Source organism: Drosophila kikkawai, chromosome 2R (genome assembly GCF_030179895.1).
Source record: "Drosophila kikkawai strain 14028-0561.14 chromosome 2R, DkikHiC1v2, whole genome shotgun sequence".
In the NCBI taxonomy this organism is placed as follows: Eukaryota; Metazoa; Arthropoda; class Insecta; order Diptera; family Drosophilidae; genus Drosophila; species Drosophila kikkawai.
The window spans coordinates 9702657-9826336 of record NC_091729.1 but is presented as its reverse complement, the minus strand read 5'-3'; the positions used below and the strand labels follow the sequence as shown (position 1 = coordinate 9826336).

General features: G+C 42.9%; 21 protein-coding genes across 43 annotated transcripts; 13 read left to right on the top strand and 8 right to left on the bottom strand.

The window, feature by feature from the left end:
* The first annotated feature begins 3397 nt into the window (after positions 1-3397).
* LOC108078114 (Myosin-7a binding protein) lies at positions 3398-33854 on the top strand. 13 transcript variants are annotated; one of them, XM_070284443.1, is made up of 17 exons: positions 3398-3506; positions 7459-8143; positions 15767-15862; positions 16223-16467; positions 16528-16674; positions 16992-17081; positions 19846-20177; positions 21080-21247; positions 21309-21429; positions 21492-21968; positions 29331-29702; positions 30285-30498; positions 30567-30699; positions 32398-32895; positions 32958-33095; positions 33155-33294; positions 33347-33854. In XM_070284443.1, exons 2-17 carry the CDS (start codon positions 7896-7898, stop codon positions 33465-33467), a joined length of 3540 nt encoding a protein of 1179 aa, XP_070140544.1. In that variant the 5' UTR covers positions 3398-3506; positions 7459-7895; the 3' UTR covers positions 33468-33854. The 13 variants fall into 13 exon arrangements, with proteins under 13 accessions (XP_070140544.1, XP_017027206.1, XP_017027208.1 ...); XM_017171717.3 differs by lacking the exon at positions 3398-3506 and adding an exon at positions 3752-3788; XM_017171720.3 differs by lacking the exons at positions 3398-3506; positions 7459-8143 and adding exons at positions 10068-10616; positions 11632-11783.
* LOC108078120 (uncharacterized) lies at positions 14305-15126 on the top strand. Its single transcript, XM_017171737.3, has one exon. It carries the CDS (start codon positions 14573-14575, stop codon positions 14891-14893), a length of 321 nt encoding a protein of 106 aa, XP_017027226.1. The 5' UTR covers positions 14305-14572; the 3' UTR covers positions 14894-15126.
* LOC138927979 (calphotin-like) lies at positions 21977-26864 on the top strand. Its single transcript, XM_070283838.1, has 2 exons — positions 21977-26677; positions 26733-26864. The coding sequence occupies exons 1-2, from the start codon at positions 22259-22261 to the stop codon at positions 26862-26864; spliced, it is 4551 nt and encodes a 1516-aa protein (XP_070139939.1). The 5' UTR covers positions 21977-22258.
* A 171-nt stretch (positions 33855-34025) lies between the features above and the next one.
* LOC108078119 (lysM and putative peptidoglycan-binding domain-containing protein 4) lies at positions 34026-37177 on the bottom strand. Its single transcript, XM_017171736.3, has 3 exons — positions 36889-37177; positions 36238-36794; positions 34026-34473 (listed from the first exon to the last, which is right to left on the bottom strand). Exons 1-3 carry the CDS (start codon positions 36900-36902, stop codon positions 34238-34240), a joined length of 807 nt encoding a protein of 268 aa, XP_017027225.1. The 5' UTR covers positions 36903-37177; the 3' UTR covers positions 34026-34237.
* Positions 34524-36064, bottom strand: Rpt1 (26S proteasome regulatory subunit Rpt1). Its single transcript, XM_017171731.3, has one exon. The coding sequence runs from the start codon at positions 35939-35941 to the stop codon at positions 34640-34642; it is 1302 nt and encodes a 433-aa protein (XP_017027220.1). The 5' UTR covers positions 35942-36064; the 3' UTR covers positions 34524-34639.
* A 77-nt stretch (positions 37178-37254) lies between the features above and the next one.
* LOC108078118 (retinol dehydrogenase 13) lies at positions 37255-38727 on the top strand. Its single transcript, XM_017171734.3, has 6 exons — positions 37255-37449; positions 37508-37673; positions 37743-37840; positions 37908-38064; positions 38123-38382; positions 38443-38727. Exons 1-6 carry the CDS (start codon positions 37364-37366, stop codon positions 38678-38680), a joined length of 1005 nt encoding a protein of 334 aa, XP_017027223.1. The 5' UTR covers positions 37255-37363; the 3' UTR covers positions 38681-38727.
* A 139-nt stretch (positions 38728-38866) lies between these two features.
* Positions 38867-40559, top strand: LOC108078117 (retinol dehydrogenase 12). Of its 2 annotated transcripts, none has more exons than XM_017171733.3 (4): positions 38867-39302; positions 39424-39687; positions 39747-40163; positions 40238-40559. In XM_017171733.3, exons 1-4 carry the CDS (start codon positions 39217-39219, stop codon positions 40452-40454), a joined length of 984 nt encoding a protein of 327 aa, XP_017027222.1. In that variant the 5' UTR covers positions 38867-39216; the 3' UTR covers positions 40455-40559. The 2 variants fall into 2 exon arrangements, with proteins under 2 accessions (XP_017027222.1, XP_017027221.1); XM_017171732.3 differs by having other exon boundaries at positions 39747-40170.
* Positions 40560-41018: 459 nt separating this feature from the next.
* LOC108078024 (retinol dehydrogenase 13) lies at positions 41019-42396 on the top strand. Its single transcript, XM_017171585.2, has 4 exons — positions 41019-41148; positions 41200-41463; positions 41527-41943; positions 41997-42396. Exons 1-4 carry the CDS (start codon positions 41069-41071, stop codon positions 42211-42213), a joined length of 978 nt encoding a protein of 325 aa, XP_017027074.1. The 5' UTR covers positions 41019-41068; the 3' UTR covers positions 42214-42396.
* A 385-nt stretch (positions 42397-42781) lies between these two features.
* LOC108078043 (retinol dehydrogenase 13-like) lies at positions 42782-44255 on the top strand. The gene is made up of 5 exons (XM_017171605.3): positions 42782-42923; positions 42992-43255; positions 43427-43583; positions 43639-43898; positions 43955-44255. The coding sequence occupies exons 1-5, from the start codon at positions 42844-42846 to the stop codon at positions 44181-44183; spliced, it is 990 nt and encodes a 329-aa protein (XP_017027094.1). The 5' UTR covers positions 42782-42843; the 3' UTR covers positions 44184-44255.
* Positions 44256-44854: 599 nt separating this feature from the next.
* On the top strand, positions 44855-46415 carry LOC108077949 (retinol dehydrogenase 12-like). Of its 2 annotated transcripts, XM_070284310.1 has the most exons (6): positions 44855-44873; positions 44975-45101; positions 45214-45477; positions 45541-45697; positions 45754-46013; positions 46069-46415. In XM_070284310.1, the coding sequence occupies exons 2-6, from the start codon at positions 45022-45024 to the stop codon at positions 46295-46297; spliced, it is 990 nt and encodes a 329-aa protein (XP_070140411.1). In that variant the 5' UTR covers positions 44855-44873; positions 44975-45021; the 3' UTR covers positions 46298-46415. The 2 variants fall into 2 exon arrangements, with proteins under 2 accessions (XP_070140411.1, XP_017026977.1); XM_017171488.3 differs by lacking the exon at positions 44855-44873 and having other exon boundaries at positions 44957-45101.
* Positions 46416-47729: 1314 nt separating this feature from the next.
* Positions 47730-48971, top strand: LOC108077981 (retinol dehydrogenase 13-like). The gene is made up of 4 exons (XM_017171524.2): positions 47730-48051; positions 48110-48266; positions 48326-48585; positions 48642-48971. The coding sequence occupies exons 1-4, from the start codon at positions 47795-47797 to the stop codon at positions 48859-48861; spliced, it is 894 nt and encodes a 297-aa protein (XP_017027013.1). The 5' UTR covers positions 47730-47794; the 3' UTR covers positions 48862-48971.
* Positions 48972-49534: 563 nt separating this feature from the next.
* Positions 49535-50747, top strand: LOC108078014 (retinol dehydrogenase 12-like). Its single transcript, XM_017171571.2, has 4 exons — positions 49535-49846; positions 49905-50061; positions 50121-50368; positions 50425-50747. The coding sequence occupies exons 1-4, from the start codon at positions 49590-49592 to the stop codon at positions 50642-50644; spliced, it is 882 nt and encodes a 293-aa protein (XP_017027060.1). The 5' UTR covers positions 49535-49589; the 3' UTR covers positions 50645-50747.
* Positions 50748-51004: 257 nt separating this feature from the next.
* On the top strand, positions 51005-52536 carry LOC108078385 (retinol dehydrogenase 13-like). Its single transcript, XM_017172224.2, has 5 exons — positions 51005-51193; positions 51321-51584; positions 51646-51802; positions 51861-52120; positions 52174-52536. Exons 1-5 carry the CDS (start codon positions 51114-51116, stop codon positions 52412-52414), a joined length of 1002 nt encoding a protein of 333 aa, XP_017027713.1. The 5' UTR covers positions 51005-51113; the 3' UTR covers positions 52415-52536.
* DCTN4-p62 (dynactin subunit 4) lies at positions 52412-54219 on the bottom strand. Its single transcript, XM_017172223.2, has one exon. The coding sequence runs from the start codon at positions 54137-54139 to the stop codon at positions 52577-52579; it is 1563 nt and encodes a 520-aa protein (XP_017027712.1). The 5' UTR covers positions 54140-54219; the 3' UTR covers positions 52412-52576.
* Positions 54220-54948: 729 nt separating this feature from the next.
* On the bottom strand, positions 54949-56128 carry LOC108078045 (uncharacterized). Its single transcript, XM_017171607.3, has 2 exons — positions 55556-56128; positions 54949-55493 (listed from the first exon to the last, which is right to left on the bottom strand). Exons 1-2 carry the CDS (start codon positions 56000-56002, stop codon positions 55110-55112), a joined length of 831 nt encoding a protein of 276 aa, XP_017027096.1. The 5' UTR covers positions 56003-56128; the 3' UTR covers positions 54949-55109.
* Positions 56129-58550: 2422 nt separating this feature from the next.
* Positions 58551-59268, bottom strand: mRpL52 (mitochondrial ribosomal protein L52). The gene is made up of 3 exons (XM_017172264.3): positions 59138-59268; positions 58927-59075; positions 58551-58870 (listed from the first exon to the last, which is right to left on the bottom strand). The coding sequence occupies exons 1-3, from the start codon at positions 59184-59186 to the stop codon at positions 58685-58687; spliced, it is 384 nt and encodes a 127-aa protein (XP_017027753.1). The 5' UTR covers positions 59187-59268; the 3' UTR covers positions 58551-58684.
* Positions 59269-59419: 151 nt separating this feature from the next.
* Positions 59420-60752, top strand: LOC108078406 (tiny tim 50). Its single transcript, XM_017172263.2, has one exon. It carries the CDS (start codon positions 59422-59424, stop codon positions 60664-60666), a length of 1245 nt encoding a protein of 414 aa, XP_017027752.1. The 5' UTR covers positions 59420-59421; the 3' UTR covers positions 60667-60752.
* Positions 60753-60853: 101 nt separating this feature from the next.
* LOC108078452 (GEL complex subunit OPTI) lies at positions 60854-61776 on the top strand. The gene is made up of 3 exons (XM_017172341.3): positions 60854-61050; positions 61132-61235; positions 61303-61776. Exons 1-3 carry the CDS (start codon positions 60940-60942, stop codon positions 61496-61498), a joined length of 411 nt encoding a protein of 136 aa, XP_017027830.1. The 5' UTR covers positions 60854-60939; the 3' UTR covers positions 61499-61776.
* A 42-nt stretch (positions 61777-61818) lies between these two features.
* U2A (small nuclear ribonucleoprotein polypeptide A'-like U2A) lies at positions 61819-62811 on the bottom strand. The gene has a single exon (XM_017172340.2). The coding sequence runs from the start codon at positions 62685-62687 to the stop codon at positions 61890-61892; it is 798 nt and encodes a 265-aa protein (XP_017027829.1). The 5' UTR covers positions 62688-62811; the 3' UTR covers positions 61819-61889.
* A 1199-nt stretch (positions 62812-64010) lies between these two features.
* Positions 64011-89959, bottom strand: LRR (Leucine-rich repeat). 9 transcript variants are annotated; one of them, XM_070283604.1, is made up of 22 exons: positions 89678-89959; positions 89264-89604; positions 75729-75826; positions 74629-74679; positions 74440-74568; positions 74297-74380; positions 73182-73408; positions 72961-73122; positions 72798-72895; positions 71435-71622; positions 71291-71368; positions 70646-70979; positions 69601-70588; positions 68409-68571; positions 67736-67810; positions 67180-67200; positions 66241-66835; positions 65760-66173; positions 65578-65694; positions 65465-65521; positions 64923-65299; positions 64011-64655 (listed from the first exon to the last, which is right to left on the bottom strand). In XM_070283604.1, exons 2-22 carry the CDS (start codon positions 89298-89300, stop codon positions 64563-64565), a joined length of 4386 nt encoding a protein of 1461 aa, XP_070139705.1. In that variant the 5' UTR covers positions 89301-89604; positions 89678-89959; the 3' UTR covers positions 64011-64562. The 9 variants fall into 9 exon arrangements, 6 of the variants coding, with proteins under 6 accessions (XP_070139705.1, XP_017027353.1, XP_017027350.1 ...); XR_011444412.1 differs by lacking the exons at positions 89264-89604; positions 89678-89959 and adding an exon at positions 85613-85734 and having other exon boundaries at positions 64814-65299; XM_017171864.3 differs by having other exon boundaries at positions 89264-89959.
* LOC108078194 (protein regulator of cytokinesis 1-like) lies at positions 75989-78005 on the bottom strand. The gene has a single exon (XM_017171869.3). The coding sequence runs from the start codon at positions 77874-77876 to the stop codon at positions 76137-76139; it is 1740 nt and encodes a 579-aa protein (XP_017027358.1). The 5' UTR covers positions 77877-78005; the 3' UTR covers positions 75989-76136.
* Positions 89960-123680: the final 33721 nt, after the last annotated feature.

Here is a 123680-nt window from a genome sequence, read left to right as displayed (position 1 = left end):
AACGCGTTGGAGCCTGAACCGACTGTAGCATAATTAATATTTAGTGGTAAGTGGGAAAGTTGCTAAATTAAATATACAAAATAAACTTACGCTCGAGGGGAGAATATTAAAGCGAGTGGCCTGAAAGTAGGCAATAGTTTTTGCGGCGCCTAGCCACACCTACAGGGTGATTCGGGTGTATTGGTGGAAAGATAATATCGCAGCCACTTGTTGCTTTGGATTCTCTTTTTTTGTGGAGTTTCTTTGTTGATTGAAAGCTAATTTAGAAATAATTTGTACATAAATATTTAAATATTTGTTTCTTTAAATCTTTCTCGTGTTTGATTGCTAAAAGAATCAAATGCTTAAAAATAATACATTTTGTATTTAAATATTATTCTACAACTTAATTGATGGGCTTTCGAATCCGGTGAGTTACAGAATGTTTTCGGTACCCCGGTAGCCCCTAATACTTAATTAAAAAAAATTATAATTGTGTTTATTAAGGAAGGAAATTAATTACTATTTTAACGCTGAAAATAATAGAATTTATTATTCTAATTAATTTTAGACAATGCGAAATTTGTTCATATATGTTTTTAATATTTGCCATAATTATATTTAACTTATTTGACTTTGAATGGAATAAAACAAATTCGCTAATTCAAACCCAAAATTTAATTAAAAATATTCCGAAATTGATTCTCTCTAAACCCCATTCTCAGGCCCCGAGAGTTTAGCAATTTGCATAAAATCATAAAAAATGAACCGCCAGTATTTGATTGATGCAAACGAATTACTAGCATCGAAAGTGGCGGTTGATGAAATGCTTTCACCGATCGCGGCGCCAGCAAATTTAATTGGCCACTGAATAAACTTCTTTGATATGGAAGATCGGTCCCACGTTTTGACCATAAACAACCGAATATATGGGATATAAACAATGGCTTGGCAGCCAGCACACCTCTTCCTCATTCGCTCACCCCAACAACCATTCGCCCCGTTCACCCGTTCGCGCATTCATTGATGATTATCTTAACGGTTAACATAGGTTCTGCGCCGCATTCCATCTCTCGGGACGATGAGTTGGGGAATTCCGAACGAAGAGTCATTTGGGGGCTCAGTTTTCGCATTTTTCCTGCCCGGCCCAGAGGCGTATCATCAGCAGAACTAAAAGAGTGCGAAAAAGTGTGTAAAACGTAAGTTATGAACAAAAGACCGAAACTAAAACTGGAAATAAGCTGGCTCCATTGAGTTGTTATTGCACACTGAAGAAAAAATTGACAAATATTAAAAATATGAGTAAAATTTGTGTCTCGTAGCTACAATTTTCAGAAAGTTCTAACGGGAAACAAGGAATAGTTCATCCAAAAGCCTGTTATCGATTTCCTACTGAATTAACGCTCTGCAACCTTTCTTTACAGTGTACATCTTGTTGTCCATCTAAGGTGAGTGTGTCAGGTGCAATGTGCTGCTGGCCAAAGAAAGAGCAACAACACCGGGAGAGGGAGTGTCGGCAAAAAGTACATAAAGTGTACAAAAATAAACTCCGGCAAAGCTCCTATCGTCTCGTCTCGGGCCAAGTATCGAATGTCTCTCAAAGGTAGTTAAACGCTTCCTACTCTACGCAACGCCAAGAGAGCGAAGGGGGGCACTAGACGTCCATAGATCTTGCCCAGCCCGCTTTACGAGTGTCGCTGTCGCCGTCTCCCTTCTTTGAGGTAGGGTATTCCTCGAAACGCCTGGCCGGGCCATTAACTATTTATAGCTGTCTGTCTCCGCTTTCGCGGGACTTCCTTCTAACTGAACTTGTGTAACCGAATCTGCCGTGGTCAGTCTCCGTCTCCATTTGTTTCTCCCTCTGTCCCCATCTCAGTACCTCTTCTCCTGACCCTTGCCTGGTTGTCACTCCCCACTACCCGGCCATCCCCCGCCTTCAATTGCTTCCTTATGCATACAAATTAACATTTTAGCACACGTCGCGCTAAGTGGAAAAGTTACCAGCGGGCGAAAGACAGGACAGGAAGAAAGAATGCAAAACAGAGAGACAGATAGGGATGGGAGTAGAGTAGAAGAAAAACAGATAGGAAGAAAGCTTTAACAGAGAATTTGCGACAAGAATTAGAGGTAAGTAAATGCTTAACCCATTGAATACGGCTGGGCTTAAATAAATCCTAATAACTTATGCGATCTACTTACAATTGATATTTATTAAAAATATGGCCAGTTCCTAAGGTTCGCCATAGAAAAAATATTCTGGGTAAAATATAAGTATCTTTTATGTAGATGAAAGTTTAAAATATTTGTCCTCTGTTTTGGTCTTAAAATTCCCAATTTGTTAACGTTTCCTTACGGAGAAGTATGCAATGCTTTCTTCGAACTAAGGATATTTCGGGGTATCCTATAGTTTCTTTACTTCTTATTATTAAAATTGTTTAAACTTTAATTACTGCTTGCTGCCACCAAAACCCAGAAAGAAAACAGGATTCCTTCAAACCTTCCTCCTTCTGTCAATATACAACTCGGCAGCCACCTGGGTCCCTTTGGCATTAGCAGCTCAGAAGGTTAACGGTGCAATCCCTGGTTAGAATCGCACTTTCCATGCCCTAGACCCGCGCCGAACTTGAAATCGGAACCCGTTCCGCTGCAACCCCCCCTACCTCCGGGAAACGAGTTCTATCCCCGAAAGCTGCAGTAAATAGCAAATAGCGAAAGAGGAACGCCGTCTACGAGTGCAGAACAAAAGTTTGCCGCTAAATTTTTGTGACAGCTGTTGAGCAGAGACAATAAAGAGAGCAGAGAGTAAGCGTGAGAGAGAGAGCGGAAATTCGGCCAATAGTACACTGATCAAAATATTTACCAATCAAAAGCCCTTATTTTACACATAGAAATTAAATATAAATTAAGGGGGGACATCTCAGTACCTGGCAAAAAAAAAAGCTGATTTTCAAGAATTTTTTTTGGCCAAATGGAAAAAGCAAATCGAAAAATTTTAAAGTAGGTTTTATAATGTTATATGTGAAGTACAAAATACATTTTTTTAATAAATCGAAAACAAAATGGCGGCTGTGCAGCATTTCTTCGTAGGCCCTATTTTTTTGAAAGGGGTCCATGGCCGGAAACCTAACGTCCTTAATTTTTGATCTAGAACAAAAAATCTAATTTTGTTAGTTTCTGTATCTCAACCGCTATCGACACACGTAGGATTTTTTCGATATTTTGATTTTAGGCAGAATGGTGATTAAATAAAATGTTCAATTTTCATGAAAAAAAACGTCACAAAATTGTTAATAAAAAAAAAATAAGCAAAAAAAAACCCTACGTGTGTCGATAGCCATAGGTATTTTGAATATACTGTCAAAATTTCAGATCGATCGGTTAAGATTTGTTCGAGTTAGGTTTCCGGCCAACTCAAAAAAAGTGGTTTTGAGAAAAACGTTTTAAAATCGTATATATTTACATGAGAGGCATCGCCGCAGAATGGAAAATTTCGACACTTAGACACATTTGCCGGACTCTATCTTTTGGTATGTTATTTTTAAGACCCTAAAGAATTTTTTAAGCAAAAAAAAAATTTTTCGATTTTTAAAAAAAGTTACTCAGATGCCCCCCCTTTAATAAATATCTGATAAATTGAAAATTGATCTTCAGTTTTCTAAAGATTTTTTCTAAATGTCAAGAAATATTTTGCTGAGTGTAAAGCAACTTCGGTAAGCCCGACTCGCAGCTCAAAGTTGGCGGCTCTCCGCTGGCTGGCTCATTCGCGTTTCAACCTTCTTCCACATCGGAGTGGCGCTTGAGCACGGAGAGTATGTGTAATTGCTTTTGTCGAACGATCTTTTACGAGCTTCGGGCGATAAGTGGAACCTCGAACCCCAATCCCCTAGCCCCGAACCCTTAGCCCCGAACCTCGAGCCGTTGAAGCGCAACCTCGAAGGGCAGCGTAGCCCTCTCCTCGGTGTCGGAGCCGGAGCCGGAGCCTTGTCCCAAAGCCGAAACATTATAGTGCTTTACCTAGCGTGTGCCTCTGTGATTGTGTTTGTGTCCGTGAGAGAGCCCTGCACCTCCTGCCGTTGTGTGCATGTGTGTGTGTTTGTGTATATAATAGGTCACTGGAGCGTGCGATATGCCCAAAGTGACAGCAACAACAACGGCAACGGGAGCCCAACTAAACATGCGACTCATGCGCAAAGCAAATGACAATAAAGAGCAGGAGGCAACAAACGAAAAACGGAAAGAATAAATGGCAGCCCAGAGAGAGAGGGATCGAAGGGGTTACCAGGTGACCGGGCAGCGACAGGTGAACAGGTGTCAATGTCAACCAAAAAAGCAACAACACAGTATGCGGTCGAAAGAGTGCACTAATTAAAAATTAAATTAAATTTGTTTTTGGGTGACAGCCTTCAAACTTCCAATAGTATAATTAAATTAACCAGTAAACAATACATGCTGAAAAACAACGGGTTTATTGTCGTAGTACAAGATCGCCAAAGGGAACTAATTAAAGAGAATAATGTGGGATCTGCCAAGTAAATCATGTTTATAGATTAGAGTCACGCAATTAACGTTTTAATAACATATTATCTACAAGACTTTATCAGCCAATGAACAAGAGACTTTTAATTGCTTTACAAGATTAACTTCTGGAATTTCTTTAGATATATGTCTGATCTGCCATAAGATTAAACATTGAACAAATGTTAAAGAACCTCTATCTATAAAAATTCTTAAGAACTATCATGTCACCTATATTAAGGCTTTTCTTAAACTGAGAAATCTTTTATAAAAATACAACTTTTTACCTTAAAGATATTAAGTTTCAAGCTTCCAAAACAATCATTAACTGATAAAGCTCCTTTGCAAGGTCCAAACCAACTCCGTTCTCCCTTTCGATCGATCACTGTAGTTGGCATTTAGTTTGCCCTTTGGAATCGAACCTGGGAACAACCCCTGCGAGTGTGGGAAATGGCAACAAGTTGCACTTCCGCCGGCATCCAATCATTGCCATTGGCTTCTGCGCGTGTGTGCCTTATTTTTTGTTCATTATTTTCTTGTTAGCCGAGGCAGCGAAAACAACTTTTACAAACGAAAAAAAATAAGTAACAACCATTTCACCCGTAAATTGAAAACGAACAAAAGTGAGCAAGTAGTAACAGCGAGAAAAAATGAGAAAAATAAGAAAACTGAGGTAACCAAAACCAATCGGACAGCATCGGTTAACAGTATTAACCAGCGACTGGCGTCTACTCTGTCGACTTCCGTTCGTTTAAGCAGATTGTTGTTGCTGCTCTGAGGGTGGCCAGGGGGGCAAAGGTGCGAGGGAAGGTGAACTGAGCTGTTCACCACAAAAAGAAACTCGGCGGAGCAACGCATCATTGGCGTGGAATTGCTTTGACTAATTTCCCAATGAATCGGCAGTTGCGGCTGCGCCCTGCGGGCTCCATGACTGATGCATCTGTGTTGGTCTTACTATCGTAGCATCTGTATGTGTGTTTGTGGCAATTAAAGCTGGCCGGTAAGAGAGTGTGAAACCGTTAGTAAAAGCCACCTTGAAGCGGGCTCACCTCTATCACCTCAGTCGACATCTCTTCAACGCAAACTCTCCATCTCGGACTCCACCCGCTGCTTGATAAATAGCCTTACCTTCAAATATTTGCAAGGGTCCACAGAGAAAAATGGACGTATAGAAACTAGGAGCTACGAAAGAGCATAGTAAAATTAGGTTTTTATTGAAAAATTATAAAAACAAAACAAGAGAAAATATACTACTTTGGTTTATTTAAGAATTTTAACCGATTGTTGTTAAATTTATACCTCTTGAGCACATTTCCTCATCCTAAGTACGTTAATGGATATTATCATATCTTATAAGAACTAATATTGAATGAAATTTAAATTCAATTCCATTTGTTATGACTGAAATTTCTATATTTTTATGCACGTGCTCAAAGAAAGTATTGCCCTGACAATCTATATCTTTATCTTATCAAGTGATTTCTTATAAAGACCTCTGTATGAATCATATCTTAGAAAATTGTCTAGAATTTCACGTCAAAAGCCAACGCCATTTATTCAGTCATGTCCAAATAAAACCACCTTCATTATATCTCTCTGTGTAGTAAAACGCTGTCATAATTAATTGAGCCATCAGCTAGCCCCGGCATGCGGCATGAGCTGAGGTCTTTAGCCAGTTCTCCGGATGGAGTTGACCCATTTACGGGCGACCCAATTGCATTTGAAATTGTTGTCTAATTAATCATCAGATTAGTTACTGTAACAACTTAATTCGACATGCCATGCGAATGCCGCGAACAATTGTGTGAAAATTGCACAAATCCAAGCTGGTGGATATGAAAACATACTTACAAAGCGAGGGATATATACGATATGCGGGCAACACAGATGCATATTGAGTAATGCACTTGGATTTGAAATCAATTTCAGTTGACCAACCCCGAACGAAATGATATGCAAAACGCTGCTAACGGATTTGGGCCCGGGTATATATGTATGCATATGGCAAATGCATTTTTAATTGCTGCATTGTTCGGGAACTGCATATCATCATGCTGTGTGTGTGTGTTGCACGGCCTAAATTATCTTCCAAATCCCCAGCAAATCCCATTCACAGAATTTCAACATTTCCACATTTTGAAGTCTGGCTTTCTGGTTTTCACTCAATAGAAATTTCTTTGGTGGCCCGCAGGCGAGCTCTTTTTTTATTTCTTTGGTTTTTGGTATTCGGTTTTTGGCTTGTCTCCGGACAAGCTCTGAACACTGAACAGCAAACACTAAACTCTGAACAACAAGTGCGTCAAATGCGGCACAAAGTCGTAATCATCTTGTTTGGTCCAACCAACCAACCATCCATCCATCCATCCGTCGGTATATCTATCCATCCATCCATAGATACTCTGGCAGACACACTGTCAGCATTTCAAGTCAACCATTTAACTGGCCAAAAATAATGGAGAAAAGAGCCGTGTGGCTCAAGAATTTCTCTTTTCCAATTTGCTGGGATTTCTGTTTTTGGCCTTTTTCGCCAAATATTTTCACACACGCGCACGCACGCCTGGGATGCTGGCCCGCACGCCCGAGGGTTTTCGGTAGATGAAGATGAACCGTTGAGCCACTTAACCCATTGCGGCGCAGGCCGTACCCGAATGGGTTAACTGGCCCCAATCGATGCACTCTGCGTAATTACGTGCCCGAAATCTACATATTTGGGCGTGCGGTATGCATATTTCAGTCTGGGTGCAGCCCTTTAGATGCTACATATCTCACGGATCTCGTCTCGAAGGTGACAACAGACCAACGCAGGGCTGACGTCAAGAGATGGGAACGGGGCGGGGGCAAGATTCTGGCTATCTGGGAGCTGAGCTGGGGGCGAGAAGTTCGTTATCTGTTGCCGCATTTGTTTATGGGTCCCAGCCAGAGTCAGCAGCAGTAAAAATAAACCGAAAATTCCCTTGATTGCAGTACGAAAGCGAACGCTCCCAGGCACAAACCAAGCACGGCACTCCATACATACGCACACTCTCGATGGGAAGTCTGTGCGAAGAATTTGTATATCGCGCCGGCTGATAAGCTGCTCCGTAAGCGACTTTTTTTTGGGTGCCCAAGTCGAAGGCAGTGCTGGCTGGCCCGCTTCCAGTGGCAAAACAATGGTCGTAACCGGCGCGTAATTAACACACAAAAAGCAGAGTGAACAACACAACGGCGACACATAAAAAATAAAAGCAAAGCGAAGCGAATTTGTTTGGAAAAGCGTTTCATGTGCGTGAGAGGAGAAGTGACAGCTTGCATTCGCATCCATGAGATACACGAGTGCGGAAATGGCTTAGGGCTAATCTGAATTCGCAAACAAACTGCATACACGCACATCACACGAACTCACAGCCCCACAAGCCGGCAACATGGCAGGCGAAGCCTCCCCAGCAGGACCAACATCGCCTGCGGGCTGCATTTCTAGCAACCATAGCAACGCCAGCAAGGAGAGCAGTCCTGCCCAGCAGCTGAACAGCAGCGTGGACAGCGGAATTGCGGTACTGGAGACGGAAACGCCGACCTTGCGGAGGCGCCAGCGATTGCAGCAGTGCCACCGCATCCTTCAGCTGTTGCAGCGGGACCATCTCAACCACCAGCAGCTGCGCGATAGATTAAGGTGAGTGCACAGAGAAAAATTTAGAATTTATAAAAGTAAAACAACATTTTAGACATATTATTCGATATTAAATTGATTTATTTTTGTTATTAAACAGCCTAAGGTTTGTTTTTAATATGGGGAAGGCGTTTTTGTACTTATCCGATTTTTAAGGAGGAAATCTGTAGAGCTAAGGCCTAATCTGGTGTTTACTTTGCATTGTTTGGTCTCTTTTAATAGCAATTCTTTGCTTAATCTAATGAATAAGTTATCACAATCAAATACCCTTACAAAAGGTAATACGATATGGGTCAAATATTGCATAAATGTTTGGAAAACCGTTTTAATTTGAACTCGATTGTTAAAAAGAATATACGATAGAGATATTAGAAATAATTGCCATTTTAACGTTTTATAGATATTTATAGTTTTTAACTTAGTTTTAAAACTTTATAAGAATCTTTAGAATCTCTGCCTCAATTCTCTGAAATTTTCTCTCCCTGTGACCAGAACGGAAGCAACTGGCAACTGGCAGCTGGGATTGGCCAGGCTTTCTTGGGTGCGCTTTAGTGCCCACAAGCTTATGCCAACGCATTTGGTTGCATGCATCTCCAGCTCTCTGACTGCGGGCGGATATCAATTTATGCAAATTTTTCGACCTCAAAATGGAAATGACAAAATCTCGGGCGCAGTCAGTCACTCAGCCAGCCAGTCAGCCATGTCATTCATACAGCCAGAAGTCATTCCGTGAGCAGTTTTGCGAATCCATTTCTGGGAATCCGTTTCGACAATTGTCAAAGAGAAACCCAGCAGAGCTCTCAAATGAGTTTGCAATTTGTTTGAGGAAAATGTAAAGTGGCGGGGAAGTTCCATTAGAATGATAATGGGTGACCAACCCAGTTTTGACGATCATAAGTAAAGAGACCTCTTTAAACTTTATGGCTTGTCTGTCGATTGTATATGTATATGTGAACTTTATTTGGGCGGTATGTGTACTTTACAGGCGGAATTTCCAAGAAGTTCATAGTCATATTTATACAAATATAAATATTCTTTAATGGATTTATATATGAAATGATTTATATATGAAATAAATATATGTTGCGAGCATCCCTTTGTTATAAACAAACCCCCCAGGTTAACCTGTTAGATTAAAACGATTTGATTGAATTTTGACTATAAATACTTTTGGATCATTAAATATCGATTTCCATAGGGCATTCCAGAATCGGCTAGACGGATATTAAGCTCCGAAACCCGTTACCCACTCCATGGCAATTCCGCTTCTCCGCACGAGTATCGCCGCCTGGGGAGGAGTGGAGCCGCAATCTTATCGTATATTTCATAATTAAGTTGATTAATACCAATTAATTGCCGTGAGCTTTGCATGGCCAATGGCAGGGCCAATCGATTCGGCGCTGTTTTTCTTTCGGGCCACCAACTCTTGCCACAAGCCAAGCTGGGGACAAGCGGACATGTGACTGGCAGCTGCCAAGTGGCATTTTGCATTTGCATAAGGTCCGTTGGACAATGCGGAATGCCAATACATATGTATGAAGAAGGAGGTGGGGTGGAGGCATAACTGCCACATCTTTTTTGCCCCACGTACTTTGGGCGGCAGCTCAATAGGGATTTGGTTTCCACCCTCTTGTTGCATGGGCTGCAAAGCTCTGGCCCAATAATGGCCAGTTCCATTTTGGTTACTCGCCCGCAACGCACACAAAAAAAAAACCTACAAAAAATAAACATAATTCGACAAAAAACCCCAAAAAATTATAAATATTCGAAACAATATTATGCTAGAGAATTAACCCACTTGGAAAGAGTATATATGAGTACAGATACCTCGTTGTGACTTAACCTGAGACCCAGTCTTGACACTTATCTGTGAATTTTTGGTCGCGATACCCTTATATATAGATACAGATATATATATATATATATTTATCACTGGACGTGAGCGGAACTCTTATCAAATCAACAGTCAGCCTTATATACGCGATCCGCAATAACGAAATGGGCAAACAAAATCCATTATAATGCCCATATAGCCCAGTTATATATATTATATATTGCAAGGCACCGAGTAAACAAAGCCGAATATAACTTGGCTAAAACAAACCTGTCGCCGCTCTCCAGTCGCTATCGCCGCAGTCGGAGTCAGCTGCTCCAATCGCCAACTTGAAGATCGTCGTGGAGAAGGCCCTTTTAGCCCCAGACCCGTGATCTTAATCAGTTTTTGTGGCGGGTAAATAGCCGCGATTTATTTCAATTTCTGCCTCGGTTTGTCGTCGGTATTTTTTTGAAGATCGCGGCCGCGACGAGGGTGATCGGAGCGGCGGGGGCGATGGCAATTAGCGGGCCAACTTCGTGTGGCAAACACCTCCGAAAAACACATGTACAGGAAAAGATATTCCCCCCGACAAGTGATTGATAATCGTCGTACATAACTGCAAACAGGAATAACAAACCAAACGAAAAATCAAAATTTGTGGTAATTATTTATTCAGATATTCGCCAGTGAAGTTCACTTCGGTTCACTTGGAAGATTCCACCATACAATAAAAAACACCATAAAAACAATACCCAAAGTTTAATGCCAAGTGAAGTGAATAACGCGATAATTAAGCTATCTTTTTCCTAGAAGCACACGCAGACTCAAGAAGCTATTATTTTGTTAAATTATTTATGCAAAGCCCAGCAATGTTATGCAACTCTCGTCAAAGATCTCGCTAGTCAGAAGCAATAAGTCGATAAGAAGTTTGCAAAAAGAACACTCGTACATTTATCAACTTTAATTAGTGCTAATCGTGGTGTGCAAAAAATAAAGACAAAGAAAAACACTTAAGTAAATAACTGCCAGACTACGTGAGTCAAATAATTGCGACTGCAGTTAGAGTTATTTTCAGATCCCAGCTATGGGATAAGATTTATAGATTTCTCTCTAAGTGATTAAGAAATTTAAGATTATTTCCCTTTTTAAGTAAAGAAATATGCTTCAAATACCTCACGACTTTAAAAAGTATTACTCAGCTTATTGAACTGTACGTTAAAGTATTTATAGACGTGATGTTTTTCAAAACAACTTTTGCCACCTGATTTTATATACTTTCAATCTATTCGATTCTAAATCCCAGCTGCAAACCAAAAACTTGTCGGAATTCAAATGCCCTGCAAAGGGTATTCACAAATACAGCTGCACGTCGGAATCTTGGTAAATTAAACCGAACAAACAAAAACTTTTTGATAAGGCTGAGGCCAAAGTATGAATTGGCCAAGAAACACGTAAAATACTCACACAGAAAAACGAGGAGAGAATGATACGGAAATAACTTTTGGGTCTGATAATACGAAATAGTTTTATAGGGCAGCCAATTCTTTGATTTAGTCGGATTGCAGATTTCAAAAGGATTGGAATTAAATCGAAAAGTCTTCGCGAGTGTGCGTGTGCTTCTGGTGGAAATGCATTATAATCGAAAATAAAATTTAATTAAATGCGAACTCCGCAGTGCTTAAAGCGCTGGATGCGCCCCTATATCTCTCTCATGGAGCTGCCAATCAATCGACCGGGAAGCGGGAACCTGCTGCTGGGTCTCACATCCGTGGTGGGCCTCATCGGAGGAGCCTACCTGCTGCAGTGTGGCGCCCAGTGCCTCGTGGGGTGAGTTAATCGAACCGAGATAGGCGAATTAATGCATCCCATGGATGTCCAATGGTTCAAGTTCGGATACGTGAGCTGAGCCCGGGACTCGCACGTGCGGATGGCAAACGCAGATGCATTTGAAGCTACAGATGCAGATACTTGTATATTCAGCTCGAGATAAACACAAATAGAAACCGAAACTGAACTCTCCGGGTTACGTGTCCATCGTTTCGCATGACTTGATTGCGTTTGCGTGTGGGAAATGGCAAGAGAAAGAGCATTTCGCTCAAAAAAAAAGAGATTTGACATAATTGTTGCCATTTTTCCAGCTGCCACTTGCCACCGTTGCAGTTGATTTCTTTGGGCATTGAGTACGTAGCTTTGCCTTAATTAAGGATTGCGCAATCCAATCCATGGCACCTGTTTCGAATTTATGCTGCACCTGTTGTAATAATGCCAGATCGATGGGGTCTGGCCTGGTCCGTTAGACGTTTCATAACATTACTGGTCCGTTGACTTGCCGCAAATTTGGCGCTAAGAACCATAACCAAAAGAATCTTGAGAACGGCAAGCGGAAGTCGTTGGCCAACAAAGGGCACGGTCACTACTTTCCTCTATTATTCGCATTTTTTTTGCCCCGCTAAAAAGCGTCACGAATTGCCAATAACAATTAGCCGGAGCTAACAACGCCCCCGCATTGTTTGCCTTTCGTCACCATTCAATGGGAAGTTAATTAGCCGTTTTGTTGACAATTTTATTAGCATTACCATTGTGGCGACGGCCTTACTTCATTTTGAAGGGAATTTACGTTTCGCAACTGTAAGATACTTATAGTAAAGTCAAATTTAAATAACAAAGTTCGATCTTCAGATCTAATCTTCTTTAAACAAAAGCTTAAATAGTTGCCTATCTCGACTTTAAATTGAAATGCGTCTTGGCACTTGAAGTGGCTAAGAAACGCGGCTAAAGCTGGCGGCAAAACAAGTTGTGAAGTTGTGGAAAGTCAGGCAAATGCAATTAACGCTGAACGATGCCGCACTGGAGATATGCACAGATATTCTCAGTTTTTATTTGCTATTAAAGTAAGAACAAAACGGGTTGTGTTATATATGTGGCAAGTGAAAAGCCAGAAAAAGTTATAGTTATCTACCAAGCATTTGCTGAAGTGGAAAGTGGGTTTAAAGCCAAGTTGTGAGAGTAAGAACATTACCAAATTGGCTGCAGGCCTAAAAAAGTGTGCGAAATATTTAAACAAAGTTTTCTATATCCTTATATATGATTTAGGTGTAATTTTATGCCAATTTTGTGGTTAAAGGTGTGCCAAAGGTGGTTTAGATTGCATGCTTTTAGGCTTTAATTTAATATAATCAGTTTTAATAGTTTTTAAGATTGCAATATTGGCAAAGACATAAAGATAACACCATTGAAGACCAAGTTGATGAGTCGTAGATGATATCACTGCAATTATAAGTTAGTAGAAGTGACACCGACTCTTCAGTTATCTCAATTTTTTAAGCTTAATAAAACGATTTGCTGAATCCACTTAATAAACCCCTCTCTCGGTCTTGTGACAAAAATTTATGAATCTTCTGGGAAGACAAAGTTATCAATGAAGCGGCTGTGAAAGCTGATTTATATTAGCAAGAGAACAGAGAACCTGAAGACCTGAGGCTTTCTCGTGCGGGAATATGCTAATGGGCCACATGAGACTTACATATATTAACCCAGATTCTTAGCACAGATTTCAAGGGAATCTCAAACGAGAGAGAGAGAGATCTGTATCGCAAGTTCTGTGTTCTCCGGAAACTTCTTCCCTGTACTTTAGGCTCTGAGTTGGACTGATGAAAGTGTTGCCGGGTTGTGGCGCCGTTTATGGCCGAAATAATAATTAAAATAAACTCGAATCCAGTCACCGCTCGATTGATTAGTTAATAAACCGCTCGGAGCATGCATACATTAAAATCGCCAGACAAGAATCGCGCCAACTCGTTTGCGGAATGTTTCTCACAATTAGCATTTGGAAATTAATGAAGTTCAGGCCGAGAGACGCCGAGCGGGAAAAATATTGCCAAAAATAAATTAGTAGACAAATGAATGCATATGCGGATAGTGATGATGATGCTGTCGTCTGATTTCGGAGTATCTGTGTATTCCCCTGCCGTCACACACGGTTCCTGTTTGACCAGATCCCCGCTCTCTTGCAGCCGAGCGGTGTCCCAGCCGAAGAAAGGCTATAAATCTGCATGAAAATATGCCCAGTCATGGCTGAGATTCCGCTATATAGTATATAGAGAGACCCGTTCGGATCGGGGGGGAATACTCGTATCTTACGTCATTGACGAGTTCGCTGCGAGCGAGCTCCACGCTCTGGACGTTTCTCCCGCTCTCCGCCAGCGAAAAAAAAACCGGCATGGAGCCCAGTGATATAGTCATAGATATGGAGAGACTATAGCCTAGCCGCGGAGACCCGATACCTGATCTCAGCTGACCGCCGACTCTCAAAGCCAACTGCGCATAGCAAAGGCGAACCTTGTGCGAGAAAGTTGTCAGTGTCGCGGGACGCGGATCGCGAATTGGATTTAGATTTGGATTCGAATTCGAAGCCGATAGCGCTTGCGAATTGACATTTATGAGCTTCCATTGGCGAAAAGGCGAACGATTCAACGCGAGTGCCATGCCAAGTCCCAGCAAACAGAGCGGAGATACTCACCCGACAAACACTTCGACTACCTGAGAGCACTGACACATCGTACCTGGAGCAGGAACATAAGCCAAGGCCCAATCGGAGATCGACGGAGATCCACAGAATGCTGTTCGCCGCGTCGCTCATCTGCCAGGTGGAGCGGCTGATGTGCCTGCCCATCAGCTTCGCGGTGCTGGGATTCCTCTTCATGGCCTGCACCATGGAGGTGGTGCTGCTCAAGATGACCACCAGTGATCCGGTCTTTGGACGATCTGGCCCACCCGACGACTGGGAGGAGGGTGGCGGGCCGGAGGGCGACGAAGAACAGATCTACTACGAGAATCTGGAGAACAACTTCGAGCACTGGGCGCGTCGGAGGATGCGCTTCCACCAGCGCCAGCAGCAGCGCCTCCAGCAGCAGCAGCAGCAACAGCTGGTGACTTAGTATACTGAAATCTAGGCTTAAATTAGGCTTAAGACTAGTAGTAGGGCCTCTAAGTACATAGGTACACATACTGACTGAGTCTTTCCCTACACCTATACCTATTATTTTCCATGGCGTTTAATGGCGCATACCAATTATTGAAATGTTTCAAGTGTGTAATGTTTTTGCTCTCTGTTTATGGTTGACGTTTTTTTTTTCTCATTAAATTTATTTGTGTTTGTTTGTAAGCGAAATTGCGAAATTTGCCATTTGAATAAGTTAGGCAGCAGCAATTGCTCAGTTCGAGCACGTACAAGACACCTAGGAATTCCCTTCTTGGCTCGTCTTGTGTAAGAACTGTAAGTGACTGACATAATCCGAGTGCATATCTCTCTAGCCAGTAAGCCGCGTGATACAGCTACGTACTATATAGATACTTGTGTTTTAAGTTGCCCGATACTGATACTGGATACTGATACCGAATACTGGATACCACTGCCTCAGTGAGTTGAATAAACTTGGCTATTAAAGCAACCAAACCGTTGATTTTTGTTTGCCTGGTCCAACGGGTTTAGCATGTTATGCAATTGGGAGGCGGGAGAGCGATGGGGAAAGTCAATTGCCGCCGACTGCAATTGCAGTTGGGCTTTGGCCCGAAAATATAAGCTAATGGAACGGGAAGTGTTTGCACGCTGACGGGGTTCAAAAGTTAGGCAACCCCGATCGTTAATTAGCTGCTACTTTTTTCAGCTGATTATTTATCTCGACCTTCTGGCCGTTGAATAACCCCAGCTGTTGGCTAGAACTGACCTGACTAATCGCTTAGTTTTCGGCTAAGCAACCTAAACGTTCTCGGAATAACATCTGCGGTATTCTTCCGCCTTTTTCTTACAGTAAACTAGCCAATAAGAAGTGGAGGAAGGAGGAGACCAGCGAGGATCACAGCTGCAACGTCTGCTGTGCAGACTTGGATCTGAGCAGTGCCAAAAAGTGAGTAAAATCCAGTGAGAACATATTCCCGTTAAAAATACAAACAAACACTTATAATCAGAGAAAGATATTCCCATAAGATAAACTTTTCGTCAAACAAAAACCAAGATCGAAGACCCACTTTCTCCGGTTCTGATTAAAACAAGTTATTTATATAACAACAAACTTTGGCCTGATATTGAGAAATCTAAAACTGAGATCAGATAGAAGTAAATATTTGTTGAAGGGTTGTATTTTTAAACAGTATTTCAAATGTTACTAAAGTTTCTAAAGGCGCTTTTTCAAGATTGCAGTAAGAGGTCGGCAAGAGCATCCTATTGATTACCAACTTTGTTTATATTTTCCTCCTCCTTCTCCCAGCTACGTGACATGTCGCACCTGCGGAAAGTCCGTCTGTCGGGGACTCAAGTGCGCCGACTGGCGGCCCAAGGACGCCTCGTGGGAGTGCCAGCTGTGCCAGAGCTCCAAGGAGTCTCTGGCGCACACCTCCTCATGGGTGGCCGAGCAAATGTCCTTCAATCAACACAAGTTCGTCTATCCGATGAGGGCCAGGAGCGAGGTCTACATACCCATTGTGGGAAACGACGGCAACGACAGCAGCATGCGTAAGGATAATGCATCCTGTACATGGAGATATAGGAAATGCATCTTTGATATCGTTGCAGAATTCGAGAGCGTTAGCCAGATCGGATTGCCTGCCAACTCGGATGAGAGGGCCAAGATACGCGAGTATGTGGAGGAGATTGTGGCCGAGATGCTGGGGGGCAATCTGGACCACATCAAAGTGGGCCAGCTGTCCAAGAGCGAGAACTGTAAGTACACAGCGGGCTTATTGCCCCAGATTCAATGAGTGCGAAAATGCAAGGAAATTTTCGCAAATTTAATCCAATTGGCTTGGCAACATTTATGACTCTGGCAACATGTGTCTAGGGCAACTTACTCATGTTGCCGGGCAGCCAAAATCCAAACAAAAAGCATACTTTCCGGCGAGCTTTCGAGCGAGAGAGCTTGCTGGAAAGTCTTTCCCCTGCCTACTTTATGTCGTTCGCTTTTTAACCAAACAAACTTTGCACACCCCAAACACACACACACACACTCGACACACTTGATTCATTCAAATGCAAATCAGACTTGCAACTCTTCGATAAATTCCATGCCAAGCTGAGTAACCTGCTTATCAACGTGGAGAACGGTTTGTGCGCGCGTGCGCTCAAGGGAGGTAAGTAATCGGTAATCGATAGTCACTAATCGATCGAGCACGCACGCTGTAATCGTAATCGTAAAAGTAATCGCCTGTTAATGTATGCTAATTATCCTCTGATTTGGTATGTAGTTTTTGTCTAAAGTGATTGAACCCGGTTTTATATTAGAAATTCTTACTCTTCTTTATTAAATTCAAATCCATTAAACGATATCGAAAATATCGGCTGTAAATTTATCGATTATTATTTTTGATTAATTAAACCTTAAACCTTTTCAAGCACTGTCTTTCACTGTCAGTACGTATCTTAGCCTTGGCATGCATACAAAACTTGATAGGTTGTCATGTAGACCATAAAACTAATCAATGATTACAGGTTGTAGTAAATGCTAATTCTTATCAGTGGACCATAAACTGAGAGTTGAAATAGAATTACACTCTCTTTCTCTCTCTATTTTTGAACCTGCTGACAACCAATCTGAGAAATCGCGGTCAGTGTTCATTGATAAGGCGCAATGATAAGGCCTAAAACACAGTGATAAGGTGGCTGGGCCATTGAAGTGCCGCTAGCATTGAGAACATTATGATACAACACTTTGTGGGCAACACTCGAGCGCCGGATTTTAGCCTTAACTCAGATGACGGGCTGCGATAGGCATTAATCATACGCACCGTTGGCGCATTGCTCACCAACAGGTTCGCGGGCAGTAAATTGGCGTAAATGTCTTACTTACACGATCACTCAGGCCTCACAGGGGTTGTGTCTTAACAGCCGATTGATTTGGTCACGCTTACAACTTGGCCAAGCAATTTAAGCAAGCGCTCTGGCTTGTGAATTACAAAGCCAAACTCCGAGCTCCGGGCACCGCTTCTCTCGGCCAATAATCATCGCAATCGGGCCCACTGTAGGGTCTCCGCCACACACAGATACGGCGGCATATTAGCTCCGCCGTGTGAGCGAGCGTTTAGACGCTCACCGCTCGGCAATCGCACGGCACCGCTTCAGTTGCCAGAAGCGTCGCGCCGCGATCGTAACGCAGGTTGAATGCTACGGGCCGTGCCCACGGAATTTGTCGCGATTTTGGCCGCCACAAGACGCGTGTGATAACAGGCAATAAGACAACATAACTAGAACACAAGAACAAGACATTTGGCCAGCAGATATAGAAGTAAAATTCCATCTAGTGAGATAAGGCCCTTAAGTCAACAGCGAGTGAGAGAGTGCTACCGCATTGGGTTGTGAGTTATCACCAAACCTTGACCCGGCACCAAGTTTGCGAATATGAAATAGGCAAAAATAGAAATAAAATCAATAATCGTGAGTTAAGACAAAGCGACAGGCGAGGAAGAGGCCTTAATCAACGCTAATAAATATTAATGATTCCCGAGATCCCCGCTTTGAGCTCTGAATGAATGTGTTTGTAACCGATCCCGAGATTAACAACAAATTATGATCGTGAAGTATCATCGTGGACTTTCAGCTTGGCTAATGAAACTACCTGGCTGAGCTTTATCTCTGACCTTAACAAAATATAAACCTTTTGCCAAGTTAAACCTTGTGCTCCCAACTTATCGTGGGCCAAATTTAATTGATCGAAGTCGTCGGCGCAATCTGGAGGGGGCATTATCAGAGGCAGAGGCACTCACAGAGCAGGAGTATTAAGTTTTAGTTATTAAAAGTGGAAAAACGCCAGCTCGATTCTGTCTAGCGATAATTGTTTGGGTGATTTCCGCTGAACCCTGAACTTTGGCGTCCGACGAACAACAGTTGCCGCTGCGAAGTGATCCGGCTGGTTCTGTTACCTAGGGTTCTATCCGTCCAGTTTCTGGGGCTATTTCCATTGATGACTCGCACGCAAATGTATGCTCCGATCTGGACACAAAAGTCTCGGGCTGTGACATTTTTTCGCACACCTGAATGACTAACGGGGGACTAACAATTCAGACAGGTAACCAGGTAAATGCCAGCGGGCCTGCAGATAAAGAAATATGGGCGGGCATTGTAACGCAAAATAGATAACTCGGGGTTATTCAGTATGCGATGTGGTATTTACCGCAATTCGTTAATAGACTTAGCATGTCAAAAGAAAATGATAAATATGCGAACCGTATATTCGTATCGCGATTTTCAGCCTGACTGGAGCTCAGTTTAAAGATCTCCCTCCGGTCGCTGGAGCGTGTTTAGGGAGGCGGTGACATATTTATGTTCGGAGCTCAATTAGGGGAGACAAAGCGAAAACCCAACTCAAATATTAACTCAATATAATTAACAGCTCAGCCGGTCGGCCGTTATATCAATGAAAGCTCCGGACAAAGCCCAAATGCCAAATACAAATACGAGCTCTGCATTCGGACAGCAACGGCAGCAGACGTAAATAAACAAATAGGCGAGATATCAGCGATTCAGCAATATCGGCCCCGGTCGTTTACGATATTCGCGAATATACTTTTACTATATAGATAAATACGTATATGTGCATGCAGCATGGACTTTACTTTGGGCCTAGTCACGGGCATGTATGCCGTTGTGGCCGTAATTGTCTTTTACGTGGTTTACGTCATTGAGGTGAAATTAGGTATGGCTAAAACAACACTTACACTCTAGCTCACACACTCACACACTTAATTTCTTCGCCTTTCACATACTCGCTCACCTCACCTAGAAGTAACCGAGTTTTCACTTTTTATTGTATCGATCTTTGCTAACCAAGCACATTGTTGCCCTAGCATTCTCGCTCTCGTTTTGCACTAATCAAGCTCCGTACTTTACACCTGCTTTCAGATCTGCCGGCCATCGTGAATGGCCATCACAATGGTACCGGGAATGGTAACCATAATAATAACAATAACAACAATAACAATGGCGACTCCGAGCTGGCGGACATCTCGCAGACCCGACTACGCAGTCTCATAGAGACCATCATAGCGGAGACCCTGCGGAGCTCGTCCCTGAGTGCCAGCGGTGCCGTCTCAGAGATCAGCCTTGATACGCGCTCCCAACTGGGAGCCTCGGAGCTGGCCAATGGGAATGGCCTAAAGCGACGCCATCGCACGGAGCACTACTTCGAGCCGAAGATCTACCAGGATCTGCTGGCCACTGCGGTGCTTAATAAGGTAAGGGAGATGCCTTTCTGCAGAGAATAAGATGGATACTTTCCTTACCCTAAGCTCCATAAATATGCCTCACTGACCTATGTCCCGGCCACCACCTGTGGTACCAGCCCCTTACCCATTAAGGCCGAGCATTTTGTAAGCCGTGTTCTGGCCACTTCCGCCATTTGCTCACTTCGTTCAGTTTTCGCTTTCATTCGACCTGCACTTGAGCGGCTTCGATTGAGCAGTCACCGCATAGTAGAAGCGGACCAGGTTAATTAGTTGCAGCCCATTGTCTCAACCGTGCAGACGTTTTGTCCAAGCAACACTAGCAGTAGCCGCAACAGAGGAATACCGAAATCAATTCCAGAGCTAATTGGATAAATCAATTTGGAGGAAAATCGAAGAAAGCTGTCGGAGACGAATTCAATAAAGAGGACCATGTCAGATCCAGGGGATAATGTAAATATGTCCAAGGACTTGATAAGCAGCTATCGCTTTCGGGGTTGAATGTTGATATGACTCAATCCCATCGGCAGCGCCGAGGAATTCAGATCTTATCACGGCGTCATTGATCCAGTCAGCATTTAACAGCCCAATTTCCTAATCATATCGGTTTCTGCAACGTGGCCAGTAATTGCCTCTGTCACGACACTCAATCAATACGACGAGTTCTCCCTGGCAATCGGTGACGTCGCCCTGCAGAATGAATCGCCGAGAAACGGTCGTCAAGAACTACAGACATAGATATGTACCTGTCGTAGTGCCGGGTCTAATCCGCTTAAGGGCTTTCCGCTTTCGGTGTCACAAACAATCAGTTGACCCACAACAAATCGCAAACTCTGGGGTTCAACAACACTTTTATTGCACAATGCCAAGGTCGATAGGCTGACACAAGTTTCTGATGTTTGTCTCTTTTGCAGATTGCGGATAAGGAAGGGAATACAAGGCTTTTGGCAGAGAGCACGCCGGACTTGAGTGGTCGCCACATTGACGAGAATTTCAATGCCGAGGCGCTGAGCACTACGTCCGGAAGTTCAATAGAACCACGCAGCGATTGCAGCCTTACTGATCATGAAATCGGACTGGATGTAAGGAATAAACGGAGAATATTATGCAATTCATCATTAATCTTGTACAATTTCTTTACAGAATGGCAAATCCCAATCCCTGCAGGCCGATTTGGAGAGGGAATCTGTCCTCAGTGATTATATAGCCGCGCACATGGTGCCACTACCTGACTTTTCAGCTTCCGTTACCGAGTCCGAGGAAGGTGAGTTTAACTAAAAACTTTGCAGTCCATTTTTTATAGACTTTTCTGCTACTCTATCCTAGATATTGGATCCATCTCCTCGAGCATGATCGGAGACGGAAACTGGGAGGACAACTGGCTCTTTAAAAAGAAGCGCAGCTCGGTCACTCCAAGCAGCACTGGCATGCTTGTGCCGGCACCCAAAGAGAATATCCGGGCCCAGATTGGTGACAAGACCGCTGACGAGGTTAGCGATCTGTCCGAGATGGGCTCAGATGCTGAGGACAGTTCTCTTGACCTGTTGCGCAGCAACGACCTTAATGATCGTCTGCTGAGCAAACACCTGATTGGTGGTCAAAACACAAAGCTTGTCCTAGACGAGCTGGTGGATCGCACCAGCCTCACATCCCACACATTGCCAGAGGAGCACGAGCCGGCGTTTACGGAGACAACTAACGCATTTGTGGTGTCTCCACCAGCCGTGCCATCCGTCGCGCCACCTCCCATGATATTCCAGGATGATTCTTTAAATGAGGAGTTAACTCACACTCCCATTGCAGGTAACTGTCATCAGCCAATATTTATGTACCCTTAACCTTATCATTCTTACTGCTAAGATTTGGATTAACCCATAGTATTTAGACCATTAACCCCTTATATAATTAAAACCGTCCAAATGTAGACCCTCTGGAGCCCCCATGTAGTAGCTCAGTCAGCAACCTTGTGCGTGATCTTAAAGCATCGCCACTTAGCAGTCGTTTGTGTTACAGCTCAAGCCGATAGCGAGGAGCTTTCCAGCCTCGATGGCTGCACTGGTTTCAGCACAGTCGAGTATATCGACGAGGATCAAATGCACGAGAATGTGCCGTCGGTTATAGAGATCTTAGCTGCCATGGCCCTGGGACCGATGCTAGCAGTTCCGGCTTCGGAACAGCCAGGCGCAATGACACCCAGTGAGATGCATACCCTCAAGGAGCTCAGTGACCTGGCCCTGGCCGAGATAAATGCTCGCACATTGGACCTGGTGCATCACCACTCGCTGGATATAATTGAGGAGGAGAATACCGATCTCGCAGAGACAGCACAATTTTCGTCAGTAGAATCCTCGGCGCTCGAAGTCGTTTTAGAGTCCAATTCTCTTACCGTGGAGCCAGACACCGAATCTGTTCTTTCTGTGGATCCACTAAATGCTCCGCACACTTATGAAAGTCCATCAACTCATATTTTATCAGAAGCAATTCCTGAAACCGAAATAGTCAAATTGGATTCTACAAATCTTTCACCTGCAGCGACGGAAGACATTATTCCTGCAGCTGAAATAGTCGCAGTGGAACCTTATGCACCTGTTGAAACACAATTTATGGATGTAGAACCTCCAGCCCCTTTGGAAGTCCTTCAAGGAACCATACTCACTGAATTAGAACCTACCGCCCCTGCTGAAATACTTCGTGAATCACAAATTACCGATGTGCAGTCTGCAGCGACAGAAGGAGGCATTTCTCAGGAGGCATTAGACGAAGTGGATCCTGTTCCTCCAGTAGAGGAAACGCAAACAGTCAAACCAGCGGCGCCCGTAGAAATTCCATCTGATATGGAACCTCCCGCAACAATAGAAGGAGACATTTCTCAGTCTGAATTAGAAGCCGTGGATTCTGTTCCTCCAGCAGAAGTAATTTCTGAGACACAAACAGTCGAACCTGCGGCGCCTTTAGAACTCCTTCCTGATATGGAACCTCTCGCACCTGTCGAAATCATTCCTGAACCACTATCTACCGTTATGGAGCCTGCAGCAACAGAAGGAGGTATTTCTCAGGCTGCAGTAGACGCAGTGGATGCTGTTCCTCCAGTAGAAGAAATTCCTGAAACACAAACACTCGAACCAGCGGCGCCCCTAGAAATTGCATCTGATGTGGAACCTCCCGCACCTGTCGAAATCCTTCCTGAATCACAATCTACCGTTTTGGAGCCTGCAGCAACAAAAGGAGGTATTTCTCAGGCTGCAGTAGACGCAGTGGATTCTGTTCCTCCAGTAGAAGTGATTTCTGATACACAAACAGTCGAACCTGCGGCGCCCCTAGAAATTGCATCTGATGTGGAACCTCCCGCTCCTGTCGAAATCCTTCCTGAATTACAATCTACCGTTTTGGAGCCTGCAGCAACAAAAGGAGGTATTTCTCAGGCTGCAGTAGACGCAGTGGATTCTGTTCCTCCAGTAGAAGAAATTCCTGAAACTCAAACAGTCGAACCAGCGGCGCCCCTAGAAATTGCATCTGATGTGGAACCTCCCGCACCTGTCGAAATCCTTCCTGAATCACAATCTACCGTTTTGGAGCCCGCAGCAACAGAAGGAGGTATTTCTCAGGCTGCAGTAGACGCAGTGGATTCTGTTCCTCCAGTAGAAGTAATTTCTGAGACACAAACAGTCGAACCTGCGGCGCCTTTAGAACTCCTTCCTGATATGGAACCTCTCGCACCTGTCGAAATCTTTCCTGAACCACTATCTACCGTTATGGAGCCTGCAGCAACAGAAGGAGGTATTTCTCAGGCTGCAGTAGACGCAGTGGATTCTGTTCCTCCAGTAGAAGTAATTTCTGAGACACAAACAGTCGAACCTGCGGCGCCCCTAGAAATTGCATCTGATGTGGAACCTCCCGCACCTGTCGAAATCCTTCCTGAATCACAATCTACCGTTTTGGAGCCTGCAGCAACAGAAGGAGGTATTTCTCAGGCTGCAGTAGACGCAGTGGATGCTGTTCCTCCAGTAGAAGAAATTCCTGAAACTCAAACAGTCGAACCAGCGGCGCCCCTAGAAATTGCATCTGATGTGGAACCTCCCGCACCTGTCGAAATCCTTCCTGAATCACAATCTACCGTTTTGGAGCCCGCAGCAACAGAAGGAGGTATTTCTCAGGCTGCAGTAGACGCAGTGGATTCTGTTCCTCCAGTAGAAGTAATTTCTGAGACACAAACAGTCGAACCTGCGGCGCCCCTAGAAATTGCATCTGATGTGGAACCTCCCGCACCTGTCGAAATCCTTCCTGAATCACAATCTACCGTTTTGGAGCCCGCAGCAACAGAAGGAGGTATTTCTCAGGCTGCAGTAGACGCAGTGGATTCTGTTCCTCCAGTAGAAGTAATTCCTGAGACACAAACAGTCGAACCTGCGGCGCCCCTAGAAATTGCATCTGATGTGGAACCTCCCGCTCCTGTCGAAATCCTTCCTGAATTACAATCTACCGTTTTGGAGCCTGCAGCAACAAAAGGAGGTATTTCTCAGGCTGCAGTAGACGCAGTGGATTCTGTTCCTCCAGTAGAAGAAATTCCTGAAACTCAAACAGTCGAACCAGCGGCGCCCCTAGAAATTGCATCTGATGTGGAACCTCCCGCACCTGTCGAAATCCTTCCTGAATCACAATCTACCGTTTTGGAGCCCGCAGCAACAGAAGGAGGTATTTCTCAGGCTGCAGTAGACGCAGTGGATTCTGTTCCTCCAGTAGAAGAAATTCCTGAAACACAAACAGTCGAACCTGCGGCGCCCTTAGAAATTGCATCTGATGTGGAACCTCCCGCACCTGTCGAAATCCTTCCTGAATCACTATCTACCGTTATGGAGGCTGCAGCAATAGAAGGAGGTATTTCTCAGGCTGCAGTAGACGCAGTGGATTCTGTTCCTCCAGTAGAACAAATTCCTGAAACACAAACAGTCGAACCAGCGACGCCCCAAGAAACTGCATCTGATGTCGAACCAGCGGCGCCCCAAGAAATTGCATCTGATGTGGAACCTCCCGCACTTGTCGAAATCCTTCCTGAATTACAATCTACCGTTTTGGAGCCTGCAGCAACAGAAGGAGGTATTTCTCAGGCTGCAGTAGACGCAGTGGATTCTGTTCCTCCAGTAGAAGTAATTTCTGAGACACAAACAGTCGAACCTTCGGCGCCCCTAGAAATTGCATCTGATGTGGAACCTCCCGCACCTGTCGAAATCCTTCCTGAATCACAATCTACCGTTTTGGAGCCCGCAGCAACAGAAGGAGGTATTTCTCAGGCTGCAGTAGACGCCGTGGATCCTGTTCCTCGAGTGGAGGAAACGCAAACAGTCGAACCAACGGCGCCTGTAGAAATTGCATCTGATGTGGAACCTCCCGCAACAATAGAAGGAGACATTTCTCAGTCTGAATTAGAATCCGTGGATTCTGTTCCTCCGGTGGAAGTAATTCTTGAAACACAAACAGTCGAACCAGCGGCGCCCTTAGAAGTCCTTCCTGATGTCGAACATCCCACCCCAGCCGACATCATTCCAGAATCACTATCTTTGGAGCCCGCAGCAACAGAAGGAGACATTTCTCAGTCTGAATTAGAAGCCGTGGATTCTGTTCCTCCGGTGGAAGTAATTTCTGAGACACAAACAGTCGAACCTGCGGCGCCCCTAGAAATTGCATCTGATGTGGAACCTCTCGCCCCAGGCGAAATCATTCCGGAATCACAATCTACCGTTTTGGAGCCCGCAGCAACAGAAGGAGGTATTTCTCAGGCTGCAGTGGACGCAGTGGATGCTGTTCCTCCAGTAGAAGAAATTTCTGAAACACAAACAGTCGAACCAGCGGCGCCCCAAGAAACTGCATCTGATGTGGAACCTCTCGCCCTAGCCGAATTCATTCCAGAATCACTATCTACCGTTATGGAGCCTGCAGCAACAGAAGGAGGTATTTCTCAGGCTGCAGTAGACGCAGTGGATGCTGTTCCTCCAGTAGAAGAAATTCCTGAAACACAAACAGTCGAACCAGCGGCGCCCCAAGAAACTGCATCTGATGTGGAACCTCTCGCCCCAGCCGAAATCATTCCAGAATCATTATCCACCGTTATGGAGGCCGCAGCAACAGAAGGAGGTATTTCTCAGGCTGCAGTAGACGCAGTGGATGCTGTTCCTCCAGTAGAAGAAATTCCTGAAACACAAACAGTCGAACCTGCGGCGCCCTTAGAAATTGCATCTGATGTGGAACCTCCCGCACCTGTCGAAATCCTTCCTGAATCACAATCTACCGTTTTGGAGCCCGCAGCAACAGAAGGAGGTATTTCTCAGGCTGCAGTGGACGCAGTGGATGCTGTTCCTCCAGTAGAAGAAATTTCTGAAACACAAACAGTCGAACCAGCGGCGCCCCAAGAAACTGCATCTGATGTGGAACCTCTCGCCCCAGCCGAAATCATTCCAGAATTACTATCTACCGTTATGGAGTCTGCAGCAACAGAAGGAGGTATTTCTCAGGCTGCAGTAGACGCAGTGGATTCTGTTCCTCCAGTAGAAGTAATTTCTGAAACTCAAACAGTCGAACCAGCGACGCCCCAAGAAATTGCATCTGATGTGGAACCTCTCGCCCCAGCCGAAATCATTCCAGAATCATTATCCACCGTTATGGAGGCCGCAGCAACAGAAGGAGGTATTTCTCAGGCTGCAGTAGACGCAGTGGATTCTGTTCCTCCAGTAGAACTAATTTCTGAGGCACAAACAGTCGAACCTGCGGCGCCCTTAGAAATTGCATCTGAGGTGGAACCTCCCGCACTTGTCGAAATCCTTCCTGAATCACAAACTGCCGTTATGCAGCCCGCAGCAACAGGTATTTCTCAGTCTGAATTAGAAGCCGTGGATTCTGTTCCTCCAGTAGAAGAAATTCCTGAAATACAAACAGTCAAACCAGCGGCGCCCCAAGAAATTGCATCTGATGTGGAACCTCCCGCACCTGTCGAAATCATTCCTGAATCACAATCTACCGTTTTGGAGCCCGCAGCAACAGAAGGAGGTATTTCTCAGGCTGCAGTAGACGCAGTGGATTCTGTTCCTCCAGTAGAACTAATTTCTGAGACACAAACCGTAGAACCTGCGGCGCCCTTAGAAATTGCATCTGAGGTGGAACCTCTCGCACCTGTCGAAATCCTTCCTGAATCACAATCTACCGATATGGAGCCCGCAGCAACAGAAGGAGGTATTTCTCAGGCTGCAGTAGACGCAGTGGATTCTGTTCCTCCAGTAGAACAAATTCCTGAAACACAAACAGTCAAACCTGCGGCGCCCTTAGAAATTGCATCTGATGTGGAACCTCCCGCACCTGTCGAAATCATTCCTGAATCACAATCTACCGTTATGGAGCCTGCAGCAACAGAAGGAGGTATTTCTCAGGCTGCAGTAGACGCAGTGGATTCTGTTCCTCCAGTAGAAGAAATTCCTGAAACTCAAACAGTCGAACCAGCGGCGCCCCAAGAAATTGCATCTGATGTGGAACCTCCCGCACCTGTCGAAATCATTCCTGAATCACAATCTACCGTTATGGAGCCTGCAGCAACAGAAGGAAGTATTTCTCAGTCTGAATTAGAAGCCGTGGATTCTGTTTCTCCAGTGGAAGTGATTCCTGAAACACAAACTGTCGAACCTGCGGCGCTCTTTAAGGTCCTTCCTGATGTGGAGCTTATCGCAGCGCCAGAAACAACTATTTGTCAGAATGTTTTAACCGCTGTTGATCCTGTTTCACCAGTCGAAGTGATTTCGGAGACACAATCAGTTGATCCTTCGGCAATCTTAACGGTTTCTTCTGAGGTTGATCCTCCCGCACCTGTTGATATCATTCTTGAATCACAATCGACTGATGTGGAACTTGCAGCAACAGAAAAAGCAATTTCTGAGGCTAAATTAATTGCTGTTGCATCTGTGGAATTAGCTTCTGAAACACATTCAGTCGATATCTTTACTGCAGTTTTACCAGAAAAATTACGCCAAACTGAAGTAGTCGCAAGAGAACCTTCTACGTCTAAGGAAATCTTACCTAAAACAGAATCTGTTGACTTGGAACCTTCTGAGCCTGGGGAAGTAGACAAGGAAGCTCAATTAGGTAATGTTGTTCCTGAAGCACAATCAATCGTAGCGAGACTAGAAGATGTTCTCCCAGTTAAATCTGCCAGTGAGGAGGCTCCTCACACGATACAGGAACTCATTTCTGAAACATTATCTTTACAAGAGGAGGAATCTGTCGCTGAGAAAACAGATCCAGAAGGACAAACCATCGCAGTGCTTTCAAAACTATCGCCGTCTGAAGTACCAACAAACGATCAGCAAATAATCAATACAGGAGACCAGTTATCAGAAAAATGTATAACGGAGCCTGCAAAACCTGTAGTGGATCCTCATTTTGAAAGGAATTCATCTATAGACTCCTTAAAGAGTGACTGCTCCGCTCTAGGTAAAACGTCTCAGAAGTGCCTGCGAAGACAGCCAAATATTCCCGACACAACACCGAGCGATGGAAACTCTCCTGTAAAGTCCGAGTCGTTGAATCTCTTGGGAACCATTTGCAAGTTTTACATAAAAGACAAAAGACTGCTGGCTACAATTGAACGCAGGCGACGCCGCTCTTTGATCATGCACAAGTACCTCAGTTCCTTTGACTCCATAGAAGACAGCATAGACGATGAAACCCATCCCAGCATTTTTGAAGAACTAAACGAAGATAGCTTAGCATCTTACAGCGAGTTGCAACCCCCAGCAGAAAGAGCAGCTACTCCGATTTTTGATACTGACCCATTAGATACTTTTGAGACTGAAACTGACTTGATAGATGAAGTTAAGGCAGGCGCAGAAGAGCCCCAATGTTTTTTTATTTCAGAGAACAATCCTGAATCTCATTCGATTCATAAACACCATATAGATAAAAATGAATCGCATCATTTTATTAGTACGGACGATAAGCTTGAATCTCATTCAAAGCATTTAGAAAATGTCAGTAAAAGTAAATATTCTGCAGCAACCGTTAGATTAGATATGGCCAGCCAAACCTCCTGTGATATGTCATATGAACACGATGTAGGGACTGAATCTCTAATTGTGTTTAGTTTGAGTGACATAACATATAATTTTATCAATGAAATTCTCTTCTCAGATCAATTAAGTACAGAGTCGCATTATAGCGACGACAGTGAGCCCTCCACTGCCTGCGAGACCTTCAACGGAGATGGTGACTCAGAGCAGGAGTTTGTTAGTCAGACGGTTTTAGTCCTGGACGAGCATCGGTCCCAGAATACTAACACTAACTCTAACAGCACCCTGCACTCTAACTTGCATCGTCCCCTAACCCTAACTAACAACCCTCCTTCGGGTAGCAGACGCACTAACGGAAAACTAACAAATGGTTCCCTAAAATGGTCCGGTAGCTACACTACCGACCTGTCACACGGTGGCCCACCGGCTGCCCCACAAGACGGTGTTGCCGCCGAAGATGATGATGTTGTACTCTTGCGGCGATTTGTGCCAGGTAACGCAAGGTTGTGGCCATAAATGTCATCACTCGGTGTTTGTTGTCCTCCCTCTATGGTTTGCTATATTGTGTCTGTGTTAGCCTGGCTCTACTGCCCGCTGTATTGTATGTATAACCCACGCAAATCCACCTGGCGTTCGGGTGGGTCAATCTCAAGGGGCGAAAAGTAATTTTTGGATCGATATAGGTTCACAAATTTACCTCAGTTGAGAACAATCCCAAGTTCAAAAGCAAAACTATAAGCTTGTGTAAAAGAAAAGCCAAGAAACTTTAATTATTATATCAACGTCGAGATTCTGATTCAGCTTAACGATTAAGTTTATTTAAATACACACTTTATAAAAACAACAGATTTTACTAACATACTATTAACCATTTTTAAAAATTTAAATAAACTTTATTGTTCTGATATGATATTCTATGAAAATTCAGAAATGTTATGGTTTTTCTTTAAATTTGGGAGGTGTAACTTGGTCCACTGATTACTATTTGCTCCTGGGAGTTGACAGCTTTATAATTTCGATGGAAACAGACGTACCATAGTCCCTGAATCTCAACCCTCTCTGAAACCACTTGCAGGTTCAATTGCCGAGCGCGAGGTGAAGAAATGGTACAATGCCGTCGAAATGCCAAACAACCCATACGCTCCCGAGGCCCTGAAGCAGCGCATCAGTGGTACGCAAGAGCGGTACATGGACGTGCCAAATATCAGTCCCAGTGCAGAGCAAAAGGCTCTGGCCTCAGCACTCACTGAAAACACGGACCCTCCGTCGCCCCAAACGGATTACAAGCGGTTCGTTCTCTGATCTCCACGTCTAACTAATTTTTCTTCACCGTCCACTGTTAATCTCAATCCACCAGGTACAGCCGCGACTACTACATAAATAACGCCCCCAAAGACAGCACGGGAGTTGTGAGGGCCACTGCCGCCAGCTCCTTTGTGGATCAGCGGCGAAGCGCTGGTGAGGACGTCGAGGACATCGTGATCAACGAGGTAAATCAAGAACCAGAACCACTTCCACCGCATGGCCGCATTTCAAGTAGCGCTCAGAGTAACGTTGCCGACCTCTCTCATTGGACCCTATCCACGCCAGTGCGCCGTAGCAGCTCGCTTAAGTTCATTAACAGCCGCCCCTCTCCCCGTACCTCTGCCTCCACCGCCCCGCACTCATTGGCTTACGAAAGGTCAGCGACCCTTGAACGCCCCTCCACCTCGGCCTCCCATTACCGGGAGTCGGGTCTGGGCGATGACATAGACGATGACTTTGAGGTAAGGTCACAGCGCTCCTGGCGGAGCAGCTACAGCTCACTGCCCAAGCGGCACACGCAGTCCAGCCTGAGTCTCCACAGCAATGGGAGTGGGATGTCCTTCGGTTCGTCCGTGTCCAAGCGGCGTCAAGGGGCGGGAGGGGGTGGACCCTCCGCCGGCGTCCTGACCCAGTTCGAAAAGCAACTTTTGCACAAGGACCTCAAGCGAAACAGCTTCCGAGCGGTGTCATCCACCTCAAAGGACTTCGTGATGAACCCGCTGTTCGAGAGCGAGGCGTTGGGTGGGAAGCTGACGCTCCGGCCGGAAACGGAGGACCAGGGCGACTCGGGGGTAGACAGCTGCCTGAACGGCTTCAGCGGTGCGGACGCCAAGTATAGCAACAATAGTCTGCTCTTCTAGATATTAGCTGATGGGGAACGGGAACCATTGGGGATCGGGTAGGGCCTTAGCCTTGGCCTGGAGAGATATTTGCCAAATCGCGCTTAGCTTAGTCAAAACAGAAGTTAAACACTAGTCAGTATAGCAAAGCCAATTTCCTTGTACATAGAAATGAGATGGGCAGGGGCGGGAATAAAAAACTAAAACAAAAAGCACACCGAATCTCCCGCACTGGACGGAGATCTGATGGCAAGGACCGAGTCCTGGCCCAGATCTATCCACTGCACCACCACTTGCACCAACAACCAACCAGCCAACCAAGCGGCAACAACAAGCTAACTTTGCATTTCCACCAACGAGAGTGTCGAGCTAGTGTTTTAATTGTAATTTAGAAAATAACTTTATACTTGCGTAATGCTAATGCTACGTTTGTTTTTAATATTCATTATCTTGCTGTTAATTTTACAAACACAAAATTATATATTAATTTCTGTACCGTATCTGTATGCACTCCGCTAATGCTCTTTTCTTATAAAAAACCGTACACGTATGCCTAGCAATATCTATTATGCATTAATTCCAAATAAAGCCAAACTTTAAACAAATCGAACACTGAACCGCAGAAACAAATGTTTTTAGTACCGTATCCATCCAAGAACCCATCGAATTGGTGAGTACAGAATCGAGCATTAACCGAAATAGTCAACTTTGTGTTTGGGGTTGCTTTGGATTTGACTAACAGCATTTGTTTCGAGATCATTGCCAGCGATCGTAACTACCCGAATGACCTTAAATGTGTAACTAAGATAATTCGCCTGCATGCTGCTGCCTGAGCGTTTTCACCCACCACATCACACACTCGACTACAAATCCACGCCCACACCTACACCTACACCTACACTAATATCTTGGTACTAAAACACTTTTTCTTTTCATTTAAACCCTAACCGTAACTATCCTGCACTAACCAACAAAACAACACACAAACCACCTGCAAACAAACCAAAACAACCTACTACCAAACCAAAAATGTTTTATCAAAAGGCTCAAAAAGCAAGCCAGGCTGCCACAGAGCAGGACCAGCCACTGGAGTCGGTGTATAAAGCCTTGCCAGTTCAGGTCCTGGACGAGTCCTTAGACTCCCAGTCGAATCCCTCGTTGCACTCGCTGCAAACGACGACCACTACAACCAGCGATGAGTCCGACACGGTGCGCATCTACGATTTTAATAAGCAGGAAACGACGGTTATCAGGGCTGCTCCAGCCTCGGAGCAGCCACAGCATCCCAACAGCTCCACCTCATCGTCCATGGAGTCCGCACAGAGTGCTTCGCCTTCTGTGTCCTCCATCGACTCATCTGTCTCGAAGAAACGGGAACGACCTGTGGTCCTCCAGTTTGGGCCGGGGGACTCGGCGCCCACCATAGGTTCCCCTGCCAGTACACCCACTCGGGGATCCACACCTCCAGCTTTCAGATTTTTGCAGCCCAAACGCCGCCTCATCGATCCCAGTCAGGTTCTGTCAGTCGACGAAGATGATGTGGTGAGTGTGTGGCTAGTGCTAGAGTCCAAGCGTTTGGTAACCACATAATCCCCTTTCCCTAGCCGGAACCACCCACTCCTGCGGCGGAGAGGCCGGTCATCGAAGTTGAATTGGGCCATGCCATGCCATCCGTGAAGGCTCTGGCCCAGGCGTTCCTCCTGACCAGCAAGCACACGCAACCCCAGCGCAGGTGGCGGCAGGTAAGAGTTAAAAATTATGTAGCTTGAGTTCAGAATAAGAAATGGTTTTCATGCTGCAGGTAAGACTCGCTGCCCCGCCAGATGCACCCAATAAGCCAGGGACCTCATTGCCTAAACGTCACAGACTGGAGCACGCTGTCTCCATGGCTGAGGTAGCGGATGAGTCCACGATTGCCTCGGACCTTTCATCGCTCGAAACGTATGTTGTTATGGGCTTTAAAGTGCAATTACGATAATATATTTCATTTCAGCGATCCATCTTTACACTCCGAGGGCAATCCACCCATAGCCTCGCCAGCGAGTCCTGTGCCCGTGCGGCACGGCTTCCTCCGGAGCAATATTGCTTTCTTTGAGAATTTAAAGTTCAAGTGAATATGCAAGAGGGGCTTTGTGCGGTGTGCAGCCATTAGTTGATCTTCCCGGAGTGGGAAAATGCACGATAACGGTGAGGCACACGCAGCACATAATCAAAACCAAAACTTCGCCAAAAACCAAGTGCCATGGATGGCCTCCATTCCCCAGACCAATATTATCACACACACAACAAAGTACTTAACTTCAATCGGCACCCAGCGTGCGCCATTTGTTAATTGTAGTCCGTATTTACTATTACGTAAATCTTATATCCATGGATACTATTTATTTAGCTCTAAGATATGTATTATGTACTTGCTAGGCGTAAGCGAACAATGCTACATTTCACCCGTGTACTAGTTTAAATGTTACATAATTGTACTCAATAAATCGTATAGAATAGTACATCTTTCGGGGGTTTTACAGCTACACGAATTCACAACACAATCGGATCTTAGGCTGGTTCATAAGTTAGTTAGGTTGGGCCAACAGTGCCGTCGAGCATACATACATGCTTAAACATTTCCTATGCTATGCGGAAGCACCCGAATCGCAGTTCTTTAGAGTAGTACAGAGTACAGTGCAAAGAGTTATTATTATTTCGACAATAGTCCGTTTATAAAAGTCTACCTTTAGATATAAAAATAAATTCCATCGTCCGAACTGCATTTTAAATGCGCCACAGACTGAGCTGAAGAGTGTGAGAGAGTGAGAGGTTGAGGAGTTGCCGGTACATTTGGAATGATGATCACTTCGTAGGCATTAACCATGGGGAGCCGGCCACCTAGCTACTGGGCGCTGTGATTGTGATTGTGCGGATGCTCCGCCAGGTAGATGACGTACACCAGCGGTATGACGACGCACAGGGCGAGTATGAAGATCAGCAGGCAGATCCAGGACAAGTCGCAGTCGGACCCGGACCAGTCGATGGCACTCAGCGAGGGTCCTGGGATGGGACGCACCAAGGGAGCATGTCTGTCCACCAGTAGGCCCACAGTTTCCTCGAACGGCTGCTCCATATTGGCTAGGAATAAAGTTTCAAGATTAATTAATTAAAATTAAAGCACAAGCCTGTAAGTTGACAGTTTATGGAGGTATAGTTCTATAGTTTTATTCAATGAAATGCCAGCTGCAGGATCTTTTACAGTTTCTCTCTCAGAGGATACAAATCAGTGCCGGTAAATATTAACTTAATTGTAGGTCATATAGCGGGGGGTGGCGCTAAACTTGGCGTAGCTCTTGATAACCTTGTTGACGGCCTCGAGGAAGTCCTTCTCGGTGGCCACCTTGCGGCGTGCCCGGATGGCAAACATGCCGGCTTCCGTGCACACCGACCGGATCTCAGCACCAGTGGAATTGGGACAGAGACGAGCAAGCAAATCGAAACGAATATCACGCTCCACGGACATGGAGCGGGCGTGGATCTTGAAGATGTGCGAGCGGCCATCCTGATCGGGCAGACCAAATTCCACCTTACGGTCCAGACGACCAGGACGCATCAGCGCCGGGTCCAAAGTATCGGGTCTGTTGGTGGCCATGAGCACCTTGATGTTGCCACGCGGATCGAAGCCATCTAGCTGGTTGATCAGCTCCAACATGGTGCGCTGCACCTCGTTATCGCCACCGGCGCCATCATCGAAACGCGCGCCACCAATAGCGTCGATTTCGTCGAAGAAGATAAGGCAGGCCTTCTTGGAGCGGGCCATCTCGAACAGCTCACGCACCATGCGAGCTCCTTCGCCCACGTACTTCTGCACCAGCTCGGAGCCGATGACACGGATAAAGCAGGCGTCCGTACGATTGGCCACGGCACGAGCGCACAGGGTCTTGCCAGTGCCAGGGGGACCGAACAGCAGCACTCCCTTGGGTGGCTCAATACCCAGGTTGACGAACTTCTCCGGGTGCAGGAGCGGCGTCTCTACCACCTCACGCAGCTTCTCGATCTGCTCCTTGCAACCGCCCACGTCGCTGTAGGTAACATCCGGCTTATCCTCGACCTGCATCATGGTCACCGTGGGATCGATCTTCGGAGGGAGTGGGATGTGGATCTGGTACTTGTTGCGATCGACGCCAACGCGCATTCCCTCCTCGATATCGGTGGGGGCCACGGAATCGGCCAGGTCCACCACGAACTTGGCGAACTGCTTAACATTGATTATGTACTTGGGGTCGTCGGAGTCCGCGTTGATTATCTTGGTGCAGCGGGCCACCTGCAGCGGCTGCTCGTTCTGCAGGATCTGCTTGTCCGCAGCGAGATCCCAGAGCGCGGGCGGCGCCAGTCCCGTGTCGCTCTCCTTTATCCCGGTCAGCTCGTTGACCTGCTTAACAGCCTTTTGGATATCCTCCTCGATGGCCTTTATGGACTTGTGGTACTGGCTCTGGCCATACGTCTTCAGCAGCTCAATGTCGCCCTCATCCAGCGATTTGATCTCTTTATCCTCCTTCTCATCGTGCTTCACCTTGCGCTGGTCGTCTCCCAGATAGTCCGGCATCTTGCTTAGTTGCGGATTATTATGTTTTTAACGGTGAAAAGTAAGTCCAAGCTATGTTTTTCTTTTGTTTTACGGATAGGAATGACTAAACAATTTGGCAAAACGCTGTCAAATAGTGATGTCACAGCCTCGATGACCCTATCGATAATAAATGGCCGGCACTATCGAATGTTTTTAGAAAAATATACCAGAAAATATACTAAAATATATGCGTGCAACTTCCAACACTGTCAACTTAAAGGCCACCAAAAACCGCGATAATTTCTAAGCTAATCTTCACCAGCTCTTGGACTCACCTTCGTCGTTGGGGGAACCCTGTGCTCCCTCGTAGAATTGCCTGGCTGCCCTACTCGTCGACGGCTGATCGTCAATAGCTCCGGAAGCGTTAACCGCTGCGACCAGAAGGCGCTCGTCCAGCATTTGGCGCGCATCCTCCAGAGGATTGCGTTCAGGAGCTGGTTCCCTCTCGAGATTGTGCCTGGGACTGTTGTTGCCACTTTTGTGAACGGCGGGTAGGGCGTCGGGACCGCCGTTGCCCAGCAGAACGTTGTGCACTGTGACCGGAATTCGGATGACGCGATGCGCGTGTATCTCGTTCTCGCGGTCGATCTTGTTCAGCCGCTTGATGTCCGCCACGGAGCAGTGAAAGCGCAGGGCCAGCGCCTGCAGGGTGTCGCCCTCTTGGACTTTCACCTCCAGCGTGTTTTCGAAGCGCCCCAGCCTGGCATGGCCGTTGGGTCTCCGGGCCAGTGGCAGCAGGTCGACAAACTCATCGTCGTCGTAGGCAGGACGGGCGAAGATGTCCTCCACGTCGTCGGGATCCACGTCCTCCAGATTGTGATGCTGCGGTCGCCTGTGGAGAAAAACACTTGTCAAATTGCTCTCACTTTAAACTCGCCTTGAAGCAACTGAAAAGAAAAGCAACAGTCGAGTTGGCGTTGACTTACGCATTGCGTCGCATTGTTGTCCCGTCTGCCTTGAGGGGATTTTCTGTCTGAGCTCTCGGATATCACCCCACTTGGAGCTGCAGGTACTCTTTGTTGTGCAGCGAAGGCAATTAATTAACGCAATTAGATTATTTACGTGTAAACTTGGTTGCAGTCATCAAAAACAAAAACAACAAAAACACAAAGCTCAGCCACAGATGATGGTAATTATCGATAGCCCAGTATCGATAGCTGTTTGCACAGCTGTTTGCTTGGTTGTCGATTGTTCGGAATACGAGAATCAAAACAAAACGAAAAATTATTTTAATTAAACATTTTTATATGTAGCAATAATATTACATTGAAAGTTATTTTGCTGCTAAATAAATTTACCAGACAATATTGTCAAAAATCGATCGTACAATATATCAGAACTATCGATAGTAGATTAAATCGATTTGACAGTCCAACTCGTTTTATTTATTATTTTCGAAATATGTCTTTATTTGCGTTTTTAAAGAGCCGCACCGTGTTCTGGCTTAGTGTCACTGGAACCACGGTGGGCGTGGCCTGTGGCGTAAAGTAGGTGTTTTACTTTCCACACCAGACGTCCAGTTTTGACAGTTTTTTCCCTTTCCAGAGATCTTATGCAAGGCGGCAAGTTTACCAAAGAAACGGACGAAACCGGCAAAGTGTTTATTGTCACGGGAGCGAATACAGGAATAGGCAAGGAGACGGTGCGGGAGATTGCGAGGCGCGGAGGAACCGTCTATATGGCTTGCCGAGACTTAAAGAAGTGTGAAGAGGTAAGCTCATTAGTCTAAGCGGAGATTACTCCTAAAAAAGCGATATAAACAACTCTTAATTTCCAACAGGCCCGCGAGGAAATCGTTTTGGAAACAAAAAACAAATACGTATACTGCAGGGAATGTGATCTCGCCTCTCAGGAATCCATCCGCCACTTTGTCGCAGCGTGAGTCCCTGGAAACTTTAAACATTCAAAGGGAATTATGTCCAACATGCGATTCCCATACCCACAGCTTCAAACGGGAGCAGCAACGCCTTAACATCCTTATCAATAATGCCGGTGTGATGCGCTGCCCCCGTTCCCTGACGTTGGATGGCATTGAGCTGCAGCTGGGCGTCAATCACATGGGTCACTTCCTCCTCACGAACTTGCTATTGGACCTACTTAAGGTTTAACTTCTTAAATACCATAGCTTGTTCAGCCTGTTTATTATCCCTATTCCCGCAGGAATCAGCCCCCAGCCGGATTGTGAATGTTTCGAGCTTGGCGCACACTCGCGGCGAAATCAACACTGGGGACCTGAACAGCGACAAGGGCTATGACGAAGGCAAGGCCTACAGCCAGAGTAAGTTGGCCAACGTCCTGTTCACACGGGAGTTGTCCAACCGATTGCAGGGAACTAAAGTGACGGCTAACGCACTACATCCCGGTGTAGTGGATACGGAGATTATTAGGCACATGGGCATCTTCAATAACTTCTTTGCTGGGTGAGTATTTTCCTGTTTTCCCCTCATCCCACTGTTTTATTAAATATCTCTTTCCTGTAGGCTATTTGTGAAGCCCCTGTTTTGGCCATTTGTTAAGACTCCCAAGAACGGAGCCCAGACCACCTTGTATGTAGCCCTAGAACCGGAATTGGAAAAGGTGACGGGGCAATACTTCAGCGACTGCAAGGCCAAGGAAATGGCGCCGGCTGCCACAGATTCACAAACGGCCAAGTGGCTCTGGGCGGTTAGTGAAAAGTGGACACAGCCCACGATTATCAAAATAGATCCTACCGAATAGTTTTGGGTTTAAAAAAGACTTTGCATAAAACTTCGCATAAATCTATAGTTTTTTACAGTTGACAAATGAGTGTTTCTACTTACTGACGGCTATGTTAACTTGACTAACAGCAGTTAGCCGGCCAAATACCGTTGAAAGCTTGTGGATCAAGTGTGTACGTTCGTATATGCACTGCGAAACCGGTTGGATGGGCAATTCTACATCATTTGTTTAAAATAGATATGTATATCCATTACATTTTTAACCCGAGCCTTCGGTCCAAAAGTTTGGGTTCATTTGGTTCAGTCGGAAACATTGAAACGCCCGTGACGGTGACTCGCTTTTCGGACTCTTGGCGAAATTATCTATGCTAAATGTGCTGAAGAGCTGTGTTTAGATTACGGGCTGCCCATAGCTACCCCCGTTACTATCAGTTTTATCAGTTGTCGTTCAGCAATCGCTTCGGAAATCACTTATTAGCCCACAGAATTTCGGCCGCCGACGCATTCAAGAAAAGACCACGATTTGGCTCGGGCCGGAGCTCTGCTAAGCTCAATATGGAAATAATAGTCAATTTTCTGCAAAAAATTGCCCCTGCGCTTCTTACCCATGGCATTCTCGGCATTATCGCTTTCTGTTTGAGGTGAGTAGTGAGTCGCCTATTTAAAATGTAACGCTGAAAAGGCGTTATCAACGACGTATACCAGTGACGACAACGTTCTTAGTAATCACCGATTAACTGGAGTAAATTTAACCCGATTCAGGCTGTATATGCAGGGGGGGAAGTTCAGGAAGCAGACCGATGAGACTGGAAAAGTTGCCATCGTCACGGGCGGAAATACGGGTCTTGGCAAGGAGACTGTGATGGAGTTGGCCAGGAGAGGCGCTACCATTTACATGGCGTGTCGAAATAAGGAAAAGGGTGAAAAGGCCCGGCGGGAGATCGTCAAAACAACTGGGAACTCGAACGTTTTCTCTCGGGAATGCGACTTGTCTTCTCAGGATTCCATTCGAGAATTCGTCTCAGGGTGAGTCAAACCTTAAACCAAATTGGAACTCATAAGACTGATAAGTTATTGACCAACAGCTTCAAGAAAGAGCAAAGGGAACTGCACATACTGATCAACAACGCCGGTGTCTTCTGGGTGCCGCGCAGCCTCACCAAGGAGGGATACGAAATGCACCTGGGAGTGAACCACATTGGCCACTTTCTGCTCACCCACCTGCTACTGGATGTGCTGAAGAGATCAGCTCCTAGTCGGGTGGTTGTGGTGTCCAGCAAGGCACACGAACGCGGCCAGATCCAGTCGGAGGACATAAACAGCAACAGGTCCTACGACGAGGGAGTTGCTTACTGCCAAAGCAAGCTGGCAAATATACTCTTTGCTCGCGAATTGGCCATACGCCTGGAGGGAACCGGGGTCACGGTCAATGCCCTCAATCCAGGGATTGCAGACACGGAGATAGCAAGGAATGTGATCTTCTTTCAAACCAAGTTTGCTCAGTATGTGGTAGAGTGTGTCCTCTTCGAAATGCTCCCTCAAATTTAAGGTGACTTAATTGTCTGCCTGTTTTCAGAACCATCCTGAGGCCGCTGCTCTGGTCGCTCATGAAAACTCCAAGGAACGGGGCCCAGACCACTCTGTACGCCGCCCTAGACCCCGATCTCGAAACAGTATCCGGTCAATACTTCAGCGACTGCAAGCCGGCCCCATTGGCCCCAGCAGCCCTAGACGATCAGATGGGCCAGTGGCTGTGGGCCAAGACGGAGAAATGGGCTGGCATTCCTCTCTGACTTGGGCGGGGAGGGTAGTATTAGGCACCTAGTCGCTGTTAAAGCCAAGTTAATTGTTTTAAAAGTCACTCTTAGTTATAAAAAAATAAAACGAATACTGGAAGAGCTGTTGTAGTTATATTGTAATTAAGTGGGCCCATAAAATATCAATTATACGAGTCAGCGATAAAGGCCAGTGACTTGAATGATGTAAGGAAAAATCAAATGGCTTTATCAAAAGCCATAACATAATTAACTCTAATCATTTATTGGTATTGGGAATTCTTTCGGTGTGTAATTCAATCATTCTGGCAACGATAATCATTTCGTCTGACATCTGCCTCTGCCTCTGTTCTACTATTAGATCAACAGCTATAATGGTTTTAATGATACGCCGTTCTTGATCTTTGGTCTGATAAAAACGAGTCTAGGAAACATCTACTTTTCTCCTAATTGTCACCATCATAAACCCTCCGACCTCACAGCTACTACCGTGTTTTTATACCGGTCTATGGGGGGTTTATATGTCTTTTATATGAATCGCAGTCAGTGGTTATTATTCAAATATAGAAAAAAGCAAGGGGCTCCGAATCGGTAGTCGACACTTGGAGCTGAACGTAATCGGAGCGAAAAATATGGGTGAAATTCGCAAGCGCGTCTTGAGTCCGTTGGTATATGGACCTGCTCTATCCGCCGTGGGAATTTATTTGCTCAGGTGAATATACTTGGCAGACTTTGAGCGATGGTTCAAGCCCCCTCACCTTAGGCGCTATATGCAGGGAGGTCAATTCACCAAGAAAACGAATGAGACAGGAAGAGTGGCGATTGTGACTGGATGTAATACGGGAATCGGAAAGGAGACTGTCTTGGAATTGGCTCGCCGAGGAGCCACTATATACATGGCTTGTCGCGATATGCAGAAGTGCGAGCAAGCCCGCAAGGAAATAGTTGAGGCAACTAAAAACCCGAATGTGTTTGCACGCGAATTGGACCTCTGCTCCATGGAATCCATAAGAAAATTTGCAGCTGGGTTGGTAGTCTTACGGTTAGTTCCTTACTAAGAATAATATATTCCTTTAAATTACCTTCTTAGCTTCAAGAAGGAGCAAAAGAAACTGCACATACTCATTAACAATGCCGGGGTCATGGACTGTCCCAAGATGCTAACAACGGATGGCTTTGAAATGCAAATAGGAGTAAATCACATGGGTCACTTCCTGCTCACACTCCTGCTCCTGGATGTGCTCAAGAATTCCGCGCCCAGTCGAATTGTTGTCCTGTCCAGTATTGCCCATCGCTTCGGTTCAATCAATCAGGATGATCTCAACAGCGAAGAGTCCTACGATCGAAAGCAGGCCTATTGCCAGAGCAAGTTGGCCAATATTATGTTTACGCGGGAACTGTCCAAACGTCTGCGGGGAACTCGAGTCACGGTAAACGCCTTGCATCCAGGTGTTGTCAACACGGAGCTCTTTCGGAACACGTTCTTCTTGCGAACCAAACTTGGAAAGTAAGTTCTTTCTTGACTTACATGGTCTGGGTTTAATAATGGTATAATTCCAGATTGCTCATCGCACCGATTATTTGGATTTTCATAAAGACTGTCAGAAGTGGAGCTCAGACAACTCTATATGTAGCTCTGGACCCAATCCTGAAGGAGGTCTCTGGACAATACTTTAGTGACTGCAGGCCCAAACGAGTGGGATCCGCTGCCCTGGACGATGATGCTGCCAAATTTCTTTGGACAGAGAGCGAGAAGTGGACGGGTGCGCACCTTTAAGCAAGTTTATATGATTTTAACGTTTCACCTTATTTGGTACTTATATATATAATGTATGTATAATGTTAAATTTTATTAGCAGCGCTAGACAAAGTCCACGGAACAACTATTAGAACATAATAACAACATTTTGTGTGAAAACCAACATTAACGAAAATTAAAATTTTATTTATACATCTTTTATATATTGTTAACTTTCAATAAACCTTCAAATATTTTGCAGTGCTTTCTAGAGACTGACAAAAATCCATCTGTTTGGTTTAGGCACTCTCTTAAGTAAATAAATACGTAGACACTTAGATATTAGATCCCCATTTTGTGAGCGAGCCCCACAAATGAGCGAGGTCATCATATGGTTTTCCTTATTAAAAGATAATTTTTAAGAAGTGTTTGAATTTGCTAAGAGCATGATTTGTCTCTTTTTTCGATAATTTGCTCTGTTGTTGTGCGCTTCCACTTTTACAGGTACAGGAGCTTATCAGCATGACTTGACTAGGTACAGGTAACATATGTGTACCTAGCTAAGAGCATTTATATAAAAAGAGAGCAGTAGGCTTACTGGCTTATAACGAAGCGAAACGCCAGCAAACACACCAAACAGTACCAATCAAGTACTTAATAGCCGTCAAGATGTGTGCCATCATCGGTTGTTTGTTGAGTCCTGTAATAATACTCCCAGCAATACTAGGAACAGTAATTTACTATGTAAGGTAAGTTTCTTAATATGAAAATACATATTAAACAATCTTAAATCTAATTGATATTGTATTTTCTTAAGAAAACATAAACAAGGCATCCAGTTCAAGAAGCATACCGATGAACCGGGAAAGGTATTTATTGTTACCGGATCAAATACCGGAATCGGAAAGGAGATAGTTCGGGAATTGGCCAAACGCGGCGGAACTGTCTATATTGCTTGCCGAGACCTGAAGAGATGCGAACAGGCCCGCCTGGAAATAGTCAGAGAATCGAATAATCCAAATGTTTTCTCACGCGAATTGGATTTGAACTCGCTGGACTCCATTCACAAATTCGTGGCTGGGTGAGCATTTTTATAACAAGGAATGAAATGAAATGTCTACCGGAAAGGCTAGATCGCCTCTTCTGTTGATGCTGATCAAGAATATAAATTGGTTATGTGTTTGGTCATTGCATTTCAAAATTTTAACTAAACTTATAACACTTTGCTTTTTTATATACCATCATTAAACAGGTTCAAGAGAGAGCAGGATAAGCTGCATGTGCTAATCAATAATGCTGGCATTATGCGTTGTCCTCGAAGATTAACCAAGGATGGATTTGAGTCCCAGTTGGGCGTCAATCATATGGGCCACTTTCTGCTAACCAACCTGTTACTGGATGTTTTGAAAGTATTAAAAATATTTTATATTTACGACTTATGGTTAACTCATTATAAATATTTAGAAATCTGCGCCCAGCCGCATTGTCGTCCTATCGAGTGTGGCCCATACCAAGGGCAACATCAACTTCAGCGATCTGAATAGCGAAGAGTCCTACGATGAGATCGCCGCCTACAGTCAGAGCAAGTTGGCCAACGTTCTTTTTGCCCGGGAGCTGGCCAAACGGTTGGAGGGCTCTGGTGTCACGGTCAATGCCCTGAATCCGGGATCTGTGAACACGGAACTGGCCAGAGATTGGAACAGTCCCAAGGGCTACTTCATAAGGTATGGTCCAATCAGTCTTTATATGGAAAATGCTATAACATGTTCATAATGCATAGGTATGTCCTGAAGCCTCTGATGTGGCCAATTCTAAAGACGCCGAAAAGTGGAGCCCAGAACTCCATATACCTATCCCTGGATCCTGATTTGGTAAAGGTATCAGGACGTTACTTTCATAATTGCCAGGAAGAAGAACCGGCTTCTGCCGCTCAGGATGACGCAACTGCCAGGCGGCTGTGGGTTGAGAGCGAGAAGTGGACAGGTTTGGATACATCCAAATTGGATTAGAATTAAAAAAGTTTATTGTGAAGTATTTTGGTTTTATTTACATTCTATAAATTAAATTTGCATTTGATTTTCCAAAGACACATTAATAATATACCACAGTATTAAGGACTATTTCGTTATAATTTAAGTGAATTGTCTTATTTGATCTTAGTTCAAAATAATAAAATAAACTTTAAAGAGCCAATGTAAACAAAATGTGTGTGCTTATCTGATTCACGAACATGAATTTCAGGCAGTTCTCTTAAAACGATCGAATTCGGGAGTGCATGTCGTATACGAAATTTCTCTCTTGCTATACACAAATTAAATCGAAATGCTCTTCGTCTCTCCCTTAATATATATCCATATTGGATTCAAATTGTATTTTAAATGATAAACAAGAAAAAAATATCCGTAACATTACACTGTAATTAATAAGTGATATATATGTTCTACCATATGGCATAAGCTGCATTCTACTTTTTACGGTGCTAATTGGTAAGCACACAGATACACCTAATGCACAAAAAGATAATTGCTTAACAAGCTTCGGCTGCCTTCGGGGCAGTTCTATTCGTTCTCTTAAAATCGATTCGGAAAGGAGGCCTTGTCGTATGCGTGATATTTTCCACAAAGGTTTAATTCGCTTGTTTCTCTTCGTTTCAAACTTATTACGGCTCTTTCTTCTGGTAGTTTCGAATCGCACTCATGGTGAGTAAGCATTATTAGTATGTCGTGTATTCTCTCACAGATAACGCCCAAAACGTATTTAAGCGACAGCTGGAGCCGGCTTCACTCTTATTCCGTTTCAGACCGCTCAATTGTAAACAACATCGGAAAAAGAAAAATATAAAACAAAATGAGTTGTTTATCATGTTGCTTGTGCTGCCCCATAATTCTCTGGCCGGCTGTCATTGGCGCGGCTATGTATTTTTTGAGGTAAGTAACAATGGTGAAATTTTTCATGAGTAATAAACCCATGACTCGCAATTATGTTTGGCAACTATTCAGAAAGTAGCATGGAGTATTAAAAATTGTGATTTAATTTCAGAAAATACATGCAGGGTGGCCAGTTCATTAAGCAGACAAATGAGACCGGAAAAGTGTTTATTGTCACGGGAGCCAACACAGGAATCGGCAAGGAGACGGTTCTTGAGATTGCGAAACGCGGAGGAACCGTCTACATGGCGTGCAGGGATATGAATCGGTGTAATAGAGCCCGTGATGAGATCATCAAGGAGACAAACAATCAGAATATATTCTCCCGGGAATTGGACTTGAGTTCCTTCGATTCCATTCGCAAGTTCGCAGCTGGGTAAGCTATTTTATCTTGAGATTAATACGATTAAATATAACAACTTAACCTTTAATTATACAGTTTCAAGCGCGAGCAGGATAAACTTCATGTCCTTATTAATAATGCCGGCGTGATGCACTGCCCGAAATCTCTAACCAAGGATGGCATCGAAATGCAGCTTGGTGTTAATCACGTGGGCCACTTCCTGCTCACCCATTTGCTGCTGGACGTGTTAAAGGTATTGTGAACATAAATCGATTTCCATACCACATTACGAACCAAAAATTCTCGCAGAAAACTGCTCCTAGCCGTATTGTCAACGTTTCCAGCTTAGCCCACACACAAGGATCCATTAATGTTAAGGACTTGAACAGCGAGAAGTCCTACAGTAGAATCGGGGCCTATAGCCAAAGCAAATTGGCTAACGTTCTGTTCACTCGGGAATTGGCCAAGCGCTTGGAGGGTACTGGAGTCACGGTGAACTCCCTGCATCCCGGTGCTGTGGACACTGAGCTCCTGAGAAATTGGGGATTCTTGCAGAATGACCTCGGACAGTAAGTAAAAGTTAAAACGCTCAGTGAATTGATTAATAATAATTCGACTCATTAGGCTTATGATCAGGCCGCTTCTTTGGACGCTCTTCAAGACAGCTAAGTCTGGAGCGCAGACCTCCCTGTATGCCGCCCTGGATACTGACTTGAAAAACGTATCTGGTCTCTACTTCAGCGACTGCAAAGCCAAAGACGTATCTAAAGCTGCCAAGAATGACGAAACGGCCAAGTTCTTGTGGGCTGAAAGCGAGAAATGGACGGGCGTAGGCACATCTAAGGTGGATTGATTAAGCGGTACTTCGTATTTCCAGCCATTTCATTATTTATTTTTTTAATAATTTGCACAATAATTTCAACTGTTAAAAATGTAAATGAACATTTCGTCTTCGAACGAACCACAACTAATGCGAATTCGAATTTCTCTATAAGGATGGTTTAAAAGTAGGTATTTTTTACCTTCCTGGTTATGTTCTCTTACACTTTAAAAGTGGATCATGGTGAATTCTCAGATAATTTCGTAAATATTCTATATGTTTCGCTATTATTGGATATCAGTTATTCTGATATCATATTAATATTTAGAAGTATATCAACAGCTGCTCGGACTATTTTTCTCATATTTTACTAGAAATTTCCTCAATTAAAAATTTGCATCTTTATCGATTGTTTTGATAATTCTGTAAACGGCTTTATTGATGCGGCAAACTGGAGTAACGGCCAATGCCCTGAATCCGTGATCTGGGAACACAGAACTGGCCAGAAAGTGAAACAGTTCCGAGGGTTATTTCATAACTTGTCAGTCTTTTTATGTAAAACGCTATTGCATATTGTTCATATTGCTTAGGGATGTCCTAAAGCCTCTGATGTGGCCTGAATCCTGAATCCTAACTTCGTGAAGAATTCAATACCTGAGTTCCATAATTGACAAGAAAATAAAATAGCTGCTGGTGCTCAAGATAACACAACTGAAAATATGCTGGTTGGGAGCGAAAATGGGATACATCCAAATTGGATTTGGAATGATTGAAGGCAATTATTCCCCATTAATAGACATTGTGAAGTATTTAAGTTTTATTTAAATTCTATTAATTAAATTGGCATTTTTTTTGCCAAAGACATTTTATTAGTATAACATAGTTTTAAAGAGTATTTGGTTTTACTTTCCCTTAAAAGGATCTGTTTCGGGAGAACATGTCGTATACGCAATCTCTCTCTTGCGTAGTCAAAATTTGAATCTAACTGTTTATCGTCTTCCCTCTAATATGATTTTAAATATTTATCCCATAATTCATTTTAAATTATATCCAAACATTCTAATAAGAAAAACAAGAAACACATTGCATTGCAATTAAAAAGGTTTTTCAATTTATAAACAATACCATATGGCATAAACGTGCTGAATGCAATGCGCATTGACTGTATACGATAATTGATAATACTAGATTGATAACTGGCTAGAACACTGGTATAGGTTCAAATTACTTCGGCCCAGTTCGGTGCGTTCTCTTAAAATCGATTCGGGCCGGAGGCCTTGTCGTATACGTGATATTTGCAAAATAATTTTTATTCGCTTGATTTTCTTCTCTTAAAATCGATTCGTTTTTCTTTTGGTAGTTTTGAACCGCACTCATGGTGAGTCTACATGTTAGGTATATCGTGTACCCTCTCTCTCCTAACGCCCAAAACGTATTTAAGCGACAGTTAGAGCTGACTTTACTCTTATTCTGTTTCAGAACGCTCAATTGTAAACAACGGCCGGAAAAAGAATAATATAAAAAGACAACATGTGTGACGGAAAGTTTACCAAGCAAACCGATGAAACCGGAAAGGTGTTCATTGTCACAGGATCCAACACCGGAATTGGCAAGGCGACGGTCCTAGAAATAGCAAAGCGCGGAGGAACCGTCTACATGGCATGCAGGGATATGAACCGGTGTAATGAGGCCCGCGATGAGATCATCAAGGAGACCAACAACCAGAATATATACTCCCGTGAATTGGACTTGAGTTCCTTCGATTCCATTCGCAACTTCGCAGCTGGGTAAGCTACTTTGCCTTGACGAAAACCCAAATAAATAATGCAAACTTAAATTATACAGTTTCAAGCGCGAGCAGGATAAACTTCATGTCCTTATTAATAATGCCGGCGTTTCGTTCTGCCCGAAATCTCTGACCAAGGATGGCATCGAAATGCAGCTTGGTGTTAATCACGTGGGCCACTTCCTGCTCACCCATTTGCTGCTGGACGTGTTAAAGGTATTGTGAGCATTAATCGATTATCATTGCCCCTTCTACGAACCTAAAATTCTTTGCAGGAAACTGCTCCGAGTCGAATTGTCAACGTTTCCAGCGCATTGCACGCCCAAGGATCCATTAATGTTAATGACTTGAACAGTGAGAAGTCGTACAGTAAAGCCGGGGCCTATAACCAGAGCAAATTGGCGAACGTTCTGTTCACTCGGGAATTGGCCAAGCGCTTGGAGGGAACTGGAGTCACAGTAAACTCCTTGCATCCCGGTGTTGTGGACACTGAGCTCATGAGACATATGGGATTCTTGCAGAATGGCTTCGCACAGTAAGTAAAAAGTTGGCACTTCAGGGAATTGATTAATAATAATTTAACTTGGTTAGGGTTGTGACCAGCCCTATCCGTTGGGCGTTTTTCAAGACACCTAAGTCTGGAGCGCAGACTTCCTTGTATGCGGCCCTGGATCCCGACTTGAAGGACGTGTCTGGTCTCTACTTCAGTGACTGCAAGGCCAAGAAGGTGTCTAAAGCTGCCAAGGATGACGAAACGGCCAAGTTCTTGTGGGGTGAAAGCGAGAAGTGGACTGGCGTGGGCGCATCTTAGGTGGATAATTAATCGGTACTTTAGGACCGCCATATCATTATTTATTTTTAATAATTTATACAATAATTTAACTGTTAAAAATGTAAATAAACATTTTTTCTTCAAACTAACTTATGACAATTTGTATTTCCTTATAGGGAAATTATTGAAATTTCTATCCGATCATCAGGGCAATTAAAAAAAAAAAACTATGCAATCATCAGCGCCCATCAGCTGCTGACAAAATCAAATAAGCTTGGTTGATCCAACAGAGCGGAGCTGATAGCTGATAAGCTCAGCTGATAGCTGATAAGCTCAGCTCCGCTCTCAGTTGTATCATAAAACCAGTGTGTTTGTTTCAGCAAGCGTAAGAGCTCGCTTATTAGCTCCGCTCCAACTACTTTTTTACCTTACATACATACATATGGCACAAGCGTGTTGACTGAATTGTACTTTATACGATGATAATGGTAATTGGTTAGAACACTGGTATACGTTCAAATGGCTTCGGCCAGTTCGGTTCGTTTTGTTTAATTCGCTTGATTATCTTCTCTTAAAATTGATTCGTTTTTTTGTTCTGGTAGTTTCGAACCGCAGTCATGGTGGGTCAGCATTTTTAGTATATCGGGTACCCTCTCTTTTCTAACGCCCAAATCGTATTTAAGCGACAGTAAGAGCGTGCTTTACTCTTATTCTGTTTCTGTGAATAGTAAACAACGGCCGGGAAAACAAAAATATAAAAAGACAAAATGTGTGAAGGAAAGTTTACCAAGAACACCGATGAAACCGGAAAGGTGTTCATTGTCACGGGATGCAACACAGGAATCGGCAAGGAGACGGTCCTAGAAATAGCAAAGCGCGGCGGAACCGTCTACATGGCATGCAGGGATATGAACCGGTGTAATGAGGCCCGCGATGAGATCATCAAGGAGACCAACAACCAGAAGATATACTCCCGTGAATTGGACTTGAGTTCCTTCGATTCCATTCGCAACTTCGCAGCTGGGTAAGCTACTTTGCCTTGACGAAAACCCAAATAAATAATTCAAACTTAAATTATACAGTTTCAAGCGCGAGCAGGATAAACTCCATGTCCTTATTAATAATGCTGGAGTGTCGTTCTGCCCGAGATCTCTGACCAAGGATGGCATCGAATTGCAGTTTGGTGTTAATCACGTGGGCCACTTCCTGCTCACCCATTTGCTGCTGGACGTGTTAAAGGTATTGTGAGCATTAATCGATTGTCATTGCCCCCTCCTTGAATCTAAAATTCTTTGTAGAAAACTGCTCCGAGTCGTATTGTCGTCGTTTCCAGCGCATTGCACGCCAAAGGATCCATTAATGTTAATGATTTGAACAGCAAGAAGTCGTACAGTAAAACCGGGGCCTATCACCAGAGCAAATTGGCGAACATTCTGTTCACTCGGGAATTGGCTAAGCGCTTGGAGGGAACTGGAGTCACAGTAAACTCCTTGCACCCCGGTGTTGTGGACACTGAGATATGGAGAAATTTGAATGGCTTTACAAAGTAAGTAAATCGCTGGCAGTTCAGGGAATTGATTAATAATAATTTGACCTTGTTAGGGCTATGACCAGTCCTCTCCGTTGGGCGTTTTTCAAGACAGCAAAGTCTGGAGCGCAGACTTCCTTGTATGCCGCCCTGGATCCTGACTTGAAGAACGCGTCTGGTCTCTACTTCAGTGACTGCAAGGCCAAGAAGGTGTCTAAAGCTGCCAAGGATGACAAAATGGCCAAGTTCGTGTGGGCTGAGAGCGAGAAGTGGACTGGCGTGGGCGCATCTTAGGTGGATTAATTAATAGTACCGCCATATCATTAATTAGTTTTAATTCGTATAATATTTAAACTGTTAACAATGTAAATCAACATTTTCTCTTCAAACTAATTAATGAGAATTCGTATTTCCCTGTAGGGATTGTTGAATATTGATTTGTTTGGCCTTGGTTATCTCCACATAATCTTTGGTAAACTTAAGAGTGGATCTTACAATGTTCTAAGGGAATTTCGTATAGTGTCTCTCCCTTAAGCTTTCCACTGAATGAGTTTTGGTTCTCTTACCCTACACACATTTACAAAAAGAGCGCTGTGTAGCTCTCACATTCACTCATTGAGAATCAGTTATTCTATACATGAGGTGGTCGTAGTAGCATTCAGAAGTATATCAACAGCTGCTCGGACTGATTTGCTCGCATTCTACGAGGAAACTCCCAGCTGACACCACTCTACCTCAGAAAACAAAGAAAATTTCCTCAAAAATGTGCATTTTCATCGACTGTTTGCTGAGCCCGATAATTATCTGGCCGGCTATTATTGGCGCGGCTATCTATTTCTTGAAGTAAGTCGATTAGAATACGCATGACTTGTAAATGTTTATGAAATTTGGTATGACGAGTCCATGACTCTCAAGAATTGGTGTCCGATTTGCAGCTACCATGCTAATAGAGCGTGATTATTGATTACAGGGGATACATGCAAGGCGGCCAGTTCACCAAGCAGACCGATGAAACCGGAAAAGTATTCATCGTCACGGGATCCAACACAGGAATCGGCAAGGAGACGGTCCTGGAGATAGCGAAACGCGGAGGAACAGTCTACATGGCATGCAGGGATCTAAGTCGGTGTGACAAGGCCCGTGATGAGATTATCAGGGAGACCAACAACCAGAACGTCTTCTCTCGCCAGTTGGATTTGTCTTCCTTGGACTCTGTTCGAAAATTCGTTGCTGGGTTAGTCATCTTATAACCCTTATACCTGCTGTCAGTTTTAATCGCTGAACCCTTTTATTAGCTTCAAGAAAGAGCAGCAGAAGCTCGATGTCCTGATCAATAATGCCGGAGTTATGCGCTGCCCGAAGATGCTGACCAAGGACGGTTTCGAAATGCAGTTGGGGGTCAACCACATGGGCCACTTCCTGCTGACCAACCTGTTGCTGGACGTGCTCAAGGTATGGAAGAGGGTATATAAGCCAAATATATCTTATACAAATCTGGTTAACTTTACAGAAATCGGCTCCCAGTCGTATTGTCGTCGTCTCCAGTCTGGCGCATACCCGAGGCTCCATCAACGTGCACGACTTGAACAGCGAAAAGTCCTATGATGAGGGTTCAGCCTATAGCCAGAGCAAGCTGGCCAATGTGCTGTTCACCCGGGAATTGGCCAAGCGCTTGGCGGGCACAGGAGTCACGGTGAACTCCCTGCATCCAGGTGTTGTGGACACCGAGTTGGGGAGGAATTGGGCCTTCTTCCAGACGAACTTTGTGCAGTAAGTGAAAAGTGAATCAGTGGAAAAACCAGTCTTAATATTCCCGAATTAAGGTACTTTTTAAAGCCAATGGTTTGGCCGCTCTTGAAGACACCGAAGAGTGGGGCACAGACCTCGATTTATGCAGCACTTGATCCTGAACTCAAGGAGGTCACCGGTCTCTACTTCAGCGATTGCAAACCCAAGGAGGTGGCTCCAGCTGCCAAGGACGAAAAGTTTGGAAAGTTCCTGTGGGAGGAGAGCGAGAAGTGGACAGGTTTGGCCACCCCCAAAGTGGATAAGACGTCCGAGTAGGGTTAGAACAAGCGGTTTATTCAACAGTAATACTAGCTGCTTTTCCACGAGTAGGTTAATTCAATAAATACATCTATATGTAGTAGCCTAGCTTTCATAAAGCGGCTTTCAGTTGCAGTTAAGTTCAATTAGTACTATATATGGGATAAATGGGTCTCCATTTCAGTTGGCCTTCTGCTCAGTAGCGCCCGCATTAATGAACACCCTCGAGTAGAGTGCGTGAGTGGTAGGCTCCTTCTTCTCGGGGGCATTGGTCACTGTGTTGACGTACGTGTACTGCATGGCGAAGCCCAGCACCACGTCTGTGTTGGCAGGCAGCTCCTCGGCCGGAGTGAACTGGAGCCGGATGAGCACCTTGTTGCCCTTGCGCCACACGATGAACTTGGGCTCCTCCGTGGGCAGCTGCACGTACTCGTCGAATTCTTTGGAGTCGTCGCGCTGGCTGAGCACAAACTCGCTTTCCAAAGGCACAATCTCAGCATTGGACACATCCGTCACTTCGCGCTTCACCTCCCGGGTGGAATTTTGCCTCGACAGGGTGATGCCCGCAGCTCTAAGATGTGGGGACGAGGAGACGGGCTCCTCTTTGATGCGGCTGCCCTCGGCAGCGGGTTCGGCATCCTCGGTCGGAGCTGTGGTCAAAAGTCGAATAGTCATGTCGTACATAGTCGGATTGGTGAACTTCAGCAGGATGGCGTTGCTCTTGCCGGACGCCAACGACTGCTCGCAGCGCACCATTACCACCTCAGGCACATGACAGCTGGCGAAGAGCTGAATGCGGTACTTGATCGACGTGGGATGGTACTCCGGCTTGATAAGGTTGTGCTCACACTGGCGGCAGCGGAGCGACCGCTTGATCCACAGCGTTCGTCGCTGCGGGTACAGGCTGCTCACGGCCGTCGGCTGATCTGCCGGCTGGCTGTGGCGCTGAGCGATCGTCGTTACGTTCCGTAGATTCAGCGGCTCAGTGAAGATGTCGGCCGGCAACTCCTCCACCTCGGCCGTGGCTTCTGCCGGCGTGATCACAGCCTTAGCCTTCGGAATGGTCTTATCGTTCCAACCCATCTGACGCCGAATGAGGGACACCGTCAGACCAGTGCGGTCAGTGAGGCTGGGGAACTTGTGCTGCTTGGGGGTCTTGCGCCGCATAAACTCCATTTTCTCCTGTTTCTCCTGCAGCACCACCGCCTGGAAGTACTCCACCAAGGAGTTGAAGCGCGCCTGATACAGGCATTCGTTGTCTGGCCAGGTGCCCGTGGCCACGCCCTGGTCTGGAATGCCAGCGTCCCGCGAGGTCCAGCGGCAGGACAGGCACGACAGGTAGTACATCTTCTTGGTGGTGGGCACCGCCGAGGGCTTGCTGCTCGCCGGGGTGGGCGGCGTAGATGCTGCCGCAGGTGAGTCTCCGCTCTCATCTTCAGGTTTCTTGGCGTCCTTCGATTCCTCGGACTTGCGCACCACCGGCACCGTAGTGGCCCTGGCCGAGAGCGTGTGCTGGCAGCAGGGACAGTCGAAGCAGTTGGCACAGCAGTTCTTCTTGTGCCGCGCCTCCGTGGACGGGATGTTTTCCAGGCAATTGGAGCAGAAGTGGGACTCGATTTCGTGTGTCACACAGTAGCCGCAGCGGAGCTTCGGGCAGTGGCGACAGAAGAAGAGCTTGTTGATCGGGTTCAGGATGCCGCAGGAGCACGCGTACTTCACGGGACTCGGTTGCATGAAGCTCATCTTGGCCGCAAATTAATTTTCTTTATTGTAAATTTGCAAATTTTCCTCTTCTTCCACGAATGACGACAGCAGTGTGCTTGCCGCGGTCTCCGTTTAAAATGCCAAAACGCTATAACAAATGCTATAACTGGTCACACTTTTACGACCGGAAATGGATTTTACGACGGGAAGTCCTTTTCAACCAAAAATAATCAGTTTTCAATACAGAATTACAATGCCGAATTCAAAACTGATCGGAAAATACCACGGGTGAAAAATAAACGATATTTTTGTTTTATAAACTGTTATTCACCAAGAACGCCCAAGACTATGCTAAACTATGGTTTATTATACATCGTTTTGAAAGAAGCCCAAGAATAACTAATATTTTCTTTTTAATAAATCGCCTAAGTGGTCAATTAGCACCGAATTGCCAAATAAGGTAGACACTTTATTTATAATCGAATTCCATATGCCGCATTTCATTTAGAGGTGTAGGAGTGATCAGCAGAAGCAAATGCTGGCTGACGAAGGGTTACTAAAATGTAAAGTATTTGTTTATTGAAAGTTGAACTCAATAAACATCTTCACTGTGGATAACCGAATAAATCTGGCTGGGAGAGCAAAGACTTGATTCCATTTTTAAATATTTTAGGCATTGGTCGAACTTTAAAATACAAACTCGTCGGCTGTGTGTCGCCATTTGCTTTCTAAAAATAACTTTGAATTCAAATTTCACGATCCCAACTCGTGTGGTCACAGATTCAGTTTCAAATAATTATTCAGTTGAGAAATAATTTCATGAATTTGGTTATATGTTTGTATATTTAGAAGGTTTTGGGTATATAAATATAATTTGGTCAGCGTATAAAATAGGTAACAGTATAAGGTACTTTTTGGTGTGCGAGCCACGCGACTAATGCTACAACTAAGATCTATTCTAATCATCCTCAGTCTGTACTCTCAGTCCCGGCAGAAGGACCAGCACCGTCTAGCCAAAGAAGTTGGGCACGAACAGCTTCTTGCGCTTGGTCTTGGTCTGTCGGACGCGAACGATGGGAGTGAACTTGACGTTGTAGGGCAGGGCGCCGCCGCTCTGTGGGCTGGGATCCTCGCGGCGGGTGCTGGTTCCGGCGCTGGCTGAGACGGGTGCGATGTAACCATCGTCCACATAGTAGTAGCCCGGGTTCAGCTTCTTCAGGCGGTTCTCTGTCAGGGGTTTCCCGTAAGTCAAGGCGTACGATCCGCCGCTGTCGTAGCGATCGGTATCGTAGGCCTCGTAGCTATCCAGGTCATAGTAGGTGGGCTTGGCCGCTGTCTGGGACACTTTGCAGATAATAATGCTGACCAGCAGGCAGACCCACGAGTACAATTGCTGAGGGGAAAGTGGGAAGTGAGCTTAATTCCTTCAAAGATCTCTGTATAAGCGATGCTTACCTTCAGATCCATTGTGTGTTTGTGTTGCGGTTTTAACTGGTTATAATTTGTAAAATCCGTTAAGGGGAAAGGTGCAGGTATTATCCTTTGGCTGTTGGCTTGACCGTTTGCTGTGGTTGCTTTGAACGTCTGGCGAGTTCTGTGTGCTGTGTTGCGAAGAACCCTTCCTTTATATACGCACCCGTCGCCATATTCGCACCCAAATGTGAAAATTTGCTTTCGGGCCGAGCCGACGGATGCTCCGGGCTGTGACGCAAGTCCGGAGGAAACGCAGCGACATTTTCGACGTCCCGCCAACTCTCTTTCGTTGACGCCATCCAATGTGTCGTATGTGTCGTCTGGGTTTTTGCGCATGCGCGGCTGCTGTGACTTTAATTTCAAGTTGGATCGGAGCGGGGATCGAAAATCTCTGCGGTGGGCTGTTGTCTTATCTCTATGGGATTCCATGGGACGAAAGGCTCTAATTGCCTGGTGCACTGTTTCTGTTAGCGTGGCCGGGGGCCAGTTTGATTCGGAAAAGTTTTTACAATGCGGAAAGATACACGGACCCCCAAAATTCCCATTGTCTGCGACTATTTTGTTTTGATTTGGCTAATTAATTATTGGATTTTAGGTGCTCTGACGTCGACAGTCAAGTGGATAGCATAGCGGACTGGACAACGACATTGACGTCGATGAAGATGACAGAGAGATGAAAGTAATTAGGTGTGTTTTCGGGTGGAAGGGTTTGCGGCGCAATCGAATTTTGGCACACGGCGAATGAGTAATGTGCGTTGTACCAGGCGCTGTGGTCCCCGGGTGGTAATTTTTGTGTGGTCACACGCTAAGTCTAAATCCAGACCTCGAATGTCGTTGTAACGAAATTCGTTGCTGTTATCATAAATCAGCATAGACACGCAAATAAGCCGGAGTCTAAAAATACAACGCAGACTTTATAAATATCCAACCGCAGTCTTTCATGCGATGGTTAATCAATTCGCCGTGAAAATGTGGCTGACTCAGGAAGTGAGAAATACCGAAATTTTCTAGAAAAACATGATTCGACACCAGGAGCAGTAAAACAATTAACAAATACACTCGACCCGGCTGAGGCTGCGGTCAGTACTTGGAATGAGGCTCCGAAAAGGGGCATGACTTCAGTTTTTGGGGCCTGCACTCGAAGATGAATCAGGCTTTGGGACTTAGACACTAGTCACTAGACTGTGTAACAAATCGTTAATCAGACGAAATTGAGGAAAAGACCTGGGCTTGGACCCAAACCTAATTCACACTTTATTATCCCCATCAGCGGCTTTGGTTTCGAAAAGTCTCTGGCGTAAATATAAACCCGCTAATGATATGAATTTATACAATTATATAAATATAAATCCGAAGTAGCCACCGCCGCGGGGGGGCAATAACAAAATAAGATCAGTTGTTTTCCACAACTCCGCCTTTTTCCATGCCACCCCAACGGGGGTAAATATTTTTGCACACCCAAACATCGTCAACAACAACAGAAAGGTGCGAGATTTGCCCAAGATAAAGGAAACATAAACAATCCAGATCGCATTACGTATACGCACGATTGGCAGCTGCATTGGAGCAGCTCGGGGGGCAGTACAGCGAAGCATCGGCTTCTGACTTTTGATTGAGAGCTCGCCAGCGGAGGCACGTTCCTTTGGGCACGTTTTCTGTAGCCCCCGCTCAGCAGAGTCCGCGAAACTCGAAAGGCAGTGCCAAATTTCATATACCTCGGCTAATTCATGCAAGAAGTGCGACAAACATCTTGCAGGCCGTCCGCTCTTTGATCGCGGATCGCAAACCTATCATCTGCTTAGAAAATTTCCTCAGACTTGATTTCTTTGTTAGCTCAATGTGCGAATGCAAACAGCTAAATTTGCGCCCAGCAATATTTGAATATTGATCATGGCACATTATCCGTTTATTTAATTGCCACTTTTACCCACTTCGACCTGGTGTGACTTGGCGGAGCACAAAGCGTTATGGAAATTTTTACGTCTGCCACCTAGAGGGATCAATGGATCTCCCTTGTTGATGTCGATGTTTTTCTCCGGGAAGTGCGAAGCCCAGCTTGCTGAAATGGGATGTTTCTTAGCCTTGATCCAAAGCTTTTGCATTACATTAATAGAATTTATTTTATTTATATGTTTATCATCCAAAATCCATCGGGTTAAAACATTGAAAGTTCATTAATTTGTTCAGCAATCAGCCTGGCCCAAAAATGGAGCACATTTCTGCGGCTTTTATTACGCCTGTTATTGGATTTATGACCGAGGCGAAGGCAAACATTTGAGTGCCGTGCAAAATTCTTGATCTCCTAACCGAAAAGTCAAACACTCGGAAAAACAAGGGAGCACTGGGCAAGGTGTGCAAATATTTAGCTGGTAAACGGTTGTTCATATTTACTTATGATAATGCCAAACACCAGCAGGCCTCATATTTGTTACGCTCGCTTGGCTCCGCTGGCACGATCGATATCGATCCATTAACCTCCCTGGAGTGATTGCTCTCGTCACGCTGGCCCACATTGCGCTGGCCGGAAGAGGAGAACCGACCTAGCTGGCTTGTAACTGGCCTTCGACAAGCGCTTACAAATAAACAACTAAAGCGCCGCGCCGACTGACTTCCTTGTTGACAAAAATAGTTTGAGGAGTGACTCGAATGTGCGAGCGTAGGCCTCATATTAGCAGCAAATGTGTGAATAGGAGTCCATAAAATGGGATGCGGTGGAGTGGGCTAGGTTACCCTAGGTATCAAGGGTTAAATTTTGAGTATTCGGAAAAGCGGGCATCGCTTTCATCTCGACTAAATGCCAGGACACGGTGCCCCGGCAAGTGCGTCACTGGCGTTTTAACACTCAATTAACGTGCAGCAGATGTGTCGCCAAGGGGTGTCCGCTATTAGTTGCAATTAAATCATCATTAGCGGCCCACCGTCTAATGAAGCGTCGACTGCGCCACGCTTGCTGTTTGAGGAACGTTTTTGAAACGTGTTTTCGGCAAACATGTGTCCACATCACAAGACCCATCGTATAATTTCGTCTCCATTCACTAAGCGACTTATGATAACTTATACACAGGCAACAACGAGTAAAACTACGCAGGAGGTTCAGCCGGCAGTTGGCTTCTACTTCTGCTTGAGCAGCAGGTGACCCTTGGGCTTCAGTTTGTTTTGGATTATGCGCTGCTTCTCGGCTGCGGCCTGTGCCTTAAGACGCTCGTGCCGCTGCTTGGCGAACTCCAGCTCCCCAGTAAGCTCCACGATCTTGGAGGCGATCTCTTGCTGCTTCAGCAGGCGTCTCTTCTGGTTGGACTACAAGGCAATGTGTGTTAGGCATGGGCTCATAGAGTATTTAGGGGAACACTTACCCCCAGGGGCGTGGTTCTGCCGTCCAGGAACGTGTAATCAGGCATGTTGGTGAGCGGGCCAAAAGCATTCGGGTTTTCCGGCAATCCCTTGTCCGCACGCCATTTCTGATCGATGCAGCGTGAGGCAGAAATCGCGATATTACGCTGTGCTGGATTAGGAAAAACGGTGTTAATGAATTAAGATACCATTACGGTAAAGTGCGGCACTCACCTGTGGCCGAGGCACTGCTGGCCAGGCAGAGTTTCGTTATTTTCAGCATTATTTATTAAAACTCTGAATATTTGTAGTTCACATAACCAAAAACAGCTGACGGCGGCAGTATGACCGTGCTGGGCCCGTCGCGAAATGCCAAAAGTTACAGCCACAGACATAACCCCACTGCAGTGCCAGGCGAGGTTGAAACTTTTATTGGGGATTTGCTAAGAAAAAAGCTAACTTCTCAGTTGGCAGGACACTAAAGTTGACACAAGGAAGGCAGAAAATCGAAGCTGAGCATGGCGCCTCCGGCCACAGTCATCCAGATGCTGCGCAGCCTGAGCACGCCGCGAGTCCTCACAACCATCCATTACCACGGTGCATTGGGTAATCATCACCAGCTGCAGCGCCGTTCAACATCCACATCGCCGTCAATTCCTTCTCCGCGGTTTTCGCTGGCTCCGGTGCTCCACACAGTTCGCAGCTATAGCTCGAGCAGCAAGCAGGAATCCGCTTCCGGCGAAGCAGGAGCGGAGGCATCCCCCGGACCGACAGTGACCAATGCCAATGCTCCGCTGCTGGCCAAGCTGTTTCCACAGACCTCCCCCGAGGTGGACCGCGGTGGCGAGGAAGAGCGCAAGAAGCGCGAAGACGAGGAAGCCAAGGAGAATGAGCGGGCCTGGAAGCGCATGAAGTTGGGCTTCGCTATCTTCGGCGGCGGCGGCTTGGCCGCCGGTCTATGGGCCGTCTACGAGTTCGGCAAGCCCCAGGTGGACGAGAATGGACAGACCATCGAGGATGAGTTATCGGAGAAACCACTGGTGCAACAGTATATCCAGCGCATGTGGAAGAGCATGTACTACTACCAGAAGATGATCCAGGAGCCGTCGCGGGACAAACTCCTGCCCGATCCGCTCAAGCCCCCATATATTCAGCCGCGCTACACGCTTGTCCTGGAGATGAAGGACGTTCTGGTGCATCCGGACTGGACCTACCACACGGGGTGGCGCTTCAAGAAGCGACCCGGTGTCGATCACTTCCTGGCAGAGTGCGCCAAGGAGTTTGAGATCGTTGTATTCACCGCCGAGCAGGGCATGACCGTGTTCCCCATTCTCGACGCCTTGGACCCCAATGGATACATCATGTACCGCCTGGTCAGGGATGCCACACACTTTGTGGACGGCCATCATGTTAAGAACTTGGACAACCTGAACCGGGACTTGAGCAAGGTGATCGTCATTGACTGGGATGCTAATTCCACCAAAATGCACCCGGACAACACATTCGGCATTTCCCGCTGGCACGGCAACGATGACGACGGCCAACTGCTGGACCTAATTTCCTTCCTCAAGCTGATTGCCCAGAGCAACGTGGACGATGTGCGTGAGGTGCTGCACTACTATCGCCAATTCGACGACCCCATCAGCCAGTTCAGGGAGAATCAGCGCAAGTTGGCCGAGCAAATGGAGGAGGCGGAACGCATCGAACAGACCAAGGCCAAGCCGATGGTCAAGCAGTGGTCGCGCAACATTCTGGGGCGCTAGGAGAAGCACCAGCCAGCCCGGGACACCATTCTTCTGCCATAATATATTTGTTATCTTATAAATAGAAGAATGCTTAAATACCAAAACTGTTGTTTCTTTTAAAGTTTGTTTTTGATTTGGTTTTAGTGTGACCGTTTAATGGAAGAGCTTAATTCGCACATGTTTCTCGCTTTCCCTGGTATTTTCATTAAGAGGGTGCACTGTGTCAACTGATAGTGAAAAAATTAATTAACAAAATAATTTAAAGCGAATCGTAAAAACCTGTATCAAATAATGGCCACCAAGACGAGCACGGTAGAACGCACCGCCAACGGAGCAGCCAAGTCATCCAGTCTGCGAGAAATTTGCGCGCGCGCCATCACAAAATCGGAGTGGGAGGACAAGGTGAGCAAAGTTCCGCGCACACGGCGGAAAGTCCGGTCCGCGAAGAACTCCTCAGCATGCTAACCTTTCCACAACCCGTAGGAGGAGTTTCTGGACGTCATCTACTGGTCCCGCCAGGTATTTGGCATTATCCTGGGCGTAATCTGGGGCATTGTTCCGCTGAAAGGCTTCCTGGGCCTCGTACTGTGAGTAGCTATCTATAACCTATAAATAGCCACCGCCACTCCAACGTCCATTTGCTCTGCCCCACAGCTTCGCCGGCATCAGCTGCGGTATTGTCTATCTGTACGCCATCAACTTCCAGAATGTCGATGAGGACGCCTACGGCGGGGTTTGGGAGCTGGTAAAGGAGGGCTTTATGACCTCGTTCGCCGGCTTCCTGGTGACGTGGATCATCTTCTACACGGGCCTGCACTACGACACTATAATGGCGGCGAAGGCCTCATAATACTCGCCCCTCACGCCAGAAGCCGCCACCGCAGCCTCCAAGCAATAACCGATTCCAGAACCAGATCCCCATCCCTACACTTCCGCAGGTTCAAGTGCGAAGCCAAATAAGATAGCCGCTCCTCCTGTTTTGTCCCCTCTAAACTCGGTGTAGATTGTTAAACTTTTAGCTAATTACGATCATGTACATGCATTTCTATGATGGCCAGGTGTACCATCGACAACGCCAGACCTTTCCGTGAAAGGTCCCAGCCAGCGGCCTAGTTGAGAACAAAAGATACTTTATATTTGCGTATGTCTAGAATGCAGAATACGATGAAGAAACTTGTTACGGCGTTTTATTATAAAATATTGGTCTACGGTTATAAGGTAGCTGACAGATGGTCGGTATCCTAGTACTCCATGGCCACAGCCACGGGTCCGGAGCCGTTGTGAGCGGCTCCATTCTGCCCCACCTCCTGCTCGTGCTGGAACTTCTCCGGTAGCTGGCCGCTCTGCAGGATCTGCGACAGCCGCTCGACCTCTGCCAGTGAGCTGGCGCGCTTGATCGCCTCGCGGATGCGTTGCATGTCTTCCGGATTGGCCAATCGCCCGCCATCCCCTCTGCCCTTGCCGTTGCTCGCCTCTGCGGCCAGGGCGGCGGCGGCGCTCAGCTTTGACTTCCGGCTGACCTCCTTCAGCATGTCCTTGCCCTGCTTGGTGCGGAAAAACTCCTGGGCCGCCGCCCGGTCCTTCTGCTTGATCTTCCGGAAGTCGAGTAGCCGCAACTGTGGGAACTTGTAGGCCATGTACTCGCGGTAGTTGGGCTTTGTGGACACCGGATTTATGAGCAGGCATATGGTCTCCAGCTTGGTGAACGCCGCCAGCGGCTCCAGGTCGCTCAGCTCTTGCAGGTTGTTGCCCGTCAGGATGATGGAGCTCAGGTTGGGCACGACCTCCTCCAGACCCTCGCTGATCCGCAGAATGCGGTTGTTGTTCAGCAGCAGGCACTTGAGGCGCGGCAGATGCGGCAGGTTGTCCAGCTTGCGGAGATCGTTGTCAGACAGATCGATCGTGTCGAACTGATCCAGTGTGGCACCCAGGTTCTCTATCTGTGGGATCTTGTAGCCGCGCAAATCCAGCTCGCGCTCCCGACACGGGTTTATGTACTGCATCGACTGGTTGATCAATTCCGGCGTTAGCTTAACCATTGTGGCAGTGTGTGGGTACGCGCGTGCGGCCGAAAGAGACTTTTTATTCGCTCTTTTCGCTTGTTTTTCTGAAATGCAGAAAAACGAAACAATTTACAGACGCGAGTGAAGACAATGTGACAGCATCCGGACCGGTAAAAAATCCTTTGCAATAAATGTGGCTGGCCACACTAAATAATCAATTATGGATACTCCCTAAAAGTATGCTATTAAATATTATACAAGGGTGGCCCTAAAATATAATGATTTTAAATATTAATGATTTTAAATATTATATTCTTATATCATATAGCTTTCAAACGAACAATAGGTCAAGTAATATAAAAAATATGGTAAATCTAGAAAAATTTGAAAAAAAAGTAGATTCTTTTCATATGTGAGCATTTTCAGAAGAGGTCTACCGAGATGCTAAAATAAAGTCTAAAACCGTGTGCTAATTTAATTTTTATTGTAATGGTAACATGTAAATTTCAAGAATATTCATAATTTACGGTATATATTTGTTTTGAAATATTTGATCTGAAGCTCACAAGTATAATTTTTCCTCTGTTCGATTTTATTTATTACAAATTCGTTATTAGCTTTTTGTATAGATTTGTTGTAGATTTTTGTATCAACCTAATAAAAAAAATTGGAAATAAGCCCTTTTTGCACTTACTACTTTTCTGTCTCTTTAGCGATCTAAATTTCTAAAATTGAGACTTAAATAATCACCCAGCAAGACTCGTATAAAAGTTTAGGAAGCAGTTATTGGTCATCTTTTAAATAAAACACACCACATCATTATCGTTTTCCTTTTAATTTGAATTTCAATAGATTACAATGAAGTTTTAATTGCTTAACTTTAATGAACACGTTAAGTTTTGTCGTATTTCTGAAATTGAATGGGAATCGGGCAACACTCAAAACTCGAAGTGTGTGTGGTCGGTGGTGGTGGACTGGGTTAAACGCTTCTCGTAAAATTTCCTGTGTCGTTGGTGCAAACTACTTGATGATCTTCAAAATTGAAATCGATCGATTCGAGATTATAGTTATTATTTACTTGTCTTATCAGTTTACGGGGATTGGTGTTCTGCCGTTTATCCTTTTGTTAAATGCATTCGGTAATTTGTTATCGGTATCCATCCGTCGTCTGGCCTAGTTCTTAGCGTAAATTGTTAACTCTTTAGAAAATAATCAATAATATCGCCATTCTCCGTTTCGATTTAAATAAATGCATTCGTTTCTGGCAGCATATTGCGCTCGAGAATTTGAAAAAACGGATTGTCGCTTGAATACTAGTATAAGTAGTGTTTATAGGTAAGGTAAATAAAAATCAGGAAATGGGAAATGATAAAGTGTTTGTATTTGGAAGCAGTTATAAAAAATATTGTTTTTCACTTAGACTTGTTTAAAGATTTCTTTAGGCTTTGGCCCTTTAAAATAGTTCTTAGTTACGCAATCGATTTACATAATATGTATATATAGATAGTATCATTTCATTGCGTTATCTTCGTTAGTTTCCATTGAAATTGTTGTTTAGCATGCGCTAAAAATAGATTTCTGGTTGTATGTATGTATATAATTGGCACTTAACTCATTTAAAATACATAAAAATATAAAATATAGTACACACAAAACATCTTTATAAATATGCAAAGGTTAATTTGGATAAAATTATCAATAAATAATCACGTTCATTCTAAATTGCCAAATGAAAACAATACACACGCGCGCCATTGCACATAAATTAATGTTTCAGTACGAATAAGTTGCAACCTAGTTTTCCGTCTATCCGTCTCCGTCGTCTCTATCACCTTATCATCCCTCCGCCACAGGCGGGCACTGCGGCAAGTGGGATGTGGGGGAATGTTGAGCATTTAACAATAGAAACACTTATAAATCAACGACATCCTCCTTGGTGTAGGCCGAGTCTCTAAATATGCGTCTGGTCGCCATGCTCTGCTGCAGTTCTTCAACTAATGTCTCCTGTGGGGAAGCGGGAAAGTGATTCCACATTATTAGGCGTGTTCAACAGGCAGATACGGATACTAGATGAAACACAGGCAACATGCTGCTTACTGGCTAGCGGACACAACTTATCAACTACACACACACTAAGCAACAAATGTGGATGTTAAACGCACAGGATGAGCACCAAAATCAACGAAGCAACGTTGCCACCAAATTTCGAGCGATGAACAACACGGCAAGCTGTAGAATGCAGCTCAGCTCCAGCCACGGAGAAGTTCAAACCTCGAATAGTGTGGATATCTCCTTGCCGGCGATCCGCTTGACGCCGCCGCTCTCCGCGCAGCTGCCAGACTTGGTGCCCAACTGGCCGTTGCGCATGCTCAGGATCTCGTTGCTGATCAGACTCGCACAGGCCATGGCATGCCGCTGCTCGTGGCTGCTGGAGGAGCTGCTACTGCTGCTGCTCTGCTCCGTGACGGTCTCGCTCACCATCCTCGAGCGCGTCTGGCTCTGGTTTAATACTGTGGTGGATGATGTGCTGGTTGTCGTGGATGCAGTGACTGGCCCCCCGTGGGAGGAGCCCGTGGAGGTGGTGCTCGTGCGCGCATTTGCTGCGTTCAGAAGGGTTCTGGGCATAACGGGCGGTTTGAGGGGGAGTTCTTTACAAGTAACGAGGAGTACAACAAATCAATCAAAATATGAAAATAAATAAGATACAAAACAAAATAGATCAAAACTACTGCTAAAAAGGGTTTCAAGTGACGGATCAGGCAGGCATCTTCCACAACAACTACGCGTGCAAGTGCGGAGGATTCTACACTTACCCAATCTGTTGAGTCCCGCTGCCAGCTCTCGCACGGACTTCTTTTCCAGGGCAGCTCCTAAGGGGTTTAAATAAGTCACCAAGTTGCGGAGCAGTTCGAGAGGTCTCACTCACCAGGTGTAATGCCCACAATGCTGCCACCGCCTCCGCCACCGCCTATAGCAATACCCGGCGTAATGCCCACGATCGAGCCACCGCTGCTAGTTCCAAAGGTCACGATCTCAACGTCATCTAAGCGGAGCAAAGGAATTCGCTGAATTACTGATCTGTAACACTAAACTCTGCTCTCTACCCACCTTCTTCCAGTTTGTCAGGCGTTGTCTTGGTGGAGTCCGCGTTGCCGTTGCCATTGCTGTTGCCCGTGATCAGTTCCCCGCTCTTCGGCTCGCTGCCCACCACTGACCACGGTCGGGGTTTCTGCAGCACAATCGGCGTTCGCAGGATACCGTTTCCGGTCTTCACAATCACGCTGCCCTCGCCGGTGGCATGGCTCTTGATCGAGTCGCTGCTGGGAGAGCGCATTTTATCCTCGCGACCAGTCGCCCTCAGGAGATTGCTGTTGGCTGCCTCCTCTGCTCCGGTTCCAGCTGCTGCTCCCGAACCAGCCCCGCCCTCAGTGCGCATCTTTACCAATGGTGACTTGCGACCCACTAAAGGCGAATACTTTTCCAGGTTGTCTGTGGACCGGGAGCGAGTAGCCCAGGAGGCACCTAAGCCATACAAAAAAAAACCTCTTTATAGGTCTGTTTTTTAAAGCTAGTTATGTTCTTTACTTACTTTTGAGCAGTGGCGACTGGCGCTCCAATTTAATTGGTCGGCGCTCCTCCAGAATGGGCGTCGTCTCCTCGGAGGTCATGTGACCGTTGCCATCGCGGCTCATCGTGGGACTGTCGACAAAGGACAGCGAGCTGCACTCCTCCGACGTGGGCGAAACGAGCGGGGTGAGCGTGGTGGGTGTCACCGAGCCTGGCCGAAAGAAGTGCTCTAGCCCCTCGCCGATCTCGCGGCTGCCTCCGGCACTGCACTCGGCACTGACCAGCGGTCGTGTGGGTGCCCGCGTCTTGGCCCGCTTCGGTCGACCCTTGACCAAATGCTGCAGCTGAAAAGAGGCGCTGGGCAGCTCGGTTATGGAGTCGCAGCACTCGTCAACGCCGCCATCATCCATTACAGCCAGGCTGTCGGTCATGTTGGAGGCCGCGGCCACAGCAGCGGCTCCAGCAGCCCCGCGGGTGGACAATTGGGAGGTGGAGCGGTGCGAAGAGGGCGACTCCAGGAGGTCGGGGAAGTGGCCCAAACTGAGATTCTCCACGACGGACTGGGGACGAACCTTCTTAGCAAGGCTGCGCCGTTTGGTGGGAAGATGTGGCGTGGCCTATTGGGTGGGATTGAAGGGAGGATGAGCAGAATTCATTTCGCCATAATGTTGTATGTTTCATGATTCATTGTGTGTGAAATAATGAAGATTGTTTTTGGTTTTGTTTTACTTTTTTTTAAGGGGGTTCTACAACAGCTACAAATCATAATGGTCACATAGATAGAGACAGTCTACAGAAGGTCTACAGGCTACAGAGGGATAACTATAAGGACACGATTAAGATTAGGGCCCGACCCAAGGGGAACTCCAGGAGCAGTCCCGAGTTCCCCGCAAGTCCAAGAGCCCGTGTCCCAGATAAGATATTGATAGTTAGACGTAAGTTCAAGACAAAAACTACTTACAAGGTTCAGATATTCCAATTTCTTTTTTGTGTTTGTTTGTTTGGATTTTGAAATGCAAATTATGTAAATGAGTTGGAGACAAGGTTTAGTTATAGTATGTTTTCAAGAACAAGAACGAGTATTTGCGATATGGTACAGATTCGGATTCAGATTCGGTTTTGGATTTCGGTTGATGGTGAGATGGTGATGATGATCGGATCGGGCGGGAAGACACGAGAAAAATAATGGGCATGAGCATTTGGTGTACACATTTAAGTAATTTATTAATGAGATTCGATGTATAATGTGATGCATGTGTGTCGACTACGTTCAGCTAGTTGGGCTGGGAGTGTGGAGTATGAGTTCATTTTACACATGAATGTACTAAGCATTTGTGGGATCACTGCGTGTGTTTTCGGTGACTGTGTGGGATGAGTGTGGGTGATAATCTTCTCGACACTTGACACTCTCTACTGCTCGCATATACTCTTTAATATATGATGTTTGTTACGATCTAATTCTGTTTCGGCGGACTCTATTGCATCCACTTGGGTAGCGACAGATTTTCAACACTTACAGTGGGCGATTCCAGGCCCAGTTTGGGCAATATCGAGCCTCGTCCCCCCGGCCGTATGATCAATCCATCCGCATCCTGCAGGGAGGAAAGATAATGTACATATATACTTGAGTCTAGGTCCACTCTAAATAGTTCTTCGATTCGGCAACTCCCCAAAGTGGGTGAAAGAAATATTTTTGTAATCGAATGCGGTGAGCTGCAGCTGATAAGCGGAGCTAAGGCACAGAAGCACCAACGATCACCCAAACAACTGCCTCAATTTCGTGGTTCGAGAGCGAAAGTGAACCCGCCCGAGGGGCTTAGGGCCATGACATCACATTTGTCATCACCCTGCCCCGTTAGCAGTGCTGACCGTTTGTTTATTTATATAGGAAAATTTATAGTTAAATTACTTACAGCTTGAAATGCTTTTAAAAAGATTTCAACAAAAGATCGTAACAAAAAAATTGACAACTCTTTTGTATAAAGCAGAGACCGTAAATATAATATAATGATTACGGTCCCTGGTATAAAATCGGTTATTATGCATTTTCCCCCTTTAAAACGAATGGAAAAATAGCCAAAAAATAACCCAGACGGTCAGCGCTTTCCCCCACACACAATTTCCATGGCTGATAAGAGCCACCCACTCGATAGGCCCGATCGATACCCCCAAAACGAATAATAAACTTACATGACTGGAGCGACTGCGCACAATATCTGGCGTCTGCGGCTCGTCCAGCAGCACCGATGGCGACTCGGCGATGCCCATGCCACGGCGATAGCGGGTCAAAGCCTCCAGCACCTCATCCGTGGCCCGGTCCGAGATGGCGGCCGCCAGGGATTGTTCAATCTCACTGAAAGGAAAATGGGAAGAAAATACATTTCAAGTTAGAAATTACATTTGGGAAATATTTATAGGTTTCTCTGGGAAACACTACTTTCTGTTAGAAGGATCCTCTGTTTGGAGCTCCTCCTGCAGCTCCTCCACTGGCTCCTCATCGGGGCACTCTCTGTAGGCGGGACTGCTGCCCGAAACCTTGGTGGTCTGGCCACCGAAGCAGCAGCACAAAGCGCGCATCAGACCCATTTTTCCTGGCAGCTGGAAGCTAACTGAAAGGGCTGTCTGTGAGCGCTGGGCACAGATAGAAGCACGATTTGGCGTACCCGTAAACAGAAGTGATTGGCTCCGAAATCCCGGCGACAGTGGGAGGTGCATTCAGCTGTTTTTCGATTTATTCGGTGTGTTGTTTTTAATCTTATCTAAGCGTTAGCTTGCGCTCTCCCTCGCTCGCAGATACACCAGCACACACACACGGAAGTAAATACATTTTTTAGTGCTCGTTGGAGTAAAAAGAGAGCCGAGAGTGCTCGCTTCGAAGCTTGTTTTTGGAATTTGAGTATGCAATACAGAAACGGAAGGCAAATGTTTGTTTTCGGCTCTCATTTCTTGTCTTCTTGGCGATGTGCGAAATGTGTACAATATTGCGAATTGCGGCGAACATCATCGAAATGTGATAATTTCTATGAGTTTTACTGGTAATTCCAAGTGTGTTTACACCTGATTTTTCCTTCTCTCTTTGAAAATAAACATTTTATAATTTCTTGGTTTTGTAGAATCTAGTAATTCCACTAAAACTTTAAGCTTTACGTTGTTCTTATCATGAATAATGTATTAAAGTAGCTTGTTTATTTAAATTACTCACTTTCTCCTCCTTTCTACCTCACTGCGTTTTTTCTATGTCTCATCAAACCTCTAGCTTTTGGTGTGTCTTTTGTGGCTAGAGCTCATTTAAATAAGACCTTTTACTTTTTTCCTTACCAATTCCCCTGCTCTTCTTTTTTTGTCATCTATAGTATCTTGTAGTTACTGGCTTGGAACTCACCCAACTTTGTTCATGATCTCGCTGCCGGCGTTGTTGAGAAGGCAGGCCTGCAGAAATTCCTCGGGGATAATCAGACGCTCGGCGAGACCCTTGCGCAGGTCCTGCACCACAATCTGGTTACCCAGGGTCTTGGGACACTGCTCGATGCCCGTGCGCATCATCGTCTCCAGCGTCTCCTCCAGATAGCTCCTGATCGTGTAGCCCAGCTCGCTGGCCACGCGGGTCAGCTTCATTTCGATGGGATGGGAGTCGTTGCGAACGGCTTCCTGCAGTTTGGGCATCAGTTGCTTGCAGTTCTCGGCGTCTGTGATCAGGCGCTGCACCGCCGAGGCAGAGTCACTGCCGCCCTTGGCCAGCGAGATGGTGTCCTGGGTCTCGGCCACTAGCTTGTCCACCAGCTGGTGGGTGGAGGAAAGCATGAAGCCGTGCTGCAGACGGAATCCCTGGCCCGTGGCCCGCTTCAAGCCGTTGCAGTTTCGCTGCAGCAGCTCCTGCATCTTCCGCATCACCGCATCCGTCTTGTCCGGATGGCTCTTCAGGTGCGGGGCAATGTCGAAGACGGGGAAGGGTATGGTGCGCATGCTGTGATTGTGCTCCAGGGCGTAAACGATGTCCGCATATCCCTGCAGCGTCACCCCGTTCTTGTCCATGTAAATGGTCCGCAGTCTGTTGTTGATCTGCAGAGCTTTCGCCAGGAGTCGAGCGCCCACATCGCCCATGTAATTGCCGCTGATATCCAGCTTCTGGAGGCTTTGGTTGCTGCCCAGGGCATTGATGAAGTCGTGCAGGTCGTGCTTTAGCTTATTCTCCGACAGCACCAGCTCGGCCAGCGGGAAGTCGTCCTTCTGGATGAGGTTCACCAGGGCGTCCATCACGGGTGGAATGTGCTTGGGCTTCATGCCCGTGAGGCTGCGGGTGAGGTGGAGCGTCCGGATCGAGGGGTTCTTCGAAATGGCCGTCAGCACAGGCGCCAGCTCCGCGTCCAAATCTAGGGGATACATAAGGAATGAGCTTACTGTTGATATTCGATTTGTGCTGCACTCACTGTTGTCGCTGATGTCCAGGCTTTGCAGCACTCGCACTCCATGGATGCAGGACTCGAGGACGTGGGCACCTTGGGCGCCCAGCGTATTGCTGCTGAGATCCAGATAGAGGCCAGCCGTGGACTCGTTGCAGGCCAGGCCAAGCAGGAGGTTCTTCAGGGCCTCCATGGGCAGTTTGCAGCCGCCTATGTTGAGGTGCTTCAGGCTCAGGGTGCTGGTGAAGAACTGTTTGAACGACGGCGGGATTTCCTTGCCCTTCTTGGTGCTGAACGAGTTGTGCGAGACGTTCAGGTGGGCCAAATGCGTGGCACAGCCGCGCAGCAGAGCGCCAAATAACTAAAATTAAGAGATTAATATATTATTGGTTTACAAAATAAAAAAAAAACGCAGAACCAAGAACGGGAATATACTTTTCCGAAGGTTTTCAATCGGCTTAACCTATATGATGCCTCGGAAAATGTTCTATACGAGATCTTCACTTATTTTTTTTAGTGAAAGGTAAGTTAATTTAGTATTAAAATAAATATACAGATATGAAATGTAGGAACTGAGGCCAGATTTGAGTTAAGCGCTATATTTCGGTTCTTTTTCCAAAAATCTGTTGACCTGTGTTATAGTTTAAATTATAATAAAGGTAAGAAACATACATTCTCCAGCGTGATGTCAGTCGAGGCGAGGTCCAAGTGCTCCAGCACATTGGGTTGAGCCAGAAAATTGTGCAGATTCTGCAGTAATATATAATATATCATTTAGAAATACCATAAACCCTAGTTTCACCAGTTTGTACTTACGGTTATATCATCTTTGAGACTATTACCACTAAGGTCTAAATACGTGAGCGAGTTGGAAATACTTTGATTGAGCGTCAGCGAGTGCGACATCTGGTTTACTCCCTTGGATGTAAGTCCGCAGTGGGCCAGGGCCAGCTTGCACAGGCCCTTGGACACCTTTGCTATGGGCCCTGCCAGGTGGATGGCACCTAAGACGGAGAAGAGGCAAAATATTGTTTAATCTCAACCCTCAGAAATTTTATTCACAGAGACAGTGAGATGAGGAATGAATAAATTTTGGTAACCAATTCGAGTGTGATAAGTTTATTTTCGGGTCGAATGATATAATTTAGAGAATGTATTAAAGGCGTAAGAGTATATGAAAAAACCTTATAGAAGGAGTTTAATCCTGTGTGGCAATTGTCGGGGGTTGTTGCTTATGGGAGGATTTACATGTAAACGGTCAAAATTTGGCTATTTTTCGCTAGATAATTAAAACTTTTAACTTGAAAGTATAATCGGAATATTCTATAAACATAAGTTTACAAAATGGCGGACCTATGGAACATATGGACACGATAGAGCTTGTAATTCGTGTCGGAAATCCGAAAAACAAAACATGTTTGTATTATTATACTTTTATTTTCTGTTTAAAACTAAAAAACCTAAAAGAAATTACGACAAAAAATATTAAAAAATTTTTTTTTTAAATTTTAAAAATTTAAAAATTTCAGAAAATTGATTTTCACATCCCACTCCCTTAAAAAATAATAAAATTAATTTTTATTACCCATATCTTGGTTAAAATAGAAGATAATATAGGGCCAATTCACTCCGATTTGAGGCACTTGGAGTTGAAATTCAATAATAAAACTTTCTATTAATAATAAGCTATTTAAAAAAATAATTTGTACATGTATATCCCTCCTTAAGGATGGAAAAGCAGGACTTAAGGATACTGGATGGGCTCAACAATGGCCACACAAAGGGCAAACTAATAGAAGAAGCAAGCTTATTGAGAAATTGAGAAAACAATGATGTCAACAACAACGATAACAATGCAAGAATATCTTTGGGCTTAGAGTAAGTGGCTGTGGTGCTATGGTGTCTATTTTTGTGGCTGCAAACCTTGTACAATCTTTCCAAGTAGGGCGCACAACGAACTGGCTCCTACACAAGCCACAAATCAAAATGGCAAAACGACAAATGACAAACGGGAGAAGAGAAACGATAGCAGAGAGGTAGACAAAATATTGGATTAATTGGTTTACACGAGGCGTCGGGTCTCGATTACAACTCGATGGTAGGCAGCACAGGGTGGGCCGGGGGCAGATACATAGGTTCAAGACAGTTCACGGGTCTTCAGGGATTTTAGAGTACGCACCTTTATCCTCAATTATATTGTGGCTCAGATCGATGGTGCGAATGGCGGGATTGCTATTCGTTATCACAGATATCGATAACTTGTTCAGGAAATCCCATCTGCAGAAAAGGGATTCAATAATATATAATATTTTCCAGTTTCTATTTGTTGCACAACAACCCACCTGAGGCCCAGTGCCTCAAGATGCAGCTCCTCCAGCCACATGGATCGCTTGAGCACGTGCAGGATGCGTTCCAGGGTCTCGTGGGACAATCGCATATGGGCAGCCTTTAGGCCGCGAAAAAACGTGTTGTACTCCAGCGCCGAAACGATGGCCATCAAGTCTCTGTACAAAAAAATATATATTAATAAGGACACAAGAATAATATTTCAGGTAAATAATACTTTGGTTCCAGGTGATCAAAATCGCGCAGGTTGAGGACTCGCGTATCGTGCGACAGGTAAATGGTGTCCACATCCCAAGCCACCTCCTCGCGATACGGGACGCCATGGAAGTCGCACATGCAGGCGTACTGGGCACTGAATCCCCCGCAGGGGCCCACATTGCGCGGATCGGAGGGTCGAAATTCCTCAGAGAATATGGTCTCTCGCTCCGGCGGCTGTATATCGATCTAAAAGAGGGGAGAGCAGGGAAATAGTTCACTGACCTGATGCTAAAATTCATTTCAAAAGTTTTTAGGTCTCAAGTGTCCGTCTTTGTTGTTCAGCAGCAGAAACTCAAGTTGACCAACTTGAGCAAGAACAATGCAAATGCAAAGTTTACGGACTGCCTGCTAACCTCCTTCAGCAGCACAGCCCCTTCGGTGTCTGCCCGCTTAAAACTAAACTTAATCTTGCACTTAACACTCCTGGTAAATGTGAGTCTTGATGGCTACATTTTAAGGCGTCAACCTGATGACGCCCAGGTCGCGTGCCCACCGGCAATTATCAAAGCCTCAATTGTTGTTGCTGCCACTTCCAAGTGGAATTGCCAGATAAAAGTCGCACAACAAATGGCGGAGGGAACTATAAACTATATTCAGTCGTGGGTGTATTGTTGGCTCTCCAACTCCCCAGTCGATTAGCATAAACGTAGTCGGCATAATTTACATCGTGCTGGGGCCAGGAGCATTACAAATGCATTGAATTATTAACCCCCCAGCCCAACTGCTGCAGATGTTGTCGTTTATGCACTTACAGCCTAATTGGACTGGGGCGGGGATGACACAGTGGGTGAGAAGCCACATCCATGCATACATATGTCCGTACATGTCCCACATGGACAGCAGATACCCGCAATTGTTCACTAAATATTTAATTAAACATTAATTAAAGACCAACGTGAGTCAGAGGCGGTTGAAGCAGCAGCACTCAACGATGTTTTGTAGGTTAAAGCGATGGGTCACCATTATATATATTATATCTATAGCTATATACTTTCTTGAGTGAATTTTTGAGTATAGAAAACCCATCTCAATTCTATAATTCTATCCCCTTATCATTATTGTCTGTACACTTGCCTTGCGGATGATGTATTTCAGAGGAACTGTTGGGAATATCTGCTTGATGGCCGAGGCCAGATCGGTCAGGATGACATCAGCGTTCTGCAGAATGAACACAAATTACATATGGTACAAATGATTACAGCGAGCGGTGCTTTTACCGAGCTGAAATTGCCCGCATCGCCGGTGGTGGCGAACGAGTATGGCCGATCGTTGGTCACGATGGAGAAATGGGTGGACCTCTTGCTCTCGACTCCCACAATGTCCAGGTAGTGGAAATGGCATTCGATCTGCAAAGAGTATATATTCATTCATAGTTTGTAGGTATAATATATGGATCATCAACTCACCTTGGTGGGCACTTTGGCACTGAGCAAATAGACCCTCACGGGGGTAAAGACCTGCGGGGAAAAGTAAAGACAGCGATGCGAGGTGCAGCACGTGAGTGAAAAGTGTTGTAATTGGCAAACATGAAAAACACAAGCCAGACATGCGTGCCAACATGCATGGCTAAGACCTCAAGGAGATGGGGGCGGGCTGATGGAGGCCATTTCTCAGACAGTCAGTGGAGTATAACTCCATTATCAGGGGACTGAAACTCAATTTGGCCAGCCTTTGTCTTGCCAGGAAAGTTCGCAGCTTTTAATGGCAAATCAAAGTGCGTCAAGTAATTCGTTTAGCTGCTCAAATGCAGGGACCAACCGGCTGCTTGTGGAGGTGGGGTATCCATGGAGGAGTTGGCCCCATTGACTTTAGTAATTGGACACTTTGTCTCTGCCACCTTGTAAGCCGCTTGCACAAATCAATTTTCCAGCTGTGTGCGCTCTCCAAGCGGCCGTACAAGTGGCCAGTCATGGAATTAGCATAGCTGTAGTCCCCGTGGCCCAGGTGGGTTAGAATGGAAGTCGTGCCCGCCGCCGCTAAGTATGCCATAAAATATCAATTACGGTTCTGGGCCAGTTGCAGACCTCCGGGCAACTGCAAATCGGTTGCCCCCCATCAGAATGTGCAAGGCTTGGGGGCTTAGCTAAGTTGGCAGCTTAATAGATATATTAGACCGCGTTCTATTATGTTCCAGGGGTGGAAGATGCACCTTTGTGTACATTTCAAGCTCTTTACTCAGCTTTTTATTTATTTAGGAGTTTGAATTTAAAGGTAAAGTCATTCTTAAATCAGACGTCTCGGCTCTGGCAGCCAGATATTCATTACTTTAATGGCACTTGAGGCGAAACGGCAGCCTCCTGTGAGTTTGTGTCAATTAGGCTAGAGGAGCATGCAATTTCCATGCACAAATTGGACGCTGACTGCCCCCAGATGGAGCAATTTGAATCTGTGCCGCTGACAGGCGGCGTCTGCTGCCCGTCGGCACTGCCAGAGAAAACATTCAAGTAACGTAAAGCCAGGCCAATCGGAAAGAGAGAGAGAGAGACACCGCCGGGGATCCACTTACCAAAACACGATTCTCCGTCTTATCGCCTTTCGTCTCCAATTTGACCATATACTTGACCAGTATCTTTGTGTGGCGACCCAGTATGGATTTGACGCTTTCTGCAAAGAGAGAACCGAGAGAATGCGATTAAGATTGTGAATCAGACTTGGAATCGAAATCGGAATTGGAGCGAGAAGTGGAACGAAGATCGCCCGCAGGCAGAACGGAAATGCAATTAAAATCCCCAGTGGAATTCCATGGTAAATAAAGATCAATACAAAATTTGGTTGGCAAACTAAAAACACAATTCGATTTTATTAACGTAAAACGTAGTAACTTAAAATGAAAAAGTAAGTAACACAGTAGTGAGTTTTTGTCAGCAAAAATACAAATAATGTCTCAGCAGTGGCACTTGATCCCAGGAATGGTTCATCTTCGAATGGCTGCTTGGAATTCCTTGTAGTTCACCTCGGGCTCTAAGTTCTCGTTTTGGTGGGGAGTGGCGATTGCGGATTTTGTATTCAGCTTTTTGGTGTTTGGCAAAGCATTGACTAGGACTCTTTTCAGAGGAGACTTTAAGGCTCTTAACTGGTTCGGTTTCTGACTAGGCATCAGCAGGCGTTGGCTGGTGCTGCGAATAGCTGGATATGGTTTCAGAGACTTCAGGCAGCTCGGCGTCTTTGTAAGCGTCTTTTTGTCCGATGGATTTGGGAGCTTGTTCGAAGGCTGTTGCGAGGATGACTTGTGCAACGACCTTGTGGAGCTTGACAAGGCAGACATATTGCGAAGTGTGCCCGAAGCACTCTTGTCGTCCAAGATTGGTGCCTTCTTGCGGAAGCTGTTCTGCTTAGTCTGGCGATGCTGCTCCCAGTCGTCGGCCATGCGCTTTAAAATGTTTTCGCCGTGCACTAGGAACGGAGTGTTCTCACGGGTCTCGTAAGCCAGCACCAGAGCTGTGATTTGCTGCTCGATCTGCGATAGCTTGGATGTAATGGCCCTGCGCTCCTTTTCCTCTTTTAGCAGTTGGGCGCCGCGATTGTTGAAGCGATTGGGGGCGTTGGCTTTGGCGTCAAGTGCCAGCATGCGCTCCCAAAGCGCTGTCCGGGATTTATACAGCTTGAAGATCTCTTTGTTCTTGTTGTAGAAGGTCTGGAGATCGTCGAGCTCCAACTCATGTAGCTCCAGCAGGTCCGGGTACCAGTCGTTGTGGTAGAATCGTTTGCGCTCCTGAGAGCTTTTCAGGGTGAGATCCCACAACTCCTTTATCTCCTGGCGCAGCTGTTCGATAAATGTCTTCATCTTCTGCCTTCGGATACCCTGGCAGCGCTGCAGCTCCTCCTGGAGAACATCGTGGGTGTACTGTGTATAGCCCGTCGATTCTCGTACCCGCTTCATGGCCTTTTCATCGGTGTCCTGAATTTGATCCCATAAAATGTAAATCTTTTCGCGCATGTCATCGATGCGCTCGCGCAGCTCCTGCATCTGGTCGGCAAAGTCCTTCTGCATTTGTCGCAGCTGCTCTAAGTCATCGGGTAGAAGGCAAAGATTGACCTGGTTCAGCAGTCGTTGCTCAGAGTCTGTCAACGGTAAGCACTCCAGTAGCTTCATATCTTCCATAATACTCAGGCGCAGCTGGTCTACCTGTTGTATGCGTTGCTCTCGCAGGTCACGCAGCTGCTCGAGGTGGTCCCGAAAGGCTTCTATTTCCTTCGGTAGGGGCAGTGGATCATCTGGGAGTGGAAGTGGCAGCTCACCCAGCTCCTGACAGAGCTGTTCCTGCTGAAGGAGCAGCTCACAGATATCCGCCCGACGCCTGCTAAGCTTTTTACGCAGTTGCTCTATGCTCTTTTCCAGTTTCAGCTGAAAGATGACCAGAGGTACGTCACCCGGCCAATCGTCTTGTTCCAATGCCTCGTGGAGTATACTCCTAAGGTCGCTGGCCTGTTCCCGAAGACTGGCAATATCGTTCTGGATGGTCTGCTGCTTCTCACACGACTCGCTTAGCAAATCGACATAAAAATCGTTGACGTGCTCCTTGAGCCTTTGCAGGTGGGCCTCGCAGGTCTCGGGTGGAAACATTTGCACCCACAGCCCATGCAGCTGTTTTACATGCTCGCAGGTCATATCCAGGATCTGCGATTTCAGCGAGTTGGTTCTGAGAGTAGTCATGACTGATTTTGTAACAAGTAATCGTGATTCAGGTGATGATGATAGCTAATTGTGACAGTTAATTGTGACATCTATTTGTGACAGCTAATTGTGACAGGTATTGATAATTTTTTAAAAATATACTGAAGGTTGATCTTTAGATGTATCCTTTATAATCGCTTACACAATGTTTGATATATGTACATATGTATGTACATATGTATATTACGTTCGTGTTCCAGTGTGACCAAAGAAACAGGAAAAAACGGTCACACCGATTAAAAATAATCCTGAAAAAGATAAACCTAATGTAATTCCCAAAATAAAGACATTGCTCGCATGGATCGATTATTATATTAATATAATACAATATATAATACATATCGTAATGATAAGGTCAATTCTATTATATTTAGTTTAAAAAAAAGGCATTTCTGGTACGGCAATAATCTGTTATTAGGCACAGTCGGTTTTGGTGCCTTCAACATCCATCATTCAATACCATTCGAATACATTTTAATTGCAGTTTATAAATTTAGTTTAGAAAAAACAGCTGGAAATATGAGTGTGACCCATTTCCTAACGTTTCCTGAATTTCTTTGGTCACACTGGTGCCCAAACAGAATAGTCCTTGAACTACTGGTTCTTCTTTTATATGAAGTTTTTCCGCTAACAAAATTGTTTTATTATGTTAGTACAAGGCTTTAACTATATAATATGTATAGGGTCTTTAAGAAATTATGCAAAATAGATTATAGTACGGGAAAATGTAGTTCAAAGTTTCGCTTTTCTAATGAGCATCTCTGACTTAGCGTACATCGCTTGCATAGAAATTTTTAAATCATTGAATGAGTCACATCCGAGGTCGTTACAAGTCGTCTCTCGAAAATGGCGTTTTACGATAACAATACAAAATATAAACACAGTTGCAAATACATAAAAAAAGCTCAAGAAGTTCATGTTTATATATTTGTATTAATTGATAAAACATAAAAGCAGTTATTTTAGCCTCCGAGTTCATTAAAATACATTAAAACTCGTACAACGAATTGTTGACGAATATCGTCGATATCTTTCCTGTGCACAACTGCAAACATTTTATAAAATATGCATACATATATATGACATTATATACCCACTTTGGGCTTTGTTGTGCATGCAAAATTCGAGTATTATATCATTGCCCGCCAGTGAAACGATTTGATTCAAACATATTCAAACGAGCCACGTAGAGGAGACAATATTCAGTCGATGGCACCCCCGTGCCACCACAAATCCCTTCCTCTACACCGACAGCTACTTAGCATATACTCCAGCACACGACACCCCCGATTCTACTCGCAACACACAACCAACACTCGTGCCAGCGATGACGAATTATTTAGAGTGAGATATCATTTCGTTCAGGGGGAAGCGAGCCGAGAAGGCTCCTTGGGGGTGACATTATTATGTCATGCTACAGGCATGTCGGATTCCCAAGCACCTCCAACATAAAGCCGAGAGTTATGACTCCCCGTCTGGGCATGCCAGAGAGCATAAAGGAATGAAAGAGGAGCAAAGGACAAGTGCCAAAGGGAAAAACGGAATTGAAATGTCGAAAATTCTGACTGCCAGCAAGGTTAGCCGGCATGCATACATGCCAAAATCTACTGCCTACACATGAAATGTTGAACATGTGAATATGATAATACCCTGGAAGAGGGTATACTACTAACGGTAAATAAATAATGAAACAAAGCCCTTTCATAAACGAACCTAATTGAAACACTACCATATATGGTACTATAGTATTTCTGTATAAAAAACAATGAGTATCAAGGTTTGGCCTTCATAATTGAATAAGTAAAATAACCGATGAATCAGAACACAAGCCGTTCACAAGCAATTACCGAAATACTCTGAAAGTGAAAAGCTAGACGGGGAAATACGTCCATTAGCTCCACAATGGATTTGCATGAAGTGGGCCATAAACAGAGCTACGCCGCGGGGCAATATATGTTTTTGGGATCCTGACCACACTCACGCGGCGAAAGCCCAAAGTGAGGCCACAATAAATAAAGAGACAGTTTGTCTTTATAGCCAGCTTGGGGAGTGGGTGACTATGATAATGAGTGCCAATTGCGCGTTATGGCCAAAATAGATCGTTAAGACGTTTCGGCACGCACGCTACACACTACACACTACAGTATACACACTCTACACACGCACCCGCAGTGGCTATGCGATAAAAATCAAGTGAGCATAATCTACAACAGCTCAGTGATTCCCTCTTAATTATTGCTCAAGCGCGTCGAAATGTGAATGAACTTGGGCAGGCAGAACGCCGCCAGAGATGAACTTTGGGTGCCACTATGTCAATATCATGCATAAGAGGGGAGCTACCAAACACAAAGCGAATCACAGAGGGAAAACGGAAATTACTAAAGTTTCCATGCCCTTCCACAAAGTGTCATTTTCAGTTACTTTGTTATCTGATTAGGGAAACCTTTGCATGAGCCCACATATCAAGAACGTTTATGTTTTATTTCGAGTAAGTACAAGTTTAGGGGATTTCAAGAGAAAAATGTGTATCTATCTTTAGTTATTATTCCCTGGCAAATTTTAAATCAGATTTAAGATTTTACTTCTATCACAAATTGTATTACATTTCCTTATTGCACTGTCAAATCCGGTCATAGTTTAAAAATACCTATAGTTGTGAGGTCATAACTACAATTACAAGCTACAAGCTTTGCTGCCAAGTCAGTAGCAGCAGAAGACCCGTTGTGGAGGCGAAAAGTGCAAACATTGAACTCTGGCAAGGGCGTGTTGGTGTTTACCTGTACAGAAATACATACACCTTGTACTCTTGAGCTTGACTGTGGCTCTGCCTTTTATATTTTATAGTTGTCATTGGAGCTGACCGTATTTTGGGTGGCATTTGAGAGGTGCATCGTGTTACAGCATAGCTTATTTGGCCATGATTACCTGTCTGCACCGGACATGGTCCGTCTGTTTGTATCGCGACTCCATTTCCGTCAGAAGGAAATTTGAGTTTAATTGGCTTTTGCGGTTATTTCGCTCAGAGGCAACGATAAGCTCGAAAAATTACATCTCTAAATGCACAAGTACACTTCGGAAAAATTTGAAATTTATCATAGATCAAGAAAAATATGATTTTATAATGAATTTGTTGTTTAAAGAATGTTTGGGAGATTTAATGAACAAAATCACTTTATTGGTAGATATTTTCTTTTATTTTTAGCACTTTAAAACTAGTTTGAAATAAAATTCTCTTTACCCAAGGACAGATATTAAAATTAAGCAACAGTTTCACCCTTAGGTAGTACAACTCCTAATAAGTACAAGATCGAGTAGCTTCCTCATTAATCAACTTTTTCCAAGTGCATGTTTCCATATAGCCTGGGGGGTTCAAAGAACTGATACTCAAAAAGTTAGTCAAAAAAGTTTCCACTCGGTTGGGAGAGCTGGAGGCGGCGGAGGCGGAGGCATTGACAACAATCTAAGCTGGCATAAAAGCCAACGAGTGTGACCCAATTCAGCGCATTTTTTCACTTTTTTGCAGCTGCAAAGCTCAGCACAATGGCAGAGATTACACGAGTTCAAAATACCCGGACTGCCAGATACAAGTATCTGTATCTGTAGCTGTATCTACGTAGCGTGTAGTGTGTAGTTCTGGGCTGTGTAGTGTGTGCCTGTGTCATCTGTCCGCAGCGCCTTTCGTTTAACACCGTGTTGGCAGCAGCAGTCCGTGTTTTCATTGTGTCGTTTCCCCCAGTCTGCAGCTGAGTCCACACTTTCCGTTTGCTGCAGGTTCTAAATGGACGTCATCGTTGCCTATGCAAATACAAAGGCTGTCAAAACTGGCCGGCAAACAAATGCATAAATAGGAGCAACAAAGTGGACAGAGAGTCGCCTCACGGTTTGACAGCAATTGCCCCGGGGTGAGGATGAGCTCAAGAGGTTTATAATTATATACTGGGGAAAATTCGGGATATTTTTAAGAACTTTAAATTGGTTATCAATCAGTTTTAAACTATTATAAAACAATATTAACACTAAATGGGAAGACAGTAATAAATAGTACTTGCTAATATTATTCATAAGCCTCTTCTATTTCAGGAACAATCCAAACTATTCATAGCACAAGTTAAAGACATTGTGGATTTGTTTGTAAATGACATCTAGACAAGCTCAAACCTTGAATAAAGCAAACATTTAAAGGGAATATCGTCGCCAACGTACATACATAAGTAAATCCCATTTGAGTTTCTGTAATTCCGACTTTTGGGAAGTTCCGTCTGCTGTGATAATCGGAATTACAAGCACAACAATAACGCTCGCCTAACGGAAAACGCGCTTAATGCTCGCGGGCCAAGAAAGGAAAAATCAAAGACAACAATGGCAAGGCCTCTGCCTCAGTCGGCGGCAAAGCTGAGCGTCGCACAAAAGAAAGTTAAACGAAGATTTTTATTTTCGTTTTTCTTTGCACAAAGTTGCGATTACTTTACGTTATGTTAATTATATTTGCACAATGAGGCAGACAGTGGGCTAAGTGAATGGGCCACAGAGTGTGGGAGGTGGAAGAGAGATGGACATAATATAGACAGGGGAACTCTTAATGGAGAGATGTTCTCTCTCAGAGAACTAATTAAAGTCTGGGGTGAACGCAGATTGTGTCCTTTTTAATTTTAAGAAGGATTTATAATTTTCAATATTTTTAAATTTTAGTTTTTACTAAAATGAATCACATTTATAGTTCCCCAGACAATGTAAATATTTCTTATCTTAACTTAGTTCGTTTAACAGAGTATTCTCTCTTTTCGAGAGTTCCCTGTAGCTACCGCATTGTCAGCAGCATTTGCTTGCCGGGGGACCGTGAAGATTACAGAAATGCAAATTGTTGCATTTATAGCTTTTAACAGAGTTTACGATTCGCGTAATCAGGTCGCTTTCCAAGAAGCCGGAACGTATGGTCCTGACCGATAATGTAAACAACTAACAAAGTTTAAATTGTATTGTTGCTTTGCGAGTGAGTCACAACATTTTTTGAGGTTGATCTAATTGCTTAACGAGTTGTGACGCCCAAACTACGAGTATGGGGCGGTAGTGTTGTGGGCGTGGCAAGTGGCGAGTTTAATTCGCTTGACCTCAAAACGCAATTTATTGTGCGAAAATTTCGTTCGGCTCTTTGTGCAGAGTAATAGAAAGCGACAGGTTCAGGTTCTCCTACGACTCGTGAGCTCTCTTTCGGACGCTCTCTCTCTATCTCTTTCCCTGGCAGTAAGCCCCTCTCTTTCCCGGTCTCCCCCAAAAAAAGAGGGCCAAAAGCAGCTGCTAGTCAACCGAGGAAGAAGCAGCAGCTCTGAGGCAGCAGCCAGGTCAGGGATGCGATGCGAGCGGCGTCATTAACGTCACTTCTTGGGTGACACAATTTCACCAAACGCCACAGAGAGATGCAGAAAGAGAGGGACATACACACAGAGAAAGAGAGGGGGACATTCGCATTTGGCTATTGGAAAATGGAGCACATGAGCGTGTGTTTCGGCTTTTGTGAATTCTGCGTGCGTTCTTTCTGTGCTAGCCTCTCGTTTTGTATTATCATTTTTTTTAATGGCTTTTCGGAGACGTCGTCAAACTAGTTTCCCCAAATCGGGTGAAAAGTATGCGGCGCGCCACTAATGAGCGGCGAGGAGGATAACTGGGGCGCAGGTATCGCCCCAATTGGAGCACCGAAAGCGAGAGTGAAATGTGGAGGCTGAGAACACGCTTATAGGTCACTGGAAACCAGCTGGATGCCGGTGGATTAACTATGTGTATTCAGCGATTAAATATGCGCACTAATTGCGGACAATTTGCCACTTAGTTGCATGGCAAATGGCCAGCGCTTAATTGCTGGCATAAATTATCGACCGGCGCATTGATATCCACGGGATGGATATACATATAAAGGCTATAAGTGGGTCAGCCAGAGGTCAGAGCATCGGCTTTCGCAATAGCCGACGAATTGGGGCAATTTCCAAAGGCAAAACCAAGCCTCTTTGTTTCTGCCTCGCCCGCCAAAACGAATGAAATTTGTATAACATTCAAAACGTTTTGCATTTTGCATTGGCTCTGGGAATTTTCTCACACACATCTCCTCCTCTCGACGGGAGCAATCAATTTTATTGCGTCCACTTGGCCACGAAGACGAAGGTCAAACGATTTGAATCTGAATTTAAAATTTTTGCAGCTACAGGCGAAACTCAGCTTGGATGAACACAAACATAGCTTGGAATTCGGGCTAATGGAAGGATGGCTTAAGGGGTTAAATAGGCCTTTATGGAAATGGCAAAAAAAGAAGTTTCTGTCAGATGGCCAAGGCGGCTGTCTTTCCAATTTTAAAGGTATTTCTTTTGTTTAAGTTTTCATAAAGGTTTCATATACTTACCTTAAGTTAGTCGAAAAACAATTATTAAAAGGAGAAGATGTTTCTTAAGTTTGTTATTCCAACAAATGTTATGAATAACTTATTTTGCAAAATTACACCATAATTGACTTTATTTTAAGAAGATAATATTCACAATTCACAAAAGGAGAAGATGTTTCTTAAGTTTGTTATTCCAACAAATGTTATGAATAACTTATTTTGCAAAATTACACCATAATTGACTTTATTTTAAGAAGATAATATTCACAATTACGAATAAACTGTCTTTGGTTTTTGTTGCCACGGACTTATCTCAGAAACTCAATTGTCTTTCGCCCACTCAATGCCTTCAGAATGTTGCCCATTTATGGTTTAAGTAGATCACGTTGAAGTCCCACTAGACACACACTCAATTCATTTGTTTATTTGCCTTATTGCATGCGTAGATACATAGGATATAGATGTGTATACACATATTGTAAGCTTTGGCGCAAGCGATTGCAACAACAACAACTAAAGCGCCCATATCTCGGGGGGGTTTACTATATAAAGTATACACTCGGTACGAGAAAAACTGTCTTCTGGATGAGTAAATGGAGTCGGAACGCTCGAGATAAGCCTTTGAAGGCAGACCAAACAAATAAATAAACAAACAAAGAGAGTTGCCCGCAACAGGCAGAACAACAACAATAACAATATACTCAACAACAGCAGCAATAATAACAACAACAGCGATGAGAAACCATCAATAAACTTTCAACAAGTCAATTTCCGTTGAGCAAGGTGCGGTCAGAGGCGTTGGCAAAGGGGTTAGGCGGGAGGCGGAAAGCGGAAGGGAGACTAAATAACAAACTTTATGAAGTGCAAAACGGTCTGAGCAATCACACCTGACTGAAAATAAAAGCGAAATATCGATCGGTCACGACCAGTTTCGTCAATCTTTTTCCCAAAGAAAAGGAACAGATCTGTCAACAAATAATAGTACAAAGAGATAAATTATGACTATTAACCGAGAAAGGTAGTTGCATAACTCTATAAAGAAACACATATTTACATATCAAAAGAATACAAAGTATACCAGTTGTTAATAGCTTCATTTAGGTAAAAACTTTAAACTATAATAAACCTCACACTTAACGATAGAAAACTAACTTGGACACGTCCGATTACGGAGGTTAGTTAATAAACTAGCGATAGCTAAAGCCGTCAGCACTGTCTACGAGTCAGAAGTTGGGGGAGTGTATTTGTCAGAGACATGGGAAATGTGCATTTCGCCAAAGTATGACGCATCGCGTAAACAAATGGGGAACTAAAGCCCTGACGATCTGAGTGATCTTCTATTGCTCACCTTGGTCGCGATTCTGCTTGACCACGGCGCGTATCTGCAGCTCCATTATGCGCCGCAAGTACTGATCGATGTGACTCATCATCTCCATCGTGTACATTTCAGCCATTGGCGAGCACTGGCGGTTGCGATCGCAATTACCACTTATCAGACAATGATATATATATATATATATTTTTATGCGGCGGACGAAGTGGTCTTAACGGATTTGCGGCCAGGCCAATTAGCCTTGGTAGTGCACTGCCAGTTGGCCACTTTCAAAAAGCAGGCCAGGCACCGAGCGCGGCGATTTTAGCACTGAACGGTGATAACCGCGATCGCCTTATCAGTATATTTGAGCTTATCAATACTGAGAGAGGGTGTGCTGTTCAGCAAGAGAACTTTTGAAAAAACAACAACAATATTTAAAAAAATACAGACAAGTTTACAGGGTGATCCATCAGGTGGTGTTAATAATTAACATTAAAATAAATCTAATATGTTTTATTTGCTTTTCGGTACTTGTGATTAGCTAAGTTTTAAAGTAAATATATCAGACAATTTTTTAAATTTTAAGTTTACGATATTAACATGATATTGAAATGGTCATGTCATTAGTTCTTATATGGAATATACCATAAATACAATTATTAATTGCCTCAATAAACAATAAAAATGTAATAAAAACAACAACAATTATTGCATACAAATTTGTTTTTTGGCGGATGGTTAAAACGGAATAAACATCATATGAAAGGGGAAATATTATTTTCCATTATATTTTTTTGAAATCGAAAATGCGAGTGCTTTCAAAGAACTAATAATTAAAATTCCAAGAAACCATTAAATATTCCAGTTTCAATTGCTGATTATATTTTCTTGTTAATTTCAAGATTTATGGGAAGTTTTCTAAATCTAGAGAGCGATAGCATGCCGCGATTGATTTGACCGATTGGCACAGAATTCCCAACTGTATCATTGTTCTATGCATCATACTTTTCACATTTTATAGACTTTCTTATCGAGCAAATACAATTAATTTGACCAAGCTTTATGACTAGTTTTGTGGTTTTGTGGATCATTCCCGCGGGAGTACATGTGTACTCTATCTTATCGTGTTCTAAAAATCGGTCAAAACGTTGGTCGGCATCTTCTTTAACGTTTCTTCGCTCCTAGACAACAGGCAAACGATTTGGCCGATGATTTATGGGGTCGATCGCCGGCGACAGGTGTCCAAACAGTAAAAATTAAATTAAATAAACATGAAATGGAGCCAAGCCAGGCAAAGACAGCGACAGGGAAATAATGACAACAGAACCCGGTCCAAATTGCATAAATCAGGCAGCCGATCTCGCCCATTATATAATGCCCAATTGGGTTTCGGGTGCAGCCACCGCCTCCGAGCGGAATCGAGTTTATTTTGGACAGCCAACTGGAACCGAAGCAGCGCTGCGCTACCAGCGCCGTCATAAATAAAATTGTCAATGCTCAACTTGGAGCTAGTGCTCCAGATTCCGGTGGATTCCCCTGCAGTTGCTGCAGCTGCCGTTGGAATTAAAACATTTCGTAAATGATGGGCATTGAGGTGATTGTGCAAGGCCCTGGCCCGGCCCGCCCAGCCACTTAATCAGAGCTCGTTAATTGGCAGACGGGAAGCAAACTCTGTTCTGGAGCCAAAATGGGACAGAACAACAAGACGGATGGATGGGATGGGTATTTCAGGTGGTGGGTACCAGCGGACAGGTAGAGCAAACAAACCAGCTAGCGAGCAAACAAACAGCAAAAGGTGTCAACGCCCACACCTGGGAACAGGAGTCATGGATGGAAACATGTAGCTGGTAGCTGCTAGGAGCTAAGAACTGTCAGCGTGGGGCAGGAGCTGGTTCTGGAGCAGGAGGAGCTGACAAAGTTGCTGTCACTGCACTCAAATTAAATTACTCAGCATGGCGACGAGTTGGGGTTAAATTCCTGATGACAGGCACTGTGGTACCACGGAAAGGGATTTCAGGGGTGAATATCAGAAAAATTGTACAACATGTTATATAGTAATGTGCAATATAACGAATTGAAATCGACAACTAGGTTAATTATACAGTTTTCATAATATTTTGTTATTAAGACAAAGGGACTGCTATCAGGCCTGAATAATTTATTATACCCTTTCCATATAGTATATTTTGTGCATACAGCACCAATTAAAATGAATTTATTAGCTCAGCGTTATCAGTCAATTAAAATTAATAATTATCTTGCTGTGTAAACGGGTTCAATTCCCCCTTGAGCAACGGGAATTCCAGTCAAAACAGTTCTGAGGCCACAACAATGTATAAGTGGAGCAGCAGCAGCTCTTCCGGTTTTACCCAGTCGATTCGGAACCAATGTGGATGGCCCCACGGAGGATGACTGAGATTGGGCCAGACACCTGTCATGGGGCATGCCGCCGCCGGGTGATTCGGCCTTTGTCAGATCGCTTTTCACGCCCCGCGGAGATGGCAACCACGAGCCGCCGAGCGTTAACCGATTTCCGTAGGAACCAGAACTTTAATTGGTAACCATGTGGCTTGTTTATACATATTTGTGTGGAAATAATGCTTACTGGCAGCGAATGCACAATGGGACTGTCTGTTTGTTTACTGTTTTCCCCCATTCACACTGATATCAATATCGGGCGGGGGCTTTGGCTTTGAATGTCATTTATATGGAAACCCTTGCTGACTTACTGCTTTTTATATTTACCAAAAGTGTTGCTTTATGTACTTTCTTAATATTTTATTTTTGTTTTATTTTCGCTTATCGTGTGCGCGGTCTATTACGATTTCCACTTTCTGACTTTGGCATTGCTTTGCGTTTGCTTTCAGCTCAATTAAATATCACGGAATCATCACCAGACGAACTTTCATAACTCGAAAAGCCATTTTATTATATAAAATGCAAATTTATTCGCAAGTACGATATCTTTTTCCGGTAGTGGGTTTTCAGATTGAATTTAAGACAGGGTTAGCAGGTAATGAGAGCCTATTTTATAATTGAAATAGTGAAAAGTGATAAAATAATGAAATAAATTTAATAAATTAAGGACCTATTAAAGGACCTATGTATATAAATTAAGTAGCAAAGCAAATGTTAATAAGCCAACTTTACACGTTAATGAATACAAAGTGTGTTAAAAGGGCCATAAAAACAGTGACTAATGACCCCTTTATACATATATTGATATATACAAATATGTAGGTTTATTAATAAAAATGCTGCTATTGCAAATAAATTTCCTCTCGACATAAATTGTTTCAAGTTAAAAAACATTAATTAAAACCTACTCCAATGCCAGGGTTTTAGAGCCACTGACCACCTAGTAGCTGCCAAACTGCAAGTGGGTGGGAGTTTCGCAGCGGGCGGGTGGAAATGTCACAGAGTCGGCGAGAGTGTGTGTGTGTGTGTGCATGTGTTTGGGGTGTCGCATTGAGGAAAACGGAAGCCGGCGGCCCAAACATAAAAGTAAAGAGCGAAAACAAAACGTCGGCGCTTGGGAAGGGGGAGGGGATGCACTCATCTGCATCTGCATTTGTTTTTGTTCATGCGTGGCTCAAAACAAAGAACGGATAAAGCGCGAAGGAGGAGGAGGAGGAGTGGGAGGGGAAGCAGGGGGGAGTACAAGAGAGAGCGACGATTACTCACCGTTGAGGTCCTTGGTTAATTGCGAGCGCGTCGACATTTTGTCTTCCGAAATTCTCTGGCGAAAGTGGCGAACAGCGAGCCGGAGTGAAAATGAAGTCAAACAGGAATAACCAGGAAAAGGGCCAACGAATTTGGCTCAAAGCAGCCGCCGCTGCTTGATGTTGCTTGCGCTGCTGCTGCTGCCGCTGCCGCTCCTGCTGCTGTTTTCAGTACTGTTGTTGTTAGTGTGGTGGTGGTGGTTGGATTTCAATCCTGATGACACGCCTTGCAGCCCGAAACTGGATTTTTGAGCTGCTCCCGCACTGAAAATCGCCGATCGGACATTCCGCTTCTTTTCGCCACTTTTTTTTTTAACAACTTTTATTTTCTCTTCTGCCGAATTTTATTCACTATCATTTTTGCACACACACTCACGATTTTCGTTTCGGTTTTTCACGCGTTTCCACCCTCGTCGCGGGGTCGGAAAACTCGGAAAAGTCGCACTCTCGCCGAGACGCCGCCGCACAGACAGCCGTTGGATTTTCCCCCAGCACTTTGCCTTCAACCTTGCTGTCTCCGCGCTGTGAATTTTCCGTTGATTTGCCTCCTCGTTTCACTTAGCACTTGACACTTCTGAGTCGGCCAAATCGGTCAAATTTGAATTAATGACTGCAAACTAAACTAAGTCGGGCGAAATTTCACGAAACAACAACAAAAAGTGAGTGTGACCACCCGGGCTTAGGTGGAGAAACATCGGAGGCTTTGTCCCTAAAAAATCTCTAATCCCGGGGAACCCTTAAATTCGATATTTGTTTATTTTCAAACCACAGCCACACTTAAACTCCACCTGATACGCAAACCACACCTGATATTTGAATCACATCTTATACTACAACCTCTGGTTCGTCGCTCATGAACGAAAAGTCTGGCAGCGTCGGAACGCGACTAAAAGTACCAGATCGTCCAAGCATTAACAACTAACGTTGCCAAACTTTTCGTTCATACGTCGAAATGGAACAGTGGGACAAGGAACACGGAAATATTTTTTATTTATTTCGTAAATAAAGAAATTTAATTAATAATGTTTATTATATTAGAATATTAAAATCTTTTTTATACGATTCAACTTTCTTTTTTTTTTTAATTTATTCAAATTAATATGTATATGCTATGTATAAATATACAATTTTTATATATATTTCTTGTTATTTATTCTATTAAATTGACCAGAATGAATTGATCCAATTGCAAACTGCAAGGGTATACAAACTTCGGTGTGCCGAAGTTAGCTTCCCTTCCTGCTTATAGTTAGATTTCCTGGTTCCAAAAATAATATATAAATTCATTCATATTCACAAACAAATTAAAAAAATAAATTTATAATATTGTTAAAAAATAACCTGGTTACATTTTATATATTTTTTCAATTATTATTTAAATATTTCCTATATTTGTTTAACTTTTATAAATATGTTAAACAGTAAACTGGTTAAATCTTATATTAAAAATATTACTGTAAAAATGAAAGAAAAAATTCATTTGGCTGTCATTTATTGTTGTTTATTGATCAAATTTGGCACACCAAAAAATATAAAACAAAAAATAACTAAATAAATTTGCATATAAATTAATATAAGTGTTTTTACAGTTAATAATACATTACAGTTAATAATAATTTTGATGCCGAAAGCTTTGCTTTTTCATTATTGAAATATCGTTAAATTGAATGACTATAAAATTAGTCAAAATGTCGTTACTTGGGGTGACAATTGTCGTTCTTTAAAACTAATTATTCCAATTTTACGTTAATCAAGGTACATTAAAATATTATGTATTATAATAATATATAACTAGGGTAAACAAAAAATTATAATAATTGAAAAGGTCAGAATATAAATTAATGAAATGTATGCTGTTACTATTATTTTGACCGGTGGTGCATGTACTCTATCAAAAATGGTTTAAAACTAGGGTAAAAATGCTCTTAGCCAAGACAAGAACCAAATGTAGAGCGAATACTGCACGATAGGTGGCGCTGTATTCGTTCAATGTCCACCAGTATAATTTTAATTTAAAAAACAAGTCTGAAAAAGTTAAATTAAATGCTATATGCATTTAAATTTGTATATAATTTTCGAGTAATAATTAATGTTTGTAGTGGACCAGATAATACTATAAAGAATATAAAAAAATATATTTTAAATATATTTAAACATTTTGGGGTTTTTATTTAAAATTGTTGGGAAATCTAATAACAAAAACCATACTTTAAAGTTATTGTTAAAAGAAAACAAATTGTGTTACATTTTGCAATCCTTTCATTTACAACATTTAAAATAAAACTAAGAAAGTATTGCAATTTTATGATATACCTATTTATCAATAAAACATATGAATTAAATTAATACAAAAATAAACATTTCAAAATTTAAAAAACTATAAGAAAATGATATATTTTAATTAAAAACTCTTTTCCTTCCCTCTGAAATCCCATCAATAAAATCTATTGGAATAGGAAAACTTTTCCAACCAGAAAAGAAAAGGATTCTCGTATCTCTTTAAGGACTTTCGAGTTGACCAAAGGAGAGGCTAACAAAGTCAAACCCCTTTTCCGTGGGCAATAATGAATGCAAACGAAAGTGATTGCAAAAGTTCCTGAAGAACTAAGCGTCTCATTTGGCCCCCGAAAATATGCCAAGTTTTATTTGCTAATTGCAGTAAAGTGAAGCTGAAGTAAGTAAGTCTGCCCGCAAGCCGAGAAAAAGTTCAATTTCAATTGGAGTTTTCCCTTGGCTAAATATACATCTCTTTCTCCGCTGTACATGAAAAACCGCCCTTGGCTGTGACAGTCTCTACAGGAGTCTTTAGAAAATAAGAAAAAAGATAGGATTTTTTTAGTCTGAGTGTTAGGAACACTTGTTCGGGTGAAACAGCAGTTGAATTATTAGGATTTCGAAATTTATAAATATAACGGGGAATTGTAATTCTGCATAAGTTTGGAAATGCAATTAATTGCTTAATATCCACAAGGATTTCTGGGCATTCTCTGATATACGCTTAAAAAAACACAATATAATATTAACTGCATTTCAACAAATCCTTAATTTGCCTAAATATTACTTTTAAAATAATCATTACAGATATAATACCCATTACTAGGGTATAGGAAAAAACCTCCGTCAGCGGCCTGCTCAGCCGGGGTTTCGGTTTCGGGGATAAAAGTTGACTGCCGGCGTTTTTCCGCAAATTTCTTTGTAAGTTTTTCCCCCACCCGGCGGCGACTGTGTGTGTGTGTGTGATTGGGTGTGGAGACCAATGTTGTAATTGAATTTGCGTCAAGTTCTATTAAGTGGCGTAAACTTTTGGCCTCTGGAATTGAACTTGGCTCACCGCATGTGCATTTTTCATATGTTTATCGCAGAGTTGCGATGTATTTGCCGTTCTCTGTTCGATTCCTTTCGATTTTGCTTGACATGTTCGGGGGGCTGGCGGTGTAAAGAAAAGTGAAAAGAAAGGAAAACCAGGATAAGTCTGCGCTGTCAGTCACAGGGTCACATATGCGGGGTTGCCAATGAAGCATTAAATTGTTTCTGGCATTTTACAGTCACAGGAACTTCTGTCCAGGCCCACAATGGCATCTCATCTCTCAACAAAAAATCCCTACAATCCATCTCGGACCCAACCAAATCACAGCAAAATCAAGTCGAGTCCATCAACATCATCATTATAATCAACGTTACCCGGACTGATTTCGTATGCAGGACCACACTGGCCACTCTAAGTTGGATCCTTGTTGCCGGTTTAATTTAGCATATCAAATTTATGCATTTTATTTTGGCAAATGCATTAAATTGTTAATGTTCAGCATTCTGAGGCGAGATCTAGGAGTGAGAAAGGAGATGAATATGTGTCCTTGTGAGGCCGAAACCTCCTTTTGGGGTCACAGCTGCTGCGACGCGGTGAGTTTCAACATCAAATATTAAGATTGTTTGCGACAGCTGGTGGCATCTTTTTTACGCAGACTTTTTTATGTGCTTTTTGCGATTTTTTGTTATCTCATATCACTTGGCACGCTTTTGGCCAAGTTTCAAACGTGTTGACCGAGAAACCAATAAACGTTTTTGTATTGAATATCCTGTTAGTATTTCTTGTAACTAACTCTGAAATTCTCTCAAAAAGCCAATTCTCATTCCCAAAGCGGCGTCAAGCGTATCAATTCTCAGTCCAATTAAAGACCCGCCCAATTGCTTTATGCAAAACAATTTATCAACTTGTCAACATATTAAATGAGACTGGGTTAAAGATTTTGCTGCCGAACTCCTTTCCCCTGTTGCCACACTCACCCACCCACCCCCTTTATGCCATCCAGCCCCTTCAATCCGTCAATTCAATGACTAAACTCCAATAATATGCCAACTGCCAATATTGCGTATACGCAGCATAGTACGTCCATTGTTCCCGCAACGTACCGAATGTTTTGCTAGCTGGGATTTGTTTAGCAGTAAGCGGAAATAGTTGTAGGCCAAAGTGGGCGAGGCAGTGAGAGGGGGGAGGGGAGCCCGAACCGGGAGCATGTTGATGTTGTGTATGTTGTTGAAGTTTATATGCAGGATAACTGTTCAACCAACTGACGTACGTACAGAGCTTGTCCAGAGTTCAGCAGACTGGGGGGTGGGGTGATTGGGGGCAGACGGCAGGCAGGCTCAGTCTGCCATAAAAGCAAATAACTGTCCGGGGTGTGTGTGTGTGTGTTTCAGTTAACCGAACTAGTTGCAGTGTCTGTGTTTGGCCCGCATATATAGATATACATATATCTAATATGTTTGTCCATCAATTGTCCTGTCCAAACTGCTCCCCAAACCGAACTCGAATCCAGTGCAAACATGCTGAAATCCAGATCCTTGACCTGACTTCTCCCCTCCCTGCGGTCGGGCCAAGTCAACATTTCTGTTCCGAGTCAGTTAATAAATATTTTTTATGCCACATCAACGAGCAAAAGTAAATATGCCGTAAAAAAAGACGTCGTCACTGTGTACGGTGAATATGCTTACATATAAAGTCCTGAAGGATCTTTGTTTTGCAGTTTGTTATGGCTTCTGCAGCTGTTGCACTTCTCTCAAGATGTTTTAGGCCTTTTGCTTGTGTTTATTTGCTTATTTGTGGCCACATATGTAAGTTTATTGTTTTCATTATCGGAGGGCTCAGCAATGGCCATTATTGTGGATAAACATGGTTTGCAAGGAATGGAAATTGAAATGTATGGGGCTGGCACCTAAGGTCCAATTGGGGCAACGAAAATTGGGTCTCCAGTGCCAGTCATTAGACTTCGGTAAATATCATTGCGAAAAGAAACTAATTATATTTTTTAAAAAAGTTGTAAGTTGCCCCCTCCTTAAATTGTTTATGCGTCTATTTAGGTCAATTTACTGCTAAACCAGAAAACTTTGTAGAAACCAACCAAGTTGAATCGAAAATTCTCAAGAGTGAAATAATTCAGGCAATGAAGGCCTCACCGAACGCCACCAAAGGAAAAACCTCAGAACACATGTTTCGAAACGGGGGCAATGCCATGCAGCTCCTCAAGGACCACGATAAAGGTCTTCTTTGAGACTAAGAAAGAGAGGGAAGGGAGCCATCTATTAAGGTTTGACATTAGCATGAAAAACGCATTTTTCTTCAAGCGCAAACAATGGGGAAAAAAGTCTGGAATGGAAAACGGTTCGACAGAGAGGGCAAAAAAGGGAAAATGTTTTAAATAACTTTTTGGCAAAGTTTTCATTCTTAAAAAGGTGACAAAGCCATTCCGATTCCCAGAATTCGATATCGTTACGACTTTGATTGAATCAAATTGTTAAGAATTATTTCTCACCCTCGCCATTTGTCGCTACGTGAAATTGTATTTCTATTTTTTTGTTGGCAAATATATTTATGCAATTGAATTGTTTACATAGAAATAACGATTTCGAAGGGTTCAAAAGTTGAGAAGTTTGTGTGTGCTAAAAGTTTGCCATTGGCAGCTTAAAAGCTTTTTCAGACCATCAATTTTGTGGGGGTTTGTTGACATCCAAAAGTCAAACGACATTGATGAATTCGTATTCAAGAGAAGCGAAATTTCAGTTGGCAAATTTGGACATATGAGTACATAGTATTTATAATATAATAATATAATAATTTAGCATAAAAGCAAATTTAAAGTCCTCTGTCTTTTTGTAGATTGTCAGCAAAGAAACGCGTCTGCTAAACGCTGATAAGCGGCAATCAGGGCTTATCCCACAGACTTTGGCAAACGCACACGAATCCTTATCAAATCCAAGCGAAGAACAAGGCCCAGAGTGTCGCAAAAACTTTGCCTTGTCTCTCGGCCCGATAGAAACTTTTCGCCAGCAACTCTCTTTTGGCCCATTGACAAAAGTTGACATATGCAAAAGTAAAGAAAATGAGAAGCAAAAAATAATATATATATACAAATTATCAGGACATTTATCTGAGGGAAAATGCCGAAAAAGAGAAGTGGAAAAATGATGGTGGAATGAAAAGTTTTGATTTATTTTTAAGCGCAAAGTTTTTGTCCTGTCACAAAGATTTTTGACAAGGGTGTGTATGTGCACCGGGGAGACTCCCAGCAGACGCTGAATGAAATCGAAGCAGAAAATGCTAAATCAAATGGTACCTCCTCCTCGCCGGGGAGAAACAATGATCCAAACGAAGCCAATCGAGGACAGGGAAGAGTGAAGTGACAGAGGGAATATTTTGACTGGCTTGCTTAACTTTTACTTTTCCTTTTCCTTTCGCCTGATGCCCTGGATTAATACAGCTTAGGGCCTATTAACGGCCTTAAGTGACAAAGTTGGTGTCTGTTTTTAATTGCGGACAGCTGCAATGTTAAGTGCAATCAAGCTGAAAATGAGCTGGGATATTCTTGGGGCTTTGTGTTTAAGTCCCGCCCAAGGCAACAACTTGCGGCCCTCTAATAAATTGGCTGTGTTTTAGGTTAAAAAGGCTGAGTACTTGTCATCTTTGAACAGAAGATACTATTGAGTTTTATTTGGGAAAGTAAAAAACAAAGGTGTTTTAGGGAAGTGAATAATTTATTTAATTTTTGGAATGTCAAATGTTGAGATGTCATTCTAAGCTAAATTGAATTTATGGGAATTAGGTGTTTGAATCGAAAGTATATAGTAGTGTCTCGATTTAACATATGTGGATCAAATCAAGCCAAATACAATTCGAGTTAACTAATCTAATCTACTATGATTAGTCTTTAAGTGCAGATATTAAAACAGATTATTCCCAGTCTATAACACTCATCTATATATCTATTTAATCCTATTTACCTATACCTAAGTTCCCTTTTACACCAAGTCTTATTTTAGCCAACACTCTTACCTTATTCGCGCCTTTCCATTTTGCCAAGCAAATTTAAGCACAATTTAATTTGCCATTTGTTAATGACACAACTGACTAAAAAACCAACAAAAGCAGCAAAAAGAATAACAAAACTAAAAGCATTACACACACTGGCTCAGTAAGAGGGGGAAGTGTCGGGGAGAAAGGAGAGAGAGTGCCTGCAGTGTCACTTGAAGTGTTGCAGTCGCCGCGCTGACAACGAAAATAAAAATTTTCTGTCGTTTTTCGCAGGAGTAGAGACGAGACTCGGGGAGCCCGCAAAGTCTGTTGGACAATAAACACATGTTTCAGTTTGTAATACGCGGGGCCGTAAAGTTGGTGAGTCCCCCTGATCCTCCCTCGTCTTCAAGCCCCTCTCCAAGTTACCTTCAAGCGAGTGTAAAAAAAAATCAAGAAGCGATTACTAGATTTTGGCAACTACATTTTGTATGCTCTTTCATTAAATATTAAATACTTAACATATAAATATTATATAAGACCTCAGTCGAGTTTTGTTTAATGAAATATGAAAAGTTTAGAATTTCAGAGCCTCTAGAGTAAGCTGATAGTTTCAGCATTGTTTGAAATTTTTATAATTATTTTATAGATATTTTTATTTTGTATTTTGTTCATTGTTTTATTTATTAGCACTCTATTTTAGGGTATAAAAAAAAACAAAATGTACTGCAAGGGTAGCCAAAATGTATCTTTACCATTCAGTTTGTGTGCCTGTTTGTTATTGTTGTGTATTTTTTTTGTGTGTGCGAACAGATGCCCTTTTATTTTATGTTTCGAGTGTGTGTGCGAAGTTTAGCACGCATTCCTCTTCAGTTGCCTTTTATTTTATTTTACTTTTTGTTGGAAGGAGATTACATTTGACAATGGGGAACATGTGGTACTCATAGGGCATTGAGAGCGAACCTCCTGGATAATGGCCTAGGTAAGCCGTGCGAAATTGAACTGTGTCAGTGTCACAACAGAAATCGATTTCACACTGGCGTTTTGCGGAAATGTTTTGGATTTAGGAGCTAAGACAAGGATTACGGAGAGAGAACAAAGCAGGATACTACACTAGGAGGGCATTCGGGATCCGACCTGGCCGAGACCAGAGGCATCCGCATGTTGAGTATTTTTAGTGCGCACTGTAAGTAGTTGCGTCTGTGCCTCGAATGTGTCTGCATTTCGCCCAGTGTCTGTCTGTGGGCCATAAACTCCGCTGGCTAATTATGGCCACTAATGAGCTTGAAATGGCACTTACCAGAAACAGCCACGGAAGGCAGTGGTAGTGTGAGTATTTAGATATTTGAATGCAAAAACAAACAAAGGGAGCGACGAAAATCGTCGTATAAATACATACACTCTAGCCCTTTCCCAGGCGAGTGCCATTATTTATGGGCGACGGCAAGTGTGAAAATGTAAAACAGTAATTCAAATTAAAATAGCCAAATCTTAAGTGCAGCAGTTGCCATTCAAGTGAAATTAGCAGAAGGATTATGAGAGCAGACAGGCTAATAAATAAGAGAAAGGGGAGAGGGTGAGGCTATATAGATAATTGAAGGGATTTTTATAATATATTTATAGAATTTATTTATATATGTATTTATAATTATCAAAAAATGTAGAAAAAGCAAACATGAATAAGCGAAAATAAAAATCTGACTATTAGATACAGCTTGACTAATGATAAATCACAGTTTTCATTAGAGTTCCTAAATACTGTGGAATATATTATTTCATTCTCGATTTGTTCTCTATCTATAAGTTCGTGTATAGACATTTATATTTGAATAAAATCCTTGAGATAAGCTTGGTCAACAGTATAAACTAGTTATAGTATTGTTACTAGAAGAATAAATTACTTAGAAGACCTGATAAAGCTCAAATAACAACCAAATCTTAAATTTTCATTAAAACTAATTAATTTTCTTCGATTTATTTATATTAAAATTCCTTTTCTAAACCAAAAGAACCACTGTTCATTAAGAAAATATTTTCCCAATATTCCCATTGAGCTGTCTGTCCCTTTTTTCTGCGTTCTTGGCTTCTCTGTTATTGCTGGTTATTAAAATATAACAAACAAGAGATCGAGCCAGGGCCCTGGACTCCGCCTCCTTCTCCTTCTGCATTGTAAATTTTAATTATTTCCTACAAATGATGATTAAATTGGCCGCAGGCAACCAGCAGCAGCAGCAGCAGCCAGATATTAAATCAATAAATACAAAAATGCCTGCATGTGGGAATCCCCGCCGGCCCGCGTGTCTCCCTGCCTTTCGGTTGGCCACGTTTAAATGGCAATATGTAAGGACGGCAAAGGCAGTGATGACAGTTTACCGGTTTACAGTTCATTATATTGCATAAATTGACTTTATATCGGGCCGCACTAGGCACAATATTAACAAACAACAACAACAACAAGGAGCATGAAAATGAAATGCCAGCAATTTACCGTCGGCTGAAAATGAAAATGAAATGTGCAAAAAGAGGCAAGAGTCCGAAATGAACAAAAAGTCAACAGGTAAAGCAGATTAAAAAAAAAGTAACAATTGGAAAAAGACAGGACTAGTTGCCGGAGAAGGCAATAAATAAATGCATAAAATTTTGTTTACACACCGAGCTGATTGAACTGATTTTATTTCTTTCAATATTTTTCCGCTCTAGTTAAGTAAATATAAAAAAGAGATGGTATTTCCTTCAATAGTGTTGATTTGCAATTTTAAGTGCATCCATTATAATTATTAAAATACCTTCTGGATATTTATTTTCCACTTTGATTTAAAACGAAATTGTAAAATCAACTCTAGCCAAAATCTTGTTAAACATTAAAACCCAAAAAATATACATTTACTTTGCGAAACAATCCCTTGATACATCCTCTCCAACATTCCAACCTATAAAAAGCATAAAAAACAGCCCCACCCAGCGTCAAAGTATGAACAATTGGATGTACTTAGCATAGAATAGCAATTTAACAAGTATTACTGGACCAGCACATAAATGGCTACTTGAAGGACTCCTTCCCCTTGCCACCCCCAAGACCTCTTTAGTGCCGAAATCTGAGCTGCAGACGTCGAGGCTTTTGTTCAGGTGACGAAATGCGACTTCAAACTACGTGAGTTGCCTGCTAAAAGCCGCAAAACTGAAGGCGAAAACCTTAAAAAAAAAGAAAACCAAGAAAAATCCGAAAACGAATACCCGAAAATCCATTGGTACACAGAGGGTAGAGGGTGGCACATTAAGGGGGTCTTTGGATGTTCTGGAAATCCCCAAGCGGGCGGAGGGGTGCTGTCATTTTGGGCCAGAAAGCCAGACAACAATGCCCAGGCCCAAGGTAAATGCAATCAATACGCGCAGACGGCACATAGCAGGTATTATGTATTATGTATAATGCATGATGCGCCCTTCTATCCATGAAAAATCAACGCCGAGCGTAATCTATTAAATTATCCTAATTTCATCACGCACCAAATCCCTTTAGCCATAAGCCTTCGTCCTTCGTCCTGTGCCCTTACCCCCCCGTTGCGTCTGGTTCGTCTGGAAAACAATAAAAATTTGCATAATATCGGTATAATATTTCAGCATTATATGTGCCCCCCCGGAAAGGTGCAGAAGTGTCGAGTATTATGGCAAGATTCTTCCATTTCCCCCATTTATTTTTTCGACAATGTGTGTGCGGGGTAACACATGTTCCCAACGTTTTTTTCGGGAATTTCTGGTTAGGTAACTGCACTAAGAGAATTTATCTTGTCCACCCTGTCGCTCCCATTCTGTTCTGTTCTTTTCAGCTCGTTTGAAAAATCCTCACTAATTACTTGTCTAATTACTGGGATTTTTTCCCGCCAGGCCAAGTAGCCGCAATTTGTTTCGCCGAAAATCTCATTTTAAAAATAGCCAAGTCAGAGAAGAAAGGGCTAAAAAAAACAAAGCGAAATGCTAAAATGCCAGGCTAAAATGTTAATGTAGACAGAAAAAAAAGTTGAAATAGATTAATGAAATGAGAATGAAATGCAGAGAACTGTGTTTCAGCAGACTTTACAAATGTGGCTTATTCAAATCTATAAAACTGCCTTAAAAACTTGAATGTTGCTACATCCATAAATTAATAGAAGAGATATTCCCACTCAATGCGTGTTTGTTTGCCAACTAAATATAAATTTCTTATCAATAATCCGCCAGAATCTCTCTCCACCATATGAAGATTAAGCAATCTTGTAATTTCTGATTGTTGGTCCTGCATAAATCTACAAAAATAAATAGCAAGGAAGAAGGATATTTGTCTTGGCCAAGGACTTGGCTCACACTCAAATGGCCAGCAATAATTTATCATAACTAACTCCGGAGGCGATGCTCATTTGTCAAGCCCAGCCAAGTACAATGAACTCCAAATTGCAAACAAAAAAACCAACAGAAAACAAGAAAAAAGCAAGTATATTTTAGTAGAGAATTTTCTTAGGGAAATCCCAGAAAGAACACATGTGAAGGCTGTTTTGCGGTTGAGCTTTGATTATCCAATTGGCCGGGATGCGACAGATTCGAGCGTAAAATGAAAGGAAATTGAAATGCGAACAAATTGAATTGACGATGGCCCGAGGGGCCCAACAGCAAATCCTCTGGCTCTAATTCGGGCATACTGTTCTGGTGTCTTCTGCTTCGTTTAACTCGCCCCCAAGTATGCAACAACTTTCGCCAGCAAGTGGCACTCAATGAGTGCAATCAAATATTCAAGGCGGTGGCCAACTTCTCGACTTGCCACGCCTTGATGCATAATTAAAATCCATTAAATGAATTTCTTGATCGCGCTCTCGCTTTTTTCATTGACGTTGCTGTTGCGAACTTTTCAGTAATGAATCAAAATGAAAAAAGTTTCCGTTTCGTATTTCGTTTCGACTTTAGCGACCATTTCCTTGGCCCATTAATTTCCCATTTTGACATTTACACAATCGCTGCCCCATCGCCATCCATTGGCCAGAAATGCAAATTTCATTTTGGTCATCATGAATGCCAAAGTGCAAAATTCAATCAATTTGAGCCATTTACCTAACCGTCATCGAGAGCAATTCCAAATCCGAGTGTGTGTGCGAGTGTGCGATTGAGAGTGGGTCGAATTGTGTTTCTGACACACTCACACAGCCGAAGCCCCATTCAAAAATATTCCAGCATGGCTATTTGTGTGGCTGTGTCAGGTGAATCATGATTGACAAGGAGTGTTTCCCAATTAATAAACGCCAAACCATTGGCTTTTGATTTGGCTAAAAGGGCTCAATCCTGAAATTTCAATCAATTTCATATAGGAGTTTGTCTGAATAAATATTGGAAGTAATAATCTTTAAATATTTGTAAATAGTTTAACTAAAACATATTTTTATGGGAATAGTTTTCAGTTTTCATTCCACTAATAATTAAGCAAGTGCCAAAAGGTGTTTTCGATTTTAATGGCGCCACTTAAGTCGAGTTTAAGTTTAACCCGCAGTTTCCTTCCCGCGAGTCGCATAAATAAATACAATTCAAAATGCAAATTAAGCTTAATAATCCCCCCGATGTTTGCCTAGACGTAGCCGGTCTAATTTACTGGCATTTAATTGCTAAAGGATTTGAAGCAAAATATTAGCGGTTGCCATTCTGGTCCGGCGAGCATGAAATTGTATGCAATCCCAGTTCCAGACCCAATCGCAATGCCAGTTCCTGTGGCGGCGGCAGTCCTCTGGCATTATACTGGCCCCTCGACCAATGAGATTATATTAATTAATTTGCCATCGATTGTCGTATTAGTGTTTCATTGTCATTGTCTTTCACTCGAGCGCGCCTAAGAGGATGGATTTGTTGCCCCAATAGACTGTTGTTTAAGGGAAGGGATGGACTATTTAAATATGAATGAACTACAAAGAATGATATACTTAGACATTAAAAGAGTTCAAGTTCATCAGTAAATGAAAAAGAAAATTTCGTAAAGATTTACATAGTTTATTTAAAGCTTTCTTAAGTTTTTACAACTTGAACAAGTACAAGAACTTGTGATCTGTCAACTCAAGCATTTGTTTTGGAAAAACCATTCAAGAAAAAGATAAATTAAAATTATTTAAAAACTCCTTACTCATTTAACTATTCTATAAATAACTTTATATCAAATCTGAGCTCAACTTTTCTGAATTCTCTTTTGAAATATCGATGTATGAACCATAAATACTCGCTATTCTTTAGTGTCAGTTTATTTTTACATAATCCAGAAGTAAACCCAAATAGCCAAAAGAGCCATAAATTTTGCATTAACCAGCTCTTGGTTGCGTTAAAAGATTTAAAAAAAAAATCACCCGCTCAATTCTGCATAATCTTTCAATTGCAGTCGTTAGAGTTTGTGTGGGATTATTGCTGCGTTTTGAAGTTGAGTGCGGCAGATGTTTTGTAAAATGCTAATAATTGCCTTAATTGCGTTGATATCCAAATATTTGCATTTGCGGCAGAAGCGAAACGCATTTGAACTTTCGAGTGCCTGTCTGCGGGGCTATGGCATCTTCTAAATCTGAATCCGAATCTGAATCTGATTATGTTTGCATTTGCATTTGCCTCGCTTTGGATTCGCAGTCGCTATTGCAGTTCTTCCGCCTCGGATTGATGCAGTCCGTCAAGTGGACCGACAATGTTGATGCGGCTGATGATGATGACGATGACGATGGCTTCTTGAAATGTTTGTTTTAATAAATGCGGAGTAAATTGTGCATTTTATGCTGCAAATGAGGCCTGGACTAGACTGGCGTTTGATGTTTGCCCTGGGCAAATTTACAGGCTGATGGAGGCCTTAAAGAAAGCTACAGGAATGAGTCAATACATGTCTGACTGCCTTGCACTTGCAGAAATTCTAAATTTTATTCAAAATTTCATTGAAAATGTTACCAACTTTTCTATGACTTAACCTTGCAGCTCCCTTTTAAAGCCGATCCCTGGGACGTGTGTTTACCCAGCTGTGACGTAATTTCATTTTGCATTTCCTCCCCTCCAAAATGCAGCTTTCCATACTGCTCTCCACGGGATTAATGCCGCTGACGTCTGAAATCTGAAATGATGTCTGTCAAGGACTCTCGGGCGATGATAATGTGCTTTGGCGCAAACTTTCAAACAAACCCCCCCACAGCCACCAGCAAAAGCATAAGCTTTGCCCAAAACTTTTATGACTAGACACTTTTTGGGGAGTTCCCCCTTATTCTTTTCTCGCTCGAGCTCCTTCTCCTGCCAAAATTTCAGTGATTTACTCTCCTTCTGGCTCGTCAAAATGCTAATAATGTAAACTCATGTGGCCGGAAATTGTTTAGCTATAAACTTTGTTTATGGCTTGCCAACTTTAAATTGGACTGACGGACGGGAGGCGTATGGGGTATTAAATGCTAAATATTTAACTAGGCATATGTTCGTCATTTGTCGAGTGCCTGATGCTGGGAGAAGAGTGAGTGTCGAGCGTGCTTATCACTTAAGAGTGTGTTTGGCAAAGCATCTTATCGACTTTGGCCGAAAACTTTTTGGGGAAAGTCGATTGGGACGAATAATGGACAAGTTTGCTGTTTCCAGTTTTTAAATATAGGGCTTAATTTTATGCTTTAAAGGCAACAGGGTTTAGATTTGGGTTTTTAATGTAAAATTTAAATCGTTTTTGACTTTAAATAAGTTACTTAATGAGGCTTAATTTAAATTTGATATAGGATATATTTCCAACGAGTGATTTTTCACAGTGAACCCACTGACGGTATAAGTCTAAGCGCTTAAAATTGAGAGTCATATTATAAATTAAGAAATCAAAATTAATAGAATAGAATGCTCTCGACTGTAAAATACCCAGTACCTCCCACAGCACTAAGTGCACTAAGTCGAAAGGCATACGATTGACTTTTAAAATTAAAAAGTTCTCAAAATGGAGTACTAACAAAAGAAGACAAACATCGAAACCACGGTTCGAGACACGGCTAGTCATTTGATGCAAGTCTAAGAGAGCGAGTGAGATGGAAATAGAAAAGCCTTATTTTATAATAACTCCCACAAATATTATTTGATTTTTTAAATTTTGAGAGTTTGTTGTCATAAATGAATGTTTTTATTATTATACCATTAATATATAACTATACCATTATATTCTATTTATTTTTTTGAAAAATAAAAGGCCTGAATTTTGGGGTTCTGCAAAATACGTAGACTTTTATTTTCACATAATTTATGATCTGCAAATCCCTTGACAAATCTTTGAATTTTCACCTGCCAGCCATCCATCGTAAAAAACCCATTTCCAGCCCATAAAAAACTTTGAAATCAATTAATTTTATTTTCCTCAAAAGCGAAAGAAAAAAAATTAATGATATCTGCAGGAAAATGTTATAACAAAAAGTTGGGATCACCTCTGGACTGATTTCCCTCCAATTCCCGTTTACATTTTGCACATCTATCAAAGTGTTTTCCTTGCAACTTTTTGTATCAATTTATTAACGTCACCTGGCACTTTGCATACTTATATAAATATATATATATATATATCCCGCAAGATTTTGTTGTGTTCATTAGCCAGTCGGGACTTTTCTCATTTTTCTTGTTGTTTTCCTGTTTATTTGGGCAAGGCAATTTGACACTTTTAAGGATTTACAGAGTTTGACACGCGTAACGCCATTAAATTTATCAATTGCTCAACTCGCTCGGCGGCTTTCCCTTGGCTCTTTGAGCTTTTATAGCTCCTCCACCACTGCTCTTATTATTATATTTTTTTTTATTTGCCATTACGGAATTTACAACTTTTTTCAATCAACCAAACGATTCGCACAAGCGACGCGTGGCTGGGGAGCACTTGATTTTGATTATTTGCGGTAAGGAAAATCAAGCAGCAGCTCTGGATTTTATTTTCTTGTTGCCAGCATAGTGGCAATTTATCATTCATTAGATGCTGGCGAAGGAGCTGGAAAAATAAATGAAGCCAGAAGAGGTTTAATGGAAGGAAAGGTGGCAGCTCTTTTAAAATGCAAAACGAAGTTTCCAAAGGGAATTATTTTGTATGTTTGATTGACTGTATTATTCATAAATAGTTGGATGCCATTGAACATAATTTGTTTCTCAATTATTAGTAATACCTTCGTGTCATTGCAGTGACATTTCCTTAGGATCCAAGATGCTGTCACATTTTTATATCCACGCATTTTAAAGACTTTGTTTATTTTAATTTTATGCCCCTAAAAACCACACGTTTTGCCTCAATAAATCGAAGCCTCCTTTTATGGTTATGACTGTGTCGCAGGTGCTCTTAATATAATCCAATATCCAGGCAATAATATGGAAATGAATAAACATAAATAAATACAAATCAAGCACAATGTGAATCATAACCAAACGCTTTAAGGCCGCTGATGCTGGCCAACTAACGGTGGCCGCAAGTTGACAAGAATTTTCACTTTTATTGCCAACATTTAACAGGCCATGACACGGCGGCAACTTTTTCATCATCAATTTGCTTTATGGCCCGGAATGGCTGCCGCACAGTGCAGCCACTTGTCATAACACGGCGGCGAGTTACCGTTACCGTTTTGCTAAAACATTTACCCATGCCAACGGCCGGAAAAAAGAGACAACGGAAAATAGGGGAAAACTAGCTGCAACCGAACAGCTAGAGATGGTAAACTGTGAAATGTGGCAAAGGAATTTATTCTAATAAGAAATATATTAATTAAATCAGCTTTAGGTAGAGGATATCAGTAATTTGCAACAAAAAATAGTTTATTTCCAGTCAAAGGTGTGAATTTTCGATACTCCCACTGGTAAACCGTCAAATTATCCTTTTCAGAATTTTCCCAATGCACCCGAGGACATATTAATTAAGGTAATACCTAATAGAGATCCCTAGATCTGCAAGGGCGAGGTTAAGGGATCACTGAGACATTTAAACACCTGATCTAAAGTCTTTATTAGGATCTAACATTATTTTTAGATCTTTGTTTAAGTTTTACAACAATACATTTTATAAATCAATTTGATTCCGCAAGTCTTGTAACCTAAATAAATAATATAATCTGACAAATGTAACGCCTGTAAGACACCCCATAAACGGTATCCAAAATCAAAGTCACGACTTTCCCAGGCTATCTATATCACATCTCCCCCTTTCCATCTCTAGATCTATCGCTACCAGAAACAGACGCACACACAGAGGCCGCGCATTGTTGTTGGCACTTTGCTAACATTTTCACACCCAAGACAGAGGATGGCGGTGGACCAGGCCCAGAAGGCAGCTCAGCTGGACGAAGGCAGCGACAATTTGTCTGCGAATTCGCGAGGTGCTGGGAAAGGGTGAGGTTTTCCAGGGGAGGGGGAAATGGGGTCAAAAAGTGGGGCGGGGCGACCTGTCTGAGCCTCAGAGTGTTTAGCTTCGGTTGCATGTCCATGATGGCGTGTAACTGGTTTGTATCTTTTTGCAGCTATTTCTCGTCGTTTTCCACTTCCTTTCTTCCGAATTTTCCCTTCCTCCCAGCTCACTTTCCCGTTGTCCGATTTTGTCAACATTATTCAAGCATAAACATGGCCCAAACCAATGCGATGACGAACCCAGAATAGAGCGGAGGGAAAGCGGATCTAAGGGCGGCTGTAAAGGGGGTTAAATTGTTGCAAGAATGGAAAAAGGAAAAGGTGGCCGGGGGAAGAGGAAACGTGATGCCAGCCAAAATGCTGCAAATGGTGGAAAATGCTCGAAACAAGCATTTAAACGTCGTTAGGTCTGTACAAATCAAGATAAATGGCGATAGGACATGTGACCAAACGAAGGACCATGGATCCAAAGGTGGAGAAGAACCCAAAACTGGGTTGTGTATGTGAGGTTCAGGTGAGCTTTCGTTGTCCTCCTTCAAACAGCGTGCCAATTAAATTATGGAAATGGAGAATGTCCCCTCAAAAGTGGCAGAATTTAACATTGAAATATCGTTTTAATGCTAAATTGAACTAACAAATATTGCATAATCGTTCTAGATTGGAAACCTTACCAAGTTTAACTTTGCTTAAGGTCCACTCGCCCATTGAATTTCCATTTACTTAGATTACATCGTCATCAATTTACCGCCTGGCGTTTGTCCTGCACTCCATAAGCCCTTAAGATTGCTATTCAAACGGAATGCCTAACATTTGCCCATCCAATTAGGCCAAGAATGGCGTATCGGGCCCAAATCCTGTCCCGTCTTTTGGACTTCCTCCGTTTCCTCGCCGCAGCGCAATGCATTTTCGAACAGCGCCCTTTGGTGCAATAAAATCCTCACAGCGAGTGCCGAGAGGCAGGCTTCGCTAAATGCATCACGTATTGGATTTTGACATAAACGCTTGTCCTCGTTAGCGCCGCATCGTGTTCCGCCTTTCCATGTCCCCAGTCCCCTGACCGCCATTTCCTCACCATTTCCACCCACAGAGATCCTCCACTTGCCTGCGCCTGCGGGTGCCCAGGCAAAAGTTTTACAACCGAGCGGTAACAAAGGTGCAAACCGAGGAACCAAAAAGTTTCAGACAAGTAGTAGGCAGCATGTTGATAAATTGCCTGGGCTTTAACCCGCGCCCTGACGCTGTCGGATTTTATGCAAAAATCATTTCAAAAAAGTTAAGTTAAGCTAAGAAATGGGACTGTTTGGACTTTGATGGTACCTATTAATGGACAAGTTAAAGATGTAAAGATATATCAGATACAAGAAGATAATCGCAATAAATGTAATAGTAAAACCTATAAAATATGTATATAACAGCAATGTATTTTCGTGGCACCTTAAGGTCGTCTAAAATTCGTAAGCCCATGTCCCTCTTCGGGCGCCAGCTGTAAGGTAGTTTTAAGGCTGCATAGTTTATAAAGAAAGTAAGTTTGCCTCGTTAAAATAATTGTAGAATCTAAATTAATGCATTTAGTTGACTTTCCTGTGGCAGTTTGAAGCGAAATCCCAATGGACCCTGCAAGGTACCAGCAAAGCTAAGCTGGATATGAAAAGTTTGCCCATTGGGGAAGACACTCTTCAAGTCAAGGAAAAAAAGGTGGAGAGTCAACCGAGAGCTGCTCGTTTCGATTGAGATCCCTCGAGTGTTGACTGACGGCGTCGCTGCTGGCGCTGAAATAATGCGGCCAATAAATGTCAATGCAATGTGAGCAGGGCAAGGTAATGGAGGGAAAGAGGGATGTTGCCTTTCATGTGTATATTTAAATGGCAGTTAAAGTGGCAACACGTTTCGTTTTCGTTTGAACTCGTCGATGGGATGATGATCTTGCAGCTGGAAGTGTTCCCAGTGCATCCTTCACCTCCTCACTTTTCGCGTCATGCATTTATGCGTTTATAAATATTTCATACTTTGAGCAGCGTAGCGGAAGTTTTCTCTCACCGTGAGTCATACTTTCGGTGCTTTCAGGCTCAACCTCAACCTGAACAAAGACCGTTGGCGTATAAACAATATAGGTATGCATATCTGGCTGTTTACCGATTTCCTCATTTGCATTCAATGAATGGCCAGGAGATGGGCCGGAGCCATTGTGAGTGTCATTGTCAGTTTGGAGCACACTCGCAGATGATTCTCCATTCCAATGCCATTTGCATATTGGCACTTGACGAAATACTTATCTTGCCAAGGAATGGCAAATCAAATTGTTGGCAATTTGCATACATCATATGTTAACAGCGATTTTGAGCCGGGTATACATATCTCCGATAAATCAATTTCATTTTCAGTCACAGCCTTGACAGCCTCGATTGGTGGTTAAAAAATGAAATGAAGTCATCATCATCAGCGATAATGGTTCGATTGGCCTTCAATTAATGTCAGAAAAACTAAGTAGGATATTTATTTTGTTTACTTTTTTTAATTTAGGTGTTTTCCTTACTTCATTTGTCTTGATTAATTCCTAAAAAAAAGCAAGATGGCTTCATTTTGAATAAAGTTATCAGTCTTAGCATAATACACTTGTAATTCTTTTTAAATTACCCAAACAGATATCGTTTAAAACCAAGTACAAGGCTGTTTGAGTATTAAGTACACATATTTGTGATATATTGTAACAATATTAAGCACATAAATCCCCCAGCCGAACGCCTTAATTTATGTGTTTGCCGTGCATTGTTTTTCCTTTGAACTAATATCGCTTATCACATTTATCATGAGCACACGGCGGTCTCTTTTCTTCTCGGCAAAGAAAAACGAAACGAAATATTTACGATAACGGCAATTTGCATAATGTGCAAATCATAATACGAGTTTCCTTCCCCATGCCCCACTCCATGTGTGTGTGTGTGGGCATAAATATTGCAACATTTGTAACAGACAACGCGGCTGCCTCCAGATAAGTTATCAGGGATTCAGGAGGGAGTCGGAAACTCAATGCTGAAATGCACACACGGGGCACGGGGCACTCCACCCGCATTTCCCCGCTCTCTTGACTTTCCATCCATTCAGGCAAAGTTAACAGGAAAAGCTCAACACTCAGTGGGTTCACGCAGAGAAAAGGAAACAAGATTAAGAGCAATAAAATATACATATTAAATAAAACATGCAGGTAAACTGCAAAGTGTGCTTTTACTTACTTTACTTTCTTTTGAAATTATAAAATAAAAAATATAAAAATAAAATCTTTCACTTAAAACTAGGGTTCGTTAATGAATAAAATGTTTTGAAGGAAAAAAAACGTAATAGTTTTAACATTAGGCAAATATCTACTGAATTAAGTTTAAATCCTAGTTTAAACTCTTAAGAAGTATCTTCAAAACTATAAATATGATTTGATTTAGCTATCAACAAATTGAAATGTACCAGAACAGGGGCTACAAGAATAGTTAAACTATCATTGTAGGTGCACAATCAAAGCTGTCAGCACCAGTGATTTTAAGAAAAGATCATGTTTTAAACATTACGCTAATTAGAATTATGTTTTTGGAATACTCGATACAAGTCTATCATTCTAAGTCTCACTGTTCCAAATTGTTTACCACTCTTTATAGTCTTTATAGTTTATTTTTCAGTGCACTCCCTCATGCCTTCTGTGAGTCAGGCGACAAATGGCACTCCAGCTTTAAGCAGTTGTAACCTTCCTGTCTCCCCCCTTCTGATGCCTTTTACCTCTTTCTCTACTGCACATTTTTTACTCTCTTCCCTTTTTGCTGGGCAAAATGTTGCCACAGCGATTGTTCAATTTCAATTCACAACTTTTTGACCATGTAACAACTGCGGCAAGTTGTTGCATTGTTAAAAGTCCTCTTACACATGTCTGCCCGACTGTCTGTGGAAGTCTGCTCCTGAATGCGGCTGGTGGGTTTCGGTACTTAAGGATAAATGCTCGTGTGGGGCAGTGACAAATTTGGCAGAAATTTATAAAAATAATATTGGTAAGTAATTTGGTTAAAATATGGAGATATTTCCAATTAAGTGAGCTTCGACAAAACAAGGAAAATGCTACGAAATATTCAAAGGAAATTGTAAAAGCTCTTTGAAAGGTTAATCAATTTTGTGTTATGATATTGAAGCATATCAACTGTTTGGAGTGACATCTACAATTTGACCAAGGTGTTGGATTTTCAATTTCGTTGGCAATTGCAACTGCCCTTCAGTCAAAGCATAACCACTACAAACTGACCCATTTCATCTCATCCCCACACACACATCATCAATTCAAAACCAATAACTCAAAAACAAAAATCCAGCAATCATATGTATGCACTGCATTTTCATAGTTTTCCTGTTTTCCTTTTTCTTTTGGCTACCGCTGGCTTGGCAATTTCATTTCCCAAGAAATTCCATTTACACTCGAGAGCTTTGTTCTGGTTACGGGGGAAATGCGAATGGCAATGGCAATGTCATGACGAATTTGGCAGTGATAAATGTAGAGCCCCATCCGTAAACCAGATGCCAGGTGGAAAATCCCAAAAAGTGTTTGGGCTATTTATGCGCAGGTAGCCGAAAACCAGAAAACAATAAAGAAAAACTCAAACCTATACACTGAGGAAAAATGGTTTAGGCATAAGTGAAGAAAGCGTCAAATAATAATTATTGTTTAAGAGAAAGTAAATAGCTTAAGTCCTTCCCAAAGCATATCGTAGGTAACTTAAGTAACTATTCCTTACAAATTTCCTAATTTGTAACACTGTTTTTCTCTCTCTGCATGGCTTGACAAACTATTCGGCTGAGATGTGGAGTCTGGTCTGGTTTGGTTGGGTTAGGTTTCGGTGTTTTATGCATGAAATGCCAAAACGAATGCCACACCGGCAGACTGAGGACAGGCGGACTGACTGTTGACGCCTTGATGCATGGTTCAAGGCAATGTCAGCGACAGGAACAGAGTCGACTCCGGATCGGGAGATTGAGAAGGAAAATGGGACTGAAACTGAGGCCGAGACCGACTCGGTGCCTGAACCCCAAAGGCACAGGCACACTCCCAAAAAATGTGCACACCGAATTGCCGGCGGGCATTCTTCGAGAGTCGAGAGTTGCCATTGAAATTCAGCGACAGCGTTGCTAATTTGTATTTTAAAATATGCGCAATTATAACATCCCAACAATGCATTCAGTGGTGTGTAAGTCTCATGTTAAATAAGCCGAAAAGGGGTGCAGCGGCAAAGGCAGCACCGGCAACAGTAAAGGCGATGTCACAACAGCCGGCGAAGGAGGTGGCATCAAGGTAATGGGGGTAGAGGAGTGGACGAGTAGAGGAGGCATGGGGAGCGCTACCCTTAAGTGTTTTTTGATACCCTATAATGTTTAAAAGGGGATTTATGGGAAGTTTGGTATTGAATAAAACCATCTTTAATAGAAATTTAACTATGGTCCGTCCTAAAAGGTAACTGATTACAACGCTCTAAATAGATAATATAATATATCAAAATTAAATTAATAATAATAAATACAAAATATTTATAACAAACTACACACATTTAAATATATATATAAGTAAATCCATATTAATTTATAATTTTATAACATTGGGTACCCCGCATTCGAACCTTGAACCTATAAAACCAACGCTCTCCTGCTGAGCCCGTTGCTCGATTGTCGAGTGTGTGTGTTTCCCTTGCCTTCCCCCTGCTTTAGAACTTATGAAAAATCATTAAAATTATTACATTTGGCTTGCTGACACCTTTTTGCCCCGCGTTCCGGGCAGGAAGACAAACGAGATCGCGGGCAGGGACCAATTCGTGACATTTGTGCGGGGATTAGACCAAACAACTGTCACACATTTCTCGACTCGAATTACTATGATTAGCATAGCGTTCTGCGGGGTGTTGGATTTTACAAGTGGAGTGGAGATGCCGAAGTCCGGGTGCCCTGAGTGCGGTTCTAATGCTGTTTATGGTCAGGGCCAGCAGCTGCGATTAGCTGCCTCAATGGCGGGCAGTTTGTCAGGCTCTGGGCTCTAAGCTCCTGGAGATATTTCTTTCTTTTCTCTTGCTCCCGACTCTTCGGCGGCTGCTCTTAATGCTCCTAATGGCAAATATTGCCCGGACATTATGCAAATATTTGCACCGACTAATGATGAAACGTGCCGGGAACAATCTGCTCGTTATGTTGGCGATATAAAAGCGCAATGAAACCGAAAGGTGTTGTTGTCTTGGGCTTGATTAAAAAATATCTTGCAAGACGTTTAGGCCTAGGCCAAGGACGCGACCAGGACAAGAGCAAGGCAAGCAAGCCGGGGACTTTGCAAATTGGGCTCATACATATTTAATTGGTTCGTGTTGCTGGGGGAGATAACGATACGAGACTTCCTTTTGAAATTCCCATATGAAAGGAATTCATTCATGCCAAGGGGTTAAGGGTACGCGAGCTTCAGCTAAGATTGTACGATGGAGCATTTAGGAATGTGGGCAGGGTTAAAGATAGGTTTCCGTGATAGAAGCTTTGCATATTGATAGCTAAAGGCGATTATTATTTTCTTAAAATCTACGAAATATATATATTTATTATATTATTTTTGCCAAGATTTAGCATTTCCTTCTCGCCTGCTCTCAACACGATGTGCAAATGTAAATGTTTAATAATAAACTTGTGTTTGCTTTCATTATGCATATATGCATATAAGCCCCTGGGCGATTTCGGTGGTCGTTGTCATTTATCTTTTCTGGAAAATCATCAACTCTTGGCGATCATTAAACTTCTCGCACTCTCGAAAAACTGCGTTGTCGTCGGCGGCCAACGAAACCGAAACGATCTTGATGGCTCTGGTCCGGAGTCCGGATGGTCTGTTCTTCAGATCTGCCAGCAAAAGTCACTGGAACTCGACCAATTTGCAATTCATTTCGTTTTGCGATTTAATGTTCGCCAGACACGAAACACCAAATGGCAACGATTTGGCTTGTGAATAAACATATATATGTTTGGGTGTGCAATAAATTTGTAAAATTTAAACAATGCAAAGCGAAGCGTATTATTGCCGCTTGAATGGCTGCTTTTCGAACACGCCCCATGCTAATCAGGAAAAAAAATGATATATAAATATATGTGCCGGATAAAAGGGTTCCACAATGAAGCCAATAAACTGCCAGCCATTGCTTCCGCGCAATTTCATTTTGAAGGATGGCTTGGAGTTGGGGAACGTCGCTATTCCAATAACAATGCCACATCACAAGGCCTTAAAAACAGGCGCCTCAATTTGGCTTTTGTCTTCTCCAGGAGAGAGGGAGTGAGTCTTTAGATTTTTCTTGTTGTCTGCCGAGAGGCCTACGCAAATAATTGGCCCACTCTATGGATTCCGAGCCAATCAACGTCGTTTCGAGAACCTCCAGGGAGTTGATCTATTAAAGAGTTGCAAAGGGGGAATATCCGGGAATCTGCTTTTGAATACAAAAATCTCAATTGGTTTAAAACGAATGTGAAATCAAATTGTTGAGATTTGTATTGTTCAGTGAACTGATGCTTTAATTTCACAGGTTTTAAGGTACATAGAGAGTTATTCATATACTTCAATTCAATTACCAAATATGATTTCCCTTTCCTTATGTCTTTCACAACTTCTTCCGTCATTAATGTCATTTACTATATGCTCATGACTTGATTAATTACTTAGGGACTCGGCTACTGTTCCACGCAGTCCGGCCCATCCATCAGTCGATCAATCAATCAATCCATAGCTCGAAGAGATCAAAGAGCTCCACTCCAATGGCAAATGTTAAATGAGAAGTCTCGCTCTTCTCCTAACTAAAGTAGTGCAAACAAATCTTGAGTCGCGGCTTTTGTGACAAGTCCTGTGCTGCTCCAGTTCTCCTCGCACCACAACACAAAGGAGCACAAAGGAGAGGCCTCGGGACCAGGCAGGCGAAAATTGAACAGCCTCGACGGGAGGAGCCGTACGTATACGTGACAGTGAGCTGCAAGAACAGGCGACCAAATGACAGCGTGAATAAATTTGTCATTAGTAAATGTCAAAGATAAAAGTGCTCCTCGGTCTGCAGCTGCCGGGGCAATGTAAAATTGTTGAGTAAGTGAAACAACTGGCGGCTCTTGTCTGCGGAATGGAATGGATTCGTATGGTGTGGAATGCACTTGCCACTCGCCTACACTGCTGCCAAAATTTATGCGCCCCAAAAGGCGGTTCCATTTCCACGAATAATATCTCCATTAGGGAAACCTTTATTCGTAAAGTGAGCGCTTAATGCATAGGTAAATAATGCAAAAAGTAACAGTTGAATAACGTTGTTTATTGGGGCTAAATAAATAAATTTGCAAATAAATTAAATATTTTTATGTATAAAGAAATATTAAATAAAATATTAAATATTAACTAAATAAATATTAAACATATTTTAGGATATTTTAAAGAGGTATATTTTATATTTATACTAAATATGGCAGACAATGTGAATATATCGATACTGTATTGATATTTAAAATCAAAAGTCTATATTTTATACTCGATACTGGATATTATTAAATATATTTTGTTAAGTTTTATATATATATATTTTACATTTTTTATTTATTCTAAAAACGGCAAACAATGTTAATATATTGATTCTGTATTGATATTTCAAATGAAAAGTCGATAGTTTTAGCTTTATCTTGTTCGATATTTTAAAAATCGATATTGTATAGATATTTGATCTGAAGACTGATAAATAATTTTGATATTTTAACGTTCTGTGCGATATATATATTATTTCTATTCCTAAAACTTAGATATATCCCACTTTTCCTTTAGATATCCCTAGTTTAAATCGCACTTTTAGAAAAAAAACATCCACTAAGAAGCTTTTGTAACAAATTGTATTTTACAAAATATTAAATAATATTATAAACCAATTATATTTCAGAATAATCCATAATTACTGTACATTTTCCTCTGTGTACTGGCCATGCTTCTTCAATACGATCCCATCCATATGTTGCTTATTTGCGCCCAGCAGAGACAATTTTTTGCCATACGAAAATCTCCTTTATTTTTTCGCCACGCAAAAAGTTTCCAATCATTTCGGTGTGCTAATTATGAAACTTAATGTGCCATCGAGTGACGCAGACGCAGAGGCAGACGGAGTCGGAGACGATGATGGTGGTGATGGTGATGCCGATGTTGAACTCGGACCAAATGCCGCGTGCAAAACAATTAACCATGAAATTGAAAATGCCGCCGACGTTGTTCGGTGAGAACAGGGCGATTTCGAGTGGCAGAGTTATGCAAAGCAGGCAGGGGCAGCTGTGCGAGGCATTTTCTCGTCCTGCGACCATTTGTTCCACTTCTGTGGCCAAAAAGGCGCAAGGAAGTGCCAGAGCGTGCGCGTGCCCCACAGGAAAAAAAGGAGAAAAAGCCGAGGGGAGCCGCAACAAAGGGAGAAGGCAGCCAAGTGACTCGATGGCTTCGGTTCCTTTGGAAAGCGGAACCCAAACCAAGTCATTCTAACACCATTAGTGGTGTCCTTTGAGCTATTTTATAGTCTAATAAAAAGGGTTTTTAAATTAAAAAAATATATATTAAAAAATTTAAAAAAATAGATCATTTTAAAATTGTATTAAGTAGTTTTTTGGTGTATGTATTAGATGTTGTGATTATTTAAAGTTTGCCGTTATCAAGGATTCAATACATCCTTCCTACGTAAATTTAGTTACATTTTTCAAAATTAGTATTCTTTTATTTATTATTATAATTATTTATTATTTTTACTCTAAAAAACCTATATATTCCTTAGCTTAATTCAAGAACTTGTCGAATTTTTGGCTTATTTTTGAAAATGTTTTTTTCTGCCTACTCTAAAACGTGGCCACTCCGTAAAAAAATCGCTCTATTATGCGGTCGAGGGTATGTTCAAACGTTACGCTTCTGCACCCGATCAAAAAACGTTATAAATAAATAAATGAAACCCAGGGAGAGCATTAGCCATGGCAGTTGTCGGCTCTTTTACTTGGTGGTGACCACAAATCTACATTCTGCTCAGGGTTGCCTCAGCCCGTTTATTTGTCTCGTAAAACGTTTCTAATTGGAACGGTTTCAGATTAACATGCTCTGGCTTTTTAGGGAGTAAAATTCATGAATGGCTTTAATGCTCAGAACTGAAGTGTGGGTATTATTAATATATGTAAAGATCCTAAAGCATTTTAATATTTTAAGGCAGCTAAAAGAGAAATTTAAATATATTTCCTGAAGCTATTTATACCAAGATTACTTAAACCCTTTGTAAAAATTAATTTAAATTTGAATCTTAGAATATAACCAAGTTATCTGCTGATTTCTTTCACTTACCAACTTTATTAAAAGGGCTAGCACATGAGCTTTCCAGCGTGTCTGCTTGTTTTCATTTCCGTTTACCTTCAGGACATGGCAAATTAAATGATAAAATGAAATGTTTTTGTTGCTCTCCGGAGTTGTTAATACTGGGCTCACCCCGTTCCCTGCTCCCTGGAGAAGAGCGATTAAGTTGCGGCTTTCAGTTTTGGGTTTTGGGACTCAAGGCCGCAGACGGCTGCCAGACAACTGATATGTGCACATGACTACATGCGAATGCGAGTGGCGAAGGGCGAGGCGCCTCCAAGCCAGACACAGAGGCCGAGGACCGGGGATACAGGACACAGGACACTCAGGACCAGGCTGAATCATATTTGCCTCCACAAAAGGATGCAGTCGAAAAGGAGCGGCGAGTGTCTGTGGAAACTGATGAAATGTACTCGCTTATGAATCCTTTATGAACTGAGCTTACACAGGGATGCACTGAGAAAATTATTATGATAAAATAAAAACAAACAAGTAATAAAATAATTAATATTACTATAATAGTACATAATTTGTTAATTTTGTATGGACTTTCATTATTGCACTTCTTAATTTATAATCAAAATGTTTAGTTTAACATTTTATATATTTTTGTATCAATTTAAAACTGAGACCTGATTTCCCTTTGACTTCCTGTTTGTAACATTGAAAAGAGATTGAAACACTTTCATGTGCCGCTTGAAATTTTTGCATTCAATTCAATTAGACTTGCTAAGGATGGAGGATATGGCCCTGTTCTTTGTGCATGGAATTTGCTGAAAATTTGTTAGTCCTGTCCCCAGGCTAGATAACCCTACGGAACCTCCTACTACCCCAGTTAATCTCCAAGGTAAAAACGAAGCATGCAAAAGGATTCCCTGCACTTTGTGAAAGTGATTTTCCTGGGTGGAAAACTTGGGGGATTTGGGGAATACATTTGCAGCCCGCTATCGCATTAACTCTTCACCTTTTATAAGCAAATACTAAAAGCATTAGAACTTGACTTCCTACGCCACAAAACTTGTGTCCTTTGGGTGAAAATGGATCCTCCCAAAAAAAATGAGAAGAAGAAAAAACAAACAAAAAACGCATTCCACGAATTTCGAGTGTTGGAAGCGTACGTGTTCCGCTTAGGAATTCATGTTTGACATATTGCCCACGGCCACGGCGGGCATATTAATACCATAGTCCCTTCCTCTCTCCTTTTTTTTTGGTTCTGCATCTGTCCTTTCCTCTGAGAAACATGTTAAGAAAATGTTAATCAAGCGGTCAGTGCGGAATAGAGAACACTCGACTTTTAGTTGCCGGCGGCGTGGGAGATTTTCCTCCCTCCTCACTTTTATTTCTCCATTTACTTTGTTTGCTGGAAGTTGCACGTCTCCGGACTGTTAATAACCTTTGTTGTCCTACCAAAAAACAAAAAAATAAAAAGAAAAAACAACACAAGACATGAAACGGAAGCTTTGGCAGTTGAGGTGTCACGTTTGCCGCAGTTGACGGATATAAATTCTCCACAAAGTGTTAAACGCTAAATGTTAATCCAACTCGGCTACACATTTTTCGTTACCAACTCAATTTAAATTTCCTTGGGAATTTTCAAATTTAAATGAATTGAATTTTATATTAAACATCCGCCAAGTTATGGAATCATTTCCGTTCCAAGCAAATCGAGTTAAGCTGAGAGTGAAAGTGAAGTGGGTTGGCTGGAGTGGCTGCCTGATTGTTGAACCCTTTTAACGTCAATTAATCACAAATTAAACTGTCGTCCGTGCACACACAGTCATACGCCAAATGTGAGACAGGGACATCAGCATTTATCCAGGATGAAAATGTTTCCAGGACCATTTAAGGCTAAATAGGTAATAAATTTGTTGTTGACTGGCGGCTAAGGACAGCTTTCACTTTTTTCCAGGGGGGACTGGAGTTTGGAGCTTCAGTCCATGTCTAGACATGTAAGCGGGATTGAGGGTTAATATGTATATATAAGGGGTTAATGCAGAGTGAGCCTGTGACAGGAAAGAAAATTGTGACCCGCATGGAACTTAAATCGAGTGGGAAAACTGAATTTGAGGGAAATTGAAGTGCTGACGAGCGATCACTTCAATGAAATTTCAATTCATTCTTCAGTTTATGAAAATTAATTTTAAATTCCGAGAAATTTATGAACAGATGACTATCGGATTCGAGTAATCCATAACAATAATTAAGAAAATTACATTACTTTAGGCCAGAGATGGCAGAGTTCAATTTTGAAAGATTAAAACTTAAGAAGTATTAAAAAGTTTACTTCATTTAATAATTGTAATTATAGTTGTAGTTATTTATATTACAAATTAAATTGAGTTTTTGAGTTACAAAATGTAAAGAAATACCTTATATTTTTTAGATAACCCTTGAAGAAATATAAAAATATTCCGAAATAATTCCGAAATGAATTCTCAAGGACCATCATAATTTCACACTTTCATTTCCGCCACAACGAAACCCCTATAAAGTCAACTCTTATCCTGACCCAGTTCGAAGCAGCGGAACTGATTGCCTGCCTGAACTTATTCAAGACGCACTCATCGTCCTCCCGTCATCGCAAACCGAACCCAATCCAATCCCTTTACGTTCAACGTAACCCCCATTCACATAATGCAATAAGTTGTTCCTCCCTGGAAGGAAGGAAGCCAAGGAAAAAAAGTTGGAACGGAAATGCTGATTGAAATCGTTTTGGCGTGAAATCAATCATCGTACAAACGATGTGTCTGCCATCGCAAGGATGCGGCAACTTTCATTAAGAGTCCTTAATGCGATTTGCTGACGTTGTTGCCGCAGCTCGTTGTTGTTGATGCTGCTGATGCCACGTACAGTACTGTTGCTGTTGCGCGGATCACTCGCAAAATAAGACAAATGCCTCCGAGGAGTACCGCTCTGGTTCTGAGTCTGACAAATGAGCTGCTCCCCGTTTCAATCTCGTTTTGCATTTCCCAGCTGCATGTAAGCTTTCCTTACCCATTGTTGTTGGCTATCCAAACATTTTCCAAAATTGAATCGAATTAACGGTCCGGCCTTTTCGCTGTAGTCGTAAAACAACGCCAGTAAAGGCAGCAACATCAATAGAAAAATTGTAAACACAGTTCAATTCGCTGAGTGCGTAAATGTTAGGTCTCACACACACACACATAAATTCACTGAATAACGCACACAGATACAAAATTGCAAGGGCCTTACGAGCGTTAATCCTTAGGTTGAACTGTGGGTTTGAAATCAAGAGCTAAATAATAATTATAAAAATAAAAAAATATAATATTTACAAATTAATATAAAGAAAATATAAAATATTTACAAATAATTAAAAAAAAAATAAATAAAATATTAAAAAATAAATATAAAGAAAATATAAAATATTTACAAATATATATAAAAAAGTGTAAAATATTTACAAATAAATATAAAAAATATAAAATATTTTCAAATAAATATAAAAAATATAAAATATTTACAAAAAATATAAAATATTTACAAATAAATATAGAAAAATATAAAATATTTACAAATAAATATAAAAAAATATAAAATATTTACAAATAAATATAAAAAAAATATAAAATATTCAATAAAATAATAATACAAATTTATAAATTTAATTTGGTATATTATATTTTATATGTAACATTCGAGTTTTGTCGACTCGTGAATTCGCGAATTCGTGATTATAGTTATGGTTATTCATGATTTTGCGAGAAAAAGTGGACCTGGATAAACCTTAAAATTATTGAACTGTGGTAGCTGCTAGATCTTTTAGGCTTTGATTAAATCAAATAAAAGAAGTTCTTTGAAAAGAAGTACTATGAAATTCATTTCTAACCAACCAAATAGTACTAAGTACATTCCTTTTGGTACATCATAAGGGTTAAGCATTGCAATTGCACACCCCCAGCGTCTCTCTTCGGCTCTGAAGTGATTGTAATCAACGGTAAACGGCAACCGAGGGCTACGATTTTTGAGTCAACCGAACAGCGGGCGGTCCGCCAGCCACGCCTACACCCCGCCCCCTTTTCGGGGAGTGTGTGTGCATTTTTACTTTTTTTTTCTGTGTATGTCAGTGGGGTAGAACTGTAAGCACTTGGAAATTTATGAGGAAGCCTTTTCAGCATCAGCAAATATTTCTTATTGTTTTGTTTTTCCCCCCAAAGTATTTACTTCCGCTCCTTATTTATGGAGGAGGCGGGGGCGGAGGCTTAGTTTCAATCGCGATTTGAATTTTTTTGAGCTTGAGCTGAGCAAAATCTTTGATGGATTATGATTTATGGGCCACTGTCGATGGCTGCTAACGAATAATTAAAACCGAAAACCGTTTACCCAACCAAAGGCGAACGGACATTAATCAATTATCTTTGAAAAGTAAACCGATACACAGGGATGTGTGTGTGTGTGTGTTGTAATGATGTGTGGGCAGGCAACAATTAAACAAAAGACACGAGCTCGCACATGTAAATCATTTTCGGTTTTGGCCTGGCAAGGTTTTCATTCCCGCACCTTCGGCGAGACCCCTGCTCTCCCTCTGATTGATGGCCGTCTGCTTGAGCTCGCCTTTTGTCCATTTCCCTTCGAGCTCTATGCATATCCGAACCTATCCCCCGATATCCGAACAATACCAACTGTCGTTGTGGAAAATGATAACAATGGCCAACTAGGAACGTGGTGTCTGCGGTGCTGAGCTCCGAAATAGTGCAGTTTCATTAGTTAATTGGGATCGAATAACTGAATATCTACGGAAAATGTCAGAAGGTTATTTTGCCTGACTGGAATTGATTTTAAAATCTCAGGATTTAAGAACTTTTAGTACCGCAAGTTTAATCATTTATAATATTTCTTTCGAATAAACTACACGTACCCAAACATTTATACGGGTTTTATAAAAGATTCCTATTAAAAACTATTTATTAATGTCTTTAAAGTATTGAAAAGGAAGCATGGCCTAAAATCTTAAATTTTAGTTAAATTATTTATTAAAAATATTGTTTATTCTTAAGTAGAAATATCAATAAACTGAAAATTAATTGCGTTATAAAAATCAATTCCCAAAACAGATTAATTCGGTTTGGGACCATCTTTTAATCAAGGGAATTATTTCAACAGAACGGGAACAGTCCTTGATGCAATCCTCCTCTTTCTGACCGATGGGATCTTTGGGCTAAGCTTTCATCAGTTAATTGGCATCAAATAACCGAAGACATCAAAGTTGAAGGCTACGTCCCGGAGCAATGAAGCAGCGAAAAGTCCACCCACTCACCCTCCGAGTGTAATTAAATGTTGAAGCAATGCCAACCCCCTATGACAAATCAGATTCCATGTTAATCTCAACGTTAAACAAACCAAAAATGAAACACGCAAAGATTTTCCGCGTAAGCGGCTTAGGTTCGGAAACAAAAATAAATCTGCGAAGCCAAAGTCGCGACTGAAGCCCTTGGAGGTAAGCCAAGTCAATATCGGCCACTCCGGGCATCTATCCCAGCCTTGGCAACCGGCAACATTAAATAACCAGTTTTCATTACTTGTACAATATATCGTTTTTTCTTTGACTCTTAATTGCTTACTGGAATCGTTGTAAAATGCAAGCCGTACAAAAATATGTTGCACTTCGTGGCAGTTTTCGGTCAGGCGAAGGAAATTTTAATTAATGTCCACAGACGCAATTCGATGCCTTGCGATGTTTATTTCAGTCGTCACCTTACAGTACGTTTCTTTAAAATCTAGGTTTATAATTTAAGAGTTTTTCACTAGATGTCTAAAATCCTTTTAAAGGCAACCCAAAACTATGCAACAAAATATTTTAGAGAAGATAGAGACAGAACTAAACTCAAAAATGTCTGGTATAACTATAGATATTTTAGAGGGATTTAAAATATTACTTATTATAATAGTTAACTAGATTACCTAGAAGGTCTTCACTAGATGTTTGAAATCCTTTTAAAAGCCACCCAAAACTATGCAACAAAATATTTTAGGAAAGAAAGATACAGAATTCAGTTAAAAAATGTCTGCCATATTTATAAATAAATTTACAAGAAATTGTATATAATCTTTATTATTATCTTATATAGTTTACCTACCTTTCATAAAATAATATTACAAAACATAAGAACAATAAATAAAATATTTAATTAAATATTTTGTAAGTGTGTCTCCTTAGGTTAAGTTAACTCTGTCATCTAAAATAAAAGTGTTCTTTTTCCCACACTATTAGCTGAGACTTTTGCAACAATGAAACGCACTGTACATTGCCTCGCACATACTTATGCTGCATCATTGCGAGCGACTGGTTGACAGTTACGGGCTTATTGCCCAGCTCAGCGGATTACATGTTTAGCCTGGTAG

Excerpts from the sequence above, each read along its gene's own strand:
- LOC108078114 (XM_070284443.1), top strand. The coding sequence starts at position 7,896 with ATGGCAGGCGAAGCCTCCCCAGCAGGACCAACATCGCCTGCGGGCTGC. Across the intron at positions 30,700-32,397 it reads AGGACATCGTGATCAACGAG|GCTCAAAAAGCAAGCCAGGC; the intron begins GTAAATCAAGAA and ends TTTTATCAAAAG. Across the intron at positions 33,295-33,346 it reads GACCTTTCATCGCTCGAAAC|CGATCCATCTTTACACTCCG; the intron begins GTATGTTGTTAT and ends ATTTCATTTCAG.
- LOC108078120 (XM_017171737.3), top strand. The coding sequence starts at position 14,573 with ATGCTGTTCGCCGCGTCGCTCATCTGCCAGGTGGAGCGGCTGATGTGC.
- LOC138927979 (XM_070283838.1), top strand. The coding sequence starts at position 22,259 with ATGCACGAGAATGTGCCGTCGGTTATAGAGATCTTAGCTGCCATGGCC. Across the intron at positions 26,678-26,732 it reads GAGGTATTTCTCAGGCTGCA|TCGAACCAGCGACGCCCCAA; the intron begins GTAGACGCAGTG and ends AAACTCAAACAG.
- Rpt1 (XM_017171731.3), bottom strand. The coding sequence starts at position 35,941 with ATGCCGGACTATCTGGGAGACGACCAGCGCAAGGTGAAGCACGATGAG.
- LOC108078119 (XM_017171736.3), bottom strand. Across the intron at positions 34,474-36,237 it reads GGGTTCCCCCAACGACGAAG|CCAATATGGAGCAGCCGTTC; the intron begins GTGAGTCCAAGA and ends CTTTATTCCTAG.
- LOC108078118 (XM_017171734.3), top strand. The coding sequence starts at position 37,364 with ATGTCTTTATTTGCGTTTTTAAAGAGCCGCACCGTGTTCTGGCTTAGT. Across the intron at positions 37,450-37,507 it reads GGCGTGGCCTGTGGCGTAAA|AGATCTTATGCAAGGCGGCA; the intron begins GTAGGTGTTTTA and ends TTCCCTTTCCAG. Across the intron at positions 38,065-38,122 it reads TGCTATTGGACCTACTTAAG|GAATCAGCCCCCAGCCGGAT; the intron begins GTTTAACTTCTT and ends CTATTCCCGCAG.
- LOC108078117 (XM_017171732.3), top strand. The coding sequence starts at position 39,217 with ATGGAAATAATAGTCAATTTTCTGCAAAAAATTGCCCCTGCGCTTCTT. Across the intron at positions 39,303-39,423 it reads ATTATCGCTTTCTGTTTGAG|GCTGTATATGCAGGGGGGGA; the intron begins GTGAGTAGTGAG and ends AACCCGATTCAG. Across the intron at positions 39,688-39,746 it reads ATTCGAGAATTCGTCTCAGG|CTTCAAGAAAGAGCAAAGGG; the intron begins GTGAGTCAAACC and ends ATTGACCAACAG.
- LOC108078024 (XM_017171585.2), top strand. The coding sequence starts at position 41,069 with ATGGGTGAAATTCGCAAGCGCGTCTTGAGTCCGTTGGTATATGGACCT. Across the intron at positions 41,464-41,526 it reads ATAAGAAAATTTGCAGCTGG|CTTCAAGAAGGAGCAAAAGA; the intron begins GTTGGTAGTCTT and ends TTACCTTCTTAG. Across the intron at positions 41,944-41,996 it reads TTGCGAACCAAACTTGGAAA|ATTGCTCATCGCACCGATTA; the intron begins GTAAGTTCTTTC and ends GTATAATTCCAG.
- LOC108078043 (XM_017171605.3), top strand. The coding sequence starts at position 42,844 with ATGTGTGCCATCATCGGTTGTTTGTTGAGTCCTGTAATAATACTCCCA. Across the intron at positions 42,924-42,991 it reads ACAGTAATTTACTATGTAAG|AAAACATAAACAAGGCATCC; the intron begins GTAAGTTTCTTA and ends TATTTTCTTAAG. Across the intron at positions 43,584-43,638 it reads TGTTACTGGATGTTTTGAAA|AAATCTGCGCCCAGCCGCAT; the intron begins GTATTAAAAATA and ends ATAAATATTTAG.
- LOC108077949 (XM_070284310.1), top strand. The coding sequence starts at position 45,022 with ATGAGTTGTTTATCATGTTGCTTGTGCTGCCCCATAATTCTCTGGCCG. Across the intron at positions 45,102-45,213 it reads GCGGCTATGTATTTTTTGAG|AAAATACATGCAGGGTGGCC; the intron begins GTAAGTAACAAT and ends ATTTAATTTCAG. Across the intron at positions 46,014-46,068 it reads TTGCAGAATGACCTCGGACA|GCTTATGATCAGGCCGCTTC; the intron begins GTAAGTAAAAGT and ends TCGACTCATTAG.
- LOC108077981 (XM_017171524.2), top strand. The coding sequence starts at position 47,795 with ATGTGTGACGGAAAGTTTACCAAGCAAACCGATGAAACCGGAAAGGTG. Across the intron at positions 48,267-48,325 it reads TGCTGCTGGACGTGTTAAAG|GAAACTGCTCCGAGTCGAAT; the intron begins GTATTGTGAGCA and ends AATTCTTTGCAG. Across the intron at positions 48,586-48,641 it reads TTGCAGAATGGCTTCGCACA|GGTTGTGACCAGCCCTATCC; the intron begins GTAAGTAAAAAG and ends TAACTTGGTTAG.
- LOC108078014 (XM_017171571.2), top strand. The coding sequence starts at position 49,590 with ATGTGTGAAGGAAAGTTTACCAAGAACACCGATGAAACCGGAAAGGTG. Across the intron at positions 49,847-49,904 it reads ATTCGCAACTTCGCAGCTGG|TTTCAAGCGCGAGCAGGATA; the intron begins GTAAGCTACTTT and ends TAAATTATACAG. Across the intron at positions 50,369-50,424 it reads AATTTGAATGGCTTTACAAA|GGCTATGACCAGTCCTCTCC; the intron begins GTAAGTAAATCG and ends TGACCTTGTTAG.
- LOC108078385 (XM_017172224.2), top strand. The coding sequence starts at position 51,114 with ATGTGCATTTTCATCGACTGTTTGCTGAGCCCGATAATTATCTGGCCG. Across the intron at positions 51,585-51,645 it reads GTTCGAAAATTCGTTGCTGG|CTTCAAGAAAGAGCAGCAGA; the intron begins GTTAGTCATCTT and ends CCCTTTTATTAG. Across the intron at positions 51,803-51,860 it reads TGTTGCTGGACGTGCTCAAG|AAATCGGCTCCCAGTCGTAT; the intron begins GTATGGAAGAGG and ends TTAACTTTACAG.
- DCTN4-p62 (XM_017172223.2), bottom strand. The coding sequence starts at position 54,139 with ATGAGCTTCATGCAACCGAGTCCCGTGAAGTACGCGTGCTCCTGCGGC.
- LOC108078045 (XM_017171607.3), bottom strand. The coding sequence starts at position 56,002 with ATGGAATCCCATAGAGATAAGACAACAGCCCACCGCAGAGATTTTCGA. Across the intron at positions 55,494-55,555 it reads AACACACAATGGATCTGAAG|CAATTGTACTCGTGGGTCTG; the intron begins GTAAGCATCGCT and ends CTTTCCCCTCAG.
- mRpL52 (XM_017172264.3), bottom strand. The coding sequence starts at position 59,186 with ATGCTGAAAATAACGAAACTCTGCCTGGCCAGCAGTGCCTCGGCCACA. Across the intron at positions 59,076-59,137 it reads CAGCAGTGCCTCGGCCACAG|CACAGCGTAATATCGCGATT; the intron begins GTGAGTGCCGCA and ends TTCCTAATCCAG. Across the intron at positions 58,871-58,926 it reads GCAGAACCACGCCCCTGGGG|TCCAACCAGAAGAGACGCCT; the intron begins GTAAGTGTTCCC and ends ATTGCCTTGTAG.
- LOC108078406 (XM_017172263.2), top strand. The coding sequence starts at position 59,422 with ATGGCGCCTCCGGCCACAGTCATCCAGATGCTGCGCAGCCTGAGCACG.
- LOC108078452 (XM_017172341.3), top strand. The coding sequence starts at position 60,940 with ATGGCCACCAAGACGAGCACGGTAGAACGCACCGCCAACGGAGCAGCC. Across the intron at positions 61,051-61,131 it reads AATCGGAGTGGGAGGACAAG|GAGGAGTTTCTGGACGTCAT; the intron begins GTGAGCAAAGTT and ends CACAACCCGTAG. Across the intron at positions 61,236-61,302 it reads GGCTTCCTGGGCCTCGTACT|CTTCGCCGGCATCAGCTGCG; the intron begins GTGAGTAGCTAT and ends TCTGCCCCACAG.
- U2A (XM_017172340.2), bottom strand. The coding sequence starts at position 62,687 with ATGGTTAAGCTAACGCCGGAATTGATCAACCAGTCGATGCAGTACATA.
- LOC108078194 (XM_017171869.3), bottom strand. The coding sequence starts at position 77,876 with ATGACTACTCTCAGAACCAACTCGCTGAAATCGCAGATCCTGGATATG.
- LRR (XM_017171861.3), bottom strand. The coding sequence starts at position 85,718 with ATGGCTGAAATGTACACGATGGAGATGATGAGTCACATCGATCAGTAC. Across the intron at positions 74,381-74,439 it reads ATGCGGGCAATTTCAGCTCG|AACGCTGATGTCATCCTGAC; the intron begins GTAAAAGCACCG and ends TTCATTCTGCAG. Across the intron at positions 70,589-70,645 it reads CCTGGACATCAGCGACAACA|ATTTGGACGCGGAGCTGGCG; the intron begins GTGAGTGCAGCA and ends TGTATCCCCTAG.